This window comes from Pyrgilauda ruficollis, unplaced genomic scaffold, assembly GCF_017590135.1.
Source record: "Pyrgilauda ruficollis isolate IOZ18807 unplaced genomic scaffold, ASM1759013v1 scaffold21, whole genome shotgun sequence".
Classification (NCBI taxonomy): domain Eukaryota; kingdom Metazoa; phylum Chordata; class Aves; order Passeriformes; family Passeridae; genus Pyrgilauda; species Pyrgilauda ruficollis.
The window spans coordinates 6516942-6659773 of record NW_024520318.1 but is presented as its reverse complement, the minus strand read 5'-3'; the positions used below and the strand labels follow the sequence as shown (position 1 = coordinate 6659773).

General features: G+C 41.9%; 5 protein-coding genes across 20 annotated transcripts in view; 1 reads left to right on the top strand and 4 right to left on the bottom strand.

Moving 5' to 3' along the window:
• ACTL6A (actin like 6A) overlaps positions 1-5161 on the bottom strand; it is a gene marked incomplete at its 5' end in the record, with an annotated part of 9460 nt that extends 4299 nt beyond the window's left edge. Inside the window, 10 exons of the mRNA XM_041468000.1 lie at positions 111-225; positions 549-610; positions 795-884; positions 970-1076; positions 1295-1389; positions 2067-2164; positions 3419-3519; positions 3885-4059; positions 4253-4329; positions 5107-5161. Of these exons, the coding sequence (XP_041323934.1) occupies positions 111-225; positions 549-610; positions 795-884; positions 970-1076; positions 1295-1389; positions 2067-2164; positions 3419-3519; positions 3885-4059; positions 4253-4329; positions 5107-5161 (975 nt within the window). The remainder of the gene's footprint in view (positions 1-110; positions 226-548; positions 611-794; positions 885-969; positions 1077-1294; positions 1390-2066; positions 2165-3418; positions 3520-3884; positions 4060-4252; positions 4330-5106) is intronic.
• Positions 5162-43590: 38429 nt separating this feature from the next.
• Positions 43591-74393, top strand: GNB4 (G protein subunit beta 4). 5 transcript variants are annotated; one of them, XM_041467654.1, is made up of 10 exons: positions 43591-43683; positions 58738-58837; positions 63207-63245; positions 63943-64049; positions 64902-64965; positions 65706-65868; positions 66020-66086; positions 66223-66424; positions 67582-67798; positions 69611-74393. In XM_041467654.1, exons 2-10 carry the CDS (start codon positions 58781-58783, stop codon positions 69715-69717), a joined length of 1023 nt encoding a protein of 340 aa, XP_041323588.1. In that variant the 5' UTR covers positions 43591-43683; positions 58738-58780; the 3' UTR covers positions 69718-74393. The 5 variants fall into 5 exon arrangements, with proteins under 5 accessions (XP_041323588.1, XP_041323592.1, XP_041323590.1 ...); XM_041467658.1 differs by lacking the exon at positions 43591-43683 and adding an exon at positions 43813-43884; XM_041467656.1 differs by lacking the exon at positions 43591-43683 and adding an exon at positions 43934-44108.
• A 175-nt stretch (positions 74394-74568) lies between these two features.
• MFN1 (mitofusin 1) lies at positions 74569-98163 on the bottom strand. Of its 2 annotated transcripts, none has more exons than XM_041467650.1 (18): positions 97444-98163; positions 95942-96063; positions 95002-95137; positions 93825-93987; positions 93067-93191; positions 91545-91653; positions 89167-89274; positions 88359-88512; positions 88168-88235; positions 83627-83748; positions 82048-82174; positions 81675-81779; positions 80490-80592; positions 79295-79524; positions 78667-78822; positions 77973-78169; positions 76758-76892; positions 74569-76080 (listed from the first exon to the last, which is right to left on the bottom strand). In XM_041467650.1, the coding sequence occupies exons 2-18, from the start codon at positions 96054-96056 to the stop codon at positions 76011-76013; spliced, it is 2223 nt and encodes a 740-aa protein (XP_041323584.1). In that variant the 5' UTR covers positions 96057-96063; positions 97444-98163; the 3' UTR covers positions 74569-76010. The 2 variants fall into 2 exon arrangements, with proteins under 2 accessions (XP_041323584.1, XP_041323583.1); XM_041467649.1 differs by lacking the exon at positions 97444-98163 and adding an exon at positions 96699-96856.
• Positions 98164-100003: 1840 nt separating this feature from the next.
• On the bottom strand, positions 100004-104692 carry ZNF639 (zinc finger protein 639). 3 transcript variants are annotated; one of them, XM_041467652.1, is made up of 6 exons: positions 104310-104692; positions 103598-103701; positions 103132-103208; positions 102493-102588; positions 101510-101650; positions 100004-101239 (listed from the first exon to the last, which is right to left on the bottom strand). In XM_041467652.1, exons 3-6 carry the CDS (start codon positions 103187-103189, stop codon positions 100092-100094), a joined length of 1443 nt encoding a protein of 480 aa, XP_041323586.1. In that variant the 5' UTR covers positions 103190-103208; positions 103598-103701; positions 104310-104692; the 3' UTR covers positions 100004-100091. The 3 variants fall into 3 exon arrangements, with proteins under 3 accessions (XP_041323586.1, XP_041323587.1, XP_041323585.1); XM_041467653.1 differs by having other exon boundaries at positions 101516-101650; XM_041467651.1 differs by lacking the exons at positions 103598-103701; positions 104310-104692 and having other exon boundaries at positions 103132-103225.
• A 6268-nt stretch (positions 104693-110960) lies between these two features.
• PIK3CA (phosphatidylinositol-4,5-bisphosphate 3-kinase catalytic subunit alpha) lies at positions 110961-142529 on the bottom strand. 9 transcript variants are annotated; one of them, XM_041467926.1, is made up of 22 exons: positions 140493-140677; positions 140287-140393; positions 133367-133780; positions 131626-131835; positions 130706-130956; positions 128967-129212; positions 128058-128143; positions 126461-126566; positions 125261-125413; positions 125022-125156; positions 123308-123432; positions 122865-122946; positions 122247-122411; positions 121591-121694; positions 120711-120882; positions 120280-120386; positions 119611-119732; positions 119012-119090; positions 117991-118161; positions 117646-117763; positions 117323-117474; positions 110961-116166 (listed from the first exon to the last, which is right to left on the bottom strand). In XM_041467926.1, exons 3-22 carry the CDS (start codon positions 133716-133718, stop codon positions 115896-115898), a joined length of 3207 nt encoding a protein of 1068 aa, XP_041323860.1. In that variant the 5' UTR covers positions 133719-133780; positions 140287-140393; positions 140493-140677; the 3' UTR covers positions 110961-115895. The 9 variants fall into 9 exon arrangements, with proteins under 9 accessions (XP_041323860.1, XP_041323861.1, XP_041323864.1 ...); XM_041467927.1 differs by lacking the exons at positions 140287-140393; positions 140493-140677 and adding exons at positions 134789-134973; positions 135634-136321; XM_041467930.1 differs by lacking the exons at positions 140287-140393; positions 140493-140677 and adding an exon at positions 142481-142529.
• Between the last annotated feature and the right edge of the window lie 303 nt (positions 142530-142832).

The following is a 142832-nucleotide window of genomic DNA, read 5'->3' as shown; positions in this document are numbered from 1 at the left end:
CCCAGTGCAAATACATCCAAATCACAAGATTAAAAACGTTATACAAAAGACAGCCATGTGACAGCCTAGTCACGCAGAGCCTTCCAATCACAGCTTCACAGTGGTTTTACCTTTACATTGGAAGGGTCAAACAATCCCTCGGGAATTTTCAGACGCTCAGCACCAAAGTCACAGTTGTAGCCATTGGGGAACTCGTAATGAACTGTTGGCATCTGTGCTGCCACCCTGGAGCATCAGGCAGAAAGCAACACATTAAAGTGCTCTCTAAACAGGATGTCAACTTATCTAAGCAGTGTTATGAACTGCAGTTCCAATGAGAACACTGGGATTCATAAGACTTACACTTCCAATAATATTTATTAAGTCTCATCTTGGAATATTCAACAAAAAACTATCACCTGGGTATATGTAGCACTCCTACTTCCATAGATCACCCATTTTTAGATAAAACCTTCTTCTATAACAAAACCATCCAACAGCAGTGAATAGGCTGAGCATCACATGCACAACTGGTAACAGATTTTACAAGAAAGAAGAATGTCACATACTGTTCATCATAGGTTGAATCTGATACTTGGAGGACAGAAGCCTGGAAGTCTTGAATGACACACTGTGGAGTTAAAAATAACAATAATTTACATGAATTTCAGTCTTCAATTTTATAAAATTTATAGAATTGGTACTGACTGTTCAAAGATTTTCTTGTTCTTCAAGAGAAAACTGATACACTTGCAAACAAAACTTATTTGTGGAACACTCAAGGGAGGTGAGAGCAGGAGAAATTACCTACTTACATTACACATGTAGTTGTGCCAAGACCTGGTGACCTGGGGCAACTTCTCTTTTCTCTTCCAGTTTGCTGGCGACCCCTCACGGACTGCCTCCTGAGATTGTAGGGTACAAAGTCATCAGATGAACATTTAAGCCTCTCCCCAAGACAACACTTAGTAAATAAAGTTATTTTCCCACCTTTGAAGCAATCATATATGGAGGAATTATCTCTACGTTCATTTCCTGAAACAGCTCCCGGCACTGCATAGTGATAAAGTCTCCTGCAAGTGGTGATTTTACAATACCTAGAAGGCAAGAGGGGATCCAAAATAAAAACCAAAACAACTAATCTGGAAAGTATCTGAGCATGAACAGACTCTCCCAACTATTTGTCAGTGAACACTATTAGGGTTTTTTTCCTTTTTAAGGGGGCACAGAGATGTAAAAGCAGTAACAAAACTGTACAAGCAGAAATCACTCTAACCACTTGATACCTCAGCGCTGTTACCCATGAAAGTTTTACCTTGCTGAAGCACATATCCATCATGCACTGGAATAGCAGTGGTGTGTGTTGCTCCACTATCCAAGATGAGACCTGTAGATCTCCCATTAGCAAAACTAGTCAAAGTGATTAAGGAAAACATTGAAATTTTCACTTTAGAAAAGAAGTGCTGCCATACAATTAAATCATAACCAGGAATGAGGACTCCAACCTTTCCTCTGCAAAGGGATTTGCCATTTTCCAGAGTGTACCATCTTTCTGCGAAGTGCACAATCTCATAGAGAGAGCAGCATTTAACTTCCATCTGTGAACTAACTCAAGCTTTGGAGGCACAAGAGTGAGACTTCATGCCACTACTATGCAGCAAGCTCTAAGTACATCCAACTCATTTAGACTTGAAGCTGGAAACATATTATTAGTTTAAAATAATTACAAATATTCCTCTTAAGGCTATGAAAACGTCAAGCTCTAATTACCGTATTTAGTAGTGTGGACACCACCATTTCAGGTCTGTAATATTCTTATCCATAGTATACCATGGGAAAAAAAAACATTTTAAAGAAAGACTTTGACCCCAAGGACAGAGTCAGATTGGGAGAACTTCAAAAATGAGCTCTAATGCCTTAAAGTTGAGAAAATGCATTTGTTTACTTCCTCCCTGGATATTTACGGAAAAAATCAATTTGAAGAAAGTTAGGCATGCTGTTATCCTTGGAATTGCCTGGAAAAAGTTTCCCATAATTTCTCGGGGGGAGGAAAATAAAACCATGCAGTGAAACATTTCAAAGGATACGCAGTCAGAACAGCAGTTTTACACAAGAAAAACGCCGGGATGTTGTAGTGTTCAAACATCAATTCCGTCAGTTTCTCACGCTTTGCCCTGGTGTTCCACTAAAAAATAATAAACCCAAACCACAAGGAAGTGACCAAAAGGAAGCTGTGTCTGCACACTAACAGACTGCTAACACAATAAAGAAGTTATTAGAGAAATTGCAGCCAGAGTTTCAATGACACCAAAATTCTACATAAATGGATTTCCAGTGATTTATGTCTTTAAAACATTTTTCATTCCCCTTATACTACAATACATCAATGTTTATCTGTCACACAGAAGTGCTACACACCTTTCATGTTACAATACATTTCTTTACACTTCTACAGCTCTTCCACTGTCAGGTTCCCAAAGAACTCTCTAAAGCAAGCACCCGGCCTTTTACAAGGGGGAAGATACATGAAGGAACATGCCCAGTGGGAAGAAAAATAAATCCAGACTTTCCAGTTCCCAAAGTACCTTTCTACAGTTCTACTGCAGTTGTGATTAAGCCAAGATATCTTAAATATTCAGCACATAACTGAAAATGTAAAGTTTTTTCCAAGCCAACAGAAGAAAGTAAGATGAGGTTTTTAAGGAGAATTTCAATGGAAATGTCTCTATTCAGACACCCACTGAGCCATCAAACAGCCACTGCAAATTCATCCACACTCCAAAAGCTGTGATTCAACACAAGGGAACAATGAAATTCAAGAAAATCCTTTTCATAAGGTTTTATTAAAGAAAGGCATCACTTGTGTATGGCATGTCTACCTTTTCTACTCTGACTTCAAGATCTGCCTTCAAATGCTGAGCATTTTAAAATGACAGAAACCTTGTCCAGATTTTCCCAGAAATTTGTATTTATCCACTTCAGCTGCCTTACAGGACCACTTACAGAAACAAAGACAGAAAAATTACAACTTCACCATTATAAATATTATTCTGTGTCATTCAATATTACTTGTAGAGTTGAATGAAGGAAGATTTTTCATGGCATTTTATTACGTGTAACTTAAAATATAAGACATCCAAGCATATTTTTTCTTTTTATTCTAGGCAGTAAAATTTCTTTTTTTAACTTTTGGCTTCTTTTCAGTAAGTGAAAAACAATAGCATATTGTAAATACTTTCTAATACAACTCATATGAACTCTTTCAAATTGAGGGTTTTTTTAGACATTTTCCACAAGCTGTCCAAGTATTTTTAAATTGTCATTTCTGTAGCTAAGTTTTAGCACTTGTCACCTACAAGCCATTGTCAGACTTATCCAGGACTAATGTTCACAGAGTTATCAGAAAGACTTGTCAAAATGCACAGCTGCTTTTACTCACTGGTGCTTCAGACATAAGGACAGGATGCAAACTTGCTTCAGATTTAATATGCATCTTGTAAGTGTGATCCAAAATTGCCTGGAAACTATCCCAGTCTTCAACTGTAATAACATTGAGACAAACAGGTTAGTTACTTCTAAGTTTTGTTTCATTTCATAAACACATAAAGGCTTTCCAATTTAGTTTATTGCATAGAGCTCTTCAGTAAAAAGCTGTCCTCAGCAGATACACACATCCTCTAACAGATCCGCAGAATTCTCTTCTTCCACAACCACCATGACTTCAACAATTATGCTGAAAGCCCAATAACAGTGAAAACTAACCACATTTCCATGCAATTTGTAAACTAGGCATCTCTTCTTACAGCCTCTGTTGCTGTACATAACATCTGTCAACACGACCATGACTTCCTGCAGCCTGGCAATGCTATTGTAAAATCAGGTAGAAAAAGACAAGAGCACCATACTCATTCCATTTTTTAAAGGCGAAATGGCTTCCATATTCTCCCTTGGAACTCTCAGGGCATTAGTGTCTATGTAGTAAGTTGGGCCCCCTTGTTTGCCTTTGTCACCATCTATCTCCATCAGAGTGCTGCCATTGTCCCTTTCTAGCACCACACCAATGGCTGTTGGAAAATCCACCTGCAAGGCAAGAGGCAGGCAGTACATACGGATTAGTAATGTTCTGCAAGTTGGTGTTTTTCTCATAAATTCAGAAATTTCTTTACACAATACAGTCAGAACAAACCCCAGTGTATTCAGAAGGGTTGTAACTTGCAAAGACTTTTTAAGGCATAAATTCATGTTGAATTTCCATCGAGGCAGATTCTCTCACCTTTGGGCAGTCCTCGCCTGCATAGCCTGCTCTCACTGTGTACGAGCCAATGTCAAAAACCAGAGCCCCAACTTCATCTGAAAAGATTGTTAATAAAGAATGGTTATTACGCTCTTCTGCAACCCTGGCCTTTCCCTGCCCACTGCCTGCTTTACTGGGAAAGCAAGACAAACAAATCAAGGGATCTTTTACAAAGCGAGGACAAACTTCTCTATCCAGAACTCCGGCTACCAGAGAGCTATTGGAAAACCGCAGACAGGCTTTAACTGGGGCATTGCAATCCCTCCGTTTGGTGTAAGGAAGAGAATTTTAGTAGAAGAGGGAAAACGTAGTAGCAGCTAAACGGATCGAGAGACAAAGCTTTCAAAAAGTTCTAATTTAACTTCACACGAAGCCAGGCAAGCCCAGAGCCCCTGCGGGTGATGAGGATGAGGAAGGTGGGACTGAAAACATCAGCCGTGTGAGGGAAGGGGTCAGAGCGCCAAGCGCCCACCCTACGGGCCCGATCCCTGCCGATCTATGCACATCCTAAAGGAAACCCGCCGGAAACGATCGGCTGTCACAGGGGGTGTGCACAGGGGCTCGGGGGAACCACACCCGGCTCCCGAAGTGCGGGGACCTTCTCCGGACCTTGGTACTGCGGATCCTGCCCAAGGCCGCGGTGCCAGCGGTGCCCGCCGGAAACACCTCGGGGCCAAGGACATAAACAAGGCCCGCCGCCGCCGCCTCCTCACGCGTGGGGCACGGAGGGGCCGCGGCAGCGCCGGGCCGGGCTGAGGGAGGCGGGAAGCGCCCGCCGGGGCTGCACGCGCCGCCTCGCGGGGCGGGGGAGGGGAGGGCGGCGCCGGACTCACCTCCCCCGTACACGCCGCCGCCCCCGCCCGCTCCTCTCGCCGCCGACCCAGCAACAAAAGCGCCCCGGCCACGCTCCCCGCCCGCGGCGCGGCCCGACCCGCAGCGCCGTCGCCCGCCCGCCAATGGCAGCGCCGCGCGGGCAGGACCGGCCAATCGCGGCCGGCGGAAGGCGGGGCCTTGGCGCGGACAGCCAATCCTGACGCCGGACGCGGAGGGCGGGCAGGCGAGGGAGTGCCCGCGGGGGGGGCGGTGTGAGGGGAGCGGCGGCGGGAGGGGACGGGGAGAGGGCAGAGAGGCGGGCGGTGAGAGGAGCGGGGCAGGTGGGCTGGGGACCGTGAGGGGCATCACAGAACCGTTCAGGCGGAAAGGGACCACAGTCGATCCCCTGGCCGCACTTCCCAGCGCCAGCAGGGTCGTCCCAGAGCACGTGGCACACGGCTGCGTCCAGAGGGTTCTGGGGCATCTCCAGTAAGGGCGACTCCACATCTTCTATGGGCAATCGTTCTAGTGAGCGGTCATTGCACAGGAAAGTTCTTTCTCATGCTCAGGTGGACCTTCCTGCACATCACTTTCTGCCCGTTGTCTCTTGTTCTGTCGCTCAGCACCACCTGAGAAGGGCCTGCTCCATCCTCTGACACCTTGTTGAGCTCACCTCCTCCCGAGGCTGAAGAGGCTCTGCTCCCTCAGCTTCTCCTCATGAAACACTCCAGTCTCTCCATCATCCTCCGCTGGAGCGGCTCCAGGAGCTCCTTCTGAGCCCAGAACTGGACATGGGGAAGGCTGCCGGGTTTGCTGGACTCGGGAGAGGTGGCTTGTGAATCCTGAGGGCTCGCAGGGTGAGCTTGTGCCACATGAGGAGTGGGATGACACCAGAGCATCGGGACTGTGGAAAGGAATTGGGCCCTCCTCAGTTCCACCTGACAGGAGGTTGTAACCTGGTGGGATCAGCTTCTTCTCCTGGGCAACCAGGACAGGACCCGAGGGTATAATCTCAGACTGTGCCAGGCACAGGTTGGACTCGATGATCTCAGAAATCTTTTCCAACCTCACTGATTCTGTGATTCCCCTGCTGCTGTCACTGCTCTGTTGGGCTCTTCCACTGAGAATAAAAACCTTTAAAGCCTATCTTGACAGCCCTGCCTGTGTGGTTCCTTTCTTGCCCGGGGCAGAGCCCTTGGTCCCCGGGGTTGGTGTGTCTCAGAGCTGGGCAGTTCAGCTGCCAGTTTTACAGCTGAACTTTTAGTTGGGATTTCACATCGCCTTGTTTGGTGTTGGAGTGCTCAGCCAAACCTGGTATTCAGCCAGAACAGCCAGAGATGGGTAACTATAAAGCTGTAGGAATTAAAGAAAACAAAAGAAAGACCTCAGGCCTAACCAGCACTTAGCATTAGAGAAGACTAAAATTTTAACTGGAGAACAAAGGAATTGGCTTAAAGAGCAAGTGTTCCTGGTGTGCACCTTTTTGAATTTTTATGTGAGGTGGGTTTTTTTGGAAGCTGTGTGTTCTTTTAAAGTTTACCTAAGATATGAAGCTTATTTTTGTAATAAAGTAGCAAGGATCTTCAAGTGATTAGATTTTGCCTGGTTGATAGAATATTTTACTTATTACATTTACATTTGACTATAAAGTTTTGGATAGCATATCCAAATGAGCAATGAGCAATCTTAATAGCACCTAATTATTGGACTATAAGTGATAAAAATAAGTGTTTCTTGTATTTTCACCATAAAACAAAAATTAATGGTGTGAGCTCGCTTTGTCGTACTTGGATAGGGAGTTCAGAACTTCCTACAAAACTTTAAGGTTTTTTCCTAACCTGTGACTTAAGTTTCAGTTATACCTCCCTAATTACACTGAATTTTATCAGGGAGATAAAACTCACATTGGGTGTACCCAGTAGTTTTGTTCCAGAAGCTGAATAAATTAGCTTGGTAATGCTGTTGAGAATTTAACAAATCACTACAAATCTCAACAAACTTTATGCTGGTGAAGAGAAAAAGCAGCCTAGATGTGTGTGTTTGTACTGCAGCTCCTAAGATGCTGCAGTGAACATTGGTCTGGTGAACAGCAATCCCTCTTTAAGGGTGAGGGTGTCAAAACATAGGAAAAATAGTAAAATCCAGCAGTTCCAAGGGACAACCACTTGAGTTGGGGTTTTTAAGAGCAATTATGACAGATTATTTGATTTACTAACTCTCAAGGGCAAGTAACTTAATTTGACACACAGTTTGAATCTCTTGTTTCTTTAAGGAGCAAACATAATTTTATCATGCAATTAAGAAATTATTTTATAATTTATAGGACAATACAACTACAACATATAGATAGCTAGCTTTAGAAAGATAAATCCTGCTGTTTCATTAACTATACATCATAAAGCCAGTGCACCTTCATTTTGTGTTATGAAATATTTTCAAGTGAGTATGTTATCCTGATTTCCAGTATGTGGCACTAATACTCAAGGCATAGTTTTTTGAGGAGGAGGAATTAATTGCAGATGGGAAAAGCAGTTCAGAAAATTGGAATTACCATGCCAGAGGTTCTTCATTCAGGTCCTTCTTGTACTTTATTTTGCAGTGATGATTCCTTGTATTCATGTGATGTGACGCTTTAAGCCAGACCCTGCTCTGTGCACAACAGCTGCTTGTGACTGATCTGCAAGACAGAAACCAACACAGCACTCTGCTGCTTTAGTTTTCTTCAGTATTTCTTCAACACAAGAATATGTCCTGGAAATCGTGTTGGTATCTAGAAGCCTCAGGATTTGATAGCCATAAGGAGCAAAGCCAAATCCATGCAATTCACAAGAAGTCTGGAGTATAAGGGGAATGAAATAAAGATGACAACTCTCTAGGTCCTACTTTTGTCTTCTTGTACTGTTCCAGGCATTTCCATCAGTGGAAAGTGTGCAGAGCGTCATCCCTGTGGCTTGACGAGGTTCTGCAGTGACTTTGCTTTGCAGCAGGTGGAAAACCCTGTACTCTTCCATGCACAAGAGAAATAGACTTGAGGCATCTGTTTTCAGCAGAGTCCAGACTAATTTACAGAGTTGCAAATTTCAGATTATTTCAGTGAACTCCTGCACACCATCCTATGTTTGCATAAGAGCAGGTGAAATCTGTAATTTTGCTACCACTTTCTGTAATGAACCCAAATATTTGGGGGTCTTCTAATAATTTTTGCTTAGTTTTGTCAGAAGCAAGAATTATAAAATCAAGGTAGATAGAAACAATAACTGTATTTTATCTAGGTTTCCATATTGGTACAAATAGCCATAATATCTTGGCAGGAGTTGTGGATGCAGGTGTAACACAAACCATGTGCTTTTCCTGGGAATATCACACACTGATTTACTGTATGTGACATTATATAGTAATTCTAGAGCCAGACACTGGCACAAATTATCCATGGCAATAAAGAGAAGAATCATTCAAAAGTGAGGTATGAACCAAGACATTAAATTATGATGCTAACACATAGGCAAAAATTAATTCCATCAGTGATAATCTGGAGAAACAGAAGTTTCCTAATTATTGCTTTGAGATTTTTAAGACTTCATTGCTTCAAGCATGTTCATTCACCTTTTTGCTGACATAAAGCAATGTAGAAAGTAATGTACTTGTCGAGGCAAAACTGAACAGAGTGATTTTTTGTTTCTCAAGAAGCAGCACTTCCCCATGGGGTGGCTGAGGATGGCCTGTTGCTTTTGAGCTGTGCCATACAATTGCCAGCCAGTCTCCCAGGCTGCAGTGCCAGCAGACTGCCTGGGACAATGGCCTATTCATCATGTCTGGGTTCCTCCTTGTTTCTTGATTGCAAAATGCATGTTAAAGGTTTTCTTTTTCCTGTTTTCAGATGAGGTCTTAAATGTTTATGTGAACTAGGAAAGCATATGTAGATGAAAAAACAAAATAATCATTAATCAATAACTTTGTATGACTTCTCAGCTTTCCACTTTCTTTGCTAAAGTACTTGGGTGCTTTGTCAATTTAAATACTCCCCTTCCTCGCAGGGAGCCGAGTATCATTCTCCTTCTGCAGAAAATGAGCAAAACCAGAAATTAAATGCTGAGCCTCACTAAGGAGCCTCAACACTGACACAATGACTTTAAGGTTCTTATCTCAAACTGAAGTCCAAGCATTGAATTCTGTTTCATATAAAATGCACTAAAGACAGACACACCTTCAACCTGGATAACCACTGTAGAGGCTGTTTGGTTCTTAGCAATTGAAAATTCTGAGGAAAGGAGATGTATCTGAAATCTCTCTGTGACTCCAGCAAGGCAGTCCTGAGGCTGTATGCTCCAGAATCTTCTTTTGGAGCTGGTGTGTTTAACTAGTTCTGCAAAAGAGCCATGACTCACTCTTATTCTAGAACAGGACTGAAGGAAGGGGTGATGGTGCTTGCCATTAATACACAGTCAACTTTCCCTCACCAATGGATGGCCTGACTCAGTTTCAGAGAGCATGCTGAGCTTCCATCTGACTGCCGGGAGTGATAGTGACTAGGATATGCTGGAGAATAGGGGGGAAACCATGTCATAACAGAACTACTTTATAGTTCTGTACTGTAAATGGTTCCTGGGAAACCAAATTAGAGCCTCCAGACCCTTTCATTGTTTAGATCAGGCAGAGTAAGGAATCACAGAGCCAGACTTGATCAGCAATGTACAGCAATACTTGCCTGGAACTGGTTCTGAGGTAATTGGTCTTCTGGGCTGAGCTGGCCCTGGCCAGAACTGAAGTGTGCCTGTATTGCCCTTGTCAAATGAGTCTCTTGAGCACATATGTCTCACTTGGCTCAGACCTGGCAGAACTCAATGTTTCAGGCTTAGTGCTTGGTCTGTAGTCGCTTTGGATTCTTGCAGGGCTTATTTTCTTGGCAGCTGGGCCAACCCTGACCTGGCTCAGTACCTCTCATCTGCAGAAACAAAGCTCCTTACAGCTGGGAACCAGCTTAGCCTGACAAACAGATCTTTGTGTCACCTGAGCCCTGCCATTAATGAGGGCATTGGTCCCCTGTGCTTCCCACTGTGGCAGTGGGACTGTGGTTATAAGAGCCAAGCAGGTGGCATGGAGCACTGCTCTGCTTCCTGGCCAGATGCAGCATGGCAAGGTTCAAATCCCTGCTCCTGGCTTTCCAGAGGTGCTGGCTTGCCTCAGTAGCATTTTCAAACTGTGGTGCCATGCAGCTCAGAACCATGGCTCTGTGCAGAGCTGGGGAATCCCAAAGGGAGCCTCCTCCTCCTCCTCTGAGAGAGAAGAGCCCCAGGCCCTGTCCCAGCAGAAATGAGGCAGTGTGGGGAGCAGAGCTGTAGGGGTGTGTTCACTGATCTTACAGACCTAGTGACAAGTTTTTTGTCACCTTTTTGGAGCACCATCAGGCTTGGAATCTTGGTCTGTTTACTTTAGAAAGCTGTTTGCACTTGGCATCAGGAAATGTGCAGGGGAGGTGTTGGTGTAACCACATTTGTCCTGTGTGCTCTGCCACCAGGAGAGGGCACAGGCAGAGCAGGGGCAGAGACACTGACAATCCACATAGTGCTGCAGGGTTTGGAATGCAAGTGAGAGCAGCAATATTTCTGCTGGGCTTCAAAAACCAAAGTATTGGCTTGGGGGTTTAGATTTATGTATTACTGTATCACCGAATACATATATATATTGTTGTAAACTAAATTATTAAACAGTAGTGAGGAAAAACAACAGTGCATTTGCTGGATGGGCATGTTTGCAAAGTGATTGTCCCTTCTTTCTTGAATTCATTCAGGTCATTACTGTGACAAGTGGGTACTCTGTCATCCAAAATGAGCATGTAGAGCAATGCAGTTGCATTGCAGCAGGAAGTCTGATGAGAAAAGGGTTTGTTTCTATTAAGAATACCAGTTTATGGAGGGAAGCTTCAGATTGCAGTGCTTTATCTGAATATTTATTTACAAAAGATCTATCACAGGGCAGTCATGCTACAGCTGTTCAAAAGTGTCAGCTGCTGAATTACAGCATCAACACACATCTGCATTATTATGCTCCATTTTAAAAAGTATTAGGATGGTATATTTAAGATCTTTGCCTTTGTTGATGTTTGTTGTTTGATGATTTGAAATTGCTTTAACAGATATGTTCATGAGATTTTTATAACTAATGTAAGAATTCTGACTTTTATATCACATGCAAATTTCTAATCCCTTTGTCTTCTGCTTATGTAGTTATCTTGGAGACTGATTTTTCTCTCTCACCACACTGACACAGTGTCTTTTATTTCAGTACAGCAAAATTGTGTGCATCAGGCTCAAGACATCTTCCTTGCAAGTGAAATTGAGAGGAATGAGTGTTTCCAAGTGTTATAGAAAAAAGATGTGGTACAGTGGAGAACCTGATCAGATCTGCTGATGATGGATTTCCCTTGAGTCCTGGTATGGGTGGGTAGTCTTCATTATTTACTCCTATATATGAGAATTAGGTGTGGCATAGAGAATCCTGGCTAGGAGGGTGGTCAGGGATGTTCTTTCTCACAGGGCATATAAAAGCATCACTCCATGAAAATCTTGGTGTTTTGTATTTATTAATTGCTTGATTTCTTTGACCAATCAAGAAAAATAGTGATAGAAAACTGTCTAGCACTGTGGGATTCTTACAGTAGGGAGAACTGATGTAAGGAAGTCTCAGGTATTTTTAAACCAGTGTTTTAGGAAACTGGGCTCATGCTACCTTTTTGATTGCTTCCACAAGTGATAAGGTTGCAGCATAAGCTGCATTATATTAGCTGGCAACAGATCATCCATGTAGAACACAGACAGCATGAGTGTCTTTATCCTAGGAAAAGCTTTGATCAGAAATTTTTGCTTTTTTGAGGCACGCATAAGAATCTAAACATGAAACAAAACTGGAGGAAGCCAGGCCTTTTAAGCTGCATTTCCCAGAAGCTGCTTATTTTCAATGGCTTGTTTAGATCTGCCTCAATCAAAGCTGCAGACACGGTTTCCCTGCATGTGTACAAGTGCTCTTAGGCTCACCAGTGCCGACACAGGGGGAGCCAGTGCTGGGCACTCAGATCTGCTGCTCACTGTGGGTTGCAGTCCAAGCTGTGGGGATCTTGCCCCCTGTGGTGTGTTAGGATGATGGGACTTGCTTTGTCCCCTCTGGTCAGAACTGCTCCAGTGTTCCTGCCCCTGCATTCCCCATTACAGTGGTTGTCACCCACTGGAGTATTTTAGCACGGGGTTTGTGGGGTCAGCAGGGGTGGGTCTGGGTCACTAAGGTGCTGCATGACAAACGCAGGAACTGGGAAAAATGGAGTCAGAGAACAAAATCCTGTGTTTGGATGGATCTGTGTTAAAATGCAGACTGTGTCTATGGATTTGATTAAAATGGAGTAGTGGAGGATACTGCTTTACAGCAGTGTGTTCTTGTTTGCATTTTCTGAAAGTTAGTACTTTCTATTCCTTAGTTTATCTCACTGAATTTCACTGTAATAATGTTCCCAGATAAAGCTAAATTGTGGGAAAGCCAGAGATTGTTAAAAGGCTGTAATTTCTCCTCCTAAGGAATGTTGTTATCTTTCAGCATGAACACCCTTGACATCAGCTGGTCTTGCTGCAATATTGCTAATGGAGAAGTGCAAGGACACTAATAATGGGTTTGGCATCATCTGGCAAGGCACACGTCTGTCCTTCTTCTAGAAGGACAGAGAAGGAAAAAGAATATATTGTCCTTACTCAACAGGGTATTGTTCAGAATCATATCTATGGCCTGGGAAACAAAAATCATCATTCTCCCCTTTGATGTTTATGTGACGTGACAGTGTAAGGGCTTTTGGAGAGATAATGTGTTCTGATAGGTTTGGGATTTTTTCTGTAACTCTGTAGCATAAAGGACATTGGGCCTGCTAAACCTGAGCTCATTTTTTTCCCAGCTAAAAACCAGACTGGAGTAGACACACCTAAGAGAAAAGACAGAATTTGGAAAGTATGGTGAAGGTGTGATTTACACCAGGTCACTACAGGCATAGTTAAGTGAATGGATTCTGCAACAGGATGCATTTCGCAAGCATTTCAACAATTGTGCCAGAAAAATGCTGAAAACTTTTAATTCCCACTCACTTGAGTGAGCTGAGCCTTTTCTGTGATGAATCACTTAAAATCAGTAATAATTTACTTACTGAGTGATTCCTGTCTCCAGTCTTTTTTAACATACTGATGAATTTTTAATTTAATTTGCTAATGTGTTGGCAGATTATACCAGTGTATAGAAAGGGTCCTTTAAGGACTGACAACCGTTTTGTGCCTCTTCCTATGACTCCATTAAAAACTGTTTTTTCCTGGTGCAGCTTTGCACCCATGTCTTCTCCATCTCCCCACTCTGGCTGGATTTGTCCCTGTTGTGCTGCCCAGAACATTTACATGAGTAAATCTCACATGCTCAGGCAAAGACAAGTTGACAGGCCTGGATGTGATCTGAAAATATGAAGGTTTTGTTAAGACCACAAAGCACAGAAATCTCTGTGCAATCTGTGTTGCAAAAACACACAAAGTTTCTGTATATTTCAATACTTTTGATCTTACATCTACTAACATTTCATACAATATGTTTCCATGGCAGACCACATTTGTTCTTACAAAAGCAACTTTGGGAACACCAATGGTAGGAGTTTTGTTTAGTTTTGGTAATGAGTGGAAGGTTGGTGGAAAGTTTGTAGTTGGATCTCAGTTTCAGCAAAAAAGTAATTGTAAAAAAATGAGAAGCTTAGATTTGAACCATCAGGGTGAAGATTTATGGGAACATAGAGCTTTCATTGGCCCTGCACAAATGGCTAAACTTTGCTTTCTGTGGTTTCTAAACACAAAGTAATCCTTGTCCTCCTGTGAGGAAAGAGATGTAATATCAGAGGTAATGTTACACTGAGATTTCACTTTGCTCAGACCAAGATATTTATCAATTACAACCCAGCAGAACATTTGCCAGTATGATGTTGCCAGAATTTAAATAATTAAAAATTAGTTGTCTTCAGCAAATAAATAAAGTACACCTAATGGAGCATTATGGAATATCCTTTCTGTTCATTACCTCTTTGGTCATAAAACTCACTTCCAATGGCTCATTCAGGCTTTTTGGAAAATTGTCATGATACAAGTGCAACACCTTCCTCCTGATTGCAATGGAGTAGTAGATTTGGAAAAGAATCACAATCTGAATTGCAGTGAGTGCTAACTTTTACTCCATAAAACTGTAACTAACTGAATTTAGGCAGCCAGGGACAGAAATATCTTCGTGGAAGCTGCTGGTTACTTCCATTTCAGTTCAGGTTTGGAGTGGGGCAGAGTTCAAATACATCTAACGTGTTTTCTTCAGTTCAACAGGAAACTCAGTTGTCATGGTAGAGCCATTTCCATCCAACTTTTACATAATAGCAAAGTGGTTGGAGCAGCCACCTCACCTCACTTACTTCTTCAGTTCTTATTTCAGAGAGCTGTGCCCTTTCATTTAGGTTATGAAATGATCTGAGTGCTAATGCTCTCCAGTATGCTCTTGGAAAGTTGCTTTTTGCACATTTAGGAATGCAGAAATCTGAGGTCCAAAGAAGAGCAAGCAGGAGAATGCCTGATCCTGAGTTGTAATTGGTAATGCAAGCAGGGGTGGAAGATGCTTTTCTTGGGTTTTGTACCCAGAATTCCTTCAGTTTTACTGAATTCTAGAGTGGTGCAGATGCTAAACAATCTCAAAGCATATTTCCTTTTTATCTTACTTGTGCTTTTAAAAATCTAGTTGTGGAAGAAGTAACCACACCCAAATTCATCTTGCTGTGTGACAGACAGATCATAGTATGATCAAATTCACTGTAACCATTCTGTGCAAAAATAGCAAAATGCTTTTTATTTTGTCCCCTGGTGTTTGGCTAGAGCTACATCTTCTTTAGGCATAATTATCAGTAGCACTGAATACAATGGCTAATGTTTTAATGACATAAACATGGGAACTCTTGTACAATTTGTACAAATGAATTTTTAGGGGAAAATGAGGGTATGAGACATAAAGGGAATAAATATAATAATAGGTAACTTTATGTAGCAACAAATAAGGTGAAAAGGAATAATGAAAAATACATCCACCTTTGTCTGAATATGACTGTGAGCTATTTTAATGGGAAATTTTAACAGAATTGCAAAAAAAAAAAAAAAGAATAAACTCAGTATGTGAATTATTAAAATAATCAACCTCCAATTTGCTTCAGTTAAATACTTAGAGATGCTCCCAGTGTTTTGATTAAGAAAAAAAATTAGAAAGTTTCTTATTCACCTTAGCAGGCAGCTCTGCAAAATGGAAGGTCCCTGTGCTCCTCTGAAGCCATTTAATGCATATGTGAGCGTGGATTCCCAGAACTATCTATAATGCATATAGTGCTTTCTTCTCTCAGTGGCTTTTTTTCCCACTCTCTTTACGTCATTTGCCATTTGTGAGGGTTGCCAGGGTAATGACCAATCATCCCTGGAGAGATGCCTGCTAGTAAGGACAACATAGGCTTTCTCTTTTTTGGTATTCTGCAGTATGTATTTGAGAGCTATTCTAGCATCGAGATTGCAGAACTTTTGTTTAGTTAGCAGGGAGGGAAAGTTTACAGAGTATGAAATAACAGCTTACAACTATTGAGGTAAGTGAAGAATTTTCTATTTTATTAACTGTCCTGTCTGGATTTATTCAAAGCATTGAGCATCATTATTTTGTTGTTGTTGTTGTTGTTGTTGTTTTTGTTATACATGTAGCTGACCTTGAAATTAGAGAGGTTTTGCCTAATGTGAACAATGAAATCTTAGTAGTGCTGCATATACAGGAGGGCAGGATTCTCTTCTCTTTGTAATTACAAACCCCACAGCCTCTCTCAGCACTGCAATCACCATATACATCCACTCATCCCCAAAATATTTGCAGAAGAATTAATTAAAAATAAGAAACCCACAGAGTGTTGTAATGCAGATTTCAGAGCATGAAGTGTGGTTGCCTCTCAGGCAGATGGGAAGTTCTGGATACACTTCATCCTGCTGCATGTGTATATTAGGCCACATCAGCTGGGAACTGAAAATCCAGAAAGGATCCTGTCCCATAGGGTGCTGAAGATGTTGAACTCCTGTTTGTTTTTAAATGTTGTCTGTTGAATAGCCACTTGCAAGCTCACAGGTGACTCTTTGCTCAGCTATGGACAATGAGAAAATAGAGCCTTCAGGCTGCAAACCTTTTTTCTGGCACTGGGATCAGTAGTGTAAGCTGGTGGTGCTCATTGCCTCACAGAATGGGCCCAGATTTTGTTCTTTTGCATGAGAGGGCACCTAAACAATACATGAGAAAGAAGGCAAAAAAATTCTATTCAGCAGTTCCCAATGACCTCAGAAGTTTCTATGAAGTGTTTACGTGTAATCTGGGTTGTGACGGATGTGACTGAAGGGGTTGGTTTGGGATGGTTTCATTTGGTTTTTGTTGTAGCTGTTTTAAATTACCCCCCCTTAGAATTCCTCTGGCACAGTTCCTTGTTTGTGTGATGGCTTCCTGGGAGACAAGGACAATTGATGAGGTGGTTGTATTGTTTTTCTGTAGAATTGCCAATATATCAAAGTTCAAATTAGTAACTGTCTCATCAGAATTACTGTTTGCTGCTTAATATATGTGCACCTACACACGTGCTTCACATCCTGTCAATCTCACCTGTCCTGATGGGCACAGTATATATAAACCAGAATAAAGCATATATTTATTTTACTCTATTTTCTGCTTACTGCAAATATATAAAGAGTGTAATTTTGACTCACACTTTTCCCCAGTTCAAAAATATATTGGGGCACTTAATTTAGAATGGTAAATTCCATTTACTAAATTTTAGGTGTTGCTATGTGTTCAGATGTGTTTATGATAGCTTTGCATTATCAAAACAACTGGAGCACAGCAGTGAGTCTGGATGTGTATATGTGAGAGAGAAGAGAATTCAGAATGACAATTTTAAAAGTCTGAGAAGAAAATGATCTTTTCATCAGGCTGTTGAGAAAATATGTTTGTTCAGAAACTTTCCTCCTTCTAAAAAACAGCATCTGTTTTTTGACATCTGTGTGCTGGGTATCACTTTTAATCAGTTTAGGTTATGAATAATATTAAAGCTTGCCCTGTAGAAGAAAAAATCAGTACGCTCAAAGAAAATATATTGTTATCTAATGTTTATCAGCATTCCATATGATTCCATTATTTATAGTAAGCTGGGAAGCAGAACCTCAAAATGATAGTTTTGTATTATTCTAGGTGATGTCTTTTGACAGAGAAATAACATGATGACATTTAGATAAGGCAGGTAATTGGGAAAGTAGGTTTTCTAATGAGAGATTCAGAGGTAAACCTTCCTGGAGAAGATGGTGGGTAACAAGCCTCAGTCCTTATCTTCCTGTCTATCTGCTTCACCATCTCTCTTTCCAACTTGAAAATGCTCCACACCTGTATTGTGCAGAGAATAACTGCCAATAATTTGGGCAAGGTATCTGTGGCCCTGAGGAGAGGAGTAATTAACAGCACAAACTGATCCACTGACAAAAAGTCAGGCTTCAGGCCAGGATGGGAAGGTATGGCACAGGCTGAAAACCAAGGAGGTGCTCATGAAAGGAGGGGGCACATGTCAGGATGGCAAAAGAGAAGCCAAAAGGAGAAGTCCCTCCAGGAGAGACTGAGACTGGCTGGATAAGTTCAAGAATGTCTAAAAACTCCTTATCCCTTGAGAAACAGAAGGCAAAAAAATAAATGAAGGTGAGTAGTCTTTGAGGGAGCAATAGTTTCTGAACACAGTGTATGACAAAGCAAATCACTACTGATAACAGGATTGGTGCTATCTCTGCTCTGGACAGCTCAGCCTGAACTGTGGCCTTTGCTGTGGGAGGTCAGTTCTCCTGTCCTGACAGAATATTTTATCTGGTAGACATCATCTATCCATGGTCTGGAATAGATTACATTTTTGGTTGGTTGGTTTGTAGGTTTTTTTAATGAGCAGTATCTCTCTGGATCTATATCTCACAGGAATACTGTGAGTTTTAATTTGTGACTGTAGTGGTTAATAAGAACATCAGATGAAAAATTTACTAACTCATTTTTATCAAACCTAAGCCTTATGGTTTTGCATTTTGTTATCGCTGTATGGAATCCAGGCTGTTATTTCATTACCTGGGCCTGACTGTCCTCTGCTATGAGTAAGCATAGCTCAGTTGCTTCTGGGATCTGGTGATGTAACTCCAAAACTCTGGTGTGAAGTCATGGTATGTGTGTTCTCAGGCATTGGAGAATGATTTAATTGCATGAACTTAGTTAAAGTGGCCCCAGAAGACACAGAATAGTTGCAATGTAAATATCTCGTTTTACACTGCCAGTTACTGGCATTTTCAAAAAAGAGTGGTGAAAATGTGCTTCATCATCCATAACTGCAATTCAGAAACACAACAAAGGCATGCAAAAGGAAAGTTACTGCTGCTTGCCCAGCAATATGCACAGTTAGGAAAGGCTGAAATTTGGGAAGTGTTACAGCATTTCCAGTGTGTCTTTTAAAGTGTGTGGTAAGGTTCACTTTGAGCAAGTACTCAGAGAGAAAATGTCTTGTGGTTTAAGACAGAAGTGGTTGATAGAAGATGGGCATTTTAGAGCACTTTACTAAAAGCTTCCAATTCATAATTTCAGTCCTATTTTCAAAATATTTAACTTGAGTTTCATTGCACGTCCATAGCCTCTAAGTTTCAAAGAGAGATGCTTTTGAACATTACATCACTTATTGCTGAACTGTTATGTAGCTGCTGTGTGATGCCATTAAACACTTCGGGGCTTGTTTCTTCCCCTGTGTGAACTGGGGATTAGTAGTATTTGCCTTACAAGACTAAGGGTGTTCCTGTTATTCTTTATGTAGTGTTTTGAGTAGCCATGTTGTTCAAGGCCTAGTTACTTAGATATGCAAAGTACTGCAGCACACAGCCCTCCGAGACCCCCCCAGTCCATCCTGTTTTTCTGTTGTAGTTACAAGGTCGAGTTGAAATAATCCCCATGATTATAAGAGCTTGTATGAAAAAACTTTCCTGGAGAGCAACATCTGTTATCTGGTGGTAATAGTGATTCAAAGGAGCTCTTTGGGAAGAGAATTCAGTCTGTCTCACATGAAGGGGATGACTCAGTAATTCACATTGGGAAAGAGAAACATTCTGCAGGCCTCACAAATGTGATTCTGGAGACTCGTTACAGGCATTATTGTGTGCTTTTGTGAAGCTCCTGACACAGCGCAATGCGAATGGCTTCTGGCAGCCACAGCCCTGTCTCCAGCAGCAGGAGAGATCCTAAACCCTGCTCAGTGCCAGGGCTGCACACAAAGCCTCCTGCCCCTGCCACTCCTCAGGGCAGCACGTGTGGCTCTCGTTTCTCACAGCTGGGATAAAGCAGGGTTAGGGTGTAACAGCAAAGGACAGTATGAGCTGTTCTGTACATGGCAGCACTCACCACACACCTCATTTACTGCTCAGTAATTAACAGCTCTGAATACAGCTTGGGCTCACTTGGTCAGAGAAATTGCATTCCTCCCATGGGCTCTGGGCACACACATCAAATTTCATGAGGATTTCATTTTATTTACTGTTTTACCTAAAATTTGAGCCAAATTCAGCCCCCGTCCATACAACGGCCCTCGCTGCTTGATGCCTTGAGGTGGAAGCAGCCTCATATTCACACCTGGGTAAGTGACCTGGCATCCTGCAGATGGTGCTGGGAGTTGTGAGCCCACACCTGCCCTGTGTGCCTGCCCCAGCCCTGCCTGCTTCCACAGAGGCTTCTGGGCAAACACTGCCCTGCACACATGAAAGTACTCAGATGCCACGTAGTACCACTCTGTGAAAAGCTCAGGACCTGAAATATTTACAGCTTAATTGACTGCAATTCCTATTGACTTCCATGGGTGTTTTATTCAATTAGGGTCTGCAGAATTTACATCACTGCCTCTGGCTTACATCATTGCAAATATTATTGATGCTTATAAAGCTTTTGGGGATCTTTCAGGCTTTTAGTCCACAAAGTGACTAATGTGAAAGTCTTGCTCAGGGGTTAGAGGAGTATTTATACCCATCTCATCTTTCATTTACTTATTCCTGAGTTTCTCTGTGCTATTCCTTTGGGAATTCTCATATAAAATCTGCAATTCAACAAAGAGGGGGAAAGCAGAATTGTCTCAATACAGCAAGAGTCAAGTTTCGCTTTGAACATTAGAAGTGCACCTTTCTTATTTTCTTGCCTAAAAGGTAAAAGTGAATCTGATTGATTTTAATCTCATAAAACGATGAAATTAAGGCACAGTAAATTTAGAATGAATACTGAGGAAAATTAACAGTTTCCCAGGGGTGGGCATGAATACAGGGACTGGAATTTAAAACTATGCAGATTGGAGCACCAGAAATTCTGACAAAAAGAACTGACTCAAACTGGTCAGAAGGGTCAGGGTAGCTTGAAAGAATTTTTACCTTTCTGATCTACATGTGTTATGAACCAATGTTGGAGTTACTATGTGAGTAGAACTATCAGGCTGTGTATAGCTTAATTAATAAATGACCTCTCAGCCTCTGACTACAGTAGGATAATATAGAAATCCTTATGCTAGCTCTGTGTTAGGCCTGGAGAGAAAAGGGATACAGCTTCTTTTCATCCAGTGCTTTGGGGGAAAGTGGTGAGTAACGATTTCACGGCTAGCTCTGTGTTAGGCCTGGAGAGAAAAGGGATACAGCTTCTCCTTTTCATCCAGTGCTTTGGGGAAAAGTGGCGAGTAATGATTTCACATGTACTGTGTGCAATTGCATTTCATACTTCTTTTTATCCAGAAACAGCAATGAAACATTTAGAAATATATATTTATATATATGTATGTGTGTGTGTATGGAAGTAAATGAAAACAAAAGATGGCACAAGCAGTTTCAGGAGGTGTGGTAAAAATCTGATTGCATTTCAGACAATACTCTTACTACAGACTTTCCCAGAAAATTCTGCAGGAAGAGCTAGAAAAGGTCATACATATATAACATGCATTCTTTTAGGTCTGTTTTAGCAAAATTGGAGAAATGCATCTGTGGCAAATTTGATACAATTTCCAGGTAGAACACTGGCTTTCTTTAATTCTGTTGTGGTAGCTGAAGTGAAATTAGACATAAAAATAAAGGTAGCCTCCTTATAGAAAGCTTTTTTTTTTTTTTTTTTTTGCAGCAGAGAACACAATAAATGTTATCTGTCAGGGAAAGAAGCAGGCTATTTAAATTCAGGCAGCATAGCATCTTCAGTTGGAAGGGCTATTTTTAACTTCAGATGTAGCTTAATTTAGAAACTGAGCAGTCCAAGTCCCTTTTTTTTTTTCCCACTTCTCCGACTGGAGATTTTTTATAATGATTGTAGATACCCTTGTGTGATGATGCTGAATAGAATGAGAAGTATATTATCCTGAGCTTCAAGGTCATGAAAATGCACATCTAAACAAAGCAGCTTTGTGGCAATATTGGCATACACGTGTAAACACAGAGACCAGATGAGATCAATGCACTGTTTTCTAAGCATAAGGGCCACTTTGGCAATTTGACAGGAGGTTGCATAGAATTTTCACATCCATTTATGCAAGATCTTACCCAGATCTGTGTTATTTTGTGTAGGAAGTGCTGTAATTGCATATAGTCCTATACAATGTGTGATAAAGAGAGTGTAAATTCCAGTGGTTTCTAAGGCAGAAATATTTATGAGAAATCTGGCAGTGATTTCCTGCATTGATTTTTCTGAGCCAGCTTCTTGTATTTGGCTTTGTTTGCAAGTTAATCACAAGAATTGAGAAGCTCATTTAGTTATAGAAGATATTCAGAATTAAGAATTGCAGATTTGACTCTATTAAGTGATTACAGGCTTTTTAATGTATTCAGATTCAGAATATGAAAAAATCCTCTCACAAATGGAAGTACTTCCAAGATGGCTTGTTGCAAACACTCTTCTTGCATAATTGCATACTCTATGTCACTCAGCATTCATCGGGTGAATTGCAGCAGCATTTCAGCATAAAGCTCAATTCGAGCTGGATTTTACAGTTTACCTGTTCAAGTTCAGCCAGGAGAGATTCTGAAAGCTCTTCCAGTTGCATAACAATAACAAGGAGTGGAGAGACATGTGCCATTGCGACAGAAATAATGGGTTATTAATAAGCTGAATGTGACATGGGAAAGTTGGCTCTATTTCTGAGCACAGTGACACCTTCACCATTAACTCCTGAGCACACACAACTTTGTACTGAAATTTTGCTTGAAGGGTTGAACGTTTGTGCACGTACAGAAAAGAGAAATTTTTCTGTAGTCACCTAAAATCCTGCAATTATATGTGAAAGCTTCTGCTGCCATTTATTCTTTAACTTATGACAGCTAAAATTAGAGGCTTTCATTCCATTGTTTTTATACACCGGGTAGCGTGATGTAATGTAGAAAGAACATCATAAAACAAGTTAGAAATGTAGAGTTGTAATCATTAATGTTCAATGGTGGCTAAAAGGAAATGTCATTTAGAGGCAGGACTCCTTCTGAGTTGCCTGCTTTGGACAGGGATTCTTTTATCTTCCTCTGAAACATTTGTTTTTGAGGAATGCTCCTTTCCCTGGCTACGTTCTGTGGGAGGGAATCTGGGAGTTAGCACAGAAGCTGTTAGAGCCATTAGACCCTGCTGAGGGCTTTCCTTAATTCTCTGCTGGCCACACAAACCTGAATCAAGGCTGAACTTAGTCTCTGGGAGGCATTTTAGTGGTGCTATCAGACCAGGAAATTCAGAGTGTGACGCACAGTTTGGATTGGGAATGTGAATTCACAGCCCTTTCTTAAAGAGGCTTTTCTTTATAGTAAAGCAGATATATTGCAGCAGCATTTGCTGACGTGTTTCAGCTTTCAAAAAGAATGTGTTTTTCTCATCAAAGACTTGATCTGAGGCTTGTAGCAAAAGAAGCATTCAGCACATACACTTTCTTGTTTTAGGTATGTTGGTATGCTGTCAAGAGGCAGGATTTAGTTTGCCTGTTAAAGAAGTTTAAAAAAAGACTAAAACCCATCCAAAAGGAGCAGGGGGGTTGTCAAGAAAAAGCTGAAATCTTACAGAATTGAGGGCAATATTTTTGGTCTTACAGAAATACAGGGTATACTCAAAATAAATTTCTGAATGGCTTTATAAAATTGAATCAGCTTGACAATAAAACTGCCCATTTGTATCTGCTTTGTTTTCATTCAGTTTGTAGTACAGAGGAAAACTGAGAGCAAACAGTAATTCTTTTTTCAGGCATTCAGACTCTTAAATAGCAAATTTCTTTGAAGAAATATGGTAACAGATGATGAAGTAGGTTTCAAGTAAAGCTTGGATTTGTCACAGAGCAGCACTAAAGGAGTCAGTGACATAAAGGAGGTTGTAGTGAGATGGGCGTTGGTCTCTTCTCCCAAATAATGAGGGACAATAAAAGAGGAAATGGCCTCAAGGTGCACCAGGGGAGCTTTAAACTGGATATTAGGAAGAGTTTCTTCATGGAAAGGATTGTCAAGTCCTGGCACAGGTGCCCAGGGCAGTGGATGAGTCACTACCCCTGGAGGTGTTTAAAGGATGTGGAGACGTGGCACCTGGGACATGGGTTAGTGGTGGACTTGGCAGTGGTAATTTAAAGGTTGGACTCAATGATCTTAGAGGTCTTTTCCAACCTAAAAGATAATAATTAGTTTTTATTTAGTAGTTTTCATCCACAGATCTCAACGTGTTTTATAATGAAGGTCAATCACATGCATAATGTACTGACTCTTTCATAAGAATTTTGGTATAATTTTTCTGTTCAAAAAGTTTAAGCCACTCTTCTGTGTCACTTGTTACAGGAAAATGTATCAATGTGTTCTATGCCCACAAATCACAGTAGGAAGGACAAGCAGTGGACTGGAGTTTTTATTAATCGGTGTGCTGTCCTCTCAGAAATGGGAAATGATTTTATCAAAGTGTGACAAATTACAAGTAAATAAACTGGTATTCAGGTGAAGTCCAGGAGACGAACAGTCACTGTGTGTCTGTAAAAATGCAGTGTGCTGTTCATGCAAAAGGATTTCCACAAATCAGGATTTGTGGAAAGCAGTCCTCAAACCTACGCAGGCATTGTCATCCCATGCTCTTTCATCTGGAGGAGATGGTCACAGGCACGGAACTAAAAATAGTCACATGTAGGAGCGCGTGCTCTCCAGAGGGGATCAAAGGCTGAGGTGCTGTTTAGGCATGCAAACAACCAGAAGTGTCAGAGCAGGAAGAGTGTGGTTGAACCAGTTACTGCTCCGATAAAATCTGCTGCTTTAGCTTCAGCCAAATTTGTGATGGGAACAGAGATGGGGTGCAGAGGCTCGGGGAAAGAGATGCGTCAGGCAATTCCTATTGCCTAGCCTTGTGTGCCTGACACAGGTGCCTAATGAGGAAGGCAATTCTTCCTGGGCTATTGAAAGATTAAATACAGAGGATGTTATTTCAGAAAGTAATTCAGAGTCCACAAGTATGGCTCTTGCTCTGAAGCACCTCTGGAGGAGCCGGACACCCCTCTGGTTTTGCGGGAATCTTGGGTGAAGTGCCTGCCCTGAGCCCCTGGGCTGGTGTTAAACACAGCCACTGCAAAGACAACTTTGTACCCAAACTGACAATGTTCTTTCCTTGGGAAACTTCCTTTTTCCCCTCAGGCTTCTCTTTCTGCTCTTTATATGACACACAGACCTCGTGTGCGGAGGCTGAATCATTTGTCTGAAGGACAGAGCTGATCTTAGGTCTGTGCACTGCACTTTTAGCCAAGTCAGAGACTCCCCTCTATGTTCCTACCTAGACATGGGAGGTTATTTCTCTAATCAGGGTTAACTTCTATAAAAGCCCCTGGCAAAATCATAACTTGTTTAGATCAATAACATCTCTGAAAAACAGAGCAAGGTTCATTGCCAAACCAAGAGCAATAACCATATCTGATATAATAAGAAAACAGTTTTTACTTGGAAAGGAAGATATGTAAAATTGGTTTTTCATTAAAACAACAACAAAAAAAAAAGGCGCTTTTTTTAACTCAAAAAAGAATTTTTTAAAATTTATTGTTAAAAATACAGTTTTCAATTTAATTGCTGAAAATTTTGCATCCAGGGCCTAGCTTTGGATGTTCTTTGCAGCTGACTTGCAGCACTATTAACACTTCTCATGTTTCTCTGTTGCACTTGTCTTGTTTAATACCAGACAAGGAGCCGTGTGGGTGACAGCTCTATACCAACAAATCCTAACAGACAGATGCTATGATTTGATCCTGATATTCACCGTGTGTTTTACTTAGTGCTGCAACCAGGAATTAAAAATATGAGCACGTGCTTTTTTCCTGTATATTTGTCCATAAAAAAGCCTGACCTGGTGTAACATAATAGTAATAGGAAGCTATTATTAGACCAAATGAAGCAGGGGAACAATGACAATAATATGGTTCATGGTACAAGAAAGCTGACATTGGCTGACATTCATCACCAGGCCTTGCATCAGCACCCACCATCCCTAAATAAAGCAGTAAGAAGAAACTTCCTCCTCGTGTTAAGTGGCCCTTTATGGAGAGGAGATCCCGTTCAGCTGACAGTGTCACCAGGAAGTGTGTGCAGTGTTGACAATCCGGGTGACAGTGTAAATACTCACTCCTTGGGGCAGCTGGGCAGGGGCACCTCCTGTGCCTGAGCCCTGGGTGAGGTGCCAGGGGCAATCCCAGAGCCAGGGAAATCCAAGGAAGAGCAGAGAGCTCTCGTGAGCAACCTTGGAGCTTGCAGCTGTGCAGGGAGCACGAGTGACCAGGAATGCTGGGGACAGGGACCAAGGGCACTCTGCAGAGCAGGCACTGCTCACAGGGCCCAGCCCAGGGGCTGCTCTGGCTCGCACACAGTGCTGGGCACTGCCCCACAGCTGAAACCACTTCTCCTTCCTTATGAAGTTCAACAAGGACAAATCTATGCTCTTGCACCTGGGAAAACATCCAGGGTGAGCTTCCTCCACTTACCAAGCAACTGATAGCCCATAGGAAATTGGTTTTGAATTTGGAAGTGGAGGTGGTGAACACAAGAACTGTGAGCTGGCTAAAGTTCTATTCCAAAGAAAGAGGCAAGGCTGGAGAAATGTTGCTAGTGGTGTTTCTCTGGGTCTATTTATATATTTACCGGTGTGGTGACGTGAAATTCCTGGGTAAGACACATTGGGAGGCATTGCCAATGTTGAGGAAGACTGAGTTGATGTTCAAAAAGGATAAGGCTAACTTTTTTACCAGCTTGCTGGTGATGCCATATAAATAAGTCTCGTACTGTCCAAACCAGATACTCTGGGTTCAATAATAACCTCACCTGTTACCTGGGGCTTTGTGAACTGGAAGTAGCAAAGTGGGAACAAACCTGAGTGCACTTATCAGTGGAAGAATGAATGTGATAAAACATTGGAATATAATTGGGGTAGAAAACATAATGCAGTCCTGGAAGGTGAGAGGTTTTTAACAATCTGAAGGAAACATTGGTACTGTCTAAGAAGGAGAAGGAGTCTTAACTTCTCTAGAGTATTTATACAGTTGGGTGTAGCTATTTTCAGAAAAATTAACCTAAATGTGAGAGGTATAAAGTAGAGCTATATGATAAGCAAGGGAATGGAGCTTCATCTTTTGAAGAGAAATTAGAAATGCCCCATGTACCCAACCAAATGGAGGTTTCTAGGGTGATGAATCATTAAATACACTGGAAGCAAATACTGGTGAGTGGGAAGGTTCAGTGTCCATGATCACTGTAGCCTCTCTGCTGAGATCACTAACAAAGCTGAGCTGCCATTTGTTGCCTGTTCAGTGGCTTTCTTTGTGATGTGCGTAGTGGACTGGTGTTAATTCCAAAAGTACACAAAACTTTTGCACGTGACACTGACAGGAGGATGGCCAGTAAGGTCGTGCTTTTATTAGTACTGCACAAAGCACCCTCAAAAAACAAATACCATTTTTCAAATCTTGCCTGCAGATTACTTACGAGAGAAAGAGATTTCTTTAACTGAGATGAGCCTCCTCTTTTTGGTGTGTCTGAGCTGGGCTGTGGTGGTGTCAGTCCCTTGGCCCTGCCTGAGGAGCCAGCTCAGTGAGCCGAGCTCTGGGTTTGGCTCGGGAGAGCTCCGTGGGTGCGGAGTGTGCTGACATCACAGCCCCGAGGGTGTCACTTATTAGCTGCTATGAATAGTTACAGGCAAACACCGAACAGAAAAATCAAATGTCTGCTTAAACCACCACTGCATGGGGAGGCAAAGAGCTTGAGCTCAGCTGAGGGGCTTTCTGTTCAAAGGCAAGGGCGGCAACGTTGGGCATCACCCCGGTGCAGGTGATGCTTTAGGATTTGTGAGCTGGGAGAGCCCACAGAGACACGTTCATCCCTGGTGCAATTCCAGAACTGTCATGGTAAGTGAGCTTTTTATGTTTATTTCCCACTGTTTAGGTTATCTAATCTGAGTGATCTGTGTTTTGCAGTCCCTACTGTATCCGTGGGATTCACGAGAAACGTGTCAGTGTTACTGCCAGTATAATCACAGCTCTTTTAAAAGATAAAACACAAAGCAACGCCAATTTTGCAAAATGAAGCGTTCAAGGTTAAGAAATCATGTACAGAAAAAAATACATGTGGACATAAATGGTGCCTCCAGTCTGCCAGTTCAGGAAAGAGTCCTGCTCATCCTGTGTTTTGGGGCTATTTGGCATAAATGTTACAACCTGTAGGCCTTGATTACAGATTTATGAGCTAAGACAGGCTTGAGGACAGAGGTCACATTTTCAGGTTTTAACTTACTTCCAGTTTTGTAAGGCAAACTTCTGTTTAATGTTTCTGTGGTATTAATAAGGTGTTTCAGATATTAAACTGTTCCAAATTAAGGTTGATCTAATTAAAAGGAAGCACATATAAATACAGAAGCAATATAAGGTGAAAGCTAAGATTAACACAGGACTGGGTGTCTCACTGCCTTTGAAAATCTCATCTTGGTTTTTTATACTAATTAGGCCATGCACAGAAATGTTCAACTAGGTCTGCCAATGCTCTTAGGAGATCTTCTAACCTGAGATACTCCTAGCAATATTTTTACACTTCTTAACTTACTGTATAAAGGCAGGCAGGGGTAGAAATACAAAGCTGTGACTGTCCCAGACAACACCAGAGATTCTCATTGCAAGTTACAAACTGGCCTGAAGCTCCCTTGGCCCAAGCATAATCTTCGTCTCAGCCCTTTGTACTCAGCCACACCAGCTTCGTGGTGATTCAAAGCCATCAGAAAGCACTTGTAGCTATCTCTGGTCCCCTTAGCAGGGAGGACAACCTGTTCTCCCTCCAAATTTGGCAGCCTGGCCCCAGCCTCGCTGGTTTGCAGCCAGGGCACAGCAAAAGCCCCAGTGTGCTGATCCTGCAGAGCCGGACTCCTGTCTGTGGCAGCCCCTGAGCCTCGCCCGGAGGGAATGAGGAGCCTGATGGATGTGCTGCTGCAGGATGTCAGAGCGTGCTAATGAAGCAACAGATCCATTACAGCATTTAGCCATTCTGCAGGATCCAATTACAGGAACTTTGTGAAGTATAAAATAGTTTGATTTTACCCTGTGCTTAGCCTGTAAAAGATGATGTCTCTAAAAGATACTCTCATCCCATCATTATTTCCGTGTGCTGATTCATCTGCGTTCAGATTTGTTTAGAACTAGGATTTGATTCTGCCCTGTTGATTATCAGTTTTTTGTAAATCTGTTTGATAATTGTTATGGGTAAAGATGAAGAATCCCTGGGTATTCTGCTTGCAGGGTGTGACATGTAAAGTAGAAGTTTTTATTGCAGATCAGAAGGAAGGACTGACTAGGATTTGTTGTCTAAAATTACATTGTATCTGTTATGTAGGAATTCAGACAGTGATTGTGATAGTCCCTTTTGTCCTTTAAAAATAAGAATTTATGACTCAAAAGGTGCTATGCTGTCAGTCAGAAAATTTTTCCATTATACTGAATCTTATTTTTAATGGTGTAATATCCTGTTCTTTTAGGTGTGGTGTTTTGAATGAAAACTGATTTGCAGTCATTTTCTTCAGCCTGTGAAACAGGCACCAAAAAAAAGAAAAATAAGATGTAAGAAATTCTATATATTGTATTAGTGTCCAGAGGGAGAAAATATAATATAAAAATAATAATAAAAATAGAGGAATATTTCCTCATTCCAAGGGTCTGTGAGTTTTATTTTTTTATCTTTAGGTGACTCTTACCTGAAGGAGCAGCACCTTTAAAGAGAATTATAATAAGAAATAGAAATGCAGGGAAGCTTTTATGAAATAAAGTGCATATGGATCTTAGCATGTGGCCAACTTCTTGTTTAGAAGGATTCCTGCTGCATTCATTTTTCCTTGCTGTTTCCCCCGAGGGCTGAACGTCGCTGTCTCCTGCAGACAATGCAGCAACGCCCTGGTTTTGTACTGGTGAATGATTCTTACATTCAAAGCTGTTTCAGTGTTCCAGAGCATCGCACTGTTCTAGCATGGATTTATCTGAATTTTCTCATGAAAGGATGATTCTCTCTGCTCTGGGGGATGCCATCAGGGATAAAGGCTCATGCAGGAGCACAAAAGCTGAGATCTTGTGGCAGACTTCGTGCCTGCTTGATGCTTTCCCTGATGGCCTTGACACATTTTAATGTCAGTAGGGAAAATAGCCTTTTACAAAATGTGATTTTCTGTTGGAATGCTGGCAAAGGGGTGCTGATGTGGCATAAACTTCTGTAGGTGGTGGCACTGTGTCTGTCTCCTGTGTTCTCTTTTCAAGGCTGAATACAGAGGTGTATTCAAGAGGTAGAAGTACCTGAGCCTTGTGGCCTCTGACTTCAGCTGAGCAGTCAGACCCTGTCCTTTGCTTTTTTGTGTGCAAATGGAGCTGCTCTGTATGGGAATGATCTCAGCTGAAATTGAAGCAGTGTAGAAAACAAAACTGGGTGCATGTCTGTGAATGAATCTACTTGATTTTTGTAGAAAATATAAGAACGGTGGATCTAAATAATCAACAGAATTAGGGTAAAAGTCTTTGTAAAACACCTGTGGAAGTCCATATTAATCAGTATTACATGTCCCAAACTCTATCCCTTTGAAATGGTGAACAATTCAACAAAATATCTTTCTGGAATGTACTTAGATGCAATAGCAGGAAGCTGAGTCCAGACAGAGTCAGACTGGAAATGAGGCATGTGTGCATTAGTGGGTCACCAACATCTCTGCAGAAGAACCGTGATGTTTCACATGCACAGTAAGCTGAGGGCTTGTCCACATTAGACTACACAGGTGTAATCTGAATTAATATTGGCAAGTTAAGGGATCTGCTGCACAAACTTCTCAGGGAATACATTTGACTGTTGCTGCCAGACTGAGAGATCAGAATAATCTCTCTGGCTGGAAAATCCACTGATCCATAGCAATACCTCTGTTCTGTATGTGCACAGCAGACAGAGAGCAAAGAGAGATTTTCATTCTACTGCAGAATAAAATATTAATGGTCCTGTCTCACCACAAAATTTCACAAAATTATACAGTTAGATTGTGTCAAACGTTCGCTCATCACCAACACTACCTGCCATAAAATTTCTGACATCAGAAGAGTGACACCTGTATTAAAGTGAAATTTGAAGATTCTCTAACACCTACATTTGTGAGATGGAGTCCTTAGCCACAGCAATCATGTTGTCAGCAGTGCTGTTTGTTTGAATTAGGGCTGCAGATTGGATCTGGCCGTTGATGCTGATCCCAACTTATATGTAGGGCACAAACTGAATACATTACATTTCCTAACGTGCCCAGCTGGAATTCTCTGACGCAAACACAAAAGCTGAAGTAAATGGGAGCAGGCAGTTCTCAGCCTGAGGTGCCAGGCCATTAGAAATTCCAGGTTCCTAAATGTAAATGTAGTATAGATATCCAAGCTGAAAGGTGTCTCAAAAACATAGCCAAAGATTTATATTATTCTGACAACACACTGGAATCAGCTATTACTGCTGACACTGAGCCAAACCCAGCAAAGGAATCTTTTGATGTATTTCAAGAAACAAGTTTAGTGTCCTGTAACTGCATCTGTCACCACCATCCTCTCAGAAAAAACCCCTGAGAAGGCTGTTTTTGTTTTTTAGTCGTTAACTCCGCACTGCTGTGCCTTCCTTCCTCTCTAAGCTTCCCTTTTGTGCAGATGAAACCTGGTGATGCAGTGTTTGCCTATGGGCGTCCTTTTTCCTGGGAACACAGAAAACCCTGAAGAACAAATAAACTGTTTAAGTTGCTGATCCTGCATGTTTGCAAATTCATTGGGAGATTTGGCTCACATGTAAGGACACAAGGATCCGGCTCCTAGGGAATAAACGTCAAAGAACATGCAAAGAAAAGCCTTGGTAGGCACTGGGACTGTAAGAACAAAGAGTGCTTCCAAACTGCAGTAGTAAAAACCACTGGGAAATGTGGGATAGTCTGACAGAAGTGGTAAGAATGATGGTTCTGAGTCAGGCACTGAATAAGGAAAAAAATAAAAAAAAAAAAAAAACAAGAAAAGAAAAAAGAAAAAGAAAGAGGCTTGATCTAAGTGAATTAAAGCCACTTATATTCCTGGAAATGAATTATTTCCTCTTTATCAGAAAAAGGAAAAAAGACAAAGAGGTTAAGAATGTAATTATACATAGCAGAAAGAATTATATGGCAATTTCTGTCTCCCAGGCTTACGTTCAGAGTACAGACCAAAACTCTGATACAGTGCCTGACTTCTGCAGTGTCTCAGCAGTGTTGCCTGTGCTGCCTATTTACTTTTCAGCACTTCCTCTCAGAGGCTTTCTTTTAGCCCATGTCCTCTGCAGGCTCTCAGAGGAAGCTCTGGGTATTATTCTGTGTCCAGAATAAACAGAAAGCACAGCACTGTCTTCTGTGCATAATCCCTCTGCTTCCCCTGTGAATTTACAAATGCAGCATGACCACAGCAATAGCTGTGCTAGAAGGTCCCTCAGCACTGGGGGCTTGGTTCCCTGCTTTGTCAGGGACTTCAGGAGTATCTGTGACATCATTTACTGCTCACCTTGCCGGGGCTCCAAGGAAAGCCTATGAACCACCTCCCCTCTCTCCCATCCCAGAACATTTTCATTCCATCCATCTCTGCCTGGACTCAGAGTGCCTGAACACTGTGGCAGGGGGAGTTCTCAAGGCACACTGATGTTTTGCCCAGTCATATGTCAGGAGGGAGCATCCTCCCACTGGTGTGAACAGCATGACCACGAAGGAGGAAGAACAGTGACTGCATTATGTCCTTCAGAAGATGGATGGAAGTGAGAGGGAATATGGTTTTGTGAGCTGTGCTTCGGGGCCTTGCTCACCAGTTGCAAGACATTGCTGCATTTGTTCCCCAGTGTTTACAAACAGAATTAAATCAAGGTTGTAAACCAGAAAACCGTATTCATGTGCTTCGTAGATTGATGACAGACAGCATAAATGTTAAAAAGGAGATCAGCTGCAATTAGTCTTTAAAGAACCTAATCACCAATATGAAATGGACAACCAGGATTTCAAATAGTTAACCTCCTTCTGTCCTATATGCTCACTGTCTTTTTGTGTTGTATTGTTTGTTTTTTTGTTTGCAGTTTTGGGTTTTTTTAATAGGTGGAAGCTGTTTGGATATAAATACACTAAGATTCAGTTATTCCTAAAATTTTATCATTTGATGACAAAAATCCATTTGCTTATGAAAGTATTGAGGTCGCTGCACTGGGCATATCCAGACTCTGCCAATCATCAGAGAAGGGCTCAGTCATCCTTAATTGGCTAAAGGGTAGAAAAGGAGTGGAGCAACTTCCTACAGACTTGCTTCTGGCTCTCCTGGTATAATGCCTTGAAGCAGATGATGCTGCTATATCACAGAGACCACCAGGTTAAATTAAGATTATAAAAACAACCCCAAAAGTTTTATGGAGTTGCAAACATTGTTCTCTTATTATCCCAAAGAAAGTTTATTTCTTGCCAGTTCCCTTGAGAGAAGAGTTAAAAATTGCCCTTTTATGGGAAGACAACTGCCCAAAAAATCCCCGAAAAAAGCAATCTGTGCATGGGTAGGGCTGACTGGAGCCCAGGCAGAGGGACTGGGACTGGGGGGCCCCTGAAACAAACCTGTGCAGCAGAAGCTGCTGCAGAGCTGCCCTGGCAGGTGCTGCTTGGCCTGTGGGAGTCCAAGAGAAAGAAACGTGAGCAGCAATGAAAGAAAAAAAAAAAAATGCAGGGGAACAGTGGGAAAGGAAATATTCTTTAGTTTGAATGCTGGAAAGATTGCATTGGCGCAGGATTTTGAAGGATGTTTTGTCTTGGGCACCAACTCTCCCCCAGCCAGTTTAAGTCACCAGTGATGCCAATAACACCATCCCTGTGCTTCCCTCCTCACACAGACACACATTTCTGCTGGGTTCTTGCTCTTTGTCACAGGGTGAACCAACACTGCTAAAACACCATCTGTTTCTGTGTCAAGGGACCAGCTACCACTGCAGCCACCTCACAAAATCACATTACAGCCCTCAGTCTAATGACATTTGTATAGATTTCCAGCTCTCTACTATTTGCCATTAATCAGGGTGGTCTGAAGATAATAATGCAGGGACATTACCCCATTTCTTCCTCTGCTACTCATTTCTGCAGTGCACACACAAGCCAGCATGGCCTGACTTCTCCAATTCCTCCTGCTATATTTATTTGTCTTTCTTTTAGCAGAAATAATTGAGGGATCAATGAGGTTACTGTGCCAGGTCTATTGCTCAACTTTCCACCTCCCTGTTGCAGTGGGATCTTGCAGGAAACTTGAAGATATCCAAAGAGCAGCCAAGCCTCTTCTCATACTTGCTCTGAGAAACCTACCCTGCCTGTGTAATAGGCACTGCTGAACATGATTGAGCCTTAAAAGATTATATTTCTTTTTGTTACATCTCAATGGAGACAATGTTAGGGTCCATATTAGCACTACTGAGTGCTCATTTGTTCTTTCTGGTTTAGCATTGCAAAAAAAAATTAGGTAAAGTTTCTTCCCTGTTACAGGTGCTTGAAACTGCAATGAATTTCATTCAATTAATGGAATTATTTAGGATTTTAATCAATGGAGCTGCAGAATTTAACCAGCCATCTTAAAACCATTGTATTTATTTCTAAGATTCAAAATGTTTTAATAATTTAAACAATTGTAGGGAATTTCCTGTTATATTGACCTTGAAAATGCTGCTAAACATAGTAAATACAAAACATTTGCTTCCTAAAATGAAATGGTAAAATGCTCAGTCACTTAAAGCTTCACATAGAAATCATCAGGAAAACAGCTCCTGTTCTAAATGGAGCTGTCAAACTGACAGGTTGCAAAAGAAACCTATTCCCAGCTATTCAGTAGTAACAAAAGATCAAGATGATCCAGTTTCACCAGACCATCAGAGAGGGAGATTTGAATTTGTTGAATTCAAATCAGTTTTCTCTGTTTGCTCACTTAGGCTGGTCCTAACTGTAGGATTTAAGAAATTCGTAATAATCTGAGCTGTTACTCATTCCAAGAGCATCAAATAGCTGTCAATTATAAGGTGGCAGAGACTTGAATAAAAATGCAATTGCCTTTTTTGAGAAATACTTTGGGTTGATCACAGCCACTTTGACGTAAGATTCTCTGCATGTGCAATTAGCAACTCATTCTGGCAGTTTCCTTATGGGAATTTTTCCAGGGATATTTGATGCAAATGTCTCTGAGAATCAGCTGTGGATGCACTATGAGCATCATTTAGAAATCTTTTCTGGAAAAGACACCTCTGTGTCTGCCATAGCTTAAACAAGAATGTACAGCTTCATCAATTCCTGCCCTTTTGTCCCTGTCCAGCTTTCAGCTCCACCACTCTACTCCAGCCTTTTCTTCTTTGGAGTAGTGGAAACCTTGGGTTTTTTCCACTTGCTTGGTAATGTATTTGCCAAGATACTTGGGGGTTCTTTGCAAAGGTGCTACTGCTCTGCTGATTGACATTCAGCATGGGCAGGCAGGGCAGGCCAAGGAAAGAAGCACCAAGCCAGGAAAGAACAAAAACCTTTCAATCTTGAGTTCTTATTCCAAGTGTCTTTGAATCAGCAGCTCTGGGCCCATCCCAGCTCCTGAAGGAATGCCAGTTCAGAGCCGTGAGTGAATCAGGTGTGTGCGGGGGCGACTGCTTCCCTGTCATCTGTGAGAAGCCTCATTTTAAAAAATGCCTCTTCTTTTGCTGAGTTACAGGGGCTTGAATGGCTCAGAGGAGCTGGGAATGGCTCACAGAGGATTTTTGTTCATGGCCTGTCGCCCAGTGCAGCCCAGCCCAGGCCAGGAGTGACCAGGAGCTGTTCCCGTGTCAGCAGAGCCTGATGGATGATGTGAGCTGTGCCTCGGCCCAGCTCCAGCAGAAGCAGCACCACAAAAGCCAGCACTGCCCTTGTCCCCAAGTGACTCTGTCACAGGCCAGGGCTGTTTTGGGGCAGGGCAGAGCCGAGGCTCTGGGGGAGCAGCCGCCTCCTGCCTCGCATCCTTCCCTGCACGCACAGGGGGAACCCCAGCCTGTGGAGCTGTCAGGCTGGTGCCTTCCTCAGCACTGGGATGACACACAGTGAAAACAGGCTGGCAACAGAACAGAAATCAGGAGCATCCTGGGTTAGGAGCATGGATAACTTCTGGTAAAAAAAATACACACAAGAGCATGAATGGTTTCATTCAGAGTTTTGGACCAAAGCCCTCTGTCTATGAGGAGAATCATTAGCACATCATTAGCTCTCATGCGTTAAAATGGGAATTATTGTAATCTCTGATTTTATTTTATTATGTTTTTGCTATTTATTTTTTGCTGTTTGCTTGTTTTGTTTCTCATACTGGTCATTTTCACTCTGCTTATATTTAAATTCACTCCTTTGTTTGCTCGCTTGTTCTTCCATCTGAAAAGCTCACGTGTGGGTAACTTGTCAGCAGCAAGGATAGAAGGAAACAGGTGGGCAAGCAATCTGAATTCTGATTTTGGCTCTGCCACTGGTTGCTTGACAAGCTGTTTACACCATTCCATGCCTTACTTTCCCAGAGAAAGAGATTCACAGCTGAAGAACAGTTCAAAATCTTTGACAAAAAAAGAACTGTGCAACTACTTATGCTATTTACTGAAGGAAAACACACGTAAAACCAGGTATTTTATTCCATGTGCTCCTAAAAACGTCTATCAGTTAAACTCAGTAAGCCTCTGTTCTTCATTTCCCTTCTGAATTAGTTCTAAATGTTGAGTGACCATCATTGATGCACACATCCAAACCACCACAGACATCTTACCCTTCAACCTGCAGAAAATCCCAAATGTTCTGGATACTTCAGCCCATTTAACAGGTGTGATATGCAAGCAGCAAATCCCAGTAACTACTGAGACACAGCTACAGTACAGATCTCCACTGGCACTGCAGAGGGTAGGATCTGCTCTCTCCTTAAACTTTAATGTTCTCTCTATTCCCTCCCTCCCCAGTTTAATTTGGATAAAGTGTTCACCAGCAGGACACAGCAGTTTGTTAAGGGCACAGTTGTTACATAACTTTATATTACTTACAGCCCTATAAAAGTGTTGCAGATAACACCAGAGACGGTGTCATTCCTCTACCTTGTTCCTCCACAGTGCCATTTCCAGCATCATAAATTCACAACTGAATCCCTTTTCCCTCAGGAATGGCTGGGGTCAGAGCAGCACTGTAGATGCTGATGGAGGTAAAGAGCCAGCAGCAGCATTATGCTGAAAAGCTTCCTAAAAATGGTCTCTGTCTCCCTGCTGACCCAGAATCCCAGCCTTTCCTATCAGATTCCCTGATTCATGACCATAAAACTCTTCGGGTACCAAAAGTTTTGTAAGTTAAATGGCAAAACTCTAAAACTACAAGCTTGAGTACCGCTGCTGACAGCTTGGTGTGAGCTCAGCCTCGAAGTCCAGGGGAAGAGAAATCCATCTGTAATTATTCTGAGTGCAACCCTTGGCTGCAGTGAGTATTTCTTGTTGCACTGCACCTGAGGGTTAGCTTTGATTCCAAAAGTGAATTTGTGAACTTTACTGTAATGCACCTGCAACTCACGGAGTTAAATTCCTGGTTCATTCTACTGATCTTCACCGAAGCATTTGCCAGTGTGGCACCTGGGAGCTTGGTGTTCTGCAGCCTGCAGGAAGCTGCCATGAACTGTGCTCAAGGGGACAGTGCTGAGGTTATGTGCTGCAGGGCTTCGGATGTGAATGTGCTCGTGGGTGGCACTGTGTGGATACAATAACTAAAAAATATTACACCTGTGATTTCCCAAGATTGGGTAGTAGTGGAATGCAAGAATCTTTCATTAAAAATGTGAAAAGCAGTTTGGCTTTGTTGTGATTAGAAAGTGGCTTATATTTGTAAGAATTTCTAAAGGTAATGAATATTCCTGATCATGCTTATTCAGTTGGCATCCTCTCTTTTTCCATGAAAAGGCCAAACAATTTCTGAACAGACGGAACAAAATAATACTTCTTTCATACTCCTTTCTTCCTAATTCCACACTTTTACTACCCATGTCAGTTACTGAATGCTTTGTTAAGCTCCTTTCATGACTATTCATTTTCTCTTTTGTCTGCACTCATTACACTTCATACCTGGCACACAACTTTAATGTACATTATACTCTTCATTGGTTGAGGAAGTGACTGAAAACTCACAAAAAGTGATCACTTGCTGTTCTCTGGGCAGCACATTAGTCCTTGTTTGCTCCCTACTGCACACCCTGTAAAATTCTGGGGGTTAGGATTAGGTTTGGTATATGGTAAAGTAAGTGTAGTTTCCAAAGCAGGATGTGGAAAACGCCATGCTCAGAATCAGTGGGAGAAGACCTACTTGGCTGAAAGGGACTGGGAGATTTTTCAAACTGAGAGTTAAAAAGGGATCTTCGTTGTTTCTGCCCCTCCCATCTGCTGTTCTCTGCAGCTGAAAAAGGGGCAGAAAGCCAACATCGTGACATTTGAGCAGACAGCACTTTATGGAAGTGTCTATTTCCATTCCACACCCATGGCAGAAAGGAGCCTTCTCCCTGGCCAGGGCAAGCAAAGGTGCTGCCAGAGTTACAGCTGATGTGAGGCTTCTTTCCCTGAGTCTGGCATTTGTAGGCAGACTCTTACATTTTTCTGTGTAGGTTTTAAATAAGATTCTCCTTCCTCTGCTTGCTTACTCCTCTCCCCCTCCAGAAGGAATCAGAGGATTTCTGAAACACACTGTGGAGTTTTCTCAGCCCTCGCGTGCCATCCTTGCCAGTGGGCTGGGCTGCAGCAGCAGAGAGCTGCAGAAGCACCGTGATTGAGAAGAGCTCTGCCTTTGCCTCACCGAGTCATCTCACACAGCAATGAAATACCTGCAAATTATATCAGTGAAATACCCTGTGAATTATATCAGTGAAATACCCTGCAAATTCCAGCGAGCACGTGAAACCCACACTGATCCCAGTGTCAAACTGATCTTAGATCAAATGGCTTTTTCAGCCCCTTTGATTTTCTTTAACAATGAGCACTTTCAGTGGTTCCACGAGTAAAGTTCATCATTTTATCTGAAAGAAATACTAATATATTCAGAAATACATGCATATATATAGGCTGCACGTAAAACATCTATCCATATATCCCCACTCCCCTTTCTTCTATTTAAATAGTGTTCAGTGATTGTTCAGTTCTCCTAAAAGGATGAGTCACCTGCAGCTGCACAATGATCCAGCCGTGTAGCTTCATAAATTATTTTACTGGACCTCAAAAAGTAAATACACTGACATCTACTGTCATTGTTTTGGTTTGTGCTTGTATTATTTTTCCTTAATTTTTAATTTTAATTAGAAAATTAGCATGAAGATATAAAAGGAACTGCTGGATTGGCAGCCCTAGAAACTGATGTTCCCTGTTTCTAGCACAGGGACACTCATAAAACACAGCAAGGACGTTCCCCTCCACCTGCCCCATTAATCAGTGATCCATGGACCAGAGCTGGTGGTGGGCAGCCAGTGCAGATGCCTCACACATTCCTTCCAAGAATTCTACAGACATGGAAACAACATGAACTGGACTTCCACCTCAGATGCTTTTCATGTGGAGCATCACCTGGTGTGCAGAGAGATCATCACCCCCTGGTGCTGTGAAAGGGCACTCTGCAGCAGCTGTGGGGTGACAGAAGGGTGGTGGGAGAGAAGAGGATCTGTCCCACCAGCTGTGCCCTGAGAAAGCAGAGGGGTCTGGAAGGAAGGAGTGAATGTTAGACTCCAGTGAGACTAAAACCAGAAGATTGAAGATAAAGCAGGAAAACCTTTGCTGTCATATTTAGGAATGAACTGAGGAAGGGATGTCTGAAGGAGGATATGTTTTCCATCATGTATATAGAATATAAAGATAATATGTGTAATGCTGCTTAGCAAGTAATTAAATCAGTAAATTAAGACTCATGCTCTCCATAAGGTTTGAGTAAAATGAAGTGAGATTGCTCACTTATTAATAAGGGATTAAGTGCCATTTTAATTCCTAGATCTGGAAAGAAAGATGCAAAGTGAGGGAGAAGAGATGTAGATTAGCACGTCTTACCTGAAGAGCTGCAGACTGCAGTGGCAGAAAAGCTGTCAGACATTAACAAAGAAAGAAGATAAAGCAAAGGCAGTGGTGCAGCTGTGGGGAGAGCAGTGACACAAACAACCCTGAAAGGAAACCAGCCTTGCCGCTGCAGAGGTGTCAAGGAAGTGGACTGCCCCTTCGATAAATTAATTCTGAAGTCTGAATGAGTAATTTATTTTTTCTTTTGTTTTCCTGAAGTCAGCCAAAGGGGTTGTGTGATTCAGTCACACCAGTGCAGGGGATTCCCTCTGGATTTATGTCTCTTAGCTATGGGTTGGGTTTTTTTCCTTTGACTTGTCTCCTGAGCAAACATGACACCTTCATGTGTATCCTGAAGTGTTTTGGGAAGCAATTAGATAATGGGCTAATGAAATGTGGGGGCTTTCTGGGACAGGCAAAATACCAGGCTGACAGGGAACCCTACATTTCTCTGGAACCAAGAAAAGACATGCAGAGACTGGTGGTATTTTTAGTAATTTAGATTATACATGTCCCTGTCCATCTTTGTGCCTTTCAGCCTCAGCCCTGCCGAGACTGGGAAGTTTTTTAGAAAATGTCTCACTGCTTCCTCATGCCCACTCACTGATCTAACACATTGTTTCACCAATTTCCATCCAAAGGGTGTTAAGGGCACTGCTGGAGCTGTCCTGGCTGAGGTTTTCAGTTACAGCTGAATCAGCACAATCTCCAAACAGGTTCCCTTCCTCTGCCTTCCCTTCGGAGGTGTTTCAGGCTCACCGGGCAGGAATCCAAGCACCACAGGCCTCCAGTAGCATTTAATCTATCAGAAACCAAAGTTGCTGTGTTGGCTGTAGTAGCTCATAATTCAAAGGGAACATGCTAGAGAAACTGATCTGGATATTGATTTTAAAAACTAATCTGGCACCGTGTCCCAAGATTTCTCTTTCACTGCAGAACAAATTGATTCCTTATATAAATTCTAAAATAATACAAAGCATATTGCAGAACTGGCATAAGAATGGCTCCATTAGGGGTAGCTCTGATTTTGCAGAGTGGGGTTTGGCATGTGAAACCAGTGATCAGAAGCTGAACTGGATACAAGCTGGTGGTAAAACACTGCCAGCAGGAGAACTGGGGATTCTATTTCATTAGGAATTTGTAACTTCATCTAATAAATGACTAAACTGACTACCCAGTGGGTGAGATGAGTTTTATAAGAAGGGGCAGTTGCTGTTATTTGTGCTGGTTGGTCTGAGACAGGATATTGTTGTTTGCCTTGGACCACCACAGCCACACCAACGCCACCCCTGCAGGATGAGTTCTCCTGTGGAGAACCCTGTCCCGTGTGCTTCATTTTCACTGCCTGCAACTGAAGAATCTTCCCTGTCTCCCAAATGAGTCATAAGGATAAATTATGTAATTTTAAATGTTTAGTTAGCACTGGAAGGACGAAACCTGATAATTGAATAATATGTAACTATCCAAATGCCATCTGAACTTTTCTAGGGCTTTCCTTGCTGTTATTTTCCAGAGTTGTTTGAAAACAGAAGATGAGAAATGGCGTGCTCATTCTGGGATGGTATCTTGTCAGTAATCACTCCTCGGGGTTCTTAAGATTGTATTAGGAAGAATGTAAGGGAACAAGCATATTTTAAGGGAGAACTATCCTTGCACCAGTTTCTCCCCTTTATAAAAATTTAAGTTACTTACATGGTGATACAGTGACTCTGACACAAGTGTATTTTCCTCAAAATCAAACCCGTTCCTTGTTGATTTTTGCTGTGTGATCACTCGTTAAATGCAAAGTAAACACATTGCTGAATGGCATCTGTCCTTTGGATAAATGGAAGACAGATGTATTGCAGCACAGGGAAGCACAACACAGACTTTGCAACCAGGACAGAGCTATTAAAATCATAGGCTTGAGTCAGTTAGGGAATGTGCATGTTTTTTAAGGCTGATTTAGGGTAAGCAATGAGCTGTTTCATTACAGTATGTACTGTATGTTCCAGCACGTGCTGTCATTAACACTGAGCCATGTATCAGTAACACACTAATAGCTCAAAGACTGCTTTACTCACAGAGGTTTTGGTACTCATGGAAAATATTTTGCAAAAATTTGACAGTTTGTGTTGCTGAGGGTGTGGCAGACCCGTGCTGAGAAGGTGCAAGCGTGCCATGGCTGGTGCTGGAGGGCTGAGCAGGGCTGCCCTAGGGCTGTGCTGAGGCTCTGACTTCTGCACAGTGTCCCTGTGCCATCAGGGTCAGGGGAGCAGGAGACACTCAGAGCACCCACAGAGCAGCTATCCCTCATCCTTCCAGGCTGTGGTTGGCTGTGGTTGTAGTTTGGCAATTTGATGCAGTAGGAGCATCAGCCGTGGAATGGCCAGACAGATCCACAACACGACTGACAGACCCCAGGCAGTCAGCCCCTGAAGGTCTGTCTGTCTGTCTGTCTTCCACATGCTGGTGTGAGGAGGGCTGGCCCATTATGGGATGTGGGATTGTCAGTCAGCCCCTGAAGGTCTGTCTGTCTGTCTGTCTGTCTGTCTTCCACACGCTGGTGTGAGGAGGGCTGCCCCATTATGGGATGTGGGATTGCAGCTTTGTGAGGGACACACAGGACCTACACTTCACTTTTCCCCCACATTACTGATCTGCCAAGTTCAGTGCAGTCAGTCCTTGCTGCTCACCAAAGAGAAGCACCACCACACCCCGCTGCACGCTGAGGGGGAGATAGGACTTTAATTGATCACAGAATCAGTTAGGTTGGAAAAGACCTCTGAGATGATTAAGTTCAGCCTGTGACTGAACACCACCATGTCAACCAGACCATGGCATGGAGTGCCATGACCTGTCTTTCCTTCAACACTTCCAGGGACGGTGACCCCACCACCACCTTCAATCCCTTTCGTTGAAGAAATTCCTTCTAATGGAAGGAATGTCCAAGCTAAACATCCCACGGCTTGGGGCTGTGTCTGGTTCCCTGGGAGCAGAGCCTGACCCCACCTGGCTGCACCCTCCTGTCAGGGACTTGTGGAGGGCAGTGAGGTCCCCCCTGAGCCTCCTTTTCTCCAGGCTGAGCCCCCAGGTCCCTCCCAGGCCACTCCAGTGGCAGCTCAGCCACGGAATCCCGGGGGCAGCAGAGGGGCTGCCTGCCCTGGGGGTGCTCAGCAAGTTGAAGTCCATGGAAGGCAGTGCTCCCCTGGGCTCCAGGGACATCCCTCGTCCCCATCCCCACTCCCATCCTTGCTCTCCACAGCTCCCCACCACCCTTGTCTTGCTCCCTGGACCCTCATCTCCATGTCACTGATGTCCCCCAGTGTCCCCAGCCCCAAGGGTCCTACGCTCAGGGGAAATCTCTGGGTCTCCACATCAGCTCGGCATTCCTTAGTGACCCCATCCTCTTGGTCCCCATGCTCTGGGATCCCACTCCACTCAGGCTTGCCCCCATTCCCCGGTGTCCCTATTCCCCAGGTCCCCATGTCCCCCGCCACGTGTCCCGTCCCTCACGGCTGTCACCCTCAGTGTCCCCATGCCCCGTGTCCCGTCCCTCACGGCTGTCACCCTCAGTGTCCCCATGCCCCGTGTCCCGTCCCTCACGGCTGTCACCCTCACTGTCCCCATGCCCCGTGTCCCGTCCCTCACGGCTGTCACCCTCAGTGTCCCCATGCCCCGTGTCCCCCGCCCGGGTCCCGTCCCTCACGGTTGTCACACGCGGGGTGACAGAAGCGCCGCCCGCAGGGGGCGTGGCGCTGCGCGCGCTCTGACGTCACGCGGCGCTGCCATGGCAACGGCCCGTCACGTTGTCCGGTCCATGCGGGCGGGGCGGAGCCGCTCCCGCCCCAGCAGCGCCATGGCGGCGGCTCGGTGACACCGCGCTCCGCGGCCGCCCGGACACCGCAGGTACCTCCGCCCGGGGGATGTCCCCGCGGCCGGGCTCTCCCGCCGGGCGGCTCTGCCCGTCCCCCGCGGCTCGCCCCCCCCCCCGGGGCCCCGGGGGGGGGCATGGGCGGCACCACCGCAGCGCCGGGGGGGCGGGAGGCAGGCAGGCAGTGCTCGGGCGGCGCCGCCGGCAGCGGCCCCAGCGCCGTGAGGGCCCGGCAGGTGAAGCCCCGGCAGGGAGAGCCCCGCGGGAGAGGGGCCGGCGCGGGTCCGGGGTCTGCCGAGAGCGGCGGGACGGGCGGGCGGCATCACCCGGTGCCGTCCCGCCCGCCCCGGAGCGCGGGCGCAGCGCCCGGGCTCCGCGGGGAAGGGAGGGGCCGGGGCAGGGCCCCCGAGGTGGTGCCGGGTGCGGAGGGAAGGAGAGGCTCGGTACCCCGGGCCGGGAGGTGAGGAGCGAGCGGGGCGGGCGCAGCGACCCAAGGTGCCGCCGGGTCGGGCTCGGTGGCGCACCGGGGGTGCGTGCCGGCCGGGGACAGCCGGGCTGGGCTGGGCAGGGCAGGGCCGGCCGGGGCACAGCGCTCCGGCCAGCCCGGCAGCATCGCTGCACCGGCCCTGGCTCCGGTGAGTGCTGCGGGCAGCGACCGGCCGCTCCCGGGCTGGGCAAGCTCCGCTCCCGGGTCTGTGCCTGGCTGGAGCAGCCCGGGTCCCGCTCGGGTCTCGGCGCTCCTAAATCGGCGGGGGCTGCGGCTCGCACGCCTTGCGTGACTGTTGTGGCAAAGGTGAGTCGGAAGGTGCTCCCCGTCTTTAGGAAAAGTGCAAAGTCATCAGGTGCTTTTCGTGTCATACTTCGTAGGTATTGGCCGTTTCCCCATCCGGATTTTTTTTTTTGCATCTGCTTTTTTAATTTTGCACTTGTTGCTGAGACAACTTCTTTAATTTTTAGTTTGATTTCTCTTGGAAATTGCAAAAAACATCCAAATTGCTACCAGCTATAAATGTGGTAGACTAGTTTTTGTGTAATATTATCTGAACTAATGCAAAATAAGCCTCTGATCCGTTCCCTCCTCTTAATTATACAGTTGAGAATGTTGTCTTTTATTAGGCTGGTTATTGTAGCTTGGAAAGTACATGATTTTCCAGGATGGTTTTCAGTTCTGAAATAGAATCAGGGTAAGTCTCAAAGCTGAGTATGAGCTGAGGAAAAAAGTGCTTAATTTAATTAGGTATAATCAGTTTCTGAAGCAACAGAGGAGTAGATGCTCCTCTGCTGGGTGGAGAGTACAGGGAAGGAAGGGGAAAGAATGGCAAAATGGTGCAGAGAGAGGACACGGGTACCAGCCTGTAGAACCCACTGTGAAAGCACGGGGAGAGATGAGAACTGTTCTGTTCATGGCAGGGACATGAGTCTGCAAAGTCATGTTCGGAGGAAAACCTGAAGCTGCTTCCTGACTTGTGTTAGAAATATGGGAAGTGATGTCAAAGATGGTCACTAACCTGGCAGTGGAGTGTCAGCTGCAGGAGATGCAGTTGCTGCTTGGAGCTGGGGGAAGTCTGAAGCTGTGCTAGCAGGAATAATAACTATATCAACAAATTAAGATGAAACAAACCACATGACAAGCACACTCAGTCCTGAAAGTCTCTTAATGGGATGGGAATCTTCAGTGGGTTTTGCAGTGTTTGTTTGTGATTTTTAAGCATGATAGCTGTGGTGAAGTTAATTTGTGCTTCCAAAGAACAGACTGATGTTATCTTGGAAGAAGGGGGCTAGGGAAATGAGGGAGATTGTAAGTGTATGGATATGTCTCACTGTTATGTCTGCTCTGGCAAACTATATTTTAAATCATTCTTTCTCTAAAATGAGCAGTTTTCACAGTAGTGTAAAATAGTAGATGTAGTGTATATGGTATATATGTTGGATAATTAAAGTTTCAACTGTATTTTTGTGTTGCTTAGTTGAGGACTGATGCATCTCATGTTTAATTTGTCCAAGTATTTTAATTTTCAGGTTTCTAAAGAAAAATGTAGGACTCAAAAACCTCACTAGAAAACCTTGCAAAAATATTTTGGAATACAGAACTGTGTAGTTCTCTCCTGTACCGTTATGAAAAATGGCACAAAATTTATGAATATAACATTCTGAAGGTGAATAAGAAATACAAATTTAAAAATCCTAGTATCTAGAGAAATTATCTTCTTCAGTTACTCTTCTGACAGAGTCTTTAATTTATGACTGGTGTGTTACTGAAGACAGTAATTTATAATTTTTTTATACCCCAGAATTACTTTGAAATGTCTTATCAAACCAGTAAGAAATTCAGAATCTCTGAGCTTGACGTGCAGTGCATGCTCTTAGGAGGTGAATACTTTAGGACAGTGATAATGCAGTGATTGTGTTTTGTACTTAACACTGTCTGGAAATATCAGTGCTCAGATTAATGCAGCTCCCGAGTGCCTGGAACCAGCTGTTTAGAAAGGATGCATAGTATTGCTAATCAAGAAAACATTTTCTAAGTTCCACCAAGTTTTTTCTCTATTCTAATTGGATGCAAACCTGTCACTTACTTCATCTTCGGAAGTGTGTAATTAAATTTAGTTGTTATTGTTTTGTTCTTGTAGGAAACTTCTGTGTTTTGCAACCCAGAGTTTTGTAATAGAATTTACATGAAAGATGTGAAACAGAACTACAGCAAATGCTCCTGAAAAACACAGAATGTGTGCTGTCCCCTCGAGGCTGTGCTTTGGTACCTGATGTTGGTGCAGAGGAATTCACGGAGCTTTCTGGATAACGGGAGCGGGGCTGCCCTGAGCTGCAGCTTTTATTAAAAGGATGACACTGCTCAGGGATGGGGTCACGTCTTCAGCAGTGCTTGAACAACAGAGCTGGCTTTGCAGAGAGCCTGAAACAGAAGAGCAGGAGGGGAACCTTTGAAAGGTTTGAGTGAGTGTCAGCTTGGATGCCCCCAGTGACTCTGGGTGTGCAGGTGGATCTCTGTGAGGGGCAGCCCAGAGAGAGCTGGGCTGAGGGTTTATGAAAAACAGAATTAACACAACTGCAGGTGGACATTGGCTGGCAAATACTTAGGCAGTTAATTGAAGATGGTTTCATTTCCTTTAAGGTGTCTGGGCTTCCAGAAGTTTGTGAGATGCTGACAGGCACTAAGCCAGATTTTGATTCAGTTACTGTAACTCTTGCAATCTTTTGCCTTCCAAAAGGGCTTAAACTGGAAAGAAGGGGAAAGATGGAAGTGCCTGATTGTATTGTAGAGCCAAAGGCACTCTCAGGTGCCACCTATTACATAAAATTAGTTCTTTGGAGCAAAACAGGCTTGACAATTTGCAGGAGCTATTTTCCCCCCTCCTTACATTAGGTCTCAGACAAATATTAATCATATGGATTTTCAGTGTAAGCCAAATGTTTGAGTCATTGTGAATCCCAGTGTTTTGAAACATTAAAAGAGCTGAGTAATGTTAACATTGAAATTATTTTATAAGATTTTCATTTTCAAATGGGGTGGGGAGGAGAACAAAATGAAATCATAAAATCAATCTCAGGATTGAATGTGCTTCTTAAATGAGATTGGTCTTGGAGCTGCTTTCAGTGACTGTCTTGGCAGCTTTACAAGAACAAATCACCTCACTGCAATCAACAGTGGGAACTCTTGGACCTGCCTGGTTTGTTTTCATCATGCAGGCATTAATTCAGGTGGTCAGCTTCTAGTCTAGCACAGAGCATCCAACCAGTTTCAGGGATAACCTGATGACTTAATTCTTGTTGGATTATTTTTTGTATATTGGTTTTCCTGATAGGTATATATGTAGTAAGTATTTCTAACTTTCTAACAAGTTGCACTTGTCTGATTTTATGCTTATATATTGAAATGCAATTCGTGTGCTATTTGTGTGCATTTGAAGTCTTGCATTAAAATTAAAGATGCTCTTTTATGATCTGTTGTTGAAACGTATTTAAAATCGGTCTGTTTAAAAGAAATATTTGATCTGAGTATCTTTTTGGTGACCCTTTGTGTCCTAATTGGTTGCTTTAGGTGATTGTTCATACAAAACAGTTTTATTGCTAGTTTGGAAAAGGAAGGCATTTTTCTTTCACTTCTTGAATTAAGTTGAGTTTAGTTGTTACTGAGCTGAAAAAAGTATTCAGATTCTATGTATAGATGTTATGCTTGTCAAAATCCAATTTCACACACTAAATTTAATGTGTACCTAGTGATTTTGATCAGTGTTGATGATTTGACTTAAAGATTTTGACAGTGCAATGTAATGCCACGGTACTAAAAATTATTAAGTTGGAGTGCACTAGGTTTTAGGTAGTTAAGTTCTGTAAAAGCTTTTTCTCTTCCCAAAAGGTATGAATTGGGTTTAGGACCATGTATTTATTTATCTTGTGTTGCTGTTGAGGAGGCAGACTGGAGCCCTTCCCTTTGCTTGCGCACGGTGCTGATGGGAAGATCAAGTTTTGTTTTAATCTCAGCATTGGGCACGATAAGGCAGAGTTAGAAAAACAAAGTTTCCATGACAGCATGAAGTCCAGATGCCCTAGAATTTCAAGAAATTAATCATGACGTTAGTGGCATTTTCCTTCCATTGAATGGTAGGAAGGACACGGCAGGGGGTTGGGTGCTCCTGACAATCTCAGGGAGAAGAGCAGTGGTCCACAGGGAAGTGTTACAGCTTTTTCTAGGACACTGAATGCCTGTTTTCAGTCTCACTTGTTGGACAAGAAACTTCATCATTGCTTTTTCAAGTAGTTTTAATACAAGGTGTCTAAGTACAAAATTAATTGAAAGTATGGAGTGTGAGATGGCCCAGAGGTAAAACTGTGGCTTTGGTGCTACAAACACAACCTTAATTTCTAAGATAGGCACCTGAAAAGGGGAAACTCCTCTTTTGTCTTGGAAACATCCCAAAAGAGGGAGCTGGATTATTTAATTTATTTTTATACAGCAAAATAAAAATAAAATTTCTAGTCCAGAGTAAATGTCCTGTAAATGTGTATTTGATGATGTGAGTGCTTCACTGCACTTGCCCACACTTTAGGAAAAAAGCAGCTAATTGGGAAGGTCAGGTAGCTGGAGATGGGAAGTGATCAATGCTTTTTTTCCTGCTTGTCTGTTAGACGTTCTAACAAATGCAGACAGATGGGCATCAAAAGCCAAACATGGACTTTGAGAAGGGATGGAGTGAAGAAAATTGACTTTTCCTGGTGGTGCTGCTTCAGAAGCTCAAGGAATTCTCTGTTCTCAATCTCTACAGAATCCTCAAGGCCCTGAATCGTAGAGCTCTGATAGCTGTGGCAGGATGAGCTGAAAGGCCAGCAGCCTTAGCAAACAGTTTAATTGCTGCAGAGTTTCAGAGTGTTTGCCTTTTCATTGAGTCAGGCATCTCTGCTTGGCATGGAGCTCCTGGCAGCAGAGCTTAAGAATCTTTAGCCATTTTTACCAATCCATCAGTCTCCATTGCTGAGAAGAACTCGAGTGGTGGAATGCATATCTCAAACATTAAAGCCAGAAGGCTTCCAGGAGCAGTGTCTGCTCTGTGGTGAGGGCTACAACAGATGGATTTGGCTGACCTGGCTGACCATGACTGAGACATGGAGGGAGCATTTACAGCAGCAGACGTTCCAGTGGATTGGAAAGACCCTTGAGCAAAGCAGGTTGTGGAGCCGTGGGCTCTCTCCTGGACATGGTGCCTGACTCATTTTTCCTGTCTGTAACCTTAGGCTTTGTCTCCAGAGGGGAATTCTGCTATTTATAACCTTGTGAGCATCATGTGTTCATAAAAAAGTTTTCATATAAAAAAGAAAAAAGTTACACTTTGTGGAAAACTAATACAAGTGGGAATTATCAGTCAATATTGTACTTCTTTGAAACAACAGTTTGTTTCTCTTTTATCCTCTTCTGTTGGAAACTTAATCTGGAGCCATTTTCTTTCAGGCAGATAGGTAATTTCTGACTTTGGACCAGTTAAAAATTACTTCTACAAAGACAGCCTTTGTTTTGAGAACCCTGCAAGTGTGGAGATAATTAGGAACACAGTGCTACTGATTTCCTTAACATCACTTCTTTCTTCAGTATCAGATGTTGTATCTTCTTTAGTAAGTGACTGTTTGAAAACAGATATTACTGCTTGAGAAACATCAAAAGCAATTCCAAGGAGTGTAGATTAGATATATCAGTCTCATCACAAGTGGTACCACAAGTGGCTACACAGCCCCTGTGCTCTTAATCCTATATTTGCAGTAATAGGGGTGGAAAAAGCAGTACATAGGGTTTTTACTTCCTAGCGTTTGATTTCTGATCATTCTGTAGTGTGAGGTTTTTGGTAGATTTTTTTGAAGTATATGCATCTCATATAAATGTGAATCTCAAAAAAAAAAGTGTTTTTTTTTAGAAAAGCCAACTAAGGTAGCCTGAACTCTAGTCTGGAAGAGAACTTAATTTTCATGGCTTCAAATCACAAGTAATTGACCAGAAATGTGTTGTGAACCAAAAGCAAAGTTAAAATGAGACCTGCGGGCAGTAGTTTTATCTGACCTCTGAATAATTGGTATTTCAAAAAGCTCAGATGTTTGTGTTGCCTTGTTCTGCAGTGAAAGGGTGCAGCTGTAAGCTGTGTTCAGCTGCGTGGGGATGAGCAGCACATAATGCCTCGCTGTGACCGCGGTACCAAGGGGGTGCCTGTGGTGCTGGGTGGGAGGAGGGAAGGGGCTGGGGACCGTGGATCCATCCAGTGCATGGCTTCTCCCGAGCTGGTGGTGTGTTTGAAAGGGTACTGTGTGTGTGTGTAACTGGTACTGCTGGGCTTTCTGCTCCTCAGCAGAGTGAGAATGCTCCACTTGCAAAAACTCAGCCAGAATTTACTGCAGGCAAGTGAACAGTCACTTGCGATGAATGGAGGCACTTTTCCTGTAGACACACTACATTTTCTCTTAATGTGTATCTTCTCCGTTGACTTTAAACCTCAAATTTTCTGTGCACTTGGTGCTTTTTATGCATGCTGTGCAGTCTGCTCACTCTCAGATAACAGGAGGCTGCTTCAGTAATCTTTTGTGCCTGTAGGTGCCAGACCAGATTTTGTATGCATAGCACTGCATGGCCCTACATGATGCCACTCCAGTAAATACCAGTGCATTAGCCCCTTAAAAAAATCTAAAGTCAAACTTGCTTAGAGGTGGATTTAAATGGAAATGAGGGTCTTTCAGAATGACTTTGAATTGTCACTCTGCAGTACACTTTTCCTACTAAAATGTTAAAATGGTTTCTGGGTATGGCTGGGTATTTGAAGAGACAAAAGCCCTCAGCTCACTCTATATGTGTGCCCACCTGTCTGTCCCCAAGGAATAAACTGGACTGGAACCATCTCTGTCTTCTTACTTAGGGTTTATATCTTTCTGCTTCATTAAGATCTTTCTTGCCATTTCTTACATGTTTTGAATTGCAAAACCAATAATAATTTGTTCAGTGATGGAGTGTCCTGAGGTCAGTGAGCCAAGTTTTTACTGCAGAATCACTGTTATAGTCACTAAAGACAAGATAATTTGAATTTCACATGTAGTTCTGTTTGCAGGGAGTGTGAAAAAAATAAATCTGTGCTTATGTACCAAAACATTTTGACCTGGAAACGAACATAATGAATATAAGATGCAAGAATGTTAATTTTGGAAAAATCACTGTTGGACTGTGAAATATTCATGACTAAAAAATTCCTTCCTTCCTGTGCTTTTCTCAGCCTTATGCTTAACACTGAATTTCTTGAGGCTCTTTTTCTAGAATCTAGTGTGGGTTAAAAAGAGTAAGGCCTTTCTGTATGTGTTTTATGAATGTACTTGGCTTAGACTTCAGCTGGGTCTTAGAAATAAACTCTCATACCTCTGAGCTTAAGAAAGCAGTCTCATGAGCTGTCAGCCAAATGAAGGATAGCAGTCTCAAGTCGGCCATTTTTTTTTTACTAGTAAACTTAAGAATCACTTCAATTTCTAAACTGATTTCCTTTGTCTGTTTTGTGACAAAGTGCTGTCAACAAGGTCAGTGTTTGTTGGTCTGTTTGTCCTCCATGGAAACCATCATCAAACCAGTCACCAAAACCAACATGGGCCGTGCCCTGGTGTGCTGGGGCTGGTCCCGTGGAACCACGGAGTGGTTTGGGTTGAAGGGGACCTTGAAGATGCCCCAGTTCCAGCCTGGCCCGTGTGGGTTCCCTCTCTGAGCCAGGCGATGGCTTTGAGATGCAGCAGCACCACGGGCCGTGCTGGAGCTGCTGCTTCCTCTGCTCCCCTCTGGCTGAAAAACACTCCAGGGTGATGTTCACAGTGCTCACTCTGAAGGCAAATGCAGAGCTTTAAATTCTGTTCATAAATCTAGGTAGTTCTTGTGGTGTATAGAAGGGTTTTGATGCGGCAGGCTTTATTTCAAAGTCCTGTTAAAATCCCTGGCTGAGTGTGTACATGTGTATAAAATTGCACATATTTCTGCTCTTTATGATGAGTGGGTCCGAGGTGTTTTGGGGAAGGGAGGGAGGAGCAATATTTGTTGACTTGAAACTGCTGGTGCCACCCTGTTGGTGGGTGGGGTTGTGTTCCTGATGTATCTGCTCAGGGCATGTGAGCACACCATGAGGCGAGCCTCAGTCCCGCTCATGTGCAGCTTGCTGGAGTCTCTGTTGTGACCTCTCCATTCCAGCTGTCCGTGCAGCTTTTGAGCACACACATCCATTGGTCCCTTAGAATTGGGGATGGTGTCTCTTAGAGGAATGGGTGTTGAAGTAAGCTCTGCTCATACCCTTCCTCTCGAGAGGCGTTGGTTGATTATTTCCTGTTTTTGTACCAAAGCTATAATGGAGACATATCACTTTAAAACACTTCCAAAATGTGCAGAAGTGCAACAATAGCACTGACCTCAGCGAGCGAGGTCACACCCAGGCTGCTTCCTGTTTTCTTCTTGGGGAGACCAGAGGCCCTGAGCATGGGAGAGCTCTCTTTGCATCTGCCTGGAGGTCGGAAATCAGAGTGGCAATTAATTCCTTCTGACAAAATGAACATATAAAAATCTTAAGGAGGATATTCAGTTAGGATTTCCAGGCTTGTTTTCTAAATTGTAACCATTTTTTTGAGGAAATAACTCATTATTTTCTTACTTAACTGATGTGTGTAAGATGTTCTGCAGTTAGTGCACTCCTCAAAACATACATTAAAGATAAAGGAGGGAGATGCACTGAAGAGGTTTGAGAGGAGAGATAAGGCCAAGGTACACGATGGGGCAATTATAGCCCTTACATACTGTTATTTCAACTTATCCCAGCATTATTCTCCTGGGATTCAAGCATTACTTGACCAGTATAAAAGCTCCTTGCTTTGTTGTCTTTGTTTGTTGATGCAGTACTGCTACAAGTCAGAACAAAGAAGGCTTGGGAGAATGGATAGCTGGAAAGGTCTTTGAGAAACAAAGGAGAGGCACCATAGGGCCAAGGTGTAGTAAAAAAAGCCATTAAATGTTTCATTTTCCTCAGTGCAGAGCTGGGTGTATGTGTGGTTCTCAAACAGCTCTACCACAGAAAATACATTATGTAAAATTCCACCTGAAATAGTTGCTATATGTGAAGGTATGTAACTGCAGCACAGTATTAATGCATTTACTTTAAATTATTATTGTGCAGGCAGAGATTTCACTTGATGTAAGGCATTGCCCACTGTGTCCAAGTTTGTAGATTTTGAATGTCAAATCTATTCTCTTCAGTCTGTAAGAGAGAGAACCTCTTTTTGTTCTTCTGTATTCATGGCTTTGGGGAGACATAAATGACTGGGCAAAGCTGCCAAAGTCTTGTTTAGTGTCACTAAATGAAGCAGTGTTTAATCAAAATCTCCTCTGGCACATCCTGAATATGTAAAATGTTGGTCTGTGTGTGCTGGCAGGGCTCAGCTTCAGAGCCAGAACCCATTGTCCACAGCCTGAGTGTCTGAGTTACCTTGAGAGAGCTGGAGTATTTCTTGGTGTCTTTCCCCTGTGTTTATGAAGTGCTATAGTTAGCATTCCTTATGTTTAGCCACCTGTGTGATCACTGGTAGGGATGATCACGTAAAAGCCATGTGGAGCCTCCTTTCTCCTCTTGCCTGTTTTTCACTTTGAGATCTTGCTGCATAGGAGTTGAAAACCTGAGGTTGATACGTGTAGGTAAGCACTTGGTTCTAAAGGATTTGTTTTTTTGATACAAATTGAAATTCTTAAATAACTGTCTGGTAGTTCTTAAGAATCCAGTCAAACAGACTGTTCTTTCTGCAGTCCCTTTAACCTCTATATATTTGGCACGAAAATAGCAAACCTTTGTTGTGGGGAGAGGCATATTTACACTTCTCTAGTAACTTTCAGAGAAAATCATGTTTTTCCAGCCACAAGGTTTTGAATCTGCAAGTTGCAGAGAGAGTACTTTGGAGACAAGGCCTTGGGGTAATTTGTCACTGCCTGCCTGCATAAGGAAGAATTAAACTCTTAGCAAATGATGCTGCTACTGAATCAGGAATAGTGTAAGGAGTAATTTATCTGTGGAGCGCTCAAGCCTGGCAGTGGCTTTCTTGGCACTGGATACACTGTGGAATCTGACTTAGGTAATACCTTGCCTTGGGAGGCGCTTTATTTTGGTATCAGTAAATTCACTTGTACAGGTCTGCTGAGAGGAATTGCACCGAGGTGCAGTTCAGCCTACAAATGGCTGAGGGCGAGGATGTGCCTCCCTGGCTGCACCAAGTCCCTGCTCTCATCGGCTCCCTGTGCTGCTGCTTCTGATGGAAGCATCTCGGCTCCTTGGCTCCATTTCCTGCTGGTTTGGGTGTCCTGCAGTGGCACCCCTGGCTACAGACGGTGCTAAAAGGTTCTTCCCTGTCCTGTTGCTCTTCCCCTCGAGGCCTCAGCAGGTGGAACTGTTCATAGTACATCGTGCACATCGTGAGTTGTATTTGAAGAGAGGCATCTAAGGTGCTGCCTCTGAGTGCTGAAAAGCAGATACCACGAGTATTCGCTGCATCTGAGCAAACTCAGAATATTTTTTGTTTGATTCAACATTTATTAAAACTGTGAATAAGTCAGGGAAGTAGGCATCACATTAGCCCTAGTCTCCTGAGATGGCGGGAGGAATCCTCACTCACTCTTTCTACCAATACAAGAGCTGATGGCTTTGCTGAGTATATGACCAAGCAAGATAAGTTGGGCTCCTGGGGAAATTCATATTTGGAATAAAGATTTTTCCAGGCTGTGAGGCTGCACTCCTTCCAGGCTGTGGTATTTTGATCTTGGAGGGGAGAGTGAACAGGCATCGTCCTCTGTAACCTAGTATGGGTTGGTGATGAATCCACTGAGGTTTTCAGTAGTTCGTATGAGGAAAAGTCTGCAACACAGTGATCACCTCTGCTCTTGGCAATCCTTGTAAGCCCTGCCAAAGCAGTCCCAGCATTTAATCTGATAAAACCCAAGTTGTTTACCTGATGCCTGGTAGCACACTTCAAGGTTGTGGTGGTGTCTTGCTTCTCTGCAGTCAGGACAGGTTTGTAGGATGCAGCCTCTGCTTTGCCAGTGCTGCCAAGCATCTCAGTTCTGAGTTCTTGTGTGCTTCACTGCTCACCTCACTGGCAGGCTTAGAAACAATATTACAACAAGTAAATTTAGTCTGGGTAATGGTCTTTACACATAACTACCTCTCTTTAACTGTACTGCTGGAGCATCAGAAGTATTAAAACACACACAGATGCATCCACGAGTTCCAAGCTTCCAAGCATGTGCTTATCTTCCTGTGTTGGAGTTGTGAGTCTGGTGACATCAGTAAGATGCTCCCACAGGAGTTTGACAGGAGTTCAGAGATGCTGCTTGCAGAGTTAGTGTGAATCTGGAAGTGCATCCAGGAGAGCTTCCTCCCTACCCACTCAATTTCTGTAGCTTCCTGCGGGCACATGAAAATAGTGCTTGAAAAAAAAGGAAAAATCCCAAGTGGAAGCATCTTTCTCCCAGTTCTGCTGAACACTTAATGGTGGGGGATGATCTGAGCACACAGGCCTTTGCATTGGGAGCTGCTGCCAGGCAGTGCAACACTGTTGGATACACTTCAATTTAATAGCTGAACTGCACTTTGTTTACTGTGGTATCTTGGTGTTTATACATAGCTTAATATCTCAGAGTTAGTTGTTCAAATGCTGTGTACTGGAAAGGAACTTCAATGCTTAAAGCTAGAGTGAGCCAGTTCTAGAGTGAACCTGGGTTTTGTGGAAGTGTGTGCTGGTTTGGAGGCAGCTCTCTGCTCGTTGAGGTGTAGCTTGACCTTGAACCACTGACACATTTCTGCTGAGCAGTAATGCTGAAGGCTTTGCAGGTTTAGGGCATGCTGCTGCTGCTAGGGCTTTTCCACTGCTAAAAGTTTCTTTCAAAAATACGAAGGATCATTATCCTTTTATTCACTTCAGAATTATTTTTAAACTAAAGACATGTGGGTGAGTGAGAAGGCTTCTGGAGTCTGTCCATGTAGGAATTTGGAGAAGTGTAACACAATTTAAAGTTGTGAAGTTTAGCAGCTGTGAGCTGCTGGTGAAGCTTGGTGCAGAAATGGCATTAGTGGTGAACAGTGCTGAGATGAGTGACATTAATTAACATTAACATTATGTGCAGAATTGCCACTGATGGTCTGTGAATGCCAGTGCAGTGCTACAACCTGTTCTCAACTCTGCTCACAGCTTTACTTATGAATAGAAAAATACCCTAACTTGGTGTGCTTGTGACTGGCCATGCGTGCTTCCAGTTGTGAGTAATGTCACTTTCTTTATGATCAGTAATTCTCAGTGAGAATTTGAAGTCTACATTCTGAAGACAGAATTTGACTGTCTACAGAGCACTGAAGTGTGTGGCACAGCACAGGGCAGAAGCTGACGTCCCTTCCCAGAAAATTAGATATTCATCAACTTCCCTGTTAGGAATCTTCATCTCCTGTTAAAAATAGCACACAAGACTACTAAGCATTGGCTGGCTGGCTTCAGACCTTTGAGACCATTGTTTTGTCTGTGTTACCTTTGAGTAGGTTCTGGAATAAAAAGGGGAAATCATACTGAAAAGGTTAATTTGGCACTGTCAGAACTGAAAGTGGGGCTATGTTTCATAGAGGTATCCCCATTAAAGGCATTAAGGTTGTAATTAAACTCGATAGCCTGTAAAGGTATGTGATTAATGTATGTGCTGAAGTCATGTTTTTAATGCTTAATCTTTAAAATTGGACACGAGTGTTGATGGCTTGTATGTTATGCCTGCTGTGCATTCAGCAGAGTTAAATAGTCTGGGCTGTTGAAAAGGAGCACACTAGGAAATGGAGAACTATCCTCAAGAATTCCCATATGAATTACAGCATCTTTGTTGTTGATCAGAGCACAGGTTTAAGGAAGGGAAATGTGTGAACCTCTCAGTTTGCTTACATGTAGCTGGAAATACTAGTTAGAGCTGAGTCACTGACCCTCTCACTGCTGGGGAGGTATTTTGATTTGGAGGTGATCCAACTTAATGTGTGTTTGTGAGTTGGTTCTGCAATGGACTTGAAGCAATACCTGTGGGAAGCACAGAGATTGAAAGGAAGTAGATGGATAATTAGTGAAGATACTTTTCTTCTTGAGAAGCAATAAACTTCGTAGCTCTCAAACACTTGTATAAACTGTTAGTCCAAGGATGATTATTTTATTACAAATTGCTTTGAACCAAAACTTCTCTTTTAAATCTATGAGTGTGGTGTTTTATAGATGGAAAAAACCTTTCCAGAGTCTGTGTTTTAGAGCACATCACTAGTGAACTGCAGAGAACCAATAGCCAGACCAAATAAAGGGGTTTCCCTAGTGGTCCACAACTTTCCAGACACACTGTGACCTTTTTTTCTCTGGTTTTTGGCCATTTTTCAGTGAACTAAATAGGAAACATAGACTAATGTTTTGAATAGGTTCTTCTTCCTGCTTCTTTTCCTTCCTTCCTCAGTTTTCATTCTGTGAGCAGTAGTCTGACTTGTCTGTCTTCTTCTACAAGCTAGAAGTGTTTTGGCTTTTTATTTAATGTCATGGGACCACCATCATCACCTTTCTGGTGTGCATTTTCTGTCAGGAAAAAATTACAAATAAGTGCCTGGCTTGTCTGTGAGCAATTTACTTGCTGATGTTGCTTTCACTGCAAGGATTTTGAAGTCTCCATGTGTGTGAATAGATTTAAGAGGTCTCTAGTGGTGTTTGACTGCACTGCTGTGCTGGAGATAAAAAACCTGAAAATTGATCTGAGGAAACTTTGTTCAACACACTGAAAAAAATCAAACACAAAAATCTGATTTGAAAAAAACAACTTACTAACCTGAAAGTGTGCCTGCATGTGGTCTTATTGTTAATTGATCTTTTTATTAAGTTTGCTTGGAGTGCTCATTCAGATGACAACTGCTTTAGGGAACAGAGGGCTGTATCAGCACAAGCACAGCTTTAGGGAGGGTTTGGTTTTTGCTATCCCTTCTCACTCTGTGGGTGCTTTTGAAATGAAAAGTTCATTGTATTTTGCCCGAAAAAAAATATGAGGAAAAAAAGTGGAGATAATCTGTTATTTCAGCTGTAGTCTAGGATTCAAAAATTTAACGTTTAATTAAAACCAGGTCTGCCCTGGGTGTCCTGTGCAAGGCGCCTGTATCACAGCCCCGTGAGCCCAGGGGTGAATTCTGGGGGCACCTGCAGCCTCTGCTCTGTGTCGCATCCTGGGCCACAGACTGACAGATTTCTGGGCGGGGGGCAGGGAGCTGCTACAAAACAGGTTTATAAAGTACGGTGGGTGGTTCTGTTGACAGTTGCTTTTATATTCAAAATAGACTTCACTTAATTCTGCTTCTCGTGGTAATTCAGGAATTGAAATCACTTAGGTCTTGCCAAATTCATTAACATGGTGTACTAAAGAGAACGTCTATTTGGAAGCCTTTCTAAAAGCAGAATAAAAAAATACATACAGATTCTTAGGTTTTTTTTGTTATGTTTTTAAAGAGGAGAAAAATAACTTTCAGTATCTCTTTCTTCCCTCTTCTTGGCAGGTTTTCTTCACCAGTGGAGCGTGAGAAATAGAGGCTGAAGAAGATGAGTGAGCTGGAGCAGTTACGGCAGGAGGCAGAGCAGCTGCGAAACCAAATCAGAGTAAGAATTGTGAATTGCTTATTTTCCATGATAAAGCTCCTCCTTTATGGGAACAAACTGTAAAGATCTTCTCCTTTATGGGAACAAACTGTAAAGATCTGTCAGTTGTTCCTGTTTAACTTGTGTAGAGTTTAAAATATTTTCAGAATATTTGAGTAAAAATCAGAAAAGCCATTGGTATATTGAAGTAAATTCATAATACTTCTTGAACAAAATGTTTTATTTCCTGTTGAAGTTTGCTGAGTTTTGGTACTAGGGGAGTATGTGTTTCTGCAAGTTTTATGTTCTGGGTTTCTAGAAACAGAAGGGAGCAGCAAACTTGTAGAACCTAGGCATGACAAGTTTGGCTTCAGGGTCTTAGAAGAGCTTGGTCCTGGGCTAAAAGTGACCCCTGAGAAGCCTGAGGTTAAAGCAGGGAGTGTGAGAGAGCCTTCCAGAATGGATGTCATTTCTACAAGCACTGTTTCTTGGCTTCCTGTTGAGTTTATTTTTATTAAATGCTGATGCCCCCATACAGGCTATTTTTTTGCTGTATTTACTCAGCGAAGATAAACCAAGTATGAGCTGTCATGCCCAAAGTTAGTTTCCAGGAATCTTTTGCAACATGCATTTATATGTCAGTGATGCAGTTTTCAGTAAAGTATAATAAGGATCTTCAAAGTCTATTTTTCATCAAAATTTTCAAAGCATGAAACATTCATAAATCTGATTTATATGGGAAAGGTGTATTTGCAAACATTCCTATCAGTGAAGAGTACAGGTTTCTTGGAATATGCTGCATGCACAGAGGCTGTTTTTAGCATGGCATGTGCTGGCAGCAGTTGTGTGGTGTCTCCTGTGAGGTGTGAGGCTGCTGGTGGTGTCAGCCGTGTGCTGAGCACACTTGGTGTGTCAGGGCTGTGCTGGGGCAGGTGCTGCTCATTCTGGGCCATCCAGGGATGCCTCTGTGTCCTGTTCTCAGCTCACACACTGTGGAAACACAAGGTGGGGCTCAGGCAGTGCTGTGGCACTGTGTGCCCCTTCCAACAGCTCTGTACAGAGCACAAATTATTTTTTGCTTAAAAAAAATTTTTTTTTATTCTAACTTAAGCTTTATTACAAAATTGTACTGCTAAATGGGATACATAATTTTTCAGTTCTTCTCTGTGTAAAGACTTTATGCTGTGTAAAGACTTTATCATGATGTTATGTTGAGGGGAGCCAGTCTTTGTTCAGTCTTGGTAATCAGTGAGTCTGGTTTTATGCAAAACTGCTATGCTGTGTAAAGACTTTATCATGATGTTATGTTGAGGGGAGCCAGTTAAGTCTTTGTTCAGTCTTGGTAATCAGCGAGTCTGGTTTTATGCAAAACTGTGGGAGGAAAGAGCTACCAGGCAAGTTAGAGGGCTTAGACTGTGCTGCAGGAATGTTTGCTTGTTTTTTAGGTTTTGGAGCACAGAAATTTGATGGACTCTTGGGTAATGGCTCCATTTTGTGGCTTTAGGACGATGTAACATTTCCTTTGTAAATCTACCACCCAAACTTGTAACTGGTCGATCAGCTGTGGCTGAGTAACCATGGTTGTATTGCCTTTGGAGTCCCTTGGCTCAGCAGTGGCATTTGGTGATTGCATCTTGGCATCTGGGTGCAGGCTTGGATACCTTGTGCTTAATTCTAACTTCAGATCCATAGGCAATTAAAAATGCTTCTGATGATTTAATGTCCATGAAACTTTCTGACCAAATAATTCAATTTCATATTTATAGAGATGGCTACTTACCTTGCTTATTAAATCATTGCATAGTTTTTGTTTGTGATGGGTAAGAGGATAGATACAGGATCTAAAAAATGAGAGGCTTTAAGTGTCAGGAATATCTATGAGGATGATTATTTTCAGGAATTATTTTTGATGCACTCCTAAAAAGAGATGAAGTCACTAGCAGCATTTGATGTTTTATGTATAGCTACCATTTTTCTGTCTTAGTTGTTGACAGCTCTTGGGTTTTGTCTGATATTTCCTCTAACAGTATAGTCACAGAAAATCCCCTTTGTGCCTAGAAGTGAGGTCCAGATGAGATTGTACCTCACAGCATCCTGAGGTGTAGAAGCTGCAGAGCTGTTGATTCCCCAATGGACTTCAGTCTGCAATATTTTATAAGTGTTTCATGACTGCTAATTTTATTTTTGCAGTATCTAGTTGATGTGGGCATCTCCCTGTGCAGCTGGAGCTCTGGTGTGTGCACAGACAATGCACAGCCTGAGACTGCAGGAATCTGTAGTGCAGGAAGGTGGAACACTGAACAATGAATTGTCAGATATCTGTCAGATGACTTGATGATTAAAGTTAATTCCTAGTTCTGTCTGTCATGAAGTTCCCATGTGATATGTGTGTCCTCACTGTGAGAACTGAAAGTGAGGATAATGATTTTTAGAAGTGCTGCTTACATGGCACAGTGTCATTCAAACCAGAAATTTTGGACAAATAACAGTATATTTTAAAAAGTACAAGTAGCTGGGGGTGAGAACTGCAACCTGAAGTGTGCTCTGGGGAAGTCTGGGTCCTGCACACTGATCAAGCACTTAAATTTTTCTCACAAATTTTGCGTTGTCTTGTTGCATGAACTGACAAAAATCTGTAATTACATAAAGGAGCTTTTTTATGTTTTGACACTAATGATTATGTTATGATGATGCATATGTAGAAATACAGTTTCAAGGTAAGAGTTAAAATAGCCTGTTGAAACTCTCCTTTCCTGCAATTTTGCCAATTGTATGTCAAATATTAGACAGCCTCAAATATAGGAGTTGCTAATAGCTTGCTCTTAAATAGAAAAAATGCTTTGTTTAATTCAGACTGCATTCAGAATTCATTTTATGTTGAACATTTTCAACTATTTCAGGACCATTAAACAAGTAGTCATTTAAAATCCAGTGTGTTTCTTCCTGTGGATGAAATAAGTCCTTAGTGCTAAGGGATTTGCTGCTTTGGTATTTTAAACCCCTCCTGATTCCAGACGTCAACATTTTATAAATATTTCTACAGTTCAGACATTATAAAAATAAGTTGAGATGACTTAATCTACTCTCAGGCTTGCTTTTTGGGAGGAGAGCTATAAAGGGTGGTCAAAATAAACATGCACTTAAGAAATGATAAAGTTGCAATGTCAAGTAACTCTCAAGCAAGAGCTTGAAGAAGCTTGAGGATCCCAGCCTGATTGTGTTGAGGCAGTTCCAAAATGTGCAAGCAAATGTTTCTGTTCCTGCTCACAGAGGGACAGACTGACCAATCTGCACAGACTGCACTTTGGAGGGACACACAAAGTGCTGGTGAAGAGGCACCATTGTTTTTGGGTGGCCGCTTCAGTGGTTGCACGAGGTGGAGAAATTTCCAGGAGTTGAGGGCGTTCTGTGGCTGCTCCTGGTGATGGTTTTAACTTCAGTTTGTGCTGCACTGCTCCTGCCTGACTTCAAGGCAGTTTAAGCCATTTTCTCAGGAGGAGGTGCTGCCATGCCTGGTTCTGTGTCCTGGGAAGGGGCCCTGAGCTCAGGAGAGCAGTGCAGTCTCAGCTGTGACTAAACCAGCTCTTGCACAGTCTGTGTTGCAGGTGAGGCTCAGTGGAGCTCTCCTGTGCCAGGGGTTCAGTCTGGGGCTCTGAATTATGCAAATGGAAGTCAAGTCTGTTTTCTAGGTCAGGTTGAATCATGTGCAGGAAACAAGTCCTGTGTCCATAGAGTCTGAGATAAGGAAAAACCATGGAGTGTCAGTGTGGAGATCTGGGCACCACCCATTCCATGAAATGGGTGAGGGTGTAACTGGGCCATTTTTTCCCTTTCAATTTGTGTCAAGTACATCATCACTGAGCTGTGGTAATCCTGCTGTCTGTCCTGCTCCCAGATCCTGCTCTCCCAGCCAGCAGGAGGGTTAATCTGTGCAAGAGCCTCATGTGGCACAGAGCTTGCTAATCCTGTGTAATATGTGGTTGCTTTTCCAGGTGGATCAGTTCTTCCCTTGTGCTCAGCACACCCTGAGCAAGCACATCCACCCCAGGGAAGGAGTACAGGGAAAAGGGTAGGCACTGGGACTTCAGGATGGCTCCAAATGCCTTTGAATCCCATAGTCTGTAGAAAGGGAGATTCAAAGGCTGCTGGGGCATGGCCTTTCTTAAGTCCCTCTTCCTCCACTACCCCTCGTTGTGTGCCATTGCTTTTTAGATTCCTTGCACAATAAAACACATTAGGGTGACAGAAGGAACATTGGCGTGTCAGTTGGTGGTGGTGTGTGGCTTTGAGTGTCTTGAAATTTAGCTCAAGAGTTACTTTTCCTTTAGACCCTCTCAGTTGATGCTCAGTGTTGCCTTTCCAATTCAGCTTGTTCCATTTTTTGTTTCAGGATGCCAGGAAAGCCTGTAGTGACACAACTCTTGCTCAGGTACGTTTCTGTTCTTTGTGTAGGCTGTTTCTTGAGAGATAAAAAAATAAAAAGATCAGTTTGTGACTCCAGCGTGTTCCTGTTCAGTAACTGAAAGAATAAAGTGAAAGAAGCCTTTGGAAATGTACAGTGTGTTTGTTTAGTTTTAAATAACTGTATAAAGCCTCACTAAAAAAAACCAAATAAACAAAACAGAAAAACAGTCAACCCCCCCCTCACTATTATAATGGATCCTGCTTCCAGTTTACCTTTTAAGTAGAGTATGTTTATTGTGTTAAATATATTTAGAAATATTTAAATAAACATCTTTTGGAGGTTTTTTGGAAACAGAATTATTTTGCGTATAAAGTTCTACCATGCTTTAAAAAGTAACAGTGTAATGAATACTGGAGCATTTTATTTCATTTGATTAAATTGAAAACTTTGAGATTTAATAATATGAAGTAGTCTTAGTATAATGTACAAGTATTTTAAAAGAGCTTCCTGAAGTTTCATTGTAGCCACTGTGAAGTGTGTTATGTCTCTGTAAAATCTGTTTGTGTCGGCGTTGCTGGGTGTACACCAGTATCTTATTTTTTAATGGATTTGTTGTGTGCCAAGATAGATAATATTCTATCAAAGTTCAAATGTATTTTTGTTTCCTTGTGCACTAAAAATAGTTCCCAGTATCTCAGGGGTTTGTTTTGTTTATTTTTAGATCACAACAAGTCTGGACTCCGTGGGTCGAATCCAAATGCGAACCCGGCGCACGCTCAGAGGTCACTTAGCCAAAATCTACGCCATGCACTGGGGATCCGACTCCAGGTGTGTACAGGGAGCCTTGGAGCTGCCAGGGACGGGCTGGGGATCCCACTGGCACCTCCAGTTTCATGTCAGGCCCTGGAGCCCCGTGGAGTGCTGCTGGTGCCTTGCAGGGCATCACAGACCAGCACTGGTGGGGTTCAGAGAACTTTGCCTGTTCTTGCCGTGGGCATTTTGCTTTCTCCTTCTTTCAATTTTCAGTTAAGTTTTTGAGTCTGTTTAAGCAAGAAAGAGTATGTGATGAAGCATTTTTTTTGGAATGTTGGATTTTGTGTGTTCCAAAATGTTGGATATTTATGTAACTTCTGTGGTAGGGATTTAATAACTTTATTGACAAATTTTTATTTAATTGAAAAGAAGATAATTTTGTACATAGTGGGAAAAGTAACTTGGAGTTTTGTTTTGCTGCCTTTAGAGCAGCTGATGGTGAGATGTAAACACTGCCTTGTGCTCTGCTCTGTATTGTCTCCTCCAGAGAGGAATTAATCTAGAATCTCTTCTCAATATTTATTTTTGCCTAAATTCCTTATTTGCTTTTGTGTAACTCTGTAGTTACATGAATAATGAAAGCAGTTGTGGAGAGAGTTCATAAAATGTGTTTTTAGTAAGTTGTTTGCTTGTGTTAATTTTCAGTCATGAGTCCCCATGGGATTCCTCAGTCAGGTGATATGGAGATGTAGATCTTTGCAGACTTTTCCCAACAAATGCACCCCATCAATAAAATGAAAAAGCAGAGGGTAATAAAGAAATTACGAAACTTCTGAATCTCTTGACAATCATGCATGATGTATGTCTATTTTTAGATTTTTTTTGTTTGCTTTATATTAACATATTTTATTTTGTGTTCATATTTAGGCTACTAGTCAGTGCTTCTCAAGATGGAAAATTAATTATTTGGGATAGTTATACAACAAATAAGGTAGATATTTATAATCCTTATCAATAATTCATATATAAGTTGTATATAAGTGTTTGAATGAGCTTGTTTCTGTCTTTTACTATGGCTGCAGGTCAAAAATCTAAAGTAGTCTTTCTCGTTCAGACAATCTCTTTTGTTCCTTTCATGGCTGGCTGAGCACTAGTGATGTGTTGTAGGTTGTGTCTCTGAAGCAATAGTTAATTACATAATAACATGTAACATTTTCACTTTTACTTGCCTAGTGCAGTAGCCAGAGCTCTGGGCCTGTGTGCTGTTGCTTCTAAAACGAACTTGGTTTTTGAATTATAGAAATACACAACCTCATAATTTACAAGAGTGCTTTGGGTTTGAGGACAGAGGAAGGAGAAGGAAGAAAAGCAGCTGTTAGGGAAAAGCTTAGGTAGTGTGGAGTGGAGCTTTTCTTCTGTAAACCATGCAGTCTCCATGGGGACAGCCATCCTGTCTAACAACCTGTAGTTAAAGATGTAAAAAAGTTGGACAGAGAAATCTTAACTAGAATAAACGAAGATTGTGAATGTTTAAGTTCACAATAGCTTTGCAATGAGATAACGTACTGAAGATGTGTAAATCTGCCCTGCAGATACTGCTGGTATCTCACCCAGCAGCTGTGGGTGTGTAAAATGCAGTGAGCATTGTGATGGGTCATGAACCCAAACACTGGTGCTGGGGGTGCCCCGTGGCCCTGGTGTTTGTGCCCTGACCCAGGAGTGTCTCTGCAGATGCACGCCATCCCCCTGAGGTCCTCCTGGGTGATGACCTGTGCCTACGCTCCCTCCGGCAACTACGTGGCCTGCGGAGGCTTGGACAACATCTGCTCCATCTACAACCTGAAAACCAGGGAGGGCAACGTGCGAGTGAGCCGCGAGCTGCCGGGGCACACAGGTCAGCTGCTTCACCTGCTGTTACTGCACCGGGGAAACAGCCCTGCAGGGCAGGGCACTGCTTGTGGGGGAGAGCTTGGATGCTGTTCTTGCATTTCAACCTTCAGTCATTGCTCCTGGGTCAAACCCTTACACAGCTGTTTTGTTTTTAGGATACTTGTCCTGTTGTCGCTTCCTAGATGACAACCAAATTGTCACTAGCTCAGGAGACACCACTTGGTGAGTTTTTGAGCTGAGCTGGCCTTCCCCCACTTCTTCTTTCTTCCTTTTTTTTTTCTTCTCTCCAGTGCCTTAATTTGTATTTAAAATTTGGACTCTGAAATAATGACAGACGTTGTGTTAACTTCATCTGCAGTGCTTTGTGGGATATTGAAACTGGCCAGCAGACCACCACGTTCACTGGGCACACTGGAGATGTGATGAGCCTCTCCCTGAGTCCAGACATGAGGACTTTTGTCTCGGGCGCCTGCGATGCCTCCTCGAAGCTTTGGGATATCCGCGATGGGATGTGCAGGCAGTCGTTCACAGGGCACGTGTCAGACATTAATGCAGTTTGTGTAAGTGATCCTCCTCTTTTCACGTGGGAAGAAAGGGGGAGGATAAAGGCTACATTTGCATGAATTCAGCTTAGAGTCTACTGAGCTGCCTTGATTTAAAATCAATTAGTTGGGATAGAGAATGTTAAATTGTATGTAACATGTGTAATAACTTACAATCTACTTTGTAACTGAATTATTATTGCCATTGTCTGTGATGCACTGCGCTGTTCCTGGAATAGTTTCGCCTGTGTTTTTATTCAGTAACTGAGACATGACTTTTTTTAAGAAGTAAAGAATGGACTAGGGAAGCTTTTTGGAGTATGGCAATGTGTTAAAAACTGAAAATTATAGATAAATGCAATATACTGAGAGGGTGCAACAGAGCCAAGCATCCTCATCTTAAGGTTTTTTTGTTGAACAAAAAGAGCTTTCAGTGAAGTATTTTGGAAGGCAATTAAAATCAGTATTGATATTGAATATTCCCTGGAATAAAATGGTAATATTTAGAAACTGGATTATATTTCCCCTCTGTCATAGTAACACTATGTTCTGATCTGCAATATCCAGGCTCTGGTAAATAGAGAAAGAAGTCTAAGTTGAAGCTGCATCTGTTTTTGATAAACATGAAAAATTGTTAAGGCTGAGAAAATACCAAACACATGACCAGTACAAAAATGTAGTTCCTATACTTAGACCTGGACCCTGAGATGTGCTGGGCTCTCTCCATTCCCATTTCAATCAATATTGCTGTTCAGAGAATAACTCACATTTGGAGTAGATTTTTTTAGGAAATTGACTTGCTTGTTTGCAGTCTTCTGTCTTGGCTGAGCCAGCCTGGCTGACCAGCTCAGGATGGAACACTGTGTTCCACTTCAGCCAGGATGTGCAGAGCTGGGGTTTGCTTCATTTTGTAGGAGTCAGTGGCATCCCCTGTGACTGCTCTTACAGCACACACAGGAACTGCCTGGCTGTAATTCCAGTCACTCAGGTGTCCCTGGTGCTGTTCCAGAGGTGTTCCCTTGCATAGCTGTGTACGTGCATTTTCCAACATGCAGACGCTTGTTTAAAATAAACCATTCTGCCTTTGCCTAGTAAAACAATCCTGTGCTGTTCAGCTGACCATGACCAGTGTACATTTTCAGTGTTGAACTCCTGTGTCTGTTCCCACCTTGCAGTTTTTCCCCAACGGCCACGCGTTCGCCACCGGCTCTGACGACGCCACGTGCCGGCTGTTCGACCTGCGCGCGGACCAGGAGCTGATGATGTACTCGCACGACAACATCATCTGCGGCATCACCTCCGTCGCCTTCTCCAAGAGCGGGCGCCTCCTGCTCGCGGGCTACGACGACTTCAACTGCAACGTGTGGGACACCCTCAAAGGGGAGAGGGCAGGTGAGGACACGGCTGTTGGCAGCCCTGCACGGCCAAAATCCGTGCAGAACGCAGAGCCAGGGCCGTGCTGGTGCTGATGATGTGGATCTGCTTGATTCCTTTTAGTGCTGTTTTCTCTTGAAGTGGCATCCTTTTATTGCATTTGTGTCGTGGTTTGGAAAGACAGGTGTCTGCTGAGGAAGGCAGGAGACTCCCCTGAAATGGAAAACGTAAACCTCCTTCCTCGGAGTTGTTATACATTTGAAATTAAGGGGGGCTCTCAGGCAAAGATATGGGAACAGGAATAACAGTTCTTTATTAGGGAAGAAAATAAAAACAAGATAAACAATGCAGTAAATCAAAACAACACTGAGTCAGAATACAACCTGCCACCCTGTTGGTCAGGGTGTTGGTAGCAGTTCAATTGGAAATGTGGCTGCAGTCCCCCTGCAGTGTCAGATGTGGCTGTGTTGGAGCAGTGATCCTGTAGAAGGGTGTAGTCTTCCTCTGAAGATCCAGTGGAAAAGGCAGCTGCTCCGCTGGGAAATCCAGTGGAAGGGCTGTTCTGGTGTCCCAGAATCTCAGATTATATCCAGTTAGGAATGCTTGGTTCCTCCTTCTGGGTGGGGCATCTCACAGTGGGATGCTGTAATTTTATCAGTCATGCAGTGACACTCAGTGGCCCATTAACAGATGATACCTCCCTGGAGGGAGGATGGATTGTGGAAGAGATAAGGAAAACTGCCTAATTAACAGAAGATAACTGCCACACCTCTGACAGATGGCAAATAGAATACACATTGCTTGGCAATCTAGGACAATTTGGTTGTGTCTTCCAGAAGTTGCACTGCATTTCAGTTCCATCTCCGTGGTGTGAGCAGTAAATGAGTCAGGAGAACAGGCCTTTCTTGGGCTTTACAGATCTGTGTGCTGGGAGATCCCAGCTCTTGAGGCTTAGGAATGCCCTCCAAAATTGCATCTACAGAAAACGTATTTCACTGAAGTGTATGGAATTAAGTAGTGAAAAATTACACGTTTGCATTGTATTTTGCACCCATGGCAGTAATGCAGCTGTAGCAACAGGAGTCTTTTGGCTTTGCATTCTCTGATGTTGGGAGAAAGTGGAAATTACTGGTCCTTGGATCAGTCACTTTTGTCAGGACACAGCTTGTTTTATAGCACAGCTAGTTCATTCTCACTTCTTACAGTAACTTAAATGCTTGGGCCTGGTTCAGTTCTGAACGTCAGTTCTGCTGTTCAGACTGTAAATAAATCCTTTTCCTTAGTTCTACTACACCTGGATAGGAACCTTGGGAGAGCAGACAAGGGCAAGAAGACTTAGAGAGAAAACAGAACCAAAGCAGAAGAGAGGCAGGCTAGCACTGCTCTTCCATTTGTCACAATATATGGGGGATTTGTAATTCCTAGGGTTTGCCAAACTTGGGAAACTCAAGGTAGTTAATATAGGAAACATCACACTGAATTTTGGGAGTGCTCGATGGCTGAAATTGTGCACAGCACTGTAGAAAACAGGGAAGAACCAGCAGAGAGCCTGATTAAGGAAGACATCTGTGGAACAGAAAGAAGTCGTAAGGGCAGAGAGAAAAATGGAGGCAATATTGTGTGTAGATATTTTTACATACCTTATTGTTGGGTTTTTTTATAAGGCTGTTACAGTCTATGTGGTTCCTCAGAGTAAAGACAAAAAGGAGATTTAAGATCTTGCATTGCATCTTTTTTAGTACACTTAAGGCTTTCTTGGGAGAGCAGAGTAACAACTGAAGTCCTTGACATCTTGCAGACACTAAACTTCCATTGCTTCTTCTTTTCTAGGTGTCCTGGCTGGCCATGACAACCGTGTCAGCTGTTTAGGTGTTACTGATGACGGCATGGCTGTAGCTACAGGGTCTTGGGACAGTTTTCTCAGAATCTGGAATTAACTGGGAGCCAAACATGTACATTCTCCATTTGAGATCTGGAGAGATCAATGCTGCAGCCTATAGCTGTGAAATAACATTTCTACCTTGTATTTGCAGGTGAAGTTTTTCTATTCACTGATTATTACACAAAAAGGCTTTCTGTAAACTAGAAAAAAAATCAAGTGAAGAAATAGGGGAGGGGGGAAGAAATCACTGACTTTTTAAAAGGGGCCAGCACACATAATCATGGTGACCGACAAACTAAGAGCCAGTCTTTTTGTTATTGGTGGTTTGGTTAGATTGTCCTTGAAGGGTTTTTGCTTGTGCTCAGTCTGCTAATCCTGTACTTTTTTTTGTACATAACAGAATATACACATTATAGCAGCCAATCATGTAACATTTGTCTGTATGTAAAGAAATATGTTTGCATTTTTTATGGAACTACATTTATAGCTTTGCTTTTAACCAGAGATGTCACTTCTGAGTTTTGTAGTGGGTGAACTAGATTGCTGTTTTAAATGTTTTTGTGAATTTACTGTAGATAAAGTGAAGCCAATGGTATGTATGTGTTTTTTATAATGGAAGGCATTTGAATTTTTTTTCAAGGCCCTGGAGACTCCCAGTTAATACCTACCGCCTTATTCACTCACTTCTTGACCTGCTTGCCTATTTTTGATCAGGGGGGTTCTTCCTTCAAGCCAGTGGTTCCTGGTTCATCCGTTGGCAGTCATGACCTCCAGACACCAAGGAGTTAATGCCAGGTAGACTTGCACCAACAGCAGAAATAATTGGAAAATAAAGTAAATCCAGACATTTTAGCTTCCTCCCTGCAGGTTTGTGCATCAGTTATTCCGTGCAGTCCGTGGGTACAGAAGCCAAGTGGCCGAGTGCTGTGGCCAGTTCGGCTCTGGCCAAACGTGTGGGTTTGGCTCCTAACAAGCTCCAGCTGATCTGCACTCACAGTGACTTGGCTGCTGCTCAGAGCCCAGAGCAGTGTGTGCAGAGATTGCTCATTCCACACCAACTGAGAAATTCAGGAGGACTTTGCTTAAATTCCTAAAGAGGATTGAACTCTGCAGTTAATTGCTTGTAATTCCCCTCCAGATTCAGGGGTTGCCAAAGAACACCACAGCCAAAAGTGCTTGTTGTTAGTTCTGTGCAGTGTGAATTACCAAAGGAATTGTGTAACTTAACTGCACCTGTGTGACCCCTGAAAACTTCCAGCATAACCTTGAGGATGTGTGCTTGTTTTGTGTGCTCACTGAGGGCTGTGCCATGGGGGTTTCATGATGCCAGATGTTCTGCAGCTCCAACACCGTAAATGGCCATTTCTGCTCCTTTCCTGATTTGATTCTGATTTTGATGTCAGTTGCTTAGAAATGTCACCAAGTACAGTTCAGTGCAGAGACAGGAAAATCATGTGACTGATGTCCATTTGAAACTGCCCAGGGAGGTTGCTTAACTTTTTGGTGCCTGGCAGCATGTCTGCACTCACAGTGGATGTTCCCTTGGGAATCTGAATATCTGTGGCTATTCTGGAATGGGGGATTAAGTCTATTGGCTCCTCTTAAGTGACTTACTTTAAAGATAACCTGAATTTTAAATCACCAGGTTGGAAGATGATGTTAGTCGTCAGTCATTGGAACTGATGGGGAGTCTGGGTGTCTCTGGGCCAGGTAGGGAAGAGAAGGACCCAGAATCCTGTAGTACATCCACATGGATTTCTGGCTGAGATGACTTTGGTCAAGTTTTTGACATTTTTTAATCCTAAATTTCAGTACTTCCAGACTGTGCCTGTAAACTCGCCATGTCTGTAATGGTGAAGGTGCCAATAAATGTACCAGTCAATCACAGTAAATTCACTTTAAAATAAGAAAAAGGCGCTCTTATACTGGAGAAGGAACATTTCCTAACAGCAGCCTGTGGTGTAGGACCAAAATCCCACTGTATTGTGTCTCACAGGAATTCTTCAGTGTTTTGCTTTGTGATCTGTCTGCATTTATAGAACTGTTATGGAATTCTTGTAACTCTCTTAAGTGAGCAGCTCTTTGGGATCTTGCAGACTCAGTTTATTTTTTAGTGGTGCACTTGATTATTTTTTTTAACTCACAGCTGCCTTGAGTGAATCATTCTGGAAATTTGTTACTAAGGAATTTTAAGAAAATATTCTTTTTCTAAAAAAATTCTTTTCCATAGAAGTGTGTTTTGAACCAATTTCCTAGTCAACACCTTTGCCGAAACAGGTGCCATTTTTACATTCTGGTATTAAAACTGGTTTCTACTTGTGAAACTCCAAAACAAATTTTACAGCTGTATATAACTTTTCTTACCAGTTCAGGTAGCCTGTAACAGTGGTAATGGCTCTTGTACAGGTATTACTGCAAATAACTTCACTGTCATTGTTGGATGGCTGTTGCCTCTTGGATTCAGCTGCTTTTAAAATAAATCCTAAGGAATGCCAACTACTTGCTGAGGTGTCCAACGGCATCACAGAGCTGTGCCTGCCTCTACTCCTCGCTCACCCCAGGTCTGAGGGGCTCTGCTGTCAGCACACGAGACCTGGGAGAAGCCTGAGCACCGCGGGGGAGTCGGCGTCTGGTGCGGTTTGGAGCCTGTGGGAAGCCTGTGATAGATCTGCCCAGGTGATGTTTGCTGTTCCACTACTGCCTGGCTGTGGGTTGTTTTTCAAGCCTGCAGATTTCAGTACCACAGGTACTGTGTGATGCCACAGAACGACTCAGGCTGTGGCATTCCCTTCTTGAAATGGCTGGTAGGGACTTCTCGAGGTCAGTGCCCCAGCTAAAGTGGTGGTGGCTTTTATGGTAAAAGCTCAAACTCCTCCTAAAAGAAGGAAGGTATTAAAATGACCCTTGATAGGTTTTACCCCGGCTTTGAATTTCAAAGAAACTGGTGTGTGCCTGCAGTTGATGTGGGCCCAGGTGTGCAGCTTGTGTGACTCTGCACCATGGCAGCAAACTTGCAGCAGGTCTTGCAGCATGAGTGGGCACATCTTCACTGGCTTTAAAAGTTTGTAGCCAGACTACATCGTTAGCTGAATTTGAAATAAGTTGTTATTACAGAACTGGAGTAACCAAGAGCATTGTGCCAAACAGTGGCAGAGCAACTCTTGCCCAGCCTCTCTTCTAAAGGCAGTCTGTTACGGCTTGGGAAGCAGAACCATGTGCTTGATGTAACAAGGTTTATTTTATTCTGGTAGAGTTTGTCAGCATTTTCTAATGTGATCTAACTTTCCAATAGAGAGTTCTCCCTTCAGGCAAGTGCCCAGCCTGGGCTTGTTCCCATGTAGCCTTGGATGGCTGTTCATTGGTGGAGAAAGCAGTCTGAGATCCTGGAAACCACAGAAAGCTGCTGTGGCTTCGTGCTGTTTGCTCATGCACTTCAGCAATGGGGCCTGGTTCCATCTGTCTGCAGCCCTTTTCCTTGCAAACACTGCTGTCTGCTGTGCTGAACTGCAGATCCATGGCAGTGCTGCCAGAGCCGACAGCTCGTGGTTTGACAGGATTTGTACCACTCCAAAGGCAACTTGCATTCAAGAGGCTTTTCCTGCCCCAGGACATGGCCTGACCTTGCCTTGGCAAAGCTGAGCTGGAGCAGCAGCAGGTCTCAGTGTGTCCTCACTGGGGTGGAAGTAGTTGACTCCTTCCTTCAGTTGTGTAACCGCTCATCCCTTGATGAAGTTCACATTAATTGTTTAAGATGGAATGAAAACATTGTGAAAACATTCCCAGAGTTGTAGTCTGTCCTCTCTGGGGACACTGTCACCTCCACTAGGTTTAGTGCTGTGCTTTAAGATGTTGGTGAGAGTTTTGGCTAATCGGACTAGTTGGTATCAATGGTTGTGTAGCAGAATGGCTGGTTTTGAGATAGCATTTCCTGTCCAAGTACTTAGCATGGGTTGATGGTGCACTGTGTATCCAGTACTCTGGCATGCATGCTGGTCACACTCCTACACTTCAGAGGCACCAGAGCCTTTTATCCAATTGCTGGTTATGTAAAATACATGCAGAATGTTAATGCAGTGTTGTTATGGTAAATGTGTGAACAGTGTTACTAATTGATATAACTGATAACAGATTACATGTGCCTGACATTCTTATACCACACAGTATGTTTAGGTTTTAACTAATAAGGACTTCGGTGGATAGTCTTAGGTATTTCAAGCCTTTGTTTTACTTACACAATGGTGCTCTCTTTGTGTTTTTCTTTTTTTTTTTTTTTTTTTAATAAAAGCATCTGAACACTTGTAGTACATATTACATCCAAAGGAGTCCAAAGCAAAGTGCTTCTAAACATGCTTAATTTTACTTTGCCTTTAGTTCCCAGCATCTCTCATCAGCTTTTTTTTTTTGTTTTTACTTGTTGCTGACTACTTTGGAAAACTTTGGTAATGTTACCAATTATGAAGTGATTCTGCACTGCCTTTGGATTATGTATGTATTCAGAAACAGTCTTAAAGCTTTTATTTAAGCTATTAAAAAACCAGGGACTTGTGCCATTTGTTCTTTAACAGTGCTGTTGTAAAAAGACTTCCCTGTGACAAAAAAATCACTTGCTATGAACTTTGTTTATAGCTTTTTTTTCCACGATGGATCTTTTTCTTTGTATTTGTACAGTGGCTCAGTGAAAGATGTTGCCATGAGTTGATATTGTAACCAATAAACAAGTGCTTTTAACCAGCCTGGCTCAGCTGTCAGTGTTGTATTAGAGCAGCCCCTGGCCTCAAAGTGTCCCTGGGGTGGGGATTGGAGCAGTCCCAGAGCAGCAGCTGGGACCTGTCCTGGATCTGCATTACCTGTAGGAGTGATGTGCAGGTCTCCACCTGGGACAGAGCTGCCAAAGAACTTACTGGAGCACAGGGATAGGACATTTTTTAATAAATAACTGTAGAACACATGCATTGAAAGATTTATCTTGATACAATGTCAATACAAATGCTCCACAAACAGAGCACTGATACACAGCTCTGCCCTCACCACACCAAGGTTGGGCTATTTCTCTGGGGTGGATTCCACACTCTGTCAAACCCCCAGGACTCCCCATGCACAGTCAGAACAAACACCTGAACACACTGGTGGAACTGCTGTCTTCCCTTAATGCCTCTAGCATTACATCTTACATCAATTTCCTGATGAGACAGCCCTTAGTTACTTGAAAATAGCAAACTCCTATACCTTAGAGCTCAGTCTTTTACTTAGTCAATATTATTAACACAGCCATAAAAATATATAAATACTCTGATAAGGCCTTTCTTTTAAAATAATTTTTAAAAGTCTAGTTAGAAAAAAGTAGATGTTGAATGACTGCAGACAGCAGCAGCAGAAGGTTTTTAAAGAGGTTTTGCTGGAGGTGAGCAAAGGCCAAGGACTCCAGCACAGCTGCCTGGAGTCTGTGACCTAGAGCAGACCTGTTCTACAGCAGAGAGAGAGACTGGGCAGGGAGAGATGGGGTTTCACCATGTCCTGCTCCCTGAATGCAGCAACAGGAGCTCCAGGTCCCTCCTGGCACCCTGAGCCAACCTGCACCAACTGTGCCCAGACCCTCTCAGCACACCCTGCTGTGCCTGGCTGTGAGCCTGGGGCTGTGACACACCTGAGCTCACCTGACCACGGTTCTAGCCACCTGCTCGCAGGCAAAGGACCACTTCACTGCACTACCAACTGCAAGAAACAGGTTCACTTTATGTCATCAGTGCCCTCTTGGCTCAAGGATGTAGCCAGAGGAGCCTTGAGCCCACTGCATTTTCTTACTGCAGTTCACTCATCTTTGCTGCCCTTTCAAGAGGAACACTTGTTCAAGAGGTGCCCAACACACTGGCACCTGCTTTCCAAACATCCCAGGAGTCCTTTCCCATGCCAGAATTTGTACTTCCCTTCACTAAACAAAATCACACCCACATGGAAAACCAGCACCCTCCATCCCTGGACAATTCCTAAGCAGCTGAAAGCAGGAGACTGGGCTAAGCTCTTTCCCTGTCTAAGGTCCTGGATGCCAGGAAGTGAGACTTGCCACTGCTACATACTCATGAAAAACAGTGAGGATTTGGGGTTTTATTGTCAAGTGCCCAAAAAATTTAGTGTTTAAAGGTAATTTTTAACCCAAAATCTGCAAAATGAACATAACACTCAAGAGTACCACAGCTCTACCGTTTGGTTCACCATCAGAGTCCAAGTTTTACAACAACTGTCACCAAAGTAACATTAAAAATATAAATCATTTTCATAGAATAGAAGTGTCACCTGTAAAATTTCTACTTTGCCCTACAAAGGAGCACTGGAAGGGTTCACAATGATGTTTTATTTACTCTTTTGAAGAAAATGTTTTGTGAAGCGATCTAGTTCGTTCTCAAGGTGAATGGCTTTATTTCTGTAAAACAAACAAAAGCAAGGGATTTACTTCAGTGCCCAAACATCCCAAAGGCAGGATCAATATCAGTGTTTAATTTCCATTTGTTCTACTCACCCCCAGCACTAAGAAAATGTAAATGCAGGTTTTTAGAAAGGGTGTGTGGGGCAGATGTTCACCATCAGTGGGGGTGGATGCCCGAGGCCAGGAGGCAGCAGCCCAGAGCCAGGGCAGCCTTTCAGCAGGTGGAAAGAACAGGAAACTACAACTGAGGCTGCTTCCAAGTCCCTGAACCACCAACTGCTGGCAGGTCCTCCTCTGCAAGCACCTAGCACTGGCACCAACAGCACTGCACTGGATGACTCAAAACAGCACAGCTGCTCTCCTGCTCTGCTCTGGGGAGAGGGCTTTGGGGAGGTGCCACCCTCAAGTTACCAACAGGAGACTAAAATTTTGGTGAAATGCCTGTCTCCTGCACTAAAGAGAGACAAGGGTAAAGATGATCTAAGAAATCATATTTTTGGAGGTTAGCTGATTCACTGAGGCAGCAGCATGCATTTATTTAACTTATCCAGAGCTGTTCAGGGTATCTTTGCACCTGAACTAACCTAGTTCAACTCCAGAGTAACAGCAAGCACTGATCCCTCTGAAGCCAGCAGGGCTAAGAGATGCTTGTGGCCAGACACACCAAGACTTACCTCAGCTGCTTGGAGGTGCTTTGTATGTGCTCCAGCTGATCTATTTCTTTGGAAAGCCTAGCTATTTCTTTTTCCAGGTTTTTCTCAGTAATATCCACCTGCTGACAGAGCCGAGCAAAAGTAGTGGCCATTTCCCTAAAGCGAAAACAAGTTTATAATCATGATTTACAGAAGTTTACACTAAAAAAAAGTAAGAAATAAAATCTTATGGCATTGCAGTGTGCAGAACACAGCAATCAAAACCTCCTTCTGTATGGGAGTACAGAACAGAAGAAAGCAGAAGAACTGGGTACATTTTAAACTAGAAAAAGAAACCCTCAACACACCAAATGCAACTCAGTCTATGCCTACATCATGCCTGGCCATTTTCACAGAACATGAACAGGTCTGAGATGCGGCTCTGGCTGTGGCATGAGATGCCAGAGCAGCCTCACACCACCAAGCTCAGCACCCTGTGCCACACTCAGAGCCCTGCTCACAGGAACATGAGCCCTGTGCAGGGTGAGGAGTGCTCCAGACCTGCCCATCCCAACCTGTTCCAAGACTCCTCCTCACACAAAAGGAAAACAAACCCAGTTACCAGCCTGGGCCCAGCACCCAAGCTCTCATGCAGGATACAAAGCACCCTCTCCTCTCTACGGGAGCACTGGTTTGAGTGCAGCTCTTCCATGTCCTCACAGAGCTGCTGGACACAGGGATGGATCTATTTCCTCTTTTTGTTTTCTCTTTCCAAAACTTCCCACCTGTCTCTGCCAAGTAATGTCTGGGTGACTGTCTTCCTTAGCCTCTTCTTGAAACGATGTATTTTGATTGAATTATTATTTTAGAAAATTAGGGCTGCTAATGTGCCCTCCAGCCCCCAGGGTGCAGAAAACCCCTCCTATGTAGCTCAGGGAATAGTTAAAAAAGCTAGCCAAGTTCATCTCCTGCAGTGCAGAAGAGCCAGGACTGGCTGCTCAGAACTTGCCCATAGCAGCCCCTGGGGCAGAAGCTGTGCTCATCCTTCCAGGGACTCCAAGGGCAGAGCAACTCAGCCTCCACTGGAATGATCTCTCATATCTCTACTGCAAAGTGCTGGATAAAGAGACATCATCTTCAGAGCACCACACACAGCCACACACAGATGCAGGTATTGGCCTTTTCAGGTGGGCATTTCAAACCCTCTTCAGTGACAAAGGGCTGTGCCAGTGAGGGGCCAGCCCGTGTGACACTTACTGCTGCACCTGGTGGCTGCAGTTGGCGCTGGTGAGGCTGACGATCATCTGCAGCTTCTCGGTGGCATAGTTCACAAACTGCTGCTTGAAGGCTCTCTCCTTGGCCCGAGTGGTCCAGGTCAGCCTCTCATACAGGTACAGCAGCCCATACATGCTCAGGGACAATGAGATCAGTTTCCAGCCTACGGTTTTCCAAACCTGAAAAACAACATCTTCATTAGCTTAAATAAGTTGCCCTACAGAATAAAAGCTAATTCCACCCATATTTTAAAAATCATCTCCATAGCCCTTTCACTGGACTTGTTTAAGAAAATAAATGTTTTCCATATTATTACTGCAGAGCAATACAGCTACATTCACGTGAGCTGGTCCCCAGTGGCACAGAGAATGTGCAGGTTACAGAAGCTTGCTGCTCTTTCATGAAGGAAGAAGCAAAGCTCCAACTAAATTCAAACTGAAGGAGGTACCATCAGATCACCATTTAATTCAGGCATTGAACACAGATTTCTGGCACAGAGAATACACCCAGCTATGCTCAGAGTGATTAGCCTGGTTTCTCACTATGTGGTATCCAGGGCACTGCACGTGCTCATCTGGCCCAGTGTCAAGTCCATGGCACGCTCTGTGTTACACCCCAGGCAGGACAGAGCAGCTCAGCCTCTGCCACCCCTTCCAGCAGGAAATGTGCTACTTGCCACTCCACCAACAATGATGATGCTCATGGAGGTCCGGGATGTCAGCGAGGCTAAACTCAACACCAAAGGAACCATGAACTCATCCTGGGGCATGTTCTCAGGAGTTATGGCGGGAAGGCTGGCGGCAGACGGGGTGCTGGCTAAAGGACGAGGAATCTAGAAGATGGGAACATGGCAGCCTGAGTCAAAAGCATCAGGGAACTACACAGATGGGTTTTATTTTCATATATTCAGGTTTTGATTTACTTGAAGGAAATCCTTCAGCAGAGAATTGCACAAGGCTCCTGAGGAGCCATGGAGGCTTTGACAGCTCCTCCAACAGAGAATAAGGGTCTGTGTAGGGCTGGTTCTGACCTAAGGATCCAAATATTACAAATGGAATAGGCTACTCAAAGGGTTCAATCCAAAGGAAAACCAACTTGAGTAACAGCTGCAGAAAGTTTAAAAGAGGTTTTCAGTTCCATTCTAACCCTGAATATAATCCAATAAAAACAACCCGCACCAAAAATATTTCACACTGGATCTAGGGAAAGGTAGCAGGAAGCGTGTAAATAGCACTGGCACAGAGTAAAAATCAATATATTCTCATCAAGGTAAAATTAACCAGCCCAGGCTCTGAAGGACTCACATGTAGGTTTGGATCTGCTAATCCCAGGAGTACTTTCTGAGCTTGTTTAGGACCCAAGAAACGGTTTACAAGAGAAGTCCATCCCAAAGAAAAGTGGAACATGATATCCTCTTGAAAATCTGCACACAGGCTATGACAGTTTAGATCATAGCTAAGATCAAACTTCCTGCATGGAATTAGCAAGTGGAGCTGATCCTGAACACTAGAAGGCAACAATGGTTTCAGATTTTCTAGAAATAAGAACAAACAGTAAAGATGAGTTAACATTAGAAGAAGAGCATATTCACAAGCAGTATCTCTGCACTGCTGACCAGCTTTATCAACTCAAGAGAATCTAAACTGATCAGTTCATTATTTATTTCTTTGTAAAATCAGTGGCATTTCAGCAGGATTGACCCTAACAGAGCAGGGAATTTATTGCTCTGATACAAGAAAACAGTCATGAAAATCAACTCACCAAGGAAGCACTACTGAAAAAAAAAGACTCAAATAAACCGAAAGATCTCTATCAGTGGTCAAAAGATAGGGATGGAGTAAGGAAAAAACCTGATTTATCCATCAGTTCCATGGTGCCACATAGAAAAGGCAACATTATTACACAGAGGATAGAAAGGTTCACGTAATTTCATGATCTTGCTCTGAATCTTTTATTACCAGGAACAGACCAATAGAGATGGATGTCCAATAAAGTTACTACTAATAAAGAAAAAAAAAAAAAGGGAATGCACAAACCCTTTGTTACATGAACTGTTTTGCATTCTGGAGGAACCTAGGGAGAGCATTACACTGCAGGAACATTTTCTAATAATTAGTGTATTTGGTGTGTCTCTCATTGAGGCCAAATTTTAAATGGGTTTATAAAAGGATTAGATGAGTTTCCAAAGGACAGGTCCATTACAACTTACTTAAGCCATTAATCCAGATGCAGTGTACCAGCTCAGAAGTGCATAAAATGGAGAGGGATTGCTATATTTACCCTGGTTCGTTATTCTTTTCCCCCAGCATCTGTTACTGGTTAGTACCAGAAACAAAGGACTGAGCTAAATACTCAGTCCTGGTGTAGCATGGCTTTTCCTTTATCCTTTATAGCATCAATGTTAAGCATTATCAGAAGGAAAATTCTTTTAAAATTGAATTTTCTTAGACTGTCTTCCTTTAAATGTGAAGTGTTACCATTCCTCCTCCCTCCTCCTACCAATCATCTCCTGCTGGGACTGGTGCATTGACTGGTTGACTTCACTGGAGCAGCGCTCAGCCAGGTTCTTTCCCAAACCGTCTTCTATGTGTTTGTTCAGTTCCTGAAGTGTTAGAAAGAATACAAGTTGATCAGTTTGTATTTAGCCAATCAGTTACATTATACAGATCAGGAATATGTTACATACTAAGCACTGTTATTTACAGTGGGAAGAAAAGCATGTTTCCATGGAAATACCATGCTTTCCAACTGCTCACTGGGACTGAGAACCCAACTAAAGTGACACAGGAAAGATTTCCCCAGGACTGTAAACATTAAAAGGCATAAAAGTCTGTACTTTCAATAACCAGTGACAGTGAAAAGTAATCCACTACCTACTGCCCTGCAAAGCCCTTACTGTGTCATTTGATGGCAGCCAATTCCACTGCTCTGCACAGGGACAAACCCATCCCACCACCTCCTATGGGGGCCTGCTCAGGATACTCTGTTGAGGTGAACCAGCACAGATTGTCCTGAAAGTGCAGCACTCCCAGGTGATCAGCCAGGCTGGAACAGCCTGAGATGAGCTCAGCTGGTTGGAGCATGGTGCTGAAGTTGTGGGTTTGATCCCCATATGAGCCATTTGTGTAAGAGCTAGACTCAGTGATCCTTGTGAGTCCCTTCCACCTCAGAACATCCTGTGACTCCAGGGGGGAGCTATGGCAGTCAGCATCATCAGCAAAGTCTGAGCACAAGAGGCAAACACAGGTATATGTGCTTTAATTTAAAGCACTGAGTTTGAGGAGTAATTTATGAAAGTTAAAGAATCCCAAACCAGTTTTTATTAAAAGTGTTGACTATTTGCAAGCTCATTTTATTTTGGATCTGATTTTAGGAGTAGTGAAAATTATTTACACAAAGTCTTATTTACTGGAAGTGAAGACTTGAAATTAGGAACCACTCTACTACTAAAAAGATTTTGAAAAAAAATTAATTTCTTTCCAAAAATAAAGCAGAAAATGTTTTCAACCTTTTTCAGTTTTGGGTAGAGATATGCATGTCACCAAGCAAAAATCCTGCAATGCTCAGACAAAGTCACATAAAATCTAAGCAATTTAAATATAAATTTATATTTATGAAAATATAGAAGTAGAAATTAAGGGAAAGACAAAGAGCCTGGCTTCAAACCACTCAAAAAAAACTTACTGCCTTATAGAGCTTCAATACTTGAGGAGAAGGGTGAAAATCAGAATAAAATTCATCTACTAAAACTGAAAGCCGGCAAATCTCATCAGTCATGGCAGAGGAGACCTGGAAAAACACAGGAAACACCTAAAATGTTTCTGCTACCTTTTCCAGAGTGAGAACAGACAACTGCATGAACTGTCCCAAGAAATCATTAAATCACTCAACAGACAGGAAAGATTGCCATTTTAAGCTTTTTTTCTTTCCTTTTTAATTGAAAAAGGATCATTCTGACATTTCAAACATATTTCCTGAGATGGGTGGACTGCAAAAGGAGCTGCCTGAGAAAGGAGACAACACCTGGATCTGAGTTGTTCCCACTGCCTTTACTTACTTTGCTTTCGACTTCCTCGGTAACGCGTTTGATTTTTTCCTTGGTGTCTTCTGTCAAAATGTTCAGCTGATTTCTAACAAAGTCCAGCCTGTCCTTCTGATCTTCTCGCTCTTCCATGGAATGGACTCTAACCCAGCAGAAAGGAAATCACCATCACCACCATGTATTCCCCCAGGAAAGAAACAAGCTCTTAACCAGACCTGGACCATCCAGCTGATGGTTTCTGAGCAGCCCGGGGCAATCCCAAGTGACACTGGCTGCCCAAAGCAGAGGCACTGCTCCAACAAGGGCTGTACATGGCAGTTCCATGTGCACAAGAATTCAAAGGCTGTGCTAAGCAAACAACTCAAAACCAGCATTTCTACTCAAAACTGTCAGCACTATTGTCACATAATTACAACGAGGCCTTTAATAACTCATCTACCCTGATTTTAAAAAAGGGTAAATCTGATCAAACTGCTGCTCACAAACATCACTCAACCAGTCCTGAACAGTGACGTGGGTCTGATGACCCGGCAAAGCAAAGGGAATGCGGCAGAAACCAACCTTGTCACAAGCAAGTCTCTTTAGAACTTCTTGACCTATCACTTAAGCAAAAATTCCTGAAAACCTGGAGCAATTTCCTCTTGAAGGGCCAGCAGAATCAACAAATAGCACTTCAGACTAAGAGGCATCACCACAGACATTTTGGTTAAGTCAATTGACAGAAAGAAGCAGAATATCAGAATATTTTCAAACATTTCACAGCATGTTTTCCTGAGATCTGACAATGTGAGACAAATCAGCATGTAAACAGGCAGTCTGTAAAAACTGAGATATTCAGGGGGATGAGTGTGTTTGACAGCACAGTGAAGTCTGTTGAAACACAAAGACACATTATTGACAGGCAGGAAGGAGATGGATGGGAAGGATTAATCGTGACAGCAAGTTCACTGTGTACAAGAGACACAAGGTGGCAACAAAAGTGAGGAAAAACTGTACACATATGCAAACCTCAAAGGATACATGAAGCTACCAGACAGAACAGATGAGCTGCTATCATTAGCACTAAAGGATTACATGAGTGAAAAGAGAATAAGGATATTTAAGGATGCAATCTGGAAAAGGCCAGAGGCCAAGCCTCTGTTAGCTTGGGCTCATCTCATTCCTTACAGTATTCTAATCACTTGCAAATTAAAGCATCTACATCCTTCCATTTTTCTTCTTCACTGTAACTGTTAATGAAAGTAGAGCAGGCCCAAACATCATCTCTGAAATGCTGGATATCACTAGAAAAACTTAGTATTTTAAATATTTCTAAAAAAAAGGTTTGAAAAACCCAGATTGCAACTCAGTAACAAAGAAAACCAGAGTAAACCAAGATCCCTGTACAGAAATCACAGACCAAGAACAGAACTGAGTGGGCAAGTGAACAATGGTAAGACTGACATATTGACATACCAGGGAAATTGTCTGTTTCTTACCAAGCAGAAAAAGTGGATTTTCAAGTCCATAATGGCCCAAGAAAATCACCAGCCCAGAAATGGCTCCTCAGATGATCTGGACAAACCAAATCCAACCAGCCCTCCACCCCACCTACCTTTTCTCTGCTGCTGCAACGTTTATGGTGTCCATAATGTTTTTCACAGTATCTATTATCTGTTTAGCTCTGATAGTGTGCTGTTCAAACTTGGTTTTCACGGCTGACTGCGAGATACACTCCTGCGAGGGGCCCAAGCCACAACACATTACTGCAATTCCATGCCAACACCATCAGGAATTTCACTGTCAGAAAGCACATGCTGCCAATTTTACCATGAACTTAAACCAGTGGGAAGTAAAAAGGGAGAAAGTATAAAGAAATTAAAAGACAACAGAAACTGAAATCTCAAAGGAGTCTGTAGCAGCAAATCTGCCTTCATGTCCATTCACAGTAATGTGCATAGGTTTTCATTCTTTTAAAACAAATTAATGTAAAAAAAAAAAACAAAAACAAAAAACAAAAACAAAAAACAAACTCAGATGAATACATAAGATAAACCTATCTCCTCAGGAAATTTTTGAAACCATCTACCTGGAATTACAAATGTCAAATATAAATGCTAGCAATATGGCCTGGCTTGAGTTTTATTTGTTGCTCTACACAGTCTTACTTTCAAGAGGCAATTTTGTCAATAGAATTTGACATTTTCATGTCAATACTGACCATCCAGGAACAAAATATACAATTAGAAATAAGAAACAAGGGTTTTCTCATGGGATAAACAAAAGTTAAGTAGTCCTTAAAATATCAGTTTGCTTGCATATTATTGAAGTGTTAAATGAGTAAGTAGAAAATGCTCTAACAATACAATTTCTAATCAATCTTCAACACTTAACAGCAATTCAGAAATACAGGACAGTGACAGAAGAACTCTTGTGTTTGAGGGGAAGAAAGCAAGCAGCTGACTTCCTTAAACCAGATCAATGGGATTTGTAAATTGTTCTCCATCTGTGGATTCACCTTTCATGGCACAGGTTTGGATTGCTTTTAGAAGACTTGCCTATGACCTTAGCATATGCTGTAATTACAAATCTCAGCTATCTAAAAATAATAGATGAAAACAAAATAAACTGGGTAAAACAGTCCCTGTTCCTCGACGAAGCAGATCTAGAAATCAGCAATGAAAGGCCAGAGTTTCTTAAATATCAGCACATTGTAAGAGCTAGACTAGGCACAGAGCAGAGTCTTCCCAACATTAGTATGTGGTAGATAAAGGGATGACAATCACTCACAACACAATCAGAAAATCCAAGTTAGAGCACTAGGAGAAACACAAAGGTTAGTTAAACAACGGGGAAAGATAGGAGGGGGACAGCAGCAGTTTTGCTGTTAGTCTGTACATAAGTATTTAGTGAAACCAAGGTGAACTGCTTCACCAGCCTAACCAAAACCAGTTACCTTCCAGCCCAGTGCCAGGATCACAGGACAGCTGTTAGTGCCCAGTGTGTTCTGTATTCCATCCCGGGCAGAGCTGGGGAAGGGCTCTGCAGCAGCTGCCTCATTCCTGCCCTGCCAGCCAGGAGTACTCTTCCACCCTGCCTCCCTCCTCCACTGCTTCCCACACCACTTCTGCTGCCAGCACTTTTGAGAAACTTGAGAAGCACCCCAGCCTAAGGCATGGTGGGGCTGGTTTTATGTAGGATATCCTCTAGGCACTACTGCACACAGGGCAGGGCCCAAGCATTTCTCTGCTGTTTTAATAAGGCATTCTGTGTACCTCAGTATAAAATTTCAGGAAATACACTGACCACTTTCTATTATTCCCCAATATAAAAATCCAGCACCGATCCAAGAATTTAATGCTTTTAAGACTGCCTCTCTCCTTTCCTTTGCTGCAATACAGCTGACATAGTAGCATCACATTTTAAAGCAACTACATGAATCTCTGAAATCTTTATTTCCCCACTGCTTACAAATGCTTCTAGTAGTGCCTGCATCATTTTTTTAGCAATTTCAACCACCCTGAGCTTTGCAGACAAGCGTGTTTCATCAAGTTATAGAATGATTTTTGGCCTCACACAGAAGTCTACATAAATCTTACAAGACTTTCTAAATTAGTCCAAGTTTTTCTCATATCACAACTAACTAGCACTGGTGGGTTGTTTCTAGATTTATTTTTTTTTACAAGATTCTATCTATACTGAGCTCGTATCAGTCCTGGAATGAACAGGCTTTCCCACCAGGGAACTGATACTAAAATCAGGAATGTGGAAGTACTGGATAAGCAACAGTTCCTCTTCTCAGCCCATACGGAGAAGAGTGAAAAGCTGTCCTTTTTTAGTGATGACAAAAACAGGGTGAGAGAATCCAGGAGGAGCAAACCCAGCAGATACAGCCAGGGGGAACAAGGCACATGTGGACTGGTCTGTGAGGTGACAGATTACTCAGAGATATGAGTTGGACAGAAAAGTGAGAGATGTTTGGGAAGTCTGAGGAAGGCACCTGCACAGGACAAGGAGCTAAAGGCAAGAGAGACTGAGGGAGAGGAGAAGTCAGTATTTGATGAGGGCAGACAGAAGCATCTGTGCTCTCATCCCTTCCTTTTCACACCCTGGAATGTAACCCCAAATGCTGGGACTTGCAGTTCCTCTGTCAGAAATTAGAGTAAATGCAAAGTGCTTTAGGCAGAAGTGCTTAGGCTGTACTCAGGGCTGCACAGCATCTGAGTTTGGTCTGGCAGTGCACAAGGCATGGTATCAGTGAGGATTTCACACAAAGTTCTCCCTGCAGTCTGAGATTCCTCATTAATACAGAGCTTAGAGCTGGCAGGCAGAACTGATGACAACAGTATGCTGATGTCAGCTACTTTATCTGGTAGTAGCTCAGGTAATTTGAGTATTTAGCTCAGGTAATTTGAGTATTAGGTCTGAAAACTCCAGACCTGGTAAACCATTTCAGTTTCAGCCTTGCTTTAAAAGCATATAAACTGCCACTGTAACTTAGAAAACTGCCACAAAACCTCAACGTAAAGAGGCTGCAACAGCAAGCACTCAAACTTTAAATTGCTTTGGCAATCTTAATTCAGCACAGTTGTCATTCTCTAATTTATGGGATCACACCCCTATTCAAAGCCATTAATAATGATTTTAGGACGAAACACAGCTGAGCAGGGAAAAACACTACAGAATCAACTCTCACTGCTGGAGTCAGGTGTGCAGCAAGTGCAACACACTGGGAAAAAAGAAAAAAAGTTGATTTAAGGCCATGCAGTTCTGTCACAGAGCTGCTCCTTTCCCAGCCTCTGTCACAGAAATTTGTCATGGTTGTGATCTTGTGACAGATACTTCTCATTGTGGTGGCAAACTTTAGTCTGTGACATCTGATTTACACATGTGCTGAGCACTCAGAGCATCACATCATTTAATAAGTCATCATCCATCTTCATAGTGAAATATTCTAAGTGCTTAATAATATTCTAATATTCCAATATTCTAATAATATTCTAATATTCTAAGTGTTGAGTGCTTAACTGTAATTATAAGAGATTTTGTCAAAAAAGCTTTCGGTACAGCAGATGGCAAAATAAAATAAAGAACAAGAACTGATTTAGAAGCGTGGCTTCCACTTTTTTCCTGCTGGCTCAAAGTTTCCTGCTATGGCTCTGAGGACAAAAATTGCAAAAAACATGCATGTTTGACTACAGCTAGTGACACAAGAAGTGTCATGTCTCATGGAGCCAGGCCCTGCCAGTACCTTGAACCCATCATTTCAACACTTCAGTCACCTATCAGAAGAGTGTGGATAAGGATTAAATTTAGTCTGACATTTTCTTGCGGACACAAGACCAAATCAAGCTATTATTTTAAAGCCATTCTCATATACATACATCATTATATAATTCAGTTCTGCTAAGGTTAAATGAGTTTGTTGTAATGCAAGAACAAAGACTTTTCAGAGGCAGTTAGATTTTTTTTTTAAATACTCATATACAAAACCACTGAGGGATACCCAAGAGACTTCCTTAAGATATCCAAGAATGGCTTTAGTTAATTAAAGTTAGCAAATTTAGCAAGTAAAATGGATCCTATCACAAAGAAACCACTCAACTGTCTAGCCAGTCCCACTTCTGAAGAAACTGTGAACTCCAACTATGAATATGGTTAAGGGTGGAAGGTGGAAGGGTGGATTCTGTACAGCACAAGGATGCAAGGAGAGTGTTAATGATCAGAGCAACAGAGCTAAGAGGTACATAATGGTGATAAATTCAAAACTCTGGCTTTAGATATGAGAGTAAAGTTTTAGATTTACATTGCTGACTCTAAATTTCTTACTGCAAACATTAACCAGCATGTGGCTGTAAGTGATACACACGTTTCAAGACCATAATGTCTTCTTACATAGACTATATTGGTCTTGAGATCTCAGAACATGAGCTAAGAGTTTTGGTTCCTGACCTCACTGATATAATTCTCCTTTCCAACAACTACCTGCTACTCAAGGTGAGAAGGTATGAACAAAACCCACAGAAAAGGCAAAGCAGATGGTTTAAATACCTCCACTTGCTAATATGGGTAATGCTCAGAATAATTAAGCTAAGCATAAGAAAAAGCTACCTTTACAACAAAAAATCAGCAATTTAAAAAGTCCATCATAAATACCTCAAATATCTGCTCAAAATGCTGAAATTCTTGGAATCTTGTTTGAAATCCTTCAGCAAGTGCTCCACCTGTGAAACAACAGACTATAAGGGAAACCGCAGTACCTCACAGCAGGGACTGCATCTTAAATATATTTATCAGGCTTTACAGTGTTTTTCTGTATTTGAGGAAAAGCAGGATCTGCTACACACCACTCTCTGGCATTCCTTGAGCCTTTTGTCTCCTGGCACTCAGAACTTCTTTTGCTGAAACAAAAAAGATGCGATTCCTTGCTTCTACAGGATCAATAACTTTGAGCTCATCGACCAGGAACGTCAGACAGCGCTCCATGTGCTGCCTACGCACCTACAGAAAAGGTAAAAAGCTCATGAAAAAAGGCAAAAACTGAGCTGTCAGCACATCACAACATCAGAGTCAGAAACAGATGCTGAACCACCCTCTGAGAGCAGGTGCCTGCCAACCCTACAGAAGCAGCAGCTGCTTTTACTCCTTTAAACAGACCTGGACACAGCAATACCTCCTTCTACAACTGTATTTACGTAAGTCCAAGATCTCAGCCAGTAACTGGGGTAAATCCCTCATTCCCCACACATGGAGAAATAATTCTCACTGCAAGCTGACTGCTGTCGGCAAGATCTGAAGATCCAAACTGCTTCCATCTAACACTGCACTTTCTCAGCTATTCTATGAAGGTATAAATGTATAAACTGTGCCCTCAGGCTGCACTATCACTGCAGAAACAAAAGGTAATACAAACAAGATTAAAAAACAAACTTAACAGTGGAGGAAAAATGTTCTAAAGAAGTCTCCCATTTTATTAATTGCCTGCATATACTGTCATTTGAATTGCAAGTTACTTTTTGGTTTGAATGAGGAATAGGTTATTTCCGTTTTCTGACTATGTAACTTAGCCTTTCATTAATAAGACAGAGCTGGTGTTTCCATATTAATGCATATTAATTAACTGTCAACCCATGTAAGAGCCATCAGTTCACTCACATCTTCCATGTATTCTGGTTCTGATGCAGAAGCATCCCATCTGTTATTGAGGATGAAGATGTTTGGCTTGGAAAGTCGTTCGTTCACTTTATGGAAAAAGTGTTTCTCCTAAGAATTAAAGCACAAACAGAAAATTTCCCAGACATCCAAACCAGAGTCATGCATTCTTCTGTAACAGATTCTGAAGTTTATCCAGCTTTTTAGAAGTTTATTATAAAGAATTCATCAGTATAAAAACCCACAGATATTCAGCACATAACAGGCTTAGGGTAGTTCAAAAGTCATCAAATGTCTTAAAACTGATGCCAGTGCTAGTCAAAGACATGCAACTTTCTCTAAAAATTGGTAAAAATACAAACTAAGAAAACTTCCAAAAAATAGTTCAAAAACACTGATGCCTGACTAAAACAATGAAGTCTCCCTTACCTGAACTACCAAGATGCTCCTGCTAACCCTGTCAAATCTGGTTCTCTATCCAGATAATACATCATCTAACTATTCCTCAGCTAGGCAACATCAGCTTGAGCTACAGAGAAATTACATTTCCTGCATGAGGACATATGGTTGAGACACAGAAAAAAAAAGTCATTGATGAATGTCTTAATTTAACAAAATTAAGTGTATTTAGGTCTCTTGGCTGCACCTACCACCCATTATTGCTGTTAACAGAGTCATAATGGGTAAGCCGTGATGGAGTGAGTCCCCACTCAGCAAAGCTGAAACAGAAGAGATCTCTGTGCTGCCATAAACTTCTCCAGACTGCAGCAGGACACCACAACATATCCTGGACACAGCACTGGAGACCCATTATTCTCCATCAGCTGGGAATAAACATGTGCAATCCAGATCACTACTGCAGAAATCAGAACTCTGTCTGAGGAGAATTTATGAGGAAACAGTAGAAGAATCACGTTTTCACCAGAAAAAATTTCTTGTAGTGTGGCAGAATATTCTCAAACCTATTATGATAAGAGGCAAAAACAACACTTAAGGAGGATGAGAGCTTTTTACTTGTCAAAAGCTTTATCTGCAGGACAACTCATCTATATAGCAGTGAGATGTTCACTGAGATAAATTTTCTTTTTCCTTTAATTAAAAGACCCCAGCAACTGTGTTATACACATAATGTAAACAATTTACAGGTTTTGTCCATACTAAAAGTCTAAAAGTGTCACCCATGTGAATCGCAGAGAAAATATGGCCACAGTGGTGCCAGATCCTTTGTCTGGAATGTTTTAAGAATTTTCTTTTTCATCTAAATTACATCTCTTGTATTTGACTCTGTGGACTCAGCTCAGAAGATGGAATGCAATGTTTTTAAACCTGCATTCTTCTTAGACTTTTACTAAACTATTCTAATTTGCTAGAATGCAAAGAAATACTGTCTTTGCACACTCAGTTCTTTATTGTACTAAAAATTGTCTCAACAGTTAGAAAGTTCAGACCTTTCAGGTCAGAACCATGCTCAGAACAACCAGAGCATACTGTCTGCAGTAGGCTTGATAAAAATCACCAGGAATTTTCCCAGTAGGATTACTCTGCATTCTTGCAGTCACACTTGCAATAACTTAAAAACCTTTTATTGTCAGCACCCACAATACTCAGTTTAGCCAAAACTGGAGATCACTACAAAATTACACCAAATTTCTGGTCTTGTATTTTGATTATTGCCAACAGCTGCTCTGGCCACCTTAAATGTTCCCCTCTTCTTACAAGTCCTACAATATTTAGGCTGCAATGCTCAGAGAACTCTTGTCTCTCCTGAAACAAGGTGTTATAGAACAATGACAATTAAAATATCTTCAGCCCTCCACACTGCACAGAACCCTTGTTGCTAACACCTTCTTCAGAAGAAACACAGCCTACGGAAGGGAACCTGCAGCACTCATCCTCAACACAAGGTGTGTCAAGGGAATTCACCCTCTCCTGAGAGAGGAACAAGACAGGAACTCAACTCCTTTCACCTAGTTTGTGTATTTTACTGAATTTATGGAGTATTTTTGGATATGAAACACTCCTTAATTTCTTTGATAATACAAGTGTCTTCAGTCCAAAAGTGCCTTCTTTTGTTGGTAACAAATACCAACAAATTGCAAGGCAAGACAAGCACTCCATCATCCATTTATCAAAACCACAACTGAACAGGAAAGGACAATCACGACACCCAAGGCAGAGAAAGCCAAGGCAGCTGGAAATTTAAATCTTGTTCTCTGTTTTCTAGTGAGGGATATACATTTATTTCTTGCCTCCCACCCCCAAGTCCTATTCACAAGACCTAAGTGCAGTGATTCACCTTCTGTAAAGGTCTCAGCTATTCTGGTTATGGAACTGCTGAATATTTAAACGAAGAAGGAATATAAAATCATTGCACATCATACCGTGTTCATGAGAGTTGATTCAGAATTGGCAACCAAGACAAACACATCAGCATCTAAGCAGAACTTGTCAATCCAGCTGTCCAGTTCTGTAGTGACATCTGTGCCAGGACTATCAAGAACAAAAAACACAAACTTTTATTTACACAGCAAAGAAGTAGTTTATTTTTATAAACTACTAAAAATAGACTGGAGATGCCTAAGGGCCTTGCAAGAATTACAGCGGTTTGTATCTTGAGGCTCAAACTTAAGGTAAGCACTGCACAAGCCAATTACCATCTCGAATTTATCAGTCACTTGATCATCAGACTACCTACTCATTCCAAAATGCAATTTCTGATTAGTAAGTATGCACACATAATTAACTGCCAAGTGAAGTGACAGGCAGTCCATCAGAAACCCAGACAGCCTCACACAATGGTTCCCCTCCTCAGATCCTAATTTTAATCAGAAGAGACAGTAGTTCTTAAAATATTTTTTTCATTAGTAAAATCCAAGTTTAAAGCAATATGCTATGAAAGCTGTGCATAGATTTAAAAAGAAATCAAAATGAAATTAAAACTATAATGCTATCCATTAAAAAAAAAATTAAGTGAAACAGGAGCATTAAGTCATGTTTGCAACACCTAAATTATTGTGGTTCAAATTTTCCCAATTTAACAGTAAAAGGATGATCTGCTCTTTTCAAGTACCTGCTCTCTCAGAATATATACTCTTCTCTTTAGCAACAGAGACTGTACAGATCCAAGATCAGGCACCCAAAGAAATAACAACAAACTCCCAGTGACTTCGAAATACAAGACAGAGATGGAACAAAAACCACTGCAATTTATTAGAATACACTCTGAGTGTTGTTTTCTTGAAGAAATCATAATTAAAAATTCACTGACACCTGTGTGAATTACTCTCAAATTCAGTATTTACTGATTTACACATTACATACAGAACACCTGAAGGTTTGAAAAGCTACTGTAGGTTATAATGCAGTGGCCAGAAATAAGGGCATTTGGCACGAACAAAACAACCACCTCCAGAATTCTTTAAACACATCAACTCACAGGAAATGCCAGCCCAACACAGGGCACACACAGCTGACACAGTCACAACTACATTTTGAGGTCACACATTACTTTGGCACTCTAACTCTTATCAAAACCTTTTAAAAATGAAGTCCACATTGTTTATACTTCACATGATCTGTCTGAAGCATTTCAAGAAAGGAAATGGGCAAAAGGTTGTTGCTGCAACAACCCTATTCACACTTCCATACTGTTTGTTTCAAAGGTAGAGTATCCTCAGCCAAAGGCTATTCCCTTTTTCAGCTCAGTCACAAGACACCCGTCTGTTCCAACTGCTACAAGGGCAGAATCAGGAGGGTGATGACAAGCAGTACATACAAAAGAACAAACTCTGTCTTTTCAAACAAAAAAGCCTTTCAAGAATTTTGAATCTAAACCAATCTCTTTTCTAAACATTGTAATGGCTAACATCCTTAAGAAAGTATTTACTAAAACAGAAGAGATACCTGTCCACTATAACCAAATCATCTCTCAGCAGGGCACACTTTGACTTGGGCCAAAAGACATGGACGAGACAGCCAGCCTTCAAATCTTTATCCATGTGAAGTGCGTGAGCCAGCTGATTGACTGTCTAGAGAGAGCATCAAAGAGAAGACAAACATGAATATGCACCTCAAACAAGTCTGTAAACCAGACTAATTCAGCTCTCAAGCAAACTTGGACAGGATCTATCTTGAAGAGGGTAACAGAGTTCATACTTTGTGCTGGTGAATAGCTGTGATTTTTTTTTTCTTTAAGCTCTTCAACTCACCAGCATCTAAAGAACAAGCTGTGCCTTGAAACTCAGACAAGAGTTTCTTCTGAGCCACAAATGCCCCTGCAGGGCTGGACTGTGTGCTACTGAGCATCATCATAAATTTGCCTCAGGTTTAACGAATCAGCGTACGCAGTTCACACCATCAGTCCAAATGAAGGGCACATTTCAAATCCTTAATCAGGAACAGGACTTACTGAGTCTTATAAAAATAAATCACTCAACACATGCTATGCTACAATGAGACACATGTTAGCTGTTTCTCTAGAACAGCCAAGAAAACTGCGTAGCAGAGCACTTTCATTAGTTTGCTCTTCCCTCCTAAATAAGAACTTAAAAATGCAGAATGAGTGAGCCTTATACTTTTGTTAGACTTGAAACTGTTGTTAAAGAGACCCTGTGAGAGTCAGTTCCTGTGAAAATTGGCATGAAATCATCCAAGAAATGTACCTTGACACTCTTCTTTTCATCTGATCCTTCTGTCATAAGATAAGCCTTATCTCCATCAGTCCCTTCCACACTGAGGAAGCAGTTTGTTGTATGGCCAATCCCACTGGGAAGAACCTTGTCCCACAGCATTGCATTAATGACTGAACTTTTCCCACTGCTTGTTCTAGAGGGATAGAAAACAAAAGTACTTTGAGCAGAGCACAGCAGCATCAAACACACCTTTGTGCTGAACTGAATGCACCCCCTTGGAGGGCACCAGCCCCAGAGCACAAGCTGGTTTGGGTACACAGCTCCAGCCAGGAGAGAGTGGGGAGTGCTCATTCACAGGAACTGGTCACCAACTCCATGTTCTGCAACTTGAAGTCCTCAGCAGTGTCCTACTTTGCACTAACCCTCTACCCCTCACCCATAAATATCTGAGGTTTAACTATTACACAACAGCATGAAGTTACATAGACTGTAACTAGTTTTTGAGCTACTTCCAGAAAAAGTTCAGTGCTCACTGTACAACAGTTCACGAATTTATTCAAAATGCCAGAGGGAGAGCTGAGCTGTCTTTGTCCTGCTCAGAACATTTTCCCTTTGCAAAAGGGAAACTTTTATCACACGTTACAGCTTATACTCAAATTTTAACTTTTTGAAATATCAAGGCTGAGATATAATAAATTTATTCCAGAACTTTTTATAGCTTTTCTTTAAATAACTAAACTACTTCTAGCAAAATGAAGGCAAGACCACCATTGTACATGTCTCTTCCAATACTACTGCAGAATTTTTAGAACCATGAAGATTCACACTCCAAAAACATGTAACCACATGTTTAAATGTAAGCACAGAAAAATCAATTCCCTGAAGCAAAGCGGACTAGCAGACCACACTGTTACTGCTATCCTTAAAATCATCACACAGATCTATCAGACTGATGTTACAACCAACCAGGCAACCATCTCTGTTTCTCTTCAGCTGCTTATAGACAGAAGCATGAACAGCTTCAAGTTCAGTTCTTCAGCACTTCTGATCAAATACAAAAAAAAGTCCTAAGGAACAGTCCAGAACAAAAAAAACCCACTACCTTAAAAAAAAACCAAAAGCCTTTCTGGAGAACAGAACAACCTCTGACCTTACCAAGTAAAAAAAAAAAAAAGTGAAATTAAGTACTAGTAATTTCGTTCATTACCTGCCAAAAAAAGCCACTTTCATGTGTCTCCGTGAAAGCACCTCTCCAATGACTGCCAACTTGTTTTTATATGCTTGTATTTTTGCTAGTTCATCTTCTGTTGCTATATGATCAAGCTCTGGGTTCTTGTATGTGGCTACACACAGAAAGGAAAAACATAAAAGCAATCACACACAGAGAACATGTTCTGTGATACAAGGTGTAAGCAATCAGTACTTAGCATGCCAACTGCAATTTTAATTACAGTGGTTAAACAAGAAAAACCTCACTATAGCCACTGATACCAGCCCTTATCATTTGACAGCTCTGCCACAAGCACTGGTGAAATCACAACATAAATCACTTCAGATCAATCACCAACCCAACCCCTGATCCACTAACCCAGTGAACACAGCCTGATGGGCTCACATGCCCAGTTCCTTGGGACACCTGCTTCCTTCAGAAAGGAAAGCCAGGATCTCCCATGGATGCACCAGCTAAGCTGGGCTGCCTTGCCCCCGCAGAGCTCACCGGGATGGTGAGCAACCAGCTCTGTGTGGCCACGCTGCTAAAACCTCTGAGGGTGTGACCAGTGGCTCCCTGCATTGCATCACTGCACCTTTCTGCTGAAAAATGGGAGAACCTGTTTGTCCCTCCTTCTGTGCAAAACAAACCGCCACAGAACTACAAGGCCAGAGTGGTTAAGCTTTCACCTCATGGAAAAGAGACCAGACTGCCAATCCAAGTAAATTAATCAGCTTTTCAGGTATGTAGGAATGCCAGGCATTCCTTCCAGCACAAGCTGAAAAAAAAACCCAGTGTCAAATGAAAAATGGGACTATTTCTGAAGGTGCAGGTTTATACAAAGAGCACAGTAACAGATAACATAAGGTACATTATGCTGCAGTAAAACATACTCAGAACAAAGCACAAGGCCCTCGTGTTTAAGGAGAAAGCTCACCTTCCACAAACGCTGCTCCCTCAGTGACATACTCCAGCAGCTGGTCGAAGATGGCAGTGATGGTCTTTTTGGCCAGCACAAAGTGCTTCAGTGGAGAGACAGAGGCTTCTGCCATGCTGCAGCTGCAAGGAAAGGTGCATCAAGGGACCAAACACTCAGTACACCCAGCTAATTAAAACTTATACACTGCTCACACAGCCATTAAGAAACAAAACAAACAAAAAATCAAAGCTCTAAACTCCAAAGGGCAGTAAGCTCAGTTTGAGCTGTTTACTCTCCTCTCCTCACCACAAGCGCCAAGAGCAGCTGGCGAAACTCGGGGACAGGTTCGAACTGATCGGCTGCTATCTGTCCCGGAAACACGAGGCTTTCCCCTCGCCTCACACAGCTCCCGCCTCCCCACGCCCGTGGGTCAGCGCTGTCCCGCCGGCCAGCGAGGAGGGGCCCCGCTCCTTCCCGGAGCCCCGGCTCCCTCAGGCCGAGGGGCAGCGGCGGCCCCAGTCCCTCATGGTGCTCCCTCTCGGAACCTCGGCTCAGCCCCGGTGCCGCACAGAGCTCTGGCTCGGCCCCGGTTCCGCAAAGAGTTGTGGCTCGGTCCCGCTCCCGCCCAGAGCTCTGGCTCGGCCCCGGTCCCGCATGGAGCCCGGGCTCGGCCCCGGTCCCTCACGAAACCCCCGCTCGTCCCGGTCTCTCACGGAGCCCTGGCATAGCCCCAGTCCCTCCCTGAGCCCCCGCTCCCCCTTAGCCTCTCACGGACCTCCCGGTCCCGGCCTCTGTCCCTCACGGAGCCCCGCTGGCCCCGGCCGTGCCCGTCTCCTCCGCCGCCGGGACGGGGGGGCGTCACTTCCCTTTCCTCCTCCTATGACCCCCGCGCCGGCACCGCCATGTTCAGTGCGGGCTGAGGGCGGCCGCCGCCATCTTGAGCGCGGGCAGTTCGCGAAATGGAGCCGGGCAGAGGCCGGGGGCAGAGGCCGCCATCAGCCCCCAGGGCTCACCCTCAGCTCCGCGGTCTGGACAAAGTCCCAAGGGACAGGGCCGCGGGCCTTCAGGAGTTAAAGAGACCGGTACCTCATGCATTTGGTACGGGAGCAATCGGAAACGAGAACCAAAATGAAAATCGGCGACAACAGCATTCTAGAGGACACGATATTTGAGGATTACTAATCCGCTGTATTTCAAGATTTTGCAATAATTTGTGGGATGTAAACTTTGAAGTCAACAGTCTTTCACATGAAAAAGGTCTTTTGCTCAATAAGAAATATGATCTAGGAATCTGACACACAGAGATTTGTTATGGTTGGAAAATACCCCTAAAATCGAGTCACACATTGAAACGAAGGGTTCAAAAGTCTGAAAAGCAAAGAATCAAATACATGTCTCTCACAAATACAAAACACTACCAAAACCAATCTCATGATTTTGCATAGCTTCTGCTTGCAATGCTGTTCCTGAAACAGCTGAACCTTGCAGGTACCAGTGAACAACCAGAATTTGATACTTACTGCCTTGGAGAAAAATAATAAATACTGGCACAGTCCTGGTCCCTAGAGCTTATTTCTGCCTCTCCGGACTGAGACGAGCTGCTCAGGCTCCAGGCTGACAGATCTGTGGCCGTACCAGAGCAGCTGCGCTCAGCTCAGGGCACTCACCTCCACTTCACCCAAATGACCCAAATGTCGTCCCTGTCCTTGGCATGCTCAGCCATGCCCTTCAGCCCTCCAGATTCCAGGCACACTCATTACCTATTTTTCCTACTACTTAGTAACTTTCTTGCTTTAACATGCAGATCATGTGGAAGCCAGCAGTGTACTTGTGTTCACTTTTAAAATGAGACATGCTACTCCTGTACACTTCCCTTTACTCCCTGACAGAGATTAAAAAGAAAATATTAACATTAGTCCCTCATTTATAAAATCCAACCTAAAATAACCTTGGATACATTTCCTGTTTAGACGCTGCATTTTAGTTTGGAATGATTTGGCTTCACAGCATTCCTGTGGGGGATTGTTTTGATTCCCATTTTAGAGATCAGAAATAACTCAAAGACAGACATGAAGTTATTCATGTCAACAAGCAAGTTCGCTGTGTCACAGGGCTCTGTGCTGGCACAGGACACCACCTTTCCTGCTGGGGACACAATGCTGGTCTACACAAATATACACACTTCTTAAGCCCCCTTATTTAAATATTTTGGGGGATTTTAAAATGCCTTTTTTCCACTTTTTATCCCCCAGAGCAGCTTTCTCTCCAGAGCTCAGCTGTGCCATTCCACCTCTGTGCCATTAGCAGAAGCAGAGTTTTCAGAGAACCAGCATTCCCCCTTTCAGATATATGAGCAAAATTAACTTTTCATATAGAAAATAATTCATCTTAGTGTTTTGTTAACTGTATTATTGCTATAATTTTAAGCCAGCCAGGGAAGAATGTGTTCAAAATAGGAAACCAGCAATTCTACCACAGATACTGTCATTCTCTACACAAGGGAGTAATAAAATACAGCAAGACACCTTCAGGTTGCCCTTTCAATGACAAAACACAAGATCTAGTAGTATATCAGCATTTCAAAGTGACAGAAATGGTCTTTCCTCTCACAACAAAATAAACACTAAGTGGTTCATAGACTTTCCAGAAATACTTCTCTGGAAATCAGAACTTCCATTAATCGATAACATTCAGCCAAATTTTATCCTTGGCTTCAAAAATCAAATCCAAAGACTCTTGCACGCCTTGAAGCTGGTAACACCAAACCTCACTGATCAAGAAATGTTTGATACATTAATTATCTCTATACAAAGCTTGCATTAGCCTTGAAGCTGGTAACACCAAACCTCACTGATCAAGAAATGTTTGATACATTATCTCTATACAAAGCTTGCATTGGACAATCTTACATTACAAATTTACAATCAATGAAGAAAGAAATGTAAACTCCACCAGTAATTATTACGGATATTTTCACCATGGTATCTACCATGATCTAAGTGACCCCACTCTTGTTTTTTTTATCTGTCCAAGTATCCACTCAGATATAGAGCTACAGAATAAACTGCAAAAACTCACTTCCAATAATTGCAATGGCAGGACAGTGCTTTGTATAATATAAACAAATGTGTGAAATAATTTGAGAGTGATTAGCAAAAATTTTGTAATGTACCAGTCTTTTAAGCCCCCTATATAAAAGTTAAAAATTTACAGAGTTAAAATAACATTCCTCAAGTTACTAGTGGTGAAAAGATAATTATACAGGATTACTACAATAATATAGACTACTAGAAGTTTTCTCTAGTCAGAGCTTGGTGACATCCATAATTTCAGTGACAGCTGCATTAGGATTTTATATAATAAATTCATTTTGTACATTCTCAGCAGGATCATTGCAAATTCCTTTTGCAATTACTCTTTAGAACACAATCCAATCCAAACCCAAGCAATGTGTTTCTCCTCAGTGCATTAAAAGGCAAGAACTGAAGGTAAATAAAGGGACTATCATGTGGAAGTTGTGTAGTACATATGCGGAAGAGTGTGTTGTGCTTGTGTTGGACAGTCCCACAGAGCAAAGTGAAGTTAGGTCAGAAAGGTATCCCAGGAGAAAAACAGGACAATTGCAAAGCTTATCAGGAGCATGAGGTGGGAAATGAAGGCTGGTATGTGAATCTGGAGATGTCCATGCCTGGGAACTTTTGGAGCACCCTTATCTTTGGCAGGCCAGTGCTACTGCTAAACACCAGTGCAGTGACCTGCTGCCACCCAGGGTAACATGAGCTGGATGTGGAACTGAGACCAGTACTGGGTTATTTAAGCGTGGAATTAGATATTTGCTTTGTTTTTGTGCTTTTTTAAATTTACGAGAGGTGGTCTTGTACACTAGACATGAAGAGCAGGATGACCACCAGAACTGGTATCACAACATGCAATTACTCCCACTGTCCCACCCCCCAAAATCTGATCTATCACAGTGTAAATGTGATTATTCCTACTGAAACCCCTAGACAAGGAAATTCACAACACCAAGTGCTCTACATGCTTTGCTGATATAAAGATGAAAACATTAGAAATGTACAATTGCTGTTAAAATTGTATTTAATATCACATTCCAGTGACTGGAAATGAATTCAAATTCTAACAAACTGATTACAGAAAAAGAAAGCAATCACACCGTCTCATGTATCTGAAGATGACTTAAAAGATCTTTTTCATTCCCAAACCTCATTAAACAATCAGTACATTTATGAGGCAAATCTGCTGAATGCCTGAAATCCAAATGAGTTTTAAGGTCTTCAATTTGTCCTGTTGAATATTCACAGTATTGACACAAATAAATCCCTTCAGATAAATGAGAGCTTAGGTGCTTGCAATATTCCAACATACCTGAAAACCCCTTCCCACAGTCATCACAAACATGAGGGAATATTTTGGTGTGCTCAATAGCTACGTGCCTGTTGACATTTGTATGCAGCCTGCTCCTAAAGCCGCACACCTGGCACACAAAGAAGTTTTTGCATTTGTCAAAACTGATTTTGTTGATGAGGCTGTACTGGCCACGCTCCTTGTTGTTGTAGCTGTCGCTCAGCTCGATGAGCCGGCACGCGTGCTCGTTCACCACGTGGCTGTGCAGATCCTCGGGGTCGTTTGTCTCGTGCTCACAGAACTGACACAGGTACTGCTCGTCACAGCTGTGCTCCTGGAAGTGCAGGTACAGCTCGCTGCTGGAGGAGAACTGCACATCACACTGCTCACACCAGTAGAGGTGGTCGTTGAAGTGAGTGTCTGCTATGTGCTGACTCAGATTCTCAAAAATCACCGTTTTGTAATCGCAGTATTTACAGATGTATGGATCCTCCTCGTGTAGTTTTACATGTTCAATGAGCTGCACTTTGCTGGAGAAACTTTCTTTACAAACTTTACAGACGTGAGTGTCTGTACATGTCTTATGCTTCAGGATCATGTGCTGCTTCAGATCAGAGAAGTACTTGCTGTTGAACTCACAGAGCTCACACTTGTACAAGCCGCTGCTGTTGGCTCTCAGCAAGGGCCATTTCTGTTGAGCTGTGATATTCAAAGCGTGGTTCTTCTCAAAGATTTTACAGGTCTCCAGAGGGATTTCCTCAAGGTCCTCAGCTTCCAGCTTCTCAGGTGACACAGTCTGTGTTTCTATATCGTGAACTTCTACAGCATTCACTTCTGTTGTAGAAATTTCTACAGTTTGGATATCTAGAGGTTTCTCTTCTTCTGTGGGGCTGTCACTGAATATAGGTGAGTCACATAAGTCTCTGCACATTCCATTGTTAGTACCTCTATCTGCAGGAAGAAATACAGAACAAAAGGTTGAAAAAAACCCAATACAAAACACCTGGGCCCATTTTTAACTTTTCAGTCAGCTGCAGCAGCTTTCAAATGAAAAGACCTGTTATTTCTCCCCTGCCGGACAATGCTGTATTTTCAGCTAACAAAGCAATAACAGAAAATGTAAATCCTTCACCATTTCTGTCAAAGCAAGGAAGCTACACAAAAAGCCAGCAGCACTTGGGCTTTCCAACCTCCCAGCACCTCATCTGCAAACACACTGACCTTTACCTTTATCCTTCTTTTTAGGGTCTGTGCAGTGCATCCCAACGTTTGAGTGTGCCCCGCTCCAGTGAGAGCTCCCGGCATGCACCGGACTCCCGTCATCATCCGTGTCCAGGCTCTGCACAGGACTGTGGAATCTGCCTGCAAACGGAAGGGAAGCACTTCCTTGTCATCATTTCTTCACACTAGCATCATCCTGATTCCTGAATTTAGTCACAGATCTTACTATTTATTTATTCTACTTGCATAAATCTATCTTTATATACTAAGCACATCATAACCTACATTTTAAAAAAGTAACAACAAAATACCTTGAAAATTATTTCCATACATGCAGAGAAAAACAAAAGAATTAAAAAGTAACAATCTGCCTAGAAGATTTCAGCAGAAAATACTGAATTTACTACTGAAAATACTCAGCTGGTTGTACAGAAAAAAAATTAAAATCCTTATATGAAACATTACATTTAAAAGACACAACTTGAAAATATTCTCCAATATTTCTGGACATTGCACTTTAAAATATGATACTTTTTAAAACTTCTGCAGACTTTATGGTTTAATAATTAAAGTGAAAAGAAAAATAAATGGACTAAAAATCCACCATCACATTTACTCTGCTAACTTTCCACCCACTATTGGGTGTTTTATAAAAAGGCATTTTGTTTTGCCAGGTACAAGTACAATTCAATGCAACTGTTGGAAATTTTCACCTGAACTCATCAACTTTGTTTCCTAGGTAATGAGTACTGGAATTAGTTTAATCACCATTATAAAGACCATGAAGGGTCTTTTTGTTGTCATTGTTTCTACTTTGAAAACTGTATTTCAGCTGTAACAATTGAACAATCTCCCACCAGTCTAAGGCCCACCAGGTCACAAGGACACTCAGAAATCACCTACTGTGTATTCTATTTGCTTCTATGAAAAGGAAGATGATACATTAAAGAAGTGCAGAACAAGACCCCAAAACATAGTCTTACCTCTGTTTATATCTGGCTGTCTCATGGAACAGACACTATAGCAGTGGTCAGAAAAAATTCCACTGTTGTCTATGTATCTGCTTGCACCTGAAGAATCTAAACCAGAACATCAACAAAAAAAGTTTAAGTACTCATGTCTTGTTGTAGCTACAGATGTATTTCATGTTCATCAAAATTCTTTTAATATTTTTACTTGTTTTGGAAGAATTCCTGTTGTGATTTACACCTCCCAGCTGCTGCCCTGATGTCAGGAGTATCAGGTCTCTGCTCCCACTGAGGACATTGACAAGTGTGTGGTCTGTTCAGTGCTGAACATTCCTCTCTACCCACCCCACCCCAACTTTTACAGAATTCCTGGCCTCTGTGGAAGCAGAATCACCTTCATTTGCAGCTAAAGCCAGTTCCCCCATGTGCAGAAGTACAGAACAAGCCACTCAGATGCATTGGCTCAACAAAGGAGCCTGCAGAGTGGGTGCTGCCCAAGATTTCTCATCCCACCCTTTGTGTCACTGTTTTTCCATGTATTGGCACAAGTGGTCACTTCTTGTAAAGTTATTGTTCTGAGAAAAAAAAATGAACTTACTAAAGTTAATCATGAAGCTTAACTTTACTTGTACATAACTCAAGCTCCAGACTGACCTGAGTAACGAGAAGGATGCAGAGTCTTCCTTTTTCTCTTTTTAGGATGTTCATTCATTTTGAACAGTCTACATGAACTGTAAAGTAAAAGCATTAAAGAGTTAGACTTGTTTGTATCTAGTTTATCTTTCAGAACCTTATGGAAGAACACAAGCATTTTGAAAGCCTGTGTATCAAATACAAAAGTTTTGTCTTACTCCCCCTTCTTGCCCCAAAGCCCATTTTGATACAGTCAAGAACCCACTAAATGCACACAGCTGCTGAAGTCCAGTTTCACATTCCTGCCCTGGAGCAGAAAGTTCACCTAAAAGACAGACAAGTCAGAACTCCAGGTACTCCAGCAGTCAGGGTCATCTACAAGCCTTCTCTCCAGCACCCTTTTTGTCACAGACAGGACATTCTGAGGCAGAGCCCTTCAGAAACAAGTTTTAGAGTTTAAAATACTAACACAATCATGCTCTCTTACCAAAAATCCTAGACTCTTCAGTATCAGGAAGCAGAGCAGCTAACAAGCTGATGACTGTACAGCTTCCAAACGTAGCGAATGCATCAGCTCAAGAAGATTTTCACCTACGGAGTGACAGCATTTTAAACCACTTATAACTTTAGCACAAAATAGAAAAAACACAGAATCAGATACAAGTGATACAAATACTACAAAGAATGACTCTATGAAGATAGAAATCATCATAAGAAGTTGATACTAATTTCGGTTTGGAGCATCACAATTAGTAAGGTGGATGCACTGGTGTATTTCTTTTTCTTTTGTCTCAGGCTAGTTGGCTTTTGCTGCACTTGGCAGCTCCTGAGAGCAGAAAAATATTTGGAAACGAAATACAAACATTTGACCTATATACGGGACAGTCTTGAAGAAGAAAAGGCTGCAAACAAGGAATGTGATGCGGGTTGCCATGACTGAAGTGCATTGGAGGCCCAGGCCCTTCTGTAGTCAGTGCCATGCGCGGAGGTGAAAGGAGGGAAAAAAGGGCCCTCATTAAGTCAACCATGTTCTCCTGAGATTAAATATTTTCTGAACTATAATTTCATTTCAAGAGATGGAAAAATAATTTATTTTAACGTTATATCATGATGTAGAAGTATCAGTACCCTCACCCGCGGGGTGATTTTCTATGATTGCGAGGGAAGAACCGACAGCGCACTGACACCGCAAGTCTCACCCCAGGTAACGCGCGTGAAAAGCTCAACCTTTTCTACACGGGTCGGACCGCGGGGCAGCAAGGCGGGTGGTTCTATTCCAGCGGCTTTCCTGGCCCTGAAAAGCAGGATCCAGGCCCCGAGCACCGGGATCCCGATCGGCCCCGGGGCGGCGCGGCCTGCGCGGAGGCCGCACGAGGAATCCCTGGCGGGAGCGCGGCAAAGGCACCGCTCCGCCCCGGCGGCAGCCGCGGGCAGGGGCGAGACCGCGACCCCGCAGGGGCGGCGGGAGAGGGCCCGGCCCGGGGCCGCACCGGGAGAGCCGCGGGTCGGTCCGTGAGTCACCGCTCACCTCCCCGGCGGGGCCGGGGCACGGGCGGCTCCCGCCCCGCGCCCGGCCGCTCCGCGGGGAAGGGGCGGGAAAGGGGCGAGCGGCCGCCGCCCGCAGCGCCCCCTGCCGGCCACGGGCGCCCCCGCACCCGCCCGTCGCCATAGCGACTGCGAGGGGCCTAAATAAACCTTTAGTGGATATTTGTACCCACAGAGTCTGCAGGGCCGCGTTTCCATCCACAGGCCTCCTCCGGGGCTGGCACCGTGTAAGCCTGCTTCAGAACAGTGTCTGCACCCCGATTTTACACAAATGAGAGGGTGATGTCAAAGCCAGAGCCTCCTAAAGCTCGGCTTTATTTTTTGTGTCAATGTAAAAGCTGTCCCTCAGAGCTACTGTATAGGAGAATCAATATAAAGTGTATCATAAATATATACAGTAGAAGAAAGAAATGTATACATACAAGAAGGACAGGGAGATTGGAGAGGGTCCAGCGGAGGCACAAAGTGAGGAGGGGTCTGGAGCATCTCTGTGAGGAGAGACTCGGGAGCTGGGCCTGGTTAGTCTGAGAAGAGACCTGGCAGGAGATCTCATCAATGCACAGAAATATTTCAAAGGCAGGGGCCAGAAGATGGTGCCAGACTCTTTTTGGCGGTTCCAAGCAACAAGATGAGGAGCAATGGCCATAAACTGAAACACAAGGAGTTTGACCTCAACACGAGGAAAAACTTCTTCACACTGAGGATGGCAGAGCCCTGGAACAGCTGCCCAGGGAGGTTGTGGATTCTCCCTCTCTGGAGACATTCCAAACCCACCTGGCTGTGTTCCTGTGTTACCTGCTCCAGGTGACCATGCCTTGGACTGGATGATCTCCAGAGGTGCCTTCAAAAACTAACAATTCCATGATTCTGTGAAATATGTATAAATAAGGGCTTGAAAATTAAAATAAGCAACTCTCCCTTTTCCAAATTTATAATCTTTTTCCTGATTTCTTCTTCATGCTACAGGAAAAAGCACCAAATTGTATTGGTTCACAAAGCAGAGCACTTCAAACAGCATCTTACTGTTTTAAAAAATACCTCATTAATTTTGAAGACATCAGGGAGGCCACTACAGTCCCTTATTTCCACAACTTAAAATAACTTACGGAATTTTGCTAAGTGTTGCATTCATTGAATTGTTTTGCTCTGGCTTAGCCTGAATTTACCTAGTTCTAAAAAAAAAGTTTTGAATTAGTAGACAAGCCACAATAACCCTAATGGTGTTGCTCCACTGATTAGTAAAAAATGAAACTATACCCTGTTTCTGGCCTTAGTTTTATTCATTATCTGCAGATGAAACAGGACTTACCCTGTCTATAAAATCCTACCTTTAGCCTTTGTCCTGAGGCTGGAAGCATACCTTTAGGGTAACGTGACTTGCTTAGAGCCAAGTGGAAAGAGCTTCATGCTATGATCACACAGGAGTTTTGGGTGAGCACCAAAACAGAACTAAAGGTTCTGCTGGCACAGTGCCGAGCCCTCAGACACGAAATAAATACAATCTCCTGCACCGAGTTACCAATCAAACAAGATCCTGATCTCCCCGTTCAGTTTGTTCTCTGCCTTTTATTCCAGCCGTGGTTGCTGAGGTTTCCCCAGGACAGCTCGTGTTAAAGGTCTCACAGATCGGCTACAGCCACCCAAAGGGGCGGATGCCCACACAGCTCTCCCTCTATTCACCAAAATGTTTTCCAGCGTTCCAGGAAAGCGCTTTCCCCAGTTCCCAGCGGAGGGCAGTGATGAGAACCTAAAATCCGCACACAGCCAAGGGAGAGGGAAAAAAAAAAGCCAAACCTAAACCCAAGCCTTTGCTTTGAATTCGGTCCTGCTTTGTGAGGCAAACGCAGGCGGACCAAAGCATCTTCTGTACCTTTTGAGTGATTTATTCTCCACCCAAAGCGGCACAGCCCAACGCCACTTATGTCAGATAAAAAGACAAGGCTTTAAGTGAAAGAAGAACATCTGAGGAGGATCCCCTTTGAAGCTGCAGATCCAGTTCAAAATCACACGCATCAAACAGAGCTATCAATGCTTTAGACAGAAAAGCCTAAATGAGTCTTGTTTTTTAAACCACCACGTGCTTGGGATGCTGAGAGAGCTCCGGGTGAGGTTTTAATCAGTCAGAACTGAAAATACAGAAAAGCCTGTGTGACACTGACACACAAAAATTCTTGTTTAAACGGGCAACATAGATGATGCTCATTTCAATTAGTGGGGATGTATCCTGACCAAAATAAGCATGGGGTAAGCCCTTTCTTCAATGAAAGCAGTTAGCATAGCTGATGAGGATAACCTTCCCTGGAGGTAGGTTTGTCAGTGTTTAAAAGGACATGTAGGAGGTTACTTGAGGTATCTTGTCTAGCATCAGGTTCCTTGCTCTTTTGTTACATGGGTTCAGACTTTAGATTGAGTTTTTCCAAGGCAGGTTAGCAAACAGAGTGATTTCTGAGCATAAAATCACGAGGGCTTACTGAGATTCCCACGCTAAAGCAAACTGCTCACACTGCAAATCTTTCTTGTTTCTCCAGCATTATTTTGCAAATTTTCTGTGATTTTTTCATGTTTAGACTTAAAACTACCACAAAAATCACACCGTGGCACTAAATGGCAGTAAAGTCTAAAATTTGTATTTGAACAAGAGCTGATGATCCTCTTCTTATCCTGAACCATCCTGTGCAACTAACACACAGTTGTAGCCACTCACAACCATTTCATAGTTATTAGGCAAAGGTAAAACTCACCTTATGTATAATAAACACAAGTTTAACCTGTTAGTTCAGGTTATTGAAGTAGCTAGTTCCAAAGCCCCAGCCATACTTTTCAGACCAGAGCTCTTCTGAAGCTTCAAAATAAATGTAAGGATGATGATGTCCATCTTTTATTACGGGGTTGGTCCAGCCCAGACTGAGCACCTGCTGGAACACAGCCCTTCTCAATGCTGGGCAGTGTGACCTGAAACAGAACTGACCAGTGTACAAAGTTTAAAGCTGATTTGGGACAAAAAAGTTTTGAAGGGGCCTGATTAAAAACCCTGACATTTGCCTCATCCCTCCAGAAAAAGGTGAAATCCTCACAAGAGGACTCAAATCCTTCCCAGTTTGTTAGCAACTGGAGTCCAAAGTAGGCCAGCATGGCCACAGAAGGAGTTCCTTTGCAGCCTCATGCTATTATACTGCCAGTGAGTAATTTCCCCAAATACGTTTGTCACTCTTTCAAAATTAGCATTGGATACAAAAATATAACCTTGTTTGTTTTTTTAAATTATAATTTTGGTAATGAAAGCATGAAGCATATTTTTCAAAACCAGATTGATTTAGCAGGGACTGTAAACCATCAAGCTGAAACACTTCAATAACATCATCTTTCTTGTCACAGCTTTTTACAGCCCACATATAAAACTAAAATAAAATTACTTATTTTGAGGATCAGCGTTTACAAGAACAAATGCCACACGCATATTGGACTTTTCACCCCTAAATAATGCAAATTCTATTTCTGTTCCCCCCAAATTAACTGCGCTATGCAATTTCCATTTCCTTTCTTCTAGCCTTTTTCAAAGGCAGAGCTGCAACACCAAATCACACACCAAGACTGAATATTCCTTAAATTCTCGCTTCAGAATTCACAGGTGTACCAACCATATCATTTTAATTTAGTTGTTAGTATATACATTAACACTCAAAAGTGTGATAAAAACCAAACAAAAGTAGGGGTTTTTTTTAATAAACAGCATGATACAGACCGCGAAGATAAATAAAAAGCAGACTTTTTACAGTTTCCCATGAACATGAACTACAATAAGTATCATAGGCCAAACTTTTGTTACTTGAGTAGCACAGCAGAAGGATTAAAAAAGGGGTTGTGTTTTTTTATTTAAAGTACTGCAAGACTATTCTCAGTATGACAACACATGCATCTTGCTGCATCTTAAATACTTTTTGGCCCATTATTACTAAAAATGTCTTGCTTTCTACCTACTTTACCACAGACCTTTATCACAGAATGACACACACATGGTAACATCCCCCCCTGCCCCAGTAGTGGTTATTTCAAAGGTAATTGTCTCATTTTTAAAAGATAATTGAAGCACTGGTGGGGGTTTTTACTTTCCCTTTGATGCAGACAGGTAGCTGCTCCCAGCTTCAATGAAGTCACACAGGAGCATGGAGAGCTGACACCCTCCTGGGCTCTGTTTTCACCCAAAATGCTGACAGGATCCTGAGCTGGCTCAGGGGGAGCAGGGCAAGGGAGGTGAGCCTTCCCCCTGCCCCTTGCTCAGCACTGGTGAGGCCACACCTGCAGCACTGGGGCTCCCAGTACAAACCTGACCTGCAATGGGTCCATGAAGGGCTGTAAAGGGGATGCACAGGAGAGGAGGCTGAGAGGGCTGGGATTGGTATCCTCAAGGAGAAAGCCATGGGGCATCTGGTCAATGTGCATAAATACTTGATAGGGAGGAAGAAAGACAGGCAAGGCTTTTCTCCGTGCCCACTGAAAGGACAACAGGCAATGAAGTAGAAGATATTTCATATAAACATTATGAAAAAAAAAAAATTGACTGTGGGTTCTTCTTTCTTAGACAGACTCTAAACCCAGCTAGGCAATCCTGTCCTGGGCATCCTGTTCTATTGCTGACCCTGCTTTGAACAAGGTGTCTGGGCTAAATGAACTCCAAAGGACTTTGCCAACCTCATTGGGTTCTGCAGTTGTGTTGCCATTTACAATGACAACAATACTTAAAAAAATTTCAAACCCAGGACTTCAGACTGCAGCCATATAATATTTAAAGCCCTTTTCTCCACCAGGGAAGTAGATTTTCATAGTGTAGTGGATATTCACAGTTAAAACTTGAAGAAGTGCAAGGGGGAAAAGAGAAAGGATGATACTCCCAGATAAAGAATTACACATTTACCTTTACAAGAGAAATGAAGAATTTGGACCACAGCTGCTATAAGACAAGAAGATTAATCTATTCCTTTTCTTTCCCAGCCCCAAATGAAACAGTAAGACAATTTTGGACAGCCTGGGGCACTTGATGATTCACGATATTAAACATTATTAATAAAGCCTGAAAATAGATTAAAAATAGTTAAAGAAACAAGGCAGAATGAAATTCCAACTATGAATATCCATATTTTGGCTCACAAGAATTAACTAAACTACAACAGACATAAAGATTCTTGAAAATACAGCTTCTGCCTGAATTAGGCTTTCAGTAACTTCAGCAATACAGTTAAGTCAGGTTTAGTTGTGATTGATTTTATGACTGGAACAGGAGCCTAACAAAATGAATGTAGTTACACTGAATTGAATGGCTCCTAAAGCAGTTTAATAACTGCTGGGAATCAGGCACCAGAATTTCAAAAGGATCAAGACAGAATAGTGTATTTTTTGCCTTCCTTCTGCTGCAGGAATATTGCATCACATACAGAAGTGACAGTAAGGACACTTAAAACACACATACAAAACCAGTGGGGACACTAACTTCAAAGTACAGGCAGAACATTGCTTCAATTATCTTCTCTTACAAATATTTTATGATGTTCTTATGCTCTGGGCATGTCCCAGAGGGGTGTTGGAGAGAGAAGAGACAGAGGGATTCACCTCTGGCTTTGGGTCAGGAGCACTAACACAGCAAGACCTCAGACTTTGCAGAGTCTATCCCATAAAGCTCAGATGGACTTTATGAGAGATGGCAAATGAAGAACAGTGATTTTACCTGAGTGTGGGTTAAACAAGTCTGTATGCTACAAAAGAGCAGGAAGAGGAAACATTTACGCTATCAAGGAACAAAAATATTGAAGTGTCAAGAATGAAACAAACTGTAGACAGGATTACTGTACTTTTGGAGAGCTGAAAAGGCTACATTGTTAATAAATATTTCGAAGTGTTTAACTGGGCTGCTACTAAACATTCCTCTTCTTATGGGAACCTTTCATACTGAATCATAGGAATAAATAATCTGCAACTCTGATATACATACAGCCTAATTCTGATTTCATATGCCGTTGTGAATCTAGAGCGATTCTGATCAAGTGAGTGTTGTATCAGCATAAAGTGAAATCAGAATTTCTCAGAGAGAAGAGCACCTATGGGTTTGGTTAGTGTATGCAAATAGGGAACTTCTATAGCCAGTTTCCAGTTGGCTTGCCTTCATTAACACAGATGTGAAAAAAAGTAAAACTAAGCAATGAAGAACCCTGAACCAACACCAGCTGCAGGGGTGGTGAGCTACACATCATTTTGGACAGAGCCTTACCTAAACTGAGACAACTTCCAGCACAAAATAAAAAGATGCAAATTCATTATTTGTATGAAACATGTATTGCAAAATTAAATTGGGATTCAACAATCCGCAACAACATCCACAGCTATATAGTGTTTTTAAAAAAACAAGTGTGGTTCTTCCATTCAAGTAAAACTAAAACAAGTGAAAGAAGTTAAAAAAAATCCTAGAAGCAGCAAGTTACAATTCTTTCTGTAATACCACACATTTTCATTAACTTGAAGTATTTTCAAGATGTCAAAGACATCAACAAAAATAGTAATTTCAAGTGGCTTTTCTGATATTTGTTTTTTGAATGGGTCCAGCCCAGGTCTGCAACCTGTACAGACATGCAAAACAGGAGGAATTCATAATCACTATTAAGAACAGACATTTGAACATGCCAGTTATATAATGACAAAGCAAAGACAATACCTTCAAATTGTCAACAAACATGGGCTACTGACCACTAAAGGGCATTTAATACTTTACAGAAAAAGGAAAGTTGGCATAAAAACCCACAAACAACTTGCCAAACCACCAACAGCAGGGTCATCACATACAAAGTTCTTATAAACCTGGTAATTTCTGTATTGTCCTCAATATGCAGGCTCATATCTTTTCCACAAGATGCCAAATCATCTACAATTTTGGTTTTATTTAAAAGCCTTTTTAAAAAAAAAATTCAAATTATACTGGAAGTCTGTTTCAACTATGAAAAAACTACTAATGCACCCTTTCAGACAAAGAAGTATGCATATATAAAATCAGTACAGGTACTTCTGCTATGTTTAGGAAAGCAATTAATGTAATTCTAAGTAAAACTAATATGGAGCAGCCTGTTCTGTCACGACATCAAACACAGTTTCACAGCTGAAAAAGTGACTGGTTTTAAATTTTATTTCACTAAAACACCATTTCCTAATGCTTTGTGACAAAACACATGGCCCAGTCCTGGGCTCCTTGCTCTGGCAGTCTTACAAGGGAGTTCTGCAGGAGCAAGGTGCCCAGATTCACTTCAAGCCCAAAAGAAACTACTTCAGTATTTTGTGCATCTGATTCCCAGAACAAAGGGAGAATTTTCAAATCTCCATGAAGTGGGAATAATTAAAAATAAGCCAAATTCCAAGCTATTTCTGTAAAAATCTAGGACTCAGTTACAAGTGCTTTCATGGTCTGTAAGCAGATCTTCTTTCTGGTACTGGGAGCAGATGACATCCTCTCATTTCCACCAGGGAAAGCAAACAGTGCCTCCTCTATCCTCAGTGAAGTTACATCAGCACGGAACTGCTGTGGCAGGATACAGTAATTAGGGTTCAACACTTTGAAGCTGAGAAAAGGATTGTTGTTTTCTGTGAAACACTGGCAGAATGTTTTTCAAATGCCCATCCTGGTTATGCAAAGAACTGAGTGAAGCCCAGGAGCTTCTCCTACTTTTTAAAAAAATTGTTGAAAGGCTATAATTACCCCAAACTGTATTATGTCTGTGCCACTCTGAGGTTTCCTTTCTTTTACCATTCGATTCTCATAATAACTTCCACGGCTTATGCACTACATTTAATTGCAGTAACTTCTGGGAACAGAGCCTGACTCCTCATACATCTGTCTGGGCAAAAAGGGTGCAGAATACTGTGCTTGAACTGAAAGACATTTACAGTCATATTTACAGAAGGGCTAGGAAGGGGCAAAGTACAAACAAATTTGGCTTCATAACATCCAATAAATTTGAGTTGATCTTTTCACCCAGGCTGGAAAAGGCTGGCCTTTTCTTGCATAAACGAGGTAAAGCATTGTTTCAACACCAGATAAATACGGATAATATAGCACCTAATGTGATGTCTGTGCAACAGTTTTACTCAGTTAATAAGAATTATAGCCAACAGGGTTTCAGATTTTGTGAGCTAAACTTAAACTGAAACTAACCCATTTTAAGAGCTAAACCATTATTGTGTGTTGACTGCAAAGTAATCAATACAAGGGTAACTTTGCTCTAGAAAGTACAACCAAGCTTAGCAGGAGTTAAAATATTCATATGAACAAAAAGGAATATGTAACAGTCAATAAAAAGAGCAATGGGAAATCTATTGGACTAGTCCAAAATATTTTGTAGAACTAAGGAAATAAAACTTCACATTTCCCATACTATTCTCAGAGCTTCTGTAGTTTCCACAAAACCAGGTTTCCCCCCACAACATCAAGTATCCATGCATGCAGTGATCAGCTGCAGGATGCTGACTTTGAAAGTGTCTTGAAACACCAAAGCCTTGGCTTTACAATCCCCAAAGTCTTTCATAACGTAATTGATTGCACATTTTTAATATATTACAATTTGCTAAATGAAGCCAACCACTCATTACCTCATCAGTACAGCCTGCACAAAGTACAGTTTATTCATATGCTTATATTCTAGTCTAACACCAACTGTCAGCATATTTTATATTACACGTGGTATTGCACTTTCTGAGTGGCACCTCGGTGTGTGTTTGCAAGTGAACAAGCTGAACCCCCAAAAGCCCCAAACCTTTGGAATTCAAGTGCTGCCAATCAAGCAAGTTTAAAATGTTAGGGTGAACATCACCCACAGAACTATTATGGGCTTTGCTAACTTTAAAAAAAACCTGTTTAGGAATTAGAAAAACAGTCCTACCTGAAGTTGTGCATAAGGGCAATCTGAAATCCTCGATACTCTGAACAGTTTCAAAACATGGTGCCAATTTCATTGATTGCACACATTATAATTGTGTTAAAGGACAACAACTAGATTTACAAATATATATTACACACACGCACAAAACAGACAAAGCTATAAAATGTTTGGTAACTCCACATGCTTTGAGCTAGCCAACATATCTGTCTGCTGAACTGCTAATTATTGATCATATTGAACATCTAAATTGCTATTTCTGATGTATCTTACTGGATTCAACAACCACTTCCAAAGGAGGAAGAAAGAGGAGAAATGGTAGACCCAAATTTTGAGGGTTTAAATGAGCGTTCTTGGAATAGCCAGCATATCACTTCAGTAATGTGAAGAGTGATTCCCAAAATATTTTTAGAGACTTAGGCCAAGTTCACCTTTGGCTTTAGTGGGTATATTCCCACTACTTCACTGGTACATGTGTCCTCTTTCACTAGGGCTGAATTTGGTCCTAGGAGTATGTCTGGTCACCTTCAGTGACGTTAATGAAAACGGGAGTCTTGGACAGATAGAACTGGGTTGCAAAATTAAGAGAGTTAATATTGGACAAATCATGTAAATAAAGAATATATATTAATAATAGTTCCTATTATATAAATAGCCTTTATAAAAAAATAATCTTTCAATAATTTTAATAACTCACCTTTCTTTAGGTTCTGGAAAACATGTATGAAAAAAATCTATTCAGTTCAAGTTAGATTAAAGCAAACCTAAGATGAACACTACAGCTCTCTGTTGCACTAAACCCAATTCTGACCATTCAATTTCCAGGTTAGTCAGTTTTTGGGGATGATAGGGAGTTTCTTTTTGAAAGTGTGAATTGCACCCCTAGAAATACTGAGCAGAAGAAACACCATACTGAGTGGGCCTATTTCCTACTGCTTTCAGAAACTGTGCAGATGACGGACCCAGAAATCAAACCCCACAAATGTTAATGCCTCTGAGCACATTTAAAAGGCACTGTCCTCTCACTAATGTTTTTAGATCTTTGAGCTTCAAACTCCTTCCCTTTAAACTATGCTGCATTTAAGTATTTGCTATCACTTGAATTCTCTTTCTGTTCTTCACAATCCAGCAGAGTCTCCACCTGCTGTACGAGATCTAAGGTAAGATGTGATGGACTCTTATGTTCACACTAGCACTATTTTCTTTTTCCTTCTAATTTATCCTGTCAAATGAGAAAAGGAAACATTTTTCCAAGTTTACCTTTTTGAGCTTAAGGCATAACATGAATCAACGAATCATAGAATATGCTGAGTTGGAAGGGACCCACAAGGATCACAGAGTCCAACTCCTGTCCCTGCACAGACACACCAGGAATCTCACCCTGGGCCTGAGAGGATTATCCAAACACTCCTTGAACTCTGTCAGGCTTGGGGCTGTGATCACTTCACTGGGCAGCCTGTTCAGTGCCCAACCACCCTCTGCGTGAAAAACCTTTTTGTGATATCCAACCTAAACCTTCCCTGACTCAACTCCATGCCATTTCCTCAAGGCCTGTCACTGGTCACCAGAGAGAAGAGATTGGTACCTGCCCCTCCACCTCCCCTCATGAGGAAGGTGCAGACCTTGATGAAGTCTGAGCTCAGTCTCCTCTTCTCCAGGCTGCACAGACCAAGTGACCTCAGCTGCTCCCCACACAGCTTCCCCTCCAGACCCCTCACCATCCTTGTGGCCCTCCTTTGGACACTCTCTAATAGCTTAATATTTTTTTAGACTGTGGCACCCAAAACTGCCCACAATATTCAACGTGAGGCCACTCCAGTGCAAAGCAGAGTAGGCCAATGCCCTCCCTTGCCCAGGTGGCCATGCTGTGCCTGATGGCACCAGGACACAGGTGGCCCTCCTGGCTGCAGGGCACTGCTGGCTCATGTTCAACTTGCCATCGACCAGGACCCCCAGGTCCCTTTCTGCAGCCTCTCATTCCCAGCCCATACACACAACCAGGACTGCCCCATTGCAGGTGCAGATTCTGGCACTTGCCCTTGTTAAACTTCACACACTTGGTGATTGCCCATCTCTCTCATTTGTCGAGGTCCCTGCACACATCGTACTAAAGCTTAATTTTTGAAGTTTATCATTTTAGTGCTATCTGAAACCCTGTTTTACATTATTTTCCAACAGTTGTCTGAACAATTCATCTCTTTTCTTGCCATAAATTCTAATGTTGTTCATGGTTTGTGCAATTCCTATGCAACCAGTCTTTGCTGCTAACGGGTATTAACAGTGCAGTACCCACAAAGCTGGGTATCAGTTCTTGTTTTCTTTGCTGTCAGTTCAGTTCAAAGCGTGTTGTTTTATTGTGTGGAAGATCCAGTCCATTTTTGTTGTCCAGCCACCATGGTGAGCATCATTCATTTGCTTCATGAAGTACTCAAGAGCCTCCTGCTCAGTTTTGTCCAATGCAAGGGTCTTTCTAATGTATGCAATATCATCAAAGGACTGCAGTTCTGGCATTCCTGAGCCAAGCATCATGGAGAAAAGATTGATGAAGAGATTGGCATGCTGCCGAATTGCTAGGTAAGCCTTATAACACATCTCCTGAAACCTGGAAGAGACCAGGGGAAAAAAGCTCAGTGCATTTCTCTACTCGATGCATATTACTGCTTCAGCTCCAAAACAGTTTTACAGGTAACCAGACACTAAAAAAGCAGTTTTAGTCTAGTAAAAACACCATAATGTAGCTGAGAAGATGCACTCATTCTCCTACTTAGTTTATTTGTGTAAGGATTAATAGTGGTCAGACTAACAACATCCAAAGACAGGCTTTGTAGTCTTAAACCCCATCTGCAATTCACACAACTGTTCAGCACGAATTTATGTGAGCTCACAGGGTCATTTTTGCCACTGCTATTGACATTTCAGATTTCAAAAGGTATTTCCTGATACACTGCTAAAATCAGCACTTTCCTGGCTTCAGAGTTGCATTTCTTCTGTAGTTTTACGAGGGCAGCAGCTGTAGCTCCTTACATACTCTGAAGAATGCACTGAAAAAGGGCATTTACTATATCAGACTGGATAAGAAATACCTAGGTTAAGGGAAAAAATGCAAAAGAGCTTCACTGCAGTGTTCAGACAGACACTATAATTCAAAATTTGTCTTCCGTTGCCATCAACATAATGAAATTAAGATTAAAATTGAAACCTCTTAAAGACTGGATTGCTGGAAAGAGATATTAAGAATGACTACAGCAACAGATTTATTTCTTTACTGTTATTATTTTAAAGTTCTTGCTCAGCAGGTTCTGGCCATTGTCATAAACTACACAGGCCAGCTGAAGAGCTGATATCACAGCAGCTACAGGAGAGAGAATGGCTGGATGATCAGCAAGGCTCTGATGCACACAACACCCAACATTTAAGAATTCTGAGTAGCTGCAGTTCTGCCATCTCAAGAGGATTTTAAGTGTAAAGTCAAAGAAATTTCAGGTGTTTGAAAAATTACCATCTTTATTCACATGTATGCTGACCCTGCAAATCTCAAATGAGATTTCATGGACCAAAGGTCATGTAAGTGCTAAGACTAAGACACTGACTTACAAGTGGATGGCTGATCTTCAACTGAAGAACTAGAACATTCCCACTGCAAGCCAATTAAAATACTACTGTTCAGTTAAAATATCTAATTATTAAAGGCCACCAGTAGTAAAGTGCATTTTAGGTACAAAACACTCTGGAGGTTAAATGCATAAAAGAAAGCTCACCTTTCAAACTCCCTCGTTTTGGTACATTCTTGGGCTCCTTTACTAATCACTATTAAGAAGTCTTGTGTTAAGACAAATGGCACACGCTCTCTTTTGTAACCAAATTTTTTCTTCTTGTGATCGAGGAAGTGCCCAAAGTCAATGTGAAACAGCTTGGAAAGACAGAAAAGTATTTTAAGATTAATAATTCCTTGTTTAAATGAAGTCACAGTAAAATGGATCATTTACTTATAGTTCCAGTAGAATTTTTTTTTTTTTTTTCAAAAAAACTCATACCAAAGTGAGGATGACCTTAGGGTATGATTTTAGAAAACACCTCTTACTTGTCCATCATCTTTGACCATGATGTTACTGTTGTGGCGATCACCAATGCCCAGGATAAAGGTGGCAACACAGTAGCCAGCACAAGAACGTGTAAACAGGTCAATAGCTGCATCATACCTATTCCAACAAAAAAGGAGACACTTTCCTCAGATATTCCAGTAACACAGAAGTGCACATTTTTCATTTGCAAAAAAGCAAACAAGGACAGATAAAAAGAAAACAAAACCATAACCAGATGGACATAATTATGGACATAATCTCCCACTTGATGAACTTTAGTTATCTTGAAGTTTCCATCAAAAAGAAGCATATGGCCAAGAAAAACAGGTGACAGGGAATCTCACATGTCTCCTTTGTTCTTGTCCTTGAGCCACTGGTGCAATGTATGGCTGTTGAACTGCAGTGCTCCTTTTAAGCCTCCTTTACACTGAATCTGCATGATGGTGTGAGAGCTCCTGACCACCTCGATGAGTCCCACACAGTCACCGATTGACAAACAACCATAGGGCAACATCCTGGAAGACAAAGGTTCATTGTTTTCTTGTTTGTTTTTTTTTTTCCTTCCTTTATAGAGAATGGTGGCAAGAAGTGGGAGAGGATGTATTTTTGCAGATTCCTCTATCTGGCTGCTCTTTAAGACATGGGGAACTGTAACCATTCTGCAAACCATTCTTGGACAAAGGCTTAATTCTGCCACTCGTTACAGCACTGGAGACAAAACTGTGACCCATGAGAGAAAACATAAACCAACAGGTCTTTTTGTCCAGATAAGGAAATGAAAACTGGGGGTTTCTACACAGTGCACAGGCAGCTCCTTTGTTCCCACCTAAAAACATACCACACAGCAAACACCAATTTGAAGGTGTAACCTGTCTAGGAACAGTTTTCCAGAAGCAGAAGAGTTTATCCTGAGTGCCTGGCAGAAGCTGCTGCACCCACAGACTGTCTGGAGGTGGAGAACCTCACACAGACTGGGCAATATCTACTGTGTGGACTGAAGATACCAGCTACAAAGAGTCATTGCTCAGCAGGGCTGAGGGTTTGGCACCTTGTTCAAAGCCAAACCTACAGACACAATCACTTGGTGCGGCTACTGCGCCTTGGCTCCTGTATCCATTCCTTGTACATAGCTCACTCAGACCCACCTGAATGAGAATTAAGTATTTTTCAAATATGATCTTAGGTTTATAAAATCCAGTAGTTTAGTTAACCAAAAAAAATTAAATATTGCTCTGACGTGCACTAAAATGTCTATTTATAGCATTTCATTTATTACCCTTGGGAAAACAGAAGCAATCTCTGGGAACAAACCAATGCCAAAACCATTAAGATCAGCATTACTTGGGAATGACCTCTACTGCTTACCGAAGATCAAGACCCTGATTTTGCCAGATGTTTTCCATAATTCGAATTATCTGAAGTGTCAGCATGTCCTGACGCAAGTCTGAAATAGTCAAATACATTAAATTTGCAAATTTTGTAACACCAGAATCTTATTTTCCTTTTCCCCCCAAAACTATGCCTAAATGCATCTAAAGATAATAAGGCTTGCACAGTTTTGTGCAGATTTTGTTCCCTCAGTAGAGAAAAGCAGGTTTTAAATAGTAAAAAATGAATATAAACTTGTGGTGGTGATTTTAAAAACATACACTAAAACCAGGAAAATGGAATCACAGTTTACACATCTGTAATATCTTGAAGACATTTACAATTAAAAAGAACAAATATTAAACAGTATTGTGTTCCACCTTGACAGACTGAGCATCTTAGAACATATAAAATTTGTATTTTACTGAGATAAATAATTATCTGTCTATGCTTAATTTTTCTGGAAAAGAAAATAGCTTTTCTCAGCTGATTTTTTTTTAAATATATGTACTTTATAAGCTTATAAAAAACACTAAGTAAAAGGTTAGGAAAATAAACAGGTATGTAGCTTTTGAATTACACTTATCTTTCCTTACCATCTCCATTTTTAAATATTATCTCATTGTTCTGAAATAACAATTCAGACATAATATCTGGGTTTTCCCAGTTCAACCACAGCGGCCTTTTTGCAGATGACATTATCCTGCACTCCTCAAGCCTAAAAGAGATAAGATTTCTATGAAATAGGCATAATTTGATTCTTATACCATATTTCTCTAATACTGCTAAGTTCTCCCTGTTTTGGTCAAACTCTGAACCAGCACCAAATTAAAGATGCAAAGATAACTGACAATGCACCATTTTCATTTCAGACTCAAACTTAAATTAGTATGTGCTACATTAACCATTTGCTAAGACCAACAGAAGAGTTGTGTTGTAAGGGAATATTGTAAATATTCCTTTGGCAAGATGAGCTCCTGGAAAAAGGACTGAAGGACTGAAAGAAAAAGGATGACAACTGGAAAAAGGACTGAAGTTCCTGGCACCTTAAAGGTACAACTGAAGGTCGTGTTGTTCCCTGGTTTGTTAAACCATTAGATTGAAATGACTCTACTCTTTATGGATTACTCTGCTACAAATTCTATTCAGTGCACTTTGAAAATACTGACATTTACTAAGTTAACAGTCAACCTCAACACTGTTATTATTACCATTACTAAACATTTACTGAAGCATCTAAACAAACTTCAAAACTGATACAATACCGAAGGTTTCCCAGTTGATGGGCAGGATTAAGAGGAGAGATAAAACCTTGCAAGGCATCCATGAAATCTGGCCGTCTCATTTGTTCAACAAGAAACTTCATCTGTACCTGATCAATAAGCACATTCAGGTCTTGAGAACAGTGTTTACATGTAAATGAAGGTATCAGATTTTAGCTTTGGTTTTCAAGCATGGTTTTGCACAGTTCTAATGTAAGTACAGCTCAGCTACATATTATACAAAGTGAAACCTTTAACTTTAGTTCTGTTGCCTTGAGAGCTAGACAATGGCATTGCACAGAAAATACTGCAGCTCCCCAGGAAACACAGCATTACTGAAATTAGCATTAACACTTTCCCCGTTGATCAAATAGAACAGTTCTAAGTAATTCCTGTGACAGCAGCAGTTTTGAGATAAGGACAGCTTTTGATACCTTCTGGGTCTCATCCTTTTTTTCCTGCTTGAGAATATCTGTGAGGTTAATCAACTTCTCCATGGCCTCCACCTGCCTGCTCAGGTGCTTCAGGTACATTCCACACGCTCGACAGTAGGACTCCAGAAGTAAACCAAACCTCTGACTGACAGTTTTGTTGTGCATTTCAGACCTACACAGGAAGGAAGAAGAGTTACAGCTTAGAGACAAGACCACTTAGAGGTGCCAAAAATGAAGCTGTACTTGTGACATCTTCATAGAGTCCTAAAATACATCCCCTCAAACAATCCCCTCCCCTATCCTTGATGACACCGAGGCAAGTAGAAAACTGAGAGTACAGCAAAGATGCCTTGCTTCTATTTCTGGTCTGATTACACCAGCTTAGAACAGAACTTTTAGGTGACCTCTAGCTACAACCCAATATGTTGCAGATTGAGCTATCAAGCTCTATCAGAAGCCTTTAATAAGGAAGTAAAAATAAAATTTTTACTAGTCTTTTTCAAAGCTTTACCTTGTTGAATTGGGTGGCTTTCTTTAGGCCTCATATATTTGTAAAGTTTTCTGGAAAAATTGATGGGGCATCAGGCAGCTAACAATATGGGAGGCTTTCAGCAGTCTCAGACTACCTTGTTTCCAGAATAAACATCATTAGATAAAAAGAAGTACAAATCCAAGTACTATTAAGTAGCTTTTGAAACTGCAAGGCATGATTTCTGTCACCAAACTACATATTTAAATGCTTAACCAATATAACCCAATCCTTATATAAAGTGGTAACATTTTTCTAAGAAAGGACATTTAGTATGTCAATGCTTCAGAACAACTAATTGTTTAGAGCTAATAGGAAACCCACCACCCCTTAACATGATAATAAGCTTACTTTAAATGCCAAAAGAAGAAGTGTCCTATCCTTTGATTGGTCAGTGCCTTCTTGAGTAAAAATCTCACAAGCTGATTATCTAAATACTGCTCATATTTCAGAACCTAGTTAAAAATAAAGAGAAAAATTTAAAAAATCAGATGTAGCTATTATTTCTATGAACAACATACAGATTAAAGGCAGTTAAATAAAAAGCCATCTATGTTTCACTTTTTTTTTTTTCTGGAATGACTGATCTTGGTATTAATATTTGCATGTGTTAGGCTTTGAACAATATATGCCAACTGTTCACTGGCTGCCTCTATTTCAGGAACTTACCATCTGATGCTTGCTTTACTGTTACCAAATATTTTAGCCTCAACTTGCTCAAAATTTTGAGAAGATGCTTCTGCTTATCCTTTCCCATATGTCAGGACAGCTGAAATAGCTGCTTGTTCCAGTTGGTGGAACAGTTTTGCATCTCTGCAGAATGCTGGCATTTAGTACCAACAAGCAAAACCACAGCACTACAGAAAAATTAACATTTCCTCTCCTCCTAAATAATCTGCAAAGCAAACACGATGACCTTCTTTTCACAACAACTTAACTTTTGCTGTGTTTTAATGTGATCATTGGACATACACAAGACAACAAACATGCCAGAATATGCTCAGTACCTGTACCAGCTGGATTAGGTACTGAGACAGTTTGTCATCAGTCAGGGACTTCTCCAGACACCGAACTGCAAAGGCTCGCACCATGGGGTCTGGGTAATTGCAGTCCAGCAGCTCCATGGCCTGCTCTGGCTTGATTGAGGGCCAGTCCTTCACCAAGCAGTACATCTGTGGGCAAGAAGAACAAGCACGTTACACCTCTGCACTGGTCAGGAAGAAGCTGTAACACACAGCCATTAGAAGGCATTGTCAGACAAACTGCATCTGTGTAGAAGCTGTTTAATTGCTGGTCCTCTCAATCAACAGTCTGGTATTAGTTGACTTTGTTTTTCTATCTACTCTAAAAAGAATTAAAACAAAACCTCACATTTAACTGTAATTGACAAGTTGGCAACATCAGAGGGATTTGAGTAATGACACCAAGAGGAAACCTTAAGACCAAACTGAGCTAAAGAACAAGAACTATGGACCAGAGACACCTGTCAATCATAGTGGCAACTCCAACTATTCATTCAATGTATCATGCACACATAACATGCTTTTAACTTCCATAAGTTTTCTTTAAAATAGAATTTTAAAGCTTCTTCAAAAATCTAACACTTCTTCAGTGCTTTATATTACCTGGGCCACTTCATCTCTAGAATTCCACTTGACAGACAAAAGTAATTTGGGTAGAATTTCTGGAGTATTCACACAATAGTGTCTGCAAAAGAGGAAAAAGAAAAGTTGCATGTACTAAACAACACTTTTGCTTTCATAACCATCATGTCCCCATAGCCTTGCACCTTTTTCTTCCTTTTCCAGCAAGGTGCTCTCAGGACCTTTCCATGCAGGTAAAATTGCAGTAATAAGGAAAATGGGAACTCACTCAACAACTTACTTTTCTCCACAGGATTATAATCAAACCACACAATGCAGAACACTTCACAAGCCTTGTCTAAAACATCAACTCCTCAGCACAGAAGAAAAGGGAGCAAAACCCATGACAAATTTGGAATGAATGGGGTGAAGTTTGATTATGCCAAGAAGGTTTTTTCTTTGGTTTGGTTTTTGATTTGCAATACCTGTGTCTCCAGAGGAAGTCCTTCTCTTGCTCAGTGATTTCAGACAAAGGGTCTCGGGTACAAATGGCTCGCAGTTGCTCCTTGTCACTCTCTGTTAATTCACTATCCCGAGCTATTCTGTTACTCTGCAGAGACAGTGGCACTTTAGCCCTTCACACAACTCCTTCTATTGCCAAACCACACACGTGAAATACAGTATTTGAACAGCACAGCAACCACTACAGCCTGTGTCATGCAATACTATCTTGCTGCATTCACTTGTTATAACAGAGCTTAAAATTTAGAAAGAAGATGAAAGACTAGGCCTTTGATCTCCACAACTGCTTTTAGTCACTGCTGGCACAAGAAGAGGCACATTTCAACTAAATCAGCTGTGTGGAGAAATAGCAGCAGTTGACATCTGATGAATGACACAATGCAGCACAAAGTGAGACTGGTCATTTCTAACCCCAGCTTGAGATTGCTGAGGGTTGCTGAAAGGAGTGAAAAGGATTTGGAGCTAAAAAAGCAGAACATGGGGGATGAAAACAGGTAAATAAGGGGTAGAATGCTGTAGAAATGCCTGAGGAACAGGAAGATGGAAAATAGTAAATCACAATTAGTGTAAGACTTGCCCCAAAGAGCACAGAAAACAGAACTGCTACAAGCAGAAATTAACTATGTTGTCAGTGAAGTGAGTTTATCCTCCTCACCCTTTTTTCTTTGTGTCAGATGGAACAAACAATGAGCTAGAGTACAGAAGCCCAGGTAAGAGGTTGAGGAATGTTATTTACCAAGAAGACAACTGTCCTCAAGCATTTATTAAGACCCTGTTATGCTCAGTCACAGTATAAACAGCAGAAATGCTGCTCAATGATGGACATCCTGCTGAGCATCAAGAGAAATCCAATGCCCACAGCTTGCTGTTCAGGATACACGGGACAGGACTGCTGCAAACAGCCCTGGAATTCCCACTCTGGAAGCTCCTGCCACCTCCATGCTCCCTGGCACAGCCGAACTCCCACCACAGGGCTCTTCACACAGAGCTCCTTGGGCAAACCCAAGGCTTTGAACCAGCCTCCAGAAGAAAATGCAAAACACACCAACCAATTTCATAGGCTTGGCTTTACTGCTTTTCTGTTTTCACTTCTTTTCATCATCCAAAAAAGTGCTTTGAAGAAAGCTCCAAACCTCACCAAAAAGCCAATTTTTATGCACAAGTTCTGTTTGTGGAAAAAGTGAGATAAAGGACTACACCCATGTGTATGTCCATCAATTCCCTTAAAATTCCCTTTTCTTGTGGTCATAACTACCCCATAAAACAGACAGGAAAGAGTTCTAAGCCCCTTTGGGTTACACAGGAAAGCCTAACTATAAACATGAAACTACAACAAAGAAAAACAGTATCATTGAAGGAGAATTGCAACTTTTAAAAAGTTAAACTAAGTAGTTTAACACCCGAATTAGAGGACAAAAATGTCAAAAACACAGTAAAACAGTTTCTCTTTGGAGTGTTTTGGTTGGTCAGTGAAGCATTAGATCACTTTACTAGTAATATATAGAAAGGAGAATATATTGCCCATTTCACCAAACATACAGCAAAAATTTGATTTTTTGATTTTACAATAAATGATGTAAAAAAAGATGTTTTGTCACTGATACACTGAGTAAAAGAAAGTAGTAAATAATGCTTTCATATTTGACTAGCTAATCCTGGAGGGGGAGTTTGCCTTACCTGCCCTGCATAGCTGTAGTTGAATCCCAGTTCCCGTGAAATTGTCCAGTTTGCGTGTTCTTCAATCACTGTCATATCTGGAAACTTTACAGGGTTGCTAAACCAATCAAATTCCAGCTCTAAGCATGGAGTTTCCTAGGTCAAGGGAATTCAAATTACTTTTTCTGCTGAATGACAGCAACCAGAATAAAGCATATTTTGAAAATGCACTCTTAAGGGGGAAGCTGGCATGCAAATACCTTATTTGGATTTGATCCAGTAACACCAATAGGATTCAACAAATCCTCCAGCCCATGAGGTACTGCCCAAAGATTCAAAGCCATTTTCCCAGATACCAGAGTGTCTGTGTAATCGAACATGTTTATATTTCCCCAAGCCAATGGACAGTGCTCCTTAAAGAGATTAAAATATGATTTTTTTTCAGAGTCATCTATGGATTACTGCAGAGCGAGTCAGGAGAAACAACATTTTCACCCCAGATCAAGTTGTTACATTCCCAGATTAGCAGAAAGCAAGTTGTGGAAGCTTTACCATGTTTTTCTAGGAATGGCTGTCATAGCAGTCCTTTAAGAAACTGATGCTAAAAGAATTGTAAACACATGCACATATCTTCCTCACACCAGACTAAGTCAGGATGATGAAAAAAGTTTTTCTGACAAGAGATTTTTTACCAAGTCCTGTAGTGACAGAACAAGGGGCAGCAGTTTCAAACTTGAGGCCAATATTTTTAGATTGGACAAAAGAAATGTGGTTGTCTATGACAAGAGTAGCCAGACACTGGCACAGGTTGCCCAGAGAAGCTGTGGCTTCCCCATTCCTGGAAGTGTTCAAGGCCAGGTTGGATGGAGCTTGGAGCACCCTGGGCTAGTGGAAAGGGGGTGGAACTGGATGATCATTTAGGATCCCTTCTTACCCTAATTACTCTGTAAGGTTCACAGACCTATTCATAGACAAACACCCTCAAACCCACAATGCAATGATGCTGCTGGCTAAAAATTAAATGTTGCATGTAGATTCTTAAAAATTACTATTTGAGGTCTTGCATTAAATGCTAAAGGAGTACAAAATTCCTTTATTTGAAAATTCAACTCTAAAGGTACAAATATTGTCCTTTAAAAATAGATAGGTTAGTAACATGGGTATTGAAAATTAATTTTAAAAGCACTTCCACCTCAAAACACTAACACTGGTCTTCATGTCTGGCAATGCAGTATAAGCACAACTTACAGTGCTGAACTGATAAGCTTTCTATTGAGTTGTTTGATTTCCAAATACACAAAAAATAAAAACCAAAATAAAAGAAACACCCCTATTTTAATCGTATTGAAATCAAACATTGCACTAAGACTCATTGCCAGGAGAGCATTTACCAACTACCTTCCCAAACCTGACAGAAGCAGCTTTGGCTCCCCAGTGCCATAAACCTTGAGGTGTTTTACCTCCTTCGCACCCTTCCGGCCTTTAACGGAGCAGATGGAAAGGCAGAGCCGGGCAGCGCGGGGGAGATCAGGAATGTACATGTCATACAACAGCCACTCATTCCACCTGCAGGATTCAAGAGGCACAATTAAACCAGGTCAAAGGAGGCATCATTCACTTCACCAAAAGGCATTTGTTATATTTCTGAACTGTGTATTTGCGTACAGAGCACACTTTCTTACTGAAAAAGGGTCCCCCACATATGCGTTTGACCACATTCACTGCTTTTGGGAATGGAAGCTTCCCCAGCAGTCTTCTAGCCCCAACACTGTTTAAAAAGCCATGTTAGGTTCAATTGCTGCAACCAAAAGATAATGAATTTGCATATATGCTACACTGATGTAAGGTTTAGCTTGTGAAAGAGATTTCCCTTCAGGGGAAAAAGTCAACAGGGAAAAAGAGCTTTCAAAACCAAGCTAAACTTCAACTGTTGGAACATAAAAAGATATCTGCAAGATGGGAATAGAACATGGAAACCCAAAGCAACATTCCCAAGTCAAATATTTTTCTATTTACTATACTATAGTAATAATAGCACAGATTGGTTCTACAGGAACAGTTGATTTTGTTTTCATGAACTTCTCTAAGCAGAATTTATCTCTCAGTTGGTAGAACTGTGCTTTTGAAGAGGAACTTCTGATCCAGTTTCTCCCCCTAAGCAGAGTGTCATACAGAATTTTCTCAGTTGAAAGAGAAAGCAGCTTCCAAGGACAGCATTAATTTTTCAATGTATCTGTAGCTACTGAAAGCAATTTTACAAAGAAATAACTGTGAAAGCCCTTCTCTAAGAATAAAGAAATTGGCAGATAAACTTTAATTAACTTTTCTTATGTGTTCATTTCATATAATACAGATCTGTGTGACCATATCCATGATTTTAATGCATAACCTTCACCACCTTTCCAAGATTTTTATCTCTAAAATAGTTGAAATTATCAGCTCAAGTACAGTAGTATTTGGGGCAACTCAGAAGGAGAGCCTATTTTTCACCAACTATGTATATTATTAGTCCTTTAATTATAAAACCTAATCATATTCATAGAAAATGTACAGATAAAAGTAAGAGTTTCAAAAATTATTATTAAAGACATGAAGTCAGAAAATGCAAGCAAAGAATTACTTCTGCACATATACTTTGTATCTAATCTTAGCAGGTGCTGAAATTTCACACCTCTTCATTAGTTACAGTTATGAGAACAGGTGGCTAAAAGATGTCCCTAATGTTTATATAAGCTCATATAAAACTTCTCTTTGCACTTTTAAGTCAGGTGATTAATTTTTTCCAGGTAATACTGATGGTTTGTCAAACATCCTGAAAATATATTCTATAATATACTATTATGTGCAAGACAAAATGCTTGTGTTTGAATTAAATTAATGCTATTTATATATATCTCTAGGGTTATGTAATATATTTTTATAAAACTTCAGGTAAAGGATTCCCAGCAAAGAGCTCTACCTGAGTAATGCCTAAGTCAAGCCTTTACTCCTTCAGTGCTGTCATTTATGATGCCCTAAAAGTCAGGTTCTCTACAGTCACTCAGGTATTCATCTTACCTGGGATTAGAACAAGGTACCCTCTGAGTATTCACATTGTCACACAAAGGTTCCCCTCCATGGTAGATACCTGTCCTAACATAGATCTGAAAACAACACCCATATTAGTCTTTGAAATGTTACTGTAAACAAATGTTTTCGTTGCAGTCAACACATACCATGATTACAACACACCATCCTTTCATTTTCAGTAACAAAACAAAAACAAAACCAAAACTAAAAACCAAACAGCTCCACCACTCCCCAAATTAATTCACACTCTCTTGGGTGTACAGCACAGTTTATAAGCATATCCTTCTAGAAAAAGCGTTTTGGTCTTTCTCCTCACTAATCGCAAAACTAGTTCTTAAAAAATACAGTAACAAACTTGAAATGAACACTAAAAAAACCACCCCTGGAATTTACTCTCCATTCTTTTTGTGCCAAGGCGTTGTGAAAGGAATTCCAAGAAAAGAGAGTCAGGGTTGTAGATGTCTTCAGTGGAATTGAACACTACACCTGCTTTTTGCCCCCTACTACCCGACACCTTTATTTCCATAAACAAAGACAGCATGCCCTCATCAAAAGCACTCTCAGTTACTGTAATACGTTCTTAAACATAATTACTTAGAAGACAGATAACATTTCTTTTTCTATCCATTACAATCTCTGCTGAAGTGCTGTGCAAACTGAGTCCTGCTCCTACCAGGCAGAATATTTAGCTAACTACCACAACTCACACTTTTTAAGCAGTATAGAAAAGTTTCCAGATGCTAAAACATGGGTGTGGCTCTTTAGAATTAAATACTTCAATTTAAGTAAAAGAGTGGTATCATTTTCTAACGTGTTAAATAACAATTTTCCAATGCCAAAAGAAAACACTCAGGAGGGAAACCACGAGCTGCTGCAAAGCCACGAGCGATGCCATACCTTATCTATGTCTCTAATGTTCACATTTACATAGGTAGCACAGAGGATCCTTATTCTGAGAGCACTGTTGATAGTCCAGAGGGATTTGGTGGTGGCCTCTCCGTTCATGTAGGGCGTGGCGGTGGAGATGCGCCGGGAGTAGGATGGCATGGTGAAGGTGTCCAGGGGCAGCTGCGTGTACAGGCTCTCCTTGGCCATCAGCATCAGGTTGGGCATGCGCCCAAGCATGATGCAGCTCCTTATGTACTGCAAGGAAACAACCAAAGTGCTGTGTCTTTTCAAAGCCCACACTCTTGGTAATGGGAGCCTACAAAGATACTTGGGGAGACAGGAAAGTGGAAGAGCTTGTTGTGTCCTGCACGCACACCCTGCACAGTGATAGCAGGTACAGCATCCAGCAGTTGTTGGGTAGGGTCACACAGCCACACCTCATGGCTCTGAGATGTGAACATCTGCAACAATGGAAGGCTGAACTGGAGAGAGAGATGGGAGCTGAAAAAAACACCAGCCAGGTTTCTTGTAGAGCTTCTCAGCCCCAGCACAGTGCAGCACAGAGCAGATGGATTTCAGCTGCTTCTGGAAGCAACTGAGCTGTTGTGGAGCAGCAGGGGCTGTACCAGCCTGCAGTGTAGCATAGGTGACTGACAGTGCCAGTCCCAGGCAGGGAGCACAAGGGAAGCAGCAGACAAGCTCATTTTTGGCTCAGGTGTGCTCATTACCTTATGCTCAGCACTGATCCTGACACACTTCACCTGTCCATTCAGGTCTGAGTGCTGAGAGCATTTAGTCTGGCAACACTACCACAAAACAGTGTGTTAGGACAGGTCCAGCCTGGAGTTAATGAGCAGGCTCTGCTGGGGCACAGCAAAGGCAGACCAGATGCTTCTGAAGAAACCACGCTAGATCAAATAGGTCTGGTGTTTGATCTTCAGATGACTCTGCAAAATTATTCATGTATGCCTGCACTTGTTCCCCAGCTCCCAGAGTACAGAGATGCTTTTCCCATTATTCAGGATACCCCACCCCTCCTTCTCTCCTCCACTGCTCTGAAGATCAGATTGTCAACCATTCTAGTCAAAGGAATGGGAGCAGCTTATTACAATACATTCCTCCAAGAGGCAGCAGCAGCAGCCTGCCAGGAAATCTACAGGGTAACGTGTGCTCCAGAGAGAGCTGCTCAGATGTTCCTCTGTCCCATGTTCTTTCACACTCCCAGCACTAACAAACCCAGGCAGTGAAGGACAGACAGAAGGAAGACTCAGCAATGATTTCTGCAGTGCTGGAAATCTACATTTTTTATCTTATTAAAGTAATGAAAAAGCTGTAACAGGAAAACAGTTTTCTCTTTTACCACCCCTTTAGGACAGGATTTAAAGTAGAAACGGCTGTTTCATAATTTACAATCTGATCAAATTTCCTGTTTTATTACATCAGCACCATTCAAATATAGCTCATCTCTTGCCATTAAAAACCCAGGATATTTCTGAAAGTACCTACCTTTGATTTAGCACTAACATTAGAGGAAAACATTCAAAGAAGAAAAATTACATGAGTGATACAAATTCTAGTTCAAACTACCTCTTCTCCTCCTTCTCCCTTCTGAAGCACATGGATTAGCCAATTTGGGCACACACTGTCACTTCCTATGTTTTGGATCAAACCTAATACTGATCCATTTTTCTCCCTACAAATTTGGATTATTTTGGTGTAGTTCAAAAGAAATCCTTTATGTTACTCACCTTATACTGACTCAGTGGACATTTTTCTAGCAAGTATTCATCACAGCCACAGACTTTTAAAATATATTTGCCCTGGTACTCCAAGACACAAAGTTTCAGTTGTTCAGATGACAGCAACATACTTCGAGTTTTCTTCCTAATTGCTTCAGCAATAACTTGCTCAGGCACACAGTCATGATTGATTTTTAAGGTGTATTTCTGCTTATCGTTGTTTGGTGAGACTATTACCCAAATCACCACTATAATTTGCCCTGCAATAAATGTAAAATAATGTCAGGCCTATAATTTTCAATGCAGTTTCCAAAGAAAAAGCACAAACCCTAAATAACCCCCAAACCAAACAACTCCCATGCTTCCCCAACACAAAGATTTGCTTTTAGTATTAAAGAAGATGTAAACAAGATTCATTGCCCAAACTGAGAGAGGGTTTATAATTTCTGCAGGGAACTAGATGTATTAAGTTTGTTTTTGACTCCAGTGGAAATTCAAACTTTTAGCCCTGAGGTTAAGAATATTTTTATTAACTGAAAACTACTGACTATTTGGCCTTCAAGAAAATAGCAGCACCTCTTTCATATTTGAGGACTGCAAAGTAACTCAGTGATTCAGCATCATTTATTTCAAGATATCTGAACGCCATAGAAAACTGCAAAGAAAACAAGCTGTTCCCACACACCAAAAAAAGTCACCTCTATTTACTGAGTTATATTTCAAGAATCAGTTAGAATAGCACAATTTTAAATACCCTTTTGAATGTAGAGTCCATCAAGAAAATTATTATAAATAACTTAAGGTGTAAGGTATTGCTGAACATAAAACATATAAAACATAAAACAGTGATCCGCCTAAGTCAACAGCTATATTCTTTGATTTCAAACACTGAAAATATATTACGTTTCTGCTGTAAATATTGCCCTTACCTTTGTCTAGTTTGTTGTAGATGTGTTTGGGGAGTTCAGCTGAGGACTCCACATTTGGAGGATAGACATAGAGTGCTCTGCTGTGTGGGGCATTGGCATCTCGCAGATCCACGGCTTCTTTACACACGTTCAGAATGTTTCTTCTGAAGTCTTGTACTTCTGGATCCTTGACCATGTCAAACTCACAGACAGGCATGCCAATAGCAAAACCTACAGCATTGGAGCAGCATGAGGATATCATTGTAACTGACATGTACAGCTAAACATTTCTTCAATCAGTCACAGAAAAAGCCACCATAAAGCAAAACACAGCCTAAAATATGTGTCAGCTTCTACATGCATATTGATTTATATAAACAAATTGTTTTATATCATTCAAGAACTACACAGTTCTAAAGTTAAGTGCACTCAGCAGACACAGAAAAGGTTAGAAAACAGGTGTACATTCCCTGAAGGTCCTGGAAGCCTGAAATCACTGCTCTCACAGCCAACATTCCTTCTGGAGGAAAAGGACCAGGACTCAACTTCCTTTGAAGTCAGCACAGAGTTTCCTAAGGGGCCCAGAGGAGCTATGAAATTTGATTTTTTTTCTCCAATCCTGACAGGATTATTGGTACCTATTAGGACCATAATCAACTTTGCTTACAATGGAATGACAGCTATTAATTTTTTTTAATGACCTACACTATTCAAGAACAGTGTATAAGCACTCCAAGAGACACTGAACTTAAACTCTTTGACACAGATCCATATAATAACAGTGCATTTCTTTTAGGTCCTTCAGATGTAATTCCATTTACTTTAATGGGATTACTTGGATAAATCATCATTTATGCATGAGTGTTCAAATGGAAACTTTCAATTGTTGTGTTGCATGGTTACCTAACCACTGCTCTCCCCAAGTCCTGAACATGTTGAGCTTTACAAAACAGAAGTAATTTACTTATTATGCATTCGTCACAATTAAATCATTTAACAATTAGCAGTACCTCAGAACAAGTATTTCCAGTTGACAAGTCTCTGCCACTGCAGTACACATTTGTTAGCAATGAAACAGGAGTGGGTATGTTTGTACTGCCTCAATTTAATTCTTAACCAAGACGTTGGAACAAATGCCAGATTCCCTGGGCTTCCACAATGGAGCATGGAAAATCATAAGCTACTCCAGAGATTCAAAACATCAATCTGTCTTGCCTTCACATCTCCATTCTCAGGTGGTTTTTTCCCTCCTCTGCCTATGCTCTTTTGTCAGAAGAGGGAAGAAGAAAGGTGAAAAACCCTAAGTTCTGAAATTCGACTTTCTAAGCAAGCTAGAGCAGAATTAAAATCTGTGTCCACAAATGTGGTTTAAGATTTGTAGTTATATCTAGAATTTACAATTCTGTAAACTCCAAAATAAATGACTTCCCAAATAACAGGACAGGCATTGCTCTGTAATAATATAAAATCCTGCTAAATGAGCAAAAAGATACTTATGAGCAAAAAGATACCCTCTAACCCACACGAAAATACAAATATGCTTTACAAAGCCAAGGTAAATTAAACAGATCAGAAAACAGAAGTTTAACTCACTGATTAGAAATACTGGCTTTACTATGATCAGCATCTTTGGACATTTGGTGCAACAACTGGCAATTATGAAACATGACAGATACAGGTGACAAACATGACCCATTCCAGTTTTTTATATTTTGAAGAGGATCATCAGTTAAACAATGTTTTAAAAAGAAGATAATCTCACCTATTTCTCTATTAAGAATCTTTTCTTCTCTGTTACCTACTGGTTCAATAACTTTCAGGAAAGGCTGAAACAGTCGCAGGTCACAAAGTCTCCGCGTTTCATCAAAAAACTCTTCTCTCTCTGCTTCTTGTGTAACACTTACAAAAATGTAAGAAGATTCATCTTGAAGGAGCTGATAGAGAGGGTACTTCCTTGCTTCTTTAAAGAGTTCATGTTTAATAGTCAGTAAGGTGGCCTCACGGAGGCATTCTAGAGTCACTATCATTCCATTTGGGAGGAGACACTCCACCAGGATCCTGGGGGGCATCAAATGGATGCCCCATAGTTCACCAGATGATGGCCGTGGAGGCATTTTTAAGTCTTGGGGTAACTTTGTACTTCGAGCTCTTCAAGAAGTGATTCGTCTGTGTAAACCTGAGAGAAAATCAGAAATTTAAATGTCAAAATTTAAAATACAAACATCACTGAGAATTTCAGATAAAATGGTTCAAATGCCACTTATAATTGTAGATGAATAGTCAAGGCTCTATTTTACATTCACAAGAAAGACTTGCTAAAAACAAGCCTAAGAACTTTGTATTTGAATCTAAATATCTACTCAAACTAAACAGTTAATAGAATCATACTAGTTTGGAAAAATGCCAATATACATACAGTCTTAAGAATAGAGGATTTTTAAAAATCTGAACTTTTAATTCATTAATAGAACATTTCAATAGCAGAGGGATGAAAATACCTAATACTCAAATTATTATAGAAATTTTTAACCAAATCTCAAGCCAAGTTCTCTACAGTTTTAATCTGGAAAGTGAAGCATTTATTATAATTTGGACGATACAAACCATTAGCTCTTTTAAGTTTAGCTAAACCAAGGCTTCCACATTTAAAAATGTTTTTTTCTCATCTCAAACCTCTACATATTCAAAGAACACTTACATTATAGTTATAAATATTTACTAAAAGCTCTAAACTTGATTTTAAGAATCCATGTACACAGAAGACATGGCCATAGCTGTTTCAGATCAGTATAAGCTACTTACACCAACAAAAAAACCCCTTTTTTCCATTAATGAGACAGAGGAATTGAGCCCCACTAACACTTTGTAGTTGGGCTTGTTTTATTTAGTGCCAATGCCCTGTTCCAGTTCCCTTTGGCAGCTGCATGAATGTCCCTGCCAAGCCAAAGGAAAGGAGGGGAACACGTGTGACTCTCTATCTGTGATGCTCTGGCCATCTTAGAGCAGAGGAAATGAGTATGAGAAAGAGAGAAAATGAGAATGGGACACAGTATGAGAAAACCAGAGTCTGGACAGAGCGGAGATGTTTTATAGCCCAGTGGGTGAAGGGAGATGCCAAAAAGAGAGCAGAACAACCCAGGAGGCACACAGTGATACTTCACCAATAAACACGCCTAATCCCTACCTATTTTAATTTCCTTAACCAGAGGCAATATTTGTGTATTTGCAAAAGAAATCCAGTTTGTTCAGAGTGTTTTCACATACAAACTTTTGGCATCCTGTGACAAGACTGAAGAACACTTCATGTTACAAATTATTTGTTCTTCTTTATTGGAATCCTGATACTTTCACACAGTATTCTGGATTTTTCTGCAATGAAAGAAAGTTGTCTATCTGTGCATTTACTGCTCTTAATTTTGCAGAAATCCACCACAGAACCACAGAATGTTAAGGGTTGGAAGGGACCCTAAAGAGCATCTCATTCCAACTCCCCTGCCCTGGGCAGGGACATTTCCACTGTCCCAGGCTGCTCCAAGCCCTGTCCAACCTGGCCTTGGACATTTCAGGGATGGGGCAGCCACAGCTGCTCTGGGCACCCTGTGCCAGGGCCTCACCACCCTCACAGTCAAGACTAATACTTACCTAGCCTAAATTTACCCTCATTCAGTTTGTAACCATTACTCCTTCTCTTATCACTACAGTCACAAACCATCTCAGGACTGCCCCTATATCTCTGTTTTCTTCACAACAGAAAGGAAGGGAAACCCACAATGTCTTCTGTTGGATCAGCTTCCATTGGATCAGCTTCCTGAAAGCTCTCACTGTGGAAAAGCAATGGTTGCAATGATTGCCCTTTGCTCAGCAAATTTTAAAAATATGTATTTATACTAAAATATATTCCTGTATATATTAATTAAATTATGCACATATAAAAATAATGTGTGACATTTTATATATAAGAAAAAGTGATCCTCCCTGTTACATTAGCATTTCTTTTCTAAAAAGTTTTCTTCCCAGTACATACAGTACCTGCTCTTGCCACGCTTCAGGTTCTTACAAAGAAACATCAGAATGAAAATGATGTTTTCCCAAATCCACTGCTTCCTAAGGAACTCTGAGTAGCAATAGGGTTGTCTTTTTTAATCTCTCCTTTGTAGTTGCAGTTTGGGCTTTTAAAAATATCCACAAAAGTATTGAAGTGTCACTGCAGATTTAGAAAAATGCTTTTTCACTACCACCTCATGCATATTTAGAAACGCTTTGCAACTGACTTCTTTTTAAGAAAGCGCTTAAAGAAGCTGTTTTATTTCCCCCATCATTGTGATAGCCTCAGCCAGCGGATGCTGAAGTGGAAAGCTCCCAGCACACACAGTGTATTTACAGAGACAAAATTGGGAAGCTTACCAATTACCAAACATTGCCAGTGAACCCAAATAACACCATTCAGAGTAACTCAGAGGGTTCCAAACCACTGATAACTATCCTCAGCTCACAGATAAAATGGAATACACAAGTTTAAATGGCATCTTTTTGATCAGGCAAAGCATGAGCAAGGTTCCCTCTCCATATCACTGAATCACATGCCTATTTACATTTCTTAACTGCAAACACAGGCAGAAGCACATCACTGTTATGGCACAAAGCAGCACAAAGCCCTCAAACAAACAAGAATATGCAGTCATATGAGCTTCCCTGTCCACAGGAAAACACACACAATGATAGTACAGATGGACACAACCAAATTAAATATTCACAACACAGACTCAGCTTGTACCAGCAGCCTTTTAATTTCAGTTCCACCTTCCTGCTGAGGCTCTTCTGAGCCATGAGAGCCCATTTTCACCCAGCCCAAGGCGTGTGTTCTCACTCCTCACCCTGCTGGCACTGGGGCTCCCTGAGCCGACTGGTTACAGGTCAGATGGATGGCAGAGGACAGCTCACTTTCCCTTTCTTGTGCTGCCTTCTGTTGCTTTAGCTCCTTCTGAGATCCCCATGGAGTCAGCCTAATGCAGGTCTGAGCTGGGGGCTGCCTGACTGCAGCAGGGCTGGGCAAGAACAGCTGCAAGGATGGTGCCACTGCAAGGTTTCCTCCCTCCCTACCAGCAACAAAGAATCAGAGGCAGGAATGGGAGACACACATACACCAAAAATGTAAATCCTTTTAGCCAAGCATCTCTTCAAAATAAACATCAGCCTTGGCTTTCTTAAAGAATTCAAGCCTTAAATGACAACTCAGTACCTTTTCTTTAAAAACTTGTTAATGGTCCAAATGTGACATCCCAAAATCTACAATTTTTAGAGCAACTGCACCAAGCCAGCAGCTTTTGTTTCAAGCTGGGATACAGACATGTGCTGGAATGGTGCATGCAGTCACTGTGTGCACATTCAATCCACTTGCACATGTAAGCACGCCTCCAGGGTTTGGATTTGGAAAGCAAGAATGTAAACAGAAACAGTTTTCAAGTATAGCTGGCAGCTTGTGTTTCTGTGTACACTTTAAAATCTGGAAGGCTGCCTGGAATAAATAGAATCAATTATGTTCTTCGACAGTAAAAGGACTGTAATTTAAAGGGGATTCTAGAGAGATGTTATTTAAATCAAACTTCAAATGAACACTTCATCACACCTGCAATCCCTGACCTTCCTAAAGCACCTTAAACATTTTTATCCTGCCAAAAGCTTTGGGACATCTGGACTAGCACAAAACAATCTCTAGTTCTGAGATTCCATTCAAAAAGAATAAACATACATGAGGGAAGACAGCAGGAAGATAAACATGCCTTCCATAATACTTGCTTTCAGATACACTTAGCATATGAATGCTAATTTATATAGCCTATTTTCTTACAGGTTATATAAATAATATAATCTGATATAGACGATATAGTTCCTTATTAAGAATATGATATTGCAAGTTTAGAAAATTTGGTTTCAGTAAACTATGACAGTTCTATTGCCTTACAGATGAAGACACACTCTGCATATCAGAGGGGCAATCTAGGGGAAAAATATTATTGTTTACTTTAGCAGAAACAGCCTGTCTGCCATCAGCATAAGTACCTACAGTTAGTTTTAAGGCTCTGCAAGAAGTTCTTCCCTCTCTAAAGTACCAACTAGCAAGAAATGTGGCAAGCATACAAGGGAGCAAGAAGCGCACTGTGCAGTAATACTGCATTGAAGTATAAAGCATGGGATGCTCATGCAGGGAGGCACACACATCCCAGTGTCTGAGAACTGAACAATCTGCACTGCTCTGCACACCAGCCAGTGTTTCAAAACCCATTCAAAAGCACAGACTGAACACTCGATACAATTTTATCAGCCCACGTTTGAAATTGAATGAGTCATTCAGCGAACTGTTACACTTTAATTGAAGTCCATTAGTTTCTCCAGTCACAAGACAAATCCCATTATGTTGTTTGTACACACAGGATGTAGCAATGTTTTATAATATTTTGTGGCATCTTTGGTATCAGAGAGCTGCTCATTAGGATTTGTGTCTGGATTGATTTCTTTTCCAGGCAGAATTTTCCTTTAGACTCCTAGCATTGCCTTCTATTCATTTAACAGTCCAACAATTTATGATCCTGATTTACTGTGCACTCATCTGTAGGTTAAATGATTTTCCTGATTCTCTATCACACTGACAGAAGTATCAATTCCAGGTATGACCCCAAATAAGCTTTTATAAAGTACTATGGAATCCTCAAAACAGAAGCTGTAAGTTTGTGCAAATAAAAGAGTTCCTGGAACAAGAACAACACTTTTCAGAATGCAAGGGACATTTCAACCTTTCTAAATGCCAGAATGTTTTATTCTCACCATCAGACAGATCAGGCACTCTAAAACATGAAGAGAACTGGACAGAGTTTTCCAATTTTGCTGCTGTCCAAACCTGCTCTGTGGTGACAGTAAGACTGCTCCAGATTAGGTATTTTCAGTACTGTCCTTTTGTTCTTCCTGTTTGCCAAGCTGGCACTCTTCCAGAATCCAGGAAGACTAGTACAAAGATGTCTGAAACTGTCCTCCATGAAAACATTATTATACACAGATTTAACTGGCAAAAATACTGCTTTGTTCAGAATAGAAACCAGCAGACTGTTGCACTGCAGGCGTGTCTAATTCATACGTATTGCCTTCATCCTTATTTCCCAGAAAACGAGCAGATACCCGGAACTCCTTATCTGATCACAAACAGCAGCCCAGGGGAAGCAAACAGGAGGATTTAACACTGTCAAAAACATCTCTGAAACAGACAAGTATTTCCAAACACTACCAATTTTATTTGTAGTTACCTATTTCTTCCACCCTTCAAAACCAGTGTTGAGTACATTTGCCTTATTCTAGAGGGAGCTAAAGACCCCTAAATTTATTGGCAACATCTGTAGAATAATAGTACTGCTGAAATATTGGATCTTTTTCTCCTATGAATGCAAAAGCTCACTAGAAATTAGTGAAAAGCAGTTTCTCATATGAGAATATGGGGTGGCTACATTTCAGAGCTGTTCTCTTTAAAGTTATCTTACATCCAGATTTTTTTTCAGAATACAGTATTTTCTTAGTGACTCTCAGATACTATGAATAAAATAAATGGTGAGGTCACCCTGAAAAAAGAAGAACTCACTACAAAGTATTTCCCAAGAGGAACTATGTGTGCTATGTTGCTGCAGGATCAAACAGCTGAAACAAATCCAAGATGATCAGTTTAAAAAGATTTACTATTGCTGGAGTATTTTTTTCCTCTCCAAGTGAACCAAAAGACCTTTGTGAATTCTGATTCTGCAATCCCCTTGTTCGCCCTCCCCCATCCATGCAGGCACAGTGTTTATAGCTTCCCTCACTGTCTGGGAGCCATGAAAACAGGATCACGAGAAAGAAGCATTTTGGAGTTGCTGGTGACCTCCAGAACTCCCACTAGGACTGTGCCTTCTCCCTAGGGATCCCATGACATACCAAAGGCAGAATATCTGTCCTAGAACATTTTCTTCCAGCTAAAGGCAGAACTTTTTCTCTTCGTTAAACAAAGTAAAGCCGGGAATTAAATTTTCCTTTTTAGTCCAAAATCATTCAGTAATTCCATACCTAGCTCCACCTCAAAGGACAGGATTTTGTTATTTATGGAGGACAAGTAGTCATAAAGCACAACAAAGAATTAGAAAAGCAACATATCATCTATTTACACTTCACATATCTGCTTACTCATTAGTTCAGCAATTAGTTTGGCTTGCTGTGTAGCAGGATGAGAATTACCTTTCCACCTGGCTCTGTGCTGCTCCTCCACATTAGGCTGTGAGCTCTGAAGGTCAGTGAGCAGCACTGAAATTCTTTCAAGCTGTTTAAATCAAAAGCTTTAAAGTTTGCCAACAAAATCAGAGCAACATGCCATTTTGCACCCATAGAAATAAGGTTTTCCTTTCATTACATATTTTTGTTTAATACTCCATTTCATATGGCTGAAAAACATTGTTTTATGTGAACATCAGGAAGAACACAAAGCCAAAGCACACCACAAAACCTTACTCTGCTCCTTGCTGCAAATATTAAAGGTTTCAATGTCAACTTTCACATGCAGTTCTGCTTTTGGAAATTAGTGCCAGATGATGTAAACAAAAGCTTAATGAAACCAGGTTTGAAAAGTAACAAATGCTGGTTATATAACTTTAAAAAAAAATAAAATTCCACCTTAAATAATGCTGTTTACTTTTCTTTCCATGTTTCTTCCCATCCTCCCACCTTCCTGGGATATTTGGAATGCAGACAGTAAACAGGATCTTTAAAAACAGGAAGTGCTGGCACAGAGACAAGGAACCAGAGCAGAGTTAATCCAGGTGTTCTGCGCTCCAGCCTAGTCTGAACCCCCACCCAACATAAGCAGCTGTGCAGCAGACCTGTAACTCAGATCCAGGGCCTTTCCCAGTGTTGTTCTCCCCAGATTTGTCACCTTGGCTTTTAGAAGGAACTGCTGCAGCATGATGAACCTCCAGTCGCACTGAGGAAGAGGAAAGATTTCCTCTCCCAACTGTCCCTACCCAGAAAGGCAGGGAAAGAGCTGTAATAAAACTCCGGAGGTACTGCAGACCTCACACAGTTACACTTACCTCTCTAACACAAGCAACAGTGTCAGGAGTGTTCAATTATTAATTTACATTCATCCTTACACAGAACAGTTGCCTTCTGAGCCCTTTCTTTACTAAGAAGCAGCTGAAAAAGACATCAGACTCAGACTGACTTACAGTATCTTGTTTACTTCCCATGTAACATTTCCTAGGATGCAGTCTGGCAGCAACTTTAAATTGAGATAAAGTGTTTCTGCTGTATTAAGTTACTCCAGACCCTGAAAGCAGCCAACGTACAAAACCAGAAAAGCTTTTGCACTGGCAGTGGATAGCACCATTCTTGCATCTTCACAGATTTTTCATAGTAAGCCTAGAACACTGAACTGGAAACAGAAGTTTCAGTTCTGTAATCCAAATATAAATTAGTTTTCCACTTATGCTATCTTTACAGACTTCTGCAGCCAAATAGTACTTAACAGGAGCATGGGTTTAGTTTGCATGGACTTACTGAATTCAGTTAGCAGAAATCATTATCTTTTATTTACTGGCAAACAAGGATAGCATGCAACTTTATTTTTGTTAGAGGATTTGTAAGGAAGCACATGCCTCAGCAAAAGCCATGGAAGTAGGTTGTTTTATTTTTCTCTTTGTTTAAACTCCTCAACTGAAAAACTCAAACAATGCTTTCTCCACTGAGCTGCTCCTTAGCTCCCTTTTCAAAATCATTTGTTGAGCGAAGGAAGTTTGTAGCAGAGTTAACACAAAGGCACAGCCACTGTAATGAAAAAACTCAATTCTGCAGCTAAATACACTTATCCTATAAACAGCTGAAACTCACACAGTTCTTGGCAGGTTATCCTGTAAAAGACACACGGAATAAGACAGCAGCAAACAAATCCAGTTGTGTGCAAACCCTGCCCTGTGGAAGCTGTTGTCTACTACCACACAAGCTACAACCACAACAGGAAAATACCACAGCTTTTCAAGGGTCAGTCACAAATGAAGTCTTACTCCCTATCACTTGTTTGTGATACAGTCAATGGTGATTAACTAAATATTCATTTGGCAGTAGATGATAACCCTGCTGAGAGGTGAACAGCAACAGTTTTCCAGAAAATATTTTCAACCAAAGACCAAGGACCAAGATTGTCCTGCCTACCCTCCACACCAAGAGGGGATAATATTCATCTGCAAAGAATTTGGCAACACTAATTGCTCCCATCAGGCCTCATCTCCCTAAAGGTCACAGGTCACGTAGGTGTAGGTGTATTACACCTAAGCACATAGGAAAGCTGGGTCTTCTATGTGAAACAACACTGCAAGACTAAATTCCCGATTTTGTAAACCTACCTGACTGCTTCATGTAAGTTTCAAGGAAAAAGTTTCTCTGAAACCTCAAGGAGTGTTTATTCTCATTGTAGCTGTTGATCCTGGCTGAACAGCACTTTTCTCTGCACTTACAGGCTGGATACCACAATCGTGATGCTCACGACATCAAAACATTGCATTTTTGTTCAACAAGTGCAAACAAACATGATCCACTGTGACTGTGTGTCAGTAGGCGCTGCATGCTCCAGCCTGAAGCACAAAACCAGCTCTGGCAAACTGGGACATGGTTCTTCAGCATCCTTAACCAAATGGCTATCACTCCTGTACATGACTGTTAAAGCATCTGTTATGACTTGATGTTAAAGTTCCCTGCAAAAGTTAGGCTGCAAATGAGACCAAAACACCTGTTCAACGATATCAACATTATTCTGCCACATGAAGTGTATAAGGGAAAGAGAAGAGAGAGAGCAGGCAGGAGAGAGAGTCACCACCATGGATCCTGTGGTGTCCCCTTGGTCCTCCAGTGCCCTGGGCTTCTTCACAGCGGTGGCAGAATCCCACTGAGATGTTTGAGTGGTTTTTGGCACCTCATTAGCATGAGAGGTGAAAGTAGGCAGAGTTTTCCGGATCCTCATTAGCATGAGGCAGAGTGGGAGTGGTTTTGGGTTCCTCATTAGCATGAGAGCAGTAAGTGGGTGTGGTCTCACCATTGCAGATGGTCAGGTCTTATTTTGGTGGCCATTTAAGGTGTGCTCTGTGGGTCATACATTGCACACAGCCCCCAAAACCAAGAGTCCTTTTTGTGACCCCACTCCTTGGCTTGTGCAGTTACACACTTGTTCT

Coding starts and splice junctions, on each gene's coding strand:
- ZNF639 (XM_041467651.1), bottom strand. CDS start 103,225: ATGCTTTTACTTTACAGTTCATGTAGACTGTTCAAAATGAATGAACAT. Junction 102,589..103,131: donor GCATCCTTCTCGTTACTCAG/GTCAGTCTGGAG, acceptor GTTCTGGTTTAG/ATTCTTCAGGTGCAAGCAGA. Junction 101,651..102,492: donor ACAGCCAGATATAAACAGAG/GTAAGACTATGT, acceptor TTCCGTTTGCAG/GCAGATTCCACAGTCCTGTG.
- PIK3CA (XM_041467930.1), bottom strand. CDS start 133,718: ATGCCTCCACGGCCATCATCTGGTGAACTATGGGGCATCCATTTGATG. Junction 120,387..120,710: donor AAAAGGATGAGACCCAGAAG/GTATCAAAAGCT, acceptor CTTATTGATCAG/GTACAGATGAAGTTTCTTGT. Junction 119,733..120,279: donor CATCAACTGGGAAACCTTCG/GTATTGTATCAG, acceptor TATCTCTTTTAG/GCTTGAGGAGTGCAGGATAA.
- GNB4 (XM_041467654.1), top strand. CDS start 58,781: ATGAGTGAGCTGGAGCAGTTACGGCAGGAGGCAGAGCAGCTGCGAAAC. Junction 63,246..63,942: donor GTGACACAACTCTTGCTCAG/GTACGTTTCTGT, acceptor GTTTATTTTTAG/ATCACAACAAGTCTGGACTC. Junction 64,050..64,901: donor CACTGGGGATCCGACTCCAG/GTGTGTACAGGG, acceptor GTTCATATTTAG/GCTACTAGTCAGTGCTTCTC.
- MFN1 (XM_041467650.1), bottom strand. CDS start 96,056: ATGGCAGAAGCCTCTGTCTCTCCACTGAAGCACTTTGTGCTGGCCAAA. Junction 89,275..91,544: donor AATCAACTCTCATGAACACG/GTATGATGTGCA, acceptor TTTAATTCTTAG/GAGAAACACTTTTTCCATAA. Junction 76,081..76,757: donor AGCACCTCCAAGCAGCTGAG/GTAAGTCTTGGT, acceptor TTTGTTTTACAG/AAATAAAGCCATTCACCTTG.